This window comes from Kogia breviceps, chromosome X (genome assembly GCF_026419965.1).
Source record: "Kogia breviceps isolate mKogBre1 chromosome X, mKogBre1 haplotype 1, whole genome shotgun sequence".
Lineage (NCBI taxonomy): Eukaryota > Metazoa > Chordata > Mammalia > Artiodactyla > Physeteridae > Kogia > Kogia breviceps.
This window is the reverse complement of record NC_081330.1, coordinates 43,686,470-43,808,365: the sequence shown is the minus strand read 5'-3', so window position 1 is coordinate 43,808,365 and position 121,896 is coordinate 43,686,470. Positions and strand designations below refer to the sequence as shown.

The window sequence follows — 121,896 nt, the reverse complement described above, 5'->3', positions numbered from 1 at the left end:
CAGATAGCTTAGTTAATAGTAACTCGCAATAATTCTAGGATGTAGGTTCTTACAGATGAGAAAATGGGACCAGAGAGAGGACGAGTCACTTACCCATGGTCACACAGCTAGTAAGTGGTGAGCTGGGATTCAAACAGAAAGTTTGACTTCAAAACCCATGTTCATAACCACGACACTAAAATGTTAGCTGTTATTTGTGCCTTTGTTGCTGCTGCTGCTGCTTAATGACATAGGAAAATGCTTATGGAAAGATGTTGAATAAAAAATAGAATATAGGGCTTCCCTGGTGGCGCAGTGGTTGAGAGTCCGCCTGCTGATGCAGGGGACGCAGGTTCATGTCCCGGTCCAGGAGGATCCCATGTGCTGCGGAGCAGCTAGGCCCGTGAGCCATGGACGCTAGGCCTGCGTGTCCGGAGCCTGTGCTCTGCAACGGGAAAGGCCACAGCAGTGAGAGGCCCGCGTACCACCAAAAAAAAAAAAAAAAAAAAAAAAAAGAATATAAAATTATATTTGTAGTATTATTCTTATTTGTCTTCCAAATTTTTGTATATGTACATAAACATGCATGGATAAAAGACTGGAAGAAAAATATGCCAATATATTAAAATGATTGTCTTTTGAGTAAAGTGTTGAGAACAATCCTGGCACACAGGAAATGTTAAGTATTATCATTATAATAATTTGTTTTGATGTTCTGAAGATACACCAAAATGGTTTAAATGTGAATTTAGCTTGTATTTTTCCTGCTCAGGACTCATACTTACTGAATCTGAGAATTCACATCTTTAATTCTTCAGTTCTGGAACACTCTCAGCCATTACTTCTTTGAATATTACTTTTTTTCTACTTGTCCTCTATGTCTCTTTACCTCGCTTTCATATTTTTAATTCTTTATCTATCTCTCTGTGTTATATTTTGTATGTATTCCAGTTTACCTCTTTTTAGCTGTGTCCAATCTATGATTTAATCTATCCATTGAGTTTTTAATATTAAAACTTTCTTTTTTAATTTCTAGAATTCTCTTTCAAAACTACTTGGCCTTTTTTTAAAAAAAAGTGTCTTGTTTTTTTCTCATGTTTCACTTATGTCTTTAATCTTAAGCATAGTTATTTGACAGTGTGCATTAGATGATTCTATTATCTGAAGATCTGGGGTCTAATCCTGCTGTTGTATCTTGAGACATTGGCTTATGGTGGGGTGTTTCTTCATGTGTTTTATAATTTTTTATTGTAAGTCATGTTCAGTGTAGCTTTACCTGTGGGGATCTTGTGGAGGATTTGTCCCTTTAGAGCTGTTTTATGTTGCTTCTGCCAAGTCGTTTGAGGGATCTCAACAGCTAGGACCCACTTTGTGCTAATTTTTAGATCTGGAGGATTCTTGGACTTTGCAAGAAGTATACACTTTGAATCTCAAACCCATGTGAAAGAAGGCTTGAGGATACAAATCCTCGTGGGAAGAACTTTTTTCCACCTTCCCAGATTCCAGGTTGTTTCTCGATACTAGTGAATGGATTTTTTTGTCTAGTTCACCCTTACTGAAGATGTAGTCCTTTGAAAGTTCCAACTTTCTATAGGTGTCCCAGCTCCAATTATCTGCCTTACTTAGGCCCAAGGCTCTGTCTCCTGCCTCTACGTGGGCATCAGAATCTAAGCACCGTACTTTGTGAGATAACCAAGCCACTTGCACCACACCATCAGAGCGGCTAAAACTTCAACATTCACTAAATATTCTTGTGTTCGGTTTTCCACTTTGTGTTTCGATCCCTAGTGATTTCCTTTACTTACCTGTAAACTCAGCTATACATTTAAAAGGATGTTATATTTTATTCTGTATTTCCAAGTGTTTTGTAATGTGGTTGGACTTTCAGGTTATTTTGGCCACTGCATTACTGAAATGGATATCAAAGATTATTTTTAAAGGTAAGTAATCCTAGGATGGCAAGCAGCATTGTCTTAGATGTTAGATACAAACTACTATGCATAAAATAGATAAGCAACACGTATATATTGTACCACATAGAGAATTACAGCCATTATCTTGTACTAACTTTTAATGGAATATAATCTGTAAAAACACTGAATCACTGTGCTGTACACCTGAAACTAGTATAATATTGTAAATCAACTATACTTCAATTTTTAAAATTCTTGTTTAGAAGGTCATCCTCCTTTCTTTCATGGAAGAATGTAAATGGATTTTTCTACCCTATTTCATCATCTTTAAATATTTCTGCTTGCCTAAAAAAGAAAACAAAACTGTCAACCTACCAGTTATCTGAGGCCTGCTGCCTTTTTTCTTTTATCCTAATCTTGGCATATTTGGTAGAATACCAGATTTTGTGCCAGTTTCTTGAAAAGAACTTTGTTGAAAAGGACTATAGTGAGGGTGAGAAGGATACATTTCACATATGTAATATATATATATATATATATATATAATGGATGGGTCATTTTAAAAATGAGAAAACTGACCAGACTAATGATCCTCAACTTTTTTGGTGAGTTCAGCTACAAAAATAAAAGGTGCTTGGCATGCTTCTTAGAAAGGAGAGAGTAATATATTTCCTTTCACACATTTCAAGAACAAATGTGTAATACAGATACACAACAGGTGGTAAATGGGCAGATCTTAAATGGTGGGTCATCCTCATTTTTTCCCTTTTGCTCCTCTTTTTTTTTTTTTGGCCACACCGTGTGGCATGCGGAATCTTAGTTCCCTGACCAGGGATCAAACCCGCATCCCCTGCAGTGGAAGCACAGAGTCTTAACCACTGGACCACCAGGGAAGCCCCTTGCTCCTCTTATTTAGTCATCAAAACTTACCCTATCTACCTTGGAATTACATTTCTGACTTAAAAATCTATCAGGTACCTACTTCCAGTCTTGTCCTTTTTCAGTCCTTGGCCCTGGTGTGATTGTAATCTTCCTAAAACATGTGCTTGAAATACTTTAGAGGTTCACCATCACCTTCAAAATAAAATCTAAACTCCTTAACATGGCATAACTAAATAGTACATGTCTACCTTGTGATCCTTATTTCCAGAGATTCGCCACTATCCGCCTTGCATTATTAATTAATTTATTTTTATAAATTTATTTTATGTATTTTTAAAAAATTTTGGCTGTGTTGGGTCTTCAGTGCTGTGTGCAGGTTTTCTCTAGTTGCGGCAAGCGGGGGCTACTCTTCGTTGCTGTGTGCGGGCTTCTCATTGCAGTGGTTTCTCTTGTTGCAGAGCATGGGCTCTAGGCATGTGAGCTTCAGTAGCTGTGGCACACGGGCTCAGCAGTTGTGGCTCACGGGCTCCAGAGCGCAGGCTCAGCAGCCGTGGTGCACAGGCCCAGTTGCTCCACGGCATGTGGGATCTTCCCTGACCAGGGCTTGAACCCGTGGTCCCCTGCACTGGCAGGCGGATTCCCAACCACTGTGCCAGGGAAGCCCCTACATTGCATATAAATCCCACTAGATTACTAGCACTTCCCCCAAATTCTATATATTCTTATTAGGCCTAAGAAAATATTTAATGAGACTATTATTGGTTTTAATGAAAATATTATTGATGAACTTGCTTCCATTAAAGGCAGGAAAGTAAAATTTAATTCTGCTTTTAGTGTTGATAAAATATTTAAACTTAACGCTGTGAGTTGTAATGTATATACTTTTCATTTTTTCCAACATTTTTTCAACTGCTTTAATGTTCTGGAAAAAATTAATCATTCAAGAATACACAAAAACATGTATATGGGGGCCACATTTTTCCTTTTTCCTCACACTCCAGTATGGCTCAGTATGGCATTGTCTTTATTTAAAATTTTGACATTTTATTCATTATGAATTTTTGCACTAATTTTGATTTTTAAAATATTACATTAAAGTATTTAGCTTGATCACTGAGTTTTTTGGCATCCCCTTAAATTTTGTACACAAGGTGAATGCCTTACTCACTCCCAACCCTTATCCCATCCCTACTTGAGGTCCTTAGATATATAAATAATTTATATGCAACTAGTGGGCATCTGAAATTACTGTAGCTGAGATATAGGATTTTTATTCCTAAAAGTGGTTTCCATCACCTCTATGCTTCTTAGTACAGAGCTCAGAGTTCTGAAGTGGGGAGAAATTTTATTTTTAACATAATATTAATTTTTTAGAAGAGCAAATAGAAGAGTCAGGAATATGACAAGGATGCTGACCAGCACTGCTTCTACTCACTATTGTACTGGAAGCCCGTGAATAAAGCAAAACAACCCAAAAAGTGTAAGGCTTAGAAAGAAACAAAAGCAATGTTGTTACAGATGATATGTTTTTTTAAACTTTCTACTAGAAAAATCCAAGAGAGAAACACAAGAGAAGGAAAAGACCTACAAGAACAAACTCGAAACAATTAAGTAAATGGTAATAGGAACATACATATCAATAATTACCTTAAATGTAAATGGATTAAATGTTCCCACCAAAAGACACAGACTGGCTGAATGGATACAAAAACAAGACCCATATATATGCTGTCTACAAGGGACCCACTTAAGACCTAGGGAAACATACAGACTGAAAGTGAGGGGATGGAAAAAGATATTCCATGCAAATGGAAATCAGAAGAAAGCTGGAGTAGCAATTCTCATATCAGACAAAATAGACTTTAAAATAAAGACTATTACAAGAGACAAAGAAGGACACTACATAATGATCAAGGGATTGATCCATGATGAAGATATAACAATTGTAAATATTTATGAACCCAACATAGGAGCACCTCAATACATAAGGCAAATACTAACAGCCATAAAGGGGGAAATCAACAGTAACACAATCATAGTAGGGGACTTTAACACCCCACTTTCACCAATGGACAGATCATCCAAAATGAAAATAAATAAGGAAACACCAGCTTTAAATGATACATTAAACAAGATGGACTTAATTGATATTTATAGGACATTCCATCCCAAAACAACAGAATACACATTTTTCTCAAGTGCTCATGGAACATCCTCCAGGATAGATCATATCTTGGGTCACAAATCTAGCCTTGGTAAATTTAAGAAAATTGAAATCGTATCAAGTATCTTTTCTGAACACAATGCTACGAGACTAGATATCAATTATAGGAAAAGGTCTGTAAAAAATACAAACACATGGAGGCTAAACAATACACTACTTAATAACGAAGTGATCACTGAATAAATAAAAGAGGAAATCAAAACATACTTAGAAACAAATGACAATGGAGACACGATGACCCAAAACCTATGGGATGCAGCAAAAGCAGTTCTAAGAGGGAAGTTTATAGCAATACAATCCTACCTTAAGAAACACGAAACAACTCAAATAAACAACCTAACCTTGCACCTAAACCAATTAGAGAAAGAAGAACAAAAAAACCCCAAAGTTAGCATAGGGAAAGAAATCATAAAGATCAGATCAGAAATAAATGAAAAAGAAATGAAGGAAATGATAGCAAAGATCAATAAAACTGAAAGCTGGTTCTTTGAGAAGATAAACAAAATTGATAAACCATTAGCCACACTCATTAAGAAAAAAAGGGAGAAGACTCAAATCAATAGAATTAGAAATGAAAACGGAGAAGTAACAAAGACACTGCAGAAATACAAAAGATTATTAGAGATTATTATAAGCAACTATATGCCAATAAAGTGGACAACCTGGAAGAAATGGACAAATTCTTAGAAATGCACCACCTGCCAAGACTGAACCAGGAAGAAATAGAAAATATGAACAGACCAATCACAAGCACTGAATTTGAAACTGTGATTAAAAATCTTCTGACAAACAAAAGCCTAGGACCAGATGGCTTCACAGGAGAATTCTATCAAATATTTAGAGAAGACCTAACACCTATCCTTCTCAAACTCTTCCAAAAGACAGCAGAGGGAGGAACACTCCCAAACTTATTCTATGAGGCCACCATCACCCTGATACCAAAACCAGACAAAGAGGTCACAAAGAAAGAAAACTACAGGCCAATATCACTGATGAATATAGGTGCAAAAATCCTCAACAAAATACTAGCAAACAGAATCCATCAACACATTAAAAGGATCATACACCATGATCAAGTAGGGTTTATTCCGGGAAAGCAAGGATTCTTCAGTATACACAAATCAATCAACGTGATACACCATATCAACAAACTGAAGGAGAAAAACCATATTATCATCTCAGTAGATGCAGAGAAAGCTTTTGACAAAATTCAACACTCATTTATGATAAAAACCCTGGAGAAAGTAGGCATAGAGGGAACTTTCCTCAACATAATAAAGGACATATATGACAAATCCACAGCCAACATCGTCCTCAATGGTGAAAAACTGAAACCATTTCCACTAAGATCAGAAACAAGACAAGGTTGCCCACTCTCACCACTCTTATTCAACATAGTTCCGGAAGTTTTAGCCACAGCAATCAGAGAAGACGAAGAAATAAAAGGAATCCAAATCGGAAAAGAAGAAGTAAAGCTGTCACTGTTTGCAGATGACATGATACTATACATAGAGAATCCTAAGGATGCTACCAGAAAACTACTAGAGCTAATCAATGAATTTGGTAAAGTAGCAGGATACAAAATTAATGCACAGAAATCTCTGGCATTCTTATACACTAATGATGAAAAATCTGACAGTGAAATTAAGAAAACACTCCCATTTACCATTGCAACAAAAAGAATAAAATATCTAGGAATAAACCTACCTAAGGAGAAAAAAGACCTACATGCAGAAAATTATAAGACACTGATGAAAGAAATTAAAGATTATACAAACAGATGGAGAGAAATACCATGTCCTTGGATTGGAAGAATCAATATTGTGAAAATGACTCTACTACCCAAAGCAATCCACAGATTCAATGCAATCCCTATCAAACTACCACTGGCATTTTTTACAGAACTAGAACAAAAAATTTCACAATTTATATGGAAACACAAGAGACCCCGAATAGCCAAAGCAATCTTGAGAACGAAAAATGGAGCTGAAAGAATCAGGCTCCCTGTCTTCAGACTATACTACAAACCTACAGCAATCAAGACAGTATGGTACTGGCACAAAAAGAGAAATATAGATCAATGGAACAGGATAGAAAGCCCAGAGATAAACCCACACACATATGGTCCCCTTATCTTTGATAAAGAAGGCAAGAACATACAGTGGAGAAAAGACAGCCTCTTCAATAAGTGGTGCTGGAAAAATTGTACAGCTACATGTAAAAGTATGAAATTAGAACACTCCCTAACACCATACACAAAAATAAAATCAAAATGGGTTAAAGACCTAAATGTAGGGCCAGACACTATCAAACTCTTAGAGGAAAACATAGGCAGAACACTCTATGACATAAATCACAGCAAGATCCTTTTTGACCCACCTCCTAGAGAAATGGAAATAAAAACAAAAATAAACAAATGGGACCTAATGAAACTTAAAAGCGTTTGCAAAGCAAAGGATACCATATACAAGACCAAAAGACAACCCTCAGAATGGGAGAAAATATTTGCAAATGAAGCAACAGACAAAGGATTAATCTCCAAAATTTATAAGCAACTCATGCAGTTCAATAACAAAAAGAAAAACAACCCAATCCAAAAATGGGCAGAAGACCTAAATAGACATTTCTTCAAAGAAGATATACAGATTTCCAACAAACACATGAAAGAATGCTCCACATCATTAATCATTAGAGAAATGTAAATCAAAACTACAATGAGATATCATCTCACACTGGTCAGAATGGCCATCATCAAAAAATCTAGAAACAATAAATGCTGGAGAGGGTGTCGAGAAAAGGGAACACTCTTGCACTGCTGGTGGGAATGTAAATGGATACAGCCCCTATGGAGAACACTATGGAGGTTCCTTAAAAAACTACAAATGGAGGTACCATACGACCCAGCAATCCCACTACTGGGCATATACCCTGAGAAAACCACAAGTCAAAAAGAGTCATTTACCAAAATGTTCATTGCAGCTCTATTTACAATAGCCAGGACATGGAAGCAACCTAAGTGTCCATCAACAGATGAATGGATAAAGAAGATGTGGCACATATATACAATGGAATATTACTCAGCCATAAAAAGAATTGAAACTGAGTTATCTGTAATGAGGTGGATGGACCTGGAGTCTGTCATACAGAGTGAAGTAAGTCAGAAGGAGAAAAACAAATACCGTATGCTAACACATATATATGGAATCTAAGAAAAAAAATGTCATGAGGAGACTAGGGGTAGGACAGGAATAAAACACAGACCTACTAGAGCATGGACTTGAGGATATGGGGAGGGGGAATGGTAAGCTGTGATGAAGTGAGAGAGTGGCATGGACATATATACACTACCAAACGTAGGGTTGATAGCTAGTGGGAAGCAGCCGCATGGCACAGGGAGATCAGCTGGGTGGTTTGTGACCACCTAGAGGGGTGGGATAGGGAGGGTGGGAGGGAGGGAGATGCAAGAGGGAAGAGATATGGGACCATATGTATATGTATAACTGATTCACTTTGTTGTAAAGCAGAAACTAACACACCATTGTAAAGCAATTATAGTCCAATAAAGATGTTAAAAAAAAAGAAAAATCCAAGAGGATCTACAAACTACTGGGTACAAGAATATATAAAAATAAGAGTTTGATTTTTCTTTCAAAAATATTAATTTTTGAATAATATAGTCACATAATTCAAAAGGCATAGAGAAAAGATATATAGTAAAAAGTCTCCCTTCTACTCCTACTCTCTAACCACCCAGTTCCTCTCCCTGCGAGCAATCAATGTTAACAATATCCTTCAAAAGATAATTTATGGTTATTCAAGCAAATGTGTACATGTATTTTAATCCCCCCTTTTTCACAAATGGTAGCATATCGTGTCTTAAATACTGCTGCTTTAATTTAACAATATGTATTGGAGCTCATTCCATATCAGTATATAAAAAGGTTCCTCATTTTGAACATGTGAGTGTTATCTGCAGGATGAGTTCCTAGAAGTCAGATTTCTGGAATAGGTTTATACATCTATAAATTTGGTAGATATTGCTAAACTGCTATCCATAGAGGTGGTACCAATTTACATTCTGACCAGTAAAGAGTACCTGTTTCCTTGCACCCAAAGATGATATCTCAGTGCAGGGTTTTAAAATTTCTCTTAAATATAAACATCTTTTCACATGTTTAAGTGCCATTTGCATTTATTTGTGCTGTCTCTTTATATCATTTGCCCATCTATCGAGTGATTGTTCTTTTATTATTGACTTGTAGGAGCCCTTTATATAAGTAAATTAGGTCCTTGGTAGAAGAGTTTCAAATATTTGTTCCCCATTTGTTTTTCTTTTAACTTTGCTTATGGAAGTTTTTGCTGTTCATAATTTTTTATGTAGACAAAATTAATAACCCTTTCTTTTTTCGCTTCTGAGTTTTGTGTGAAGTGGGGAAGCTGAAAGCCCACTGAAGAAAAAAGGCCAAAAGAGGTCTTGGTAATCACTGTATCAGTAAGGAAGGGAATATGAATCAGAGTTGACTGTAGAAATTTGTAAAATTCTGTAACCTTCATAACTCCCCTGTATTTATTCTGCATGTTGTCGCATGTCTATTCTCCCATGGTGATTCAAAGTAAAACCCTTACTATGCTAAGAGCCTATATGCTTGTCTTGTGGAGAAAGAAGTGCTTAGAAATTATAGTTAATCTGATGGGAAGAACCTCAAAGTGTTGGCAGCTTCAAGAAAAAAAGAAGAAAATAAAGCATCCCTGGGACCTGCCTAAGGGAAAGAAAAAAAAGAAAGTGCTTGAAAAATGGGGATCAGCTCTTTCAACCTGGTGGTGTATGCTACCACATAATGATGGATAGCTCTTGAGAAAAACAACTAAGCTGTGTTGATAATGTTTCCTCTGTAGTGACAAGGTACATCTAGCAATATCATGACCACCTGAGATTTTTAATATGAACAATACTGGTTTAGTATACAGGTCAGTCATGTTATGTAGCAAATGGTTTAAGCTTTAAGGAAATAACTATAGGTCTGAAGGACAGTTTAACAAATACAGTAGGCCCTCTGTATCCACAGGTTCCACATCTGTGGATGTAACCAACCGCAGATTTAAAATATTCGGAAAAAAATCCAGAAAGGTCCAAAGGGCAAAACTTTTAATTTCCTGAACTCTGGCAACTATTTACATGACACTTACATTGTATTGTATTGGGCATTATACGTCATCTAGAGGTGATTTAAAATATACATACAGCAGGATGTGTGTAAGTTATATGCAAATACTACATTTTATATAAGGGACTGAAGCACCTGCATATTTTGGTATCTGCAGGGGGGTGGTGGTGTCCTGGAACCAATCCCCCTGTAGGAATGACTGTACTGCTGACTCCCTGCCTCCGTACTTTTTCTTTTTCCTTTTTGTCTTTCTACTCATTCCTCCTTACCTTATCAGAATACAGTGTTAAAACTCAAATGATATTTTAATCTTTTTTTTCCTCTTGGCTTGTTTCTAACTTTTCCTGTGAAAAGTTTATAGAACATTGTGAGTAATCTTGTAACTTTGGCGATATGCTTATGTTCCTCAAATTGGAGGGCAGCAATAAATTCCAGGGGTTACCCATGGGGATGGCCATTTGTGTAACTTCCTCTCTGAAGCCTGTTCAACGTTATCAGTTGTGTTATCTCCCTCTCTTCCCAGTCACTTTTGCTGCCCTTTGAATCCCAAGGCATGGTCTCACTGGCACATTATTCTATCCCCTACCTCTTTCCCTATAATCTATTTTACTCCCTCTCCACTTTACTCCAGATTTCTCTCACAGCTCCCTCATATTCCTAACATGTCCCCTCCTGTCCATCCCCACTTCCACTCTCTGAATTCAATCCTCCAGTCTCTTGCCTGAACTAATGAAATACCCTTACTATTCTCCTAGTCTTAGTCCAACTACCATATAGCTGTGAAAATGATCTTTCTAAATTCATATATGAGGGTAAGGGGAGGACTCTCATTTATCGTAAGCAATTCTATATTGTTTGAAAGTTTTAAAACATGCAGGTAGTACTTTTGTCATGAAACAAGTACAAATACTATATTATTCCACTTTAAAATTCTCCAACAGCTATCCATTGATTGCAACATAAAACTCAAACTTCTTAACATTGCATGCTCCTTTAGCTCTGCCACTTTATCAACTAGTTAGCTTCATGAAGTGACTTCTTGCTTTTTTCTTGTTCTCCCAGACAACAACTCTGCCAGGATGATCAAAGATGCTCAGTTCTGAATAATAATAATAATAAATAGCTACATTAAAGTACCTACAGTGTGCCAAGCACTTTACATGCAATCTCATTTTTCAACCCTGTGAGGTAGGCATTACCCTCTAAGTTTTTATAAAGAAACTGAGGGGGCTTCCCTGGTGGCGCAGTGGTTGAGAGTCCACCTGCCGATGCAGGGGACACGGGTTTGTGCCCCGGTCCGGGAAGATCCCACATGCCGCGGAGCGGCTGGGCCTGTGAGCCATGGCCGCCGAGCCTGCGTGTCCGGAGCCTGTGCTCCGCAATGGGAGAGGCCACAACAGTGAGAGGCCCACGTACCGCAAAAAAAAAAAAAAAAAAAAAAAAAAGAAACTGAGGATCAGAGGTTAAGCGACTTCCCTAATGTCACGCAGATACTGGCCGAGTCAAGATTTGAACCCAGTTCTGCCTAACTCTAAAACTCCGGCTCTTTACACTCTACGATGGCATCTCTAGAATGAAATGTTCCCATCATTCTGGCCCCACCTTCTAGAGAAACATTACTTCCTATCTTTAAACACTTTAGGAGGCAGTTTAGTATAGTATTTCAGTCCATGAGCTCTGGAGTCAAACTGCCTGGGCTCAAATCCTATTCCTATAACTTATTAGCTGTGTAACCTTGAATAATTTCTCCGAGCTTCAGCTTCTCCATCTGTAAAATGAATATGATAATAGCTCCTCTCACATAGAATTGTTAATTTTTAAAAAGATGATTCAATGTAAAATACTTAGTACATTGTGTGGCAAGCAATATGCATACCCTCAATAAAGCATAGCTATTATTATTATTATATTGCAGATACATCTCAAAATTCTGTTGGTCCTTTTGCTCATCTGGAGTTCCTGGTCAGTACCTCTGAATCCTGGTTTGCCATATCCTAATTATCCCTTCTATGTATTTCTGTGTAGCATAATTATATTGTATAGGCTTTGCCTTTTTGAGGGATTTTTCCAAGACATAGCTTTAGATACACAACTTTTAATTCATAGATTAAACAGCTAACTGCTCAAATGCTGCTCACTTGTTAACGTGTTAAAAATGTAATGATTTAATTGTCAAATAGCTTTAGCATTTCTTATAAGTGCTAAAAATAGTAATTCAATTCTTTTATTGCAGGATTCATCTTTTTTTCCCTGTGTATTGTGATAAGTTCCACTTACTTGTCTTCATAGTGGGACCTCGGGATGACCAGAGTAACCTTGGGTGTATATTCTCATCTGCTCTTCTGTTGGCTCACTTTCTGCCTCAGGTATCAAGTTTGGACATTGCCTTGAGCAGCTATTTTAGGGAAGCCAATCACAAAACCAGCCCTGGGCTGGATACTCTTGATTTGCCTTGTTATTTGTGTAAGCATTCAGATAAACTATCTGAACAGGGCCTTGGATATATTCAGTACTTATGCAGTCATTCCCATGTAGCATTTCCTTTTCCCTACTGCTGTCATGACCTTCTCTGCCATTCTTTTCAAGAAATGGCAGCATATGGCCCTTAACAATTTTAGTGGTACCTCCTGTGGTTTCCTTTCCATAGCTCTTGGCCATTTTTCCTCTATAGCTTTTGAGATAACCCTTTTGGTCCATACCTACTGTCATTTAACTTAAGATCAGTAAATGTAAACAATACCCTTACTCCTCCATGGAATGAAAATGAAGGTTACCAGACTTTTCTCTATCAACCTCTTTTGAGTCCAGAAGATGCCAACAACAAAAAAATGAGGCTGAGAGGGAGCATGAAGAGTCTTACAAGAAGCCCTATTGGGAGGACTCTGGGCTAAAATCTCCCTAGGCCAAAATTTTATACTAAGATATTGATACAAGGAAAACTTGGTTTAAAAAGGACCATCAATTGTTTTCCATGTAAAGGCTATTTTACATGGGGTTTATTGACATGTTTTTTAATTCACACTCCTCTTGGAGATTTGTTAGCATAAATAAATATCAAGTTCTTGCTTGATTTCCTTGTATCCATTACCCCTAATGTTCATTCATGGGCGGGGGGCCTTAGGGATAGTCTGGTTCCAGTTTTCACAGTATGCTTGCATAAACCCTAGAGGTCCTGAGACAGTGCCTTAGGAACCAGGGGGAGGTGGTGCATAGGGATGGGCAGGAGACAATAGCAAGCAGGCCTCCAGACACCTCCACCACCAGAGCAGCTTTGTATTTATATTTTATATCTTAGGCTTCTTTTCATTTCAGGAAGAGTCTGCTAATCCAATCCTTTTGTTTTATATTGAGTCTTGAATTTTCTACCCTGAAGATTTGAAATGAGGACTTTGAATGTCATTAGGGCTGACAGTACCCTTTCTATCAAGGTTCTGAAAATAAATTTCTTAGGCTGACAAAACAAACAAGACCTCAAATTGTTGCGCTTGTACGTAACCTCCAAGAGGATGCAGGCAAATGGTCTACTTTTTCGTTCCCCTTGTCCTGTGCCTAGTAGTGTCGAAAATATACTTGGTGCTCAAGCGTACTGCATGAATCTGACAGACCCTCTTTCTCATTATGTATGTTAGCTAAGCAAGCAATAATACTTTGTAAAACAGACATATCAGTTTGTGTCTAAAGGTAATGAGAATACTTTAACAGGTAATGAAGAATAAGAAATAATGATACAGTAAAAAATATAATAAGTAATATATAATAAAAAGGGAGGAGTAAGAATATGGAAAAGACTAAAGGATCCTTCCTTTATGACTTGAGGTGTTACATGAACACTTAAATTTTATAGGAGGGGGAATCAACACGGGCATATAGACACAAGGTATACAACAGATACCCATCCTAAAAGCCTGATTTCTCCTGGACTTTGAATGCCATTATTCCTACTACTCTGCTGCTGCTACTACTACTTCTTTACCATGTACATGTTATCCAAACAGCAGCCAGGCACTGCTAAAACTTAAGTTATATCACATCACTGTCTGCTAAAAACCCTCAAATGGCTCCCCATCTTGCTTGGTAAAAGCCAAGTCCTCACAATGGCCTATAACGCCCTACATGATCAGCACATCCCCACCCGCCATCCCCCCCATCTGTCTCTGACCATACTCCTTACTATTCTACTCATTTTACTCCAGCCATACTGACCTTCGACTTTTCCTCTACACTGGTGTCACAGCATGCAGTTCCACCTTAGGGCCTTTGGACTTAGTGTCACCCCTACCTGAAACGTTCTTCTTTCAGATACCTACGTGGCTTGGTCACTTAGTTCTTTCAGGTCTCTGCTGAAACGCCACCTCCCCAAAGCGACCTTCTCCAGTCATCTTTAGCTAAAATAACAATGCCCCACAAACACTCCCTGACACCCTTACTCTGCTTCTTCTCCTTGGCACTCATTACATTGACAGATGGATGTGTTTGTTGCCTGTCTCCCCATACTAAAACAGAAGCTCCACACAGGCAGGGACTGTTTCTGTGCACTGCTGAAATCCTGGCACCAAAAACAGTGTCCAGCAGAGTAGGTACTTAAATGTTTGGTGAATTGTGTTTTCATCAGAAGTTTTAAAAATTTCCTTGTAGTGCCTATATGGTGGGAAGTTAAACAGGGACTTGAGGCTTCTAGAAATGTGTATTTCTCAACTTTCATGGATTTGCACTAGAGGCTCCCAACAAGTAGTTCCACTTTAGGTCTATACTCCAGTCCACTAGGATCTGAAGTAAGAGAAGGGGAATCCAGTCACTAATCCATCTCTTCTACTACACTCAGGGAACTAACTATCAGCACTGAATTCCTTCCCTCTACATCTCATCTCTAGGTTCTCTTTTCTGACAAAAAGGTCAGGGGTCCCTGGAATACTGTGCCATAATTTGCACAGAACAGGTACCCAGGCTGACTACATTTCAGCCTTGGAACCAGCCCACACCAAATCTCTCCTGGGTGTAGGTGATAACCAGAATAGAAAGCCTTCTCAATCAGACTTGAATCTTGTAGAAGCTTTTATTTCAGTGATTAAAAGAATGCAGTAAATGGAAACTATGCTGATTTACATTAGGCATGCATCTCTACCTGAAACTGCTGTTAGTTTTTGACTGGCCTAAATCTTTATAACTTATTTTTTCATTTAGGCACATCTTTAATTTTTTTTGGACCTTGACATACAGGGTAAGTTAACTCCTTCCTTGTGGCAGTTTAGTATGAGAATTATGTTCGCTGGCTAGATTCCTTTAACTAAAGGCCTCTAGACTCTCAGGCTACCTGTACTAGCTCAAGACTGTACTTTACATATAGATATTTAAGTGAATCACAGCATAAGGGAGGGAGATAATCTAGAAAGGTGAAATGTACTGTATGAATACTCCATACATTTTTTTCCAGCACTGATAATCACACTAGATAAGGAGGCTTACAGTCAAGTACCAAATTACTCTTTCCCCCACTGCTGCCCTTTCTGAGAGACACAAAGATGTATATCGATCTCTCCAGAAATATGAAAGGAATCCACATAAATAACAGATTATTACCTATGTGGTCCCACTATCAAATTATAGAGCAGTTCCACTATTAAAATTATAGGAAGCAGTTAATGGGACTATGAGGAAAGCATCATCCCACATACAGTAATATACATCTAGTAGAGTTTTCCATTCATCTGTCAATTGTTTTCCCAAGATTAGCATTAAAAAACACAACCCCAAACACATTTGACCCTCAAACCACCCCCACACACAGAAATTGGTCTTTGTTCATTCTCAGATGACAGGATGTCCCAAGAGTGACAAAGGTGGGAGCCGATCCCCCCCACAGCCTTTTCTTCAACCATCCCATCAACTGCTCTTCATTTCTTGAACTACCTTCCTTTTCCAAAGAGGTAATACTCAGGTCAGTCAGAAAGGCTTTCTGAGAAGACTGGCTTGGATTTCTGGGTCTGTTCCAGTCGATTCAAGATGAATTGGCTTGTATCAATGAAGCGCTCAACGCAGTTCACAAAACAGGCCTCAGCCCGACTGTCCAACTTTGGCCCAGGCTTGTCCATGCACTTTTCCTGCCCAGGACAAGATACAGAATCACAAAGGGAACTTGACAAAAAAAAAGGAGAGCTTCTTGTTGCTTAGAGGAAAAACTTCACCTAAAAACAGTATCTGATATGTTAATAATAGTTCACATTTGGCAGCTTACTTTGTGGCAATTTTCTACAGCCTTACATTAAATTCTCACAACAACCCTATGGAATAGATAGTATTATTAATCTTCATTTTACAAAGACGGAAGTTGTGGCACAGAGATACTTTGTCCTAAGTCATGGGGCCAGAAAATGGTGGAGCTGAGATATTACAAAGCAAGATAGGTAGCAAAATACAAGGAAAGTTAACCCTTCGCTGAATTTGGTTAGAACTCTACAATGCTGCTTGCATTAAATGCCTTTAAGACACACTAAAACCTACCAAAGGAAAAAAGAATATCTATGCCTGGAGATTCTGTAACGTCTATGTAAGCCAGAGGCTCTTGAATCCTCTCAAGATGAATGGAAAACTGTATGAATTTTCCTAAAGGGCCCACAGCTTTCAGATTCTTAAAGGAGTCCTTAACCACACCACCTGCTGGTCCAAATGTAATGAATCAGATGTTTTACAAGAATCAAAGCACTCTGGTTCAAGGCAAACAGGAGTCGAGTAAGCATTTTTTAAAGGTCAGAGTCCAGCAACACCATAAGTTTATGGTTCAAATGAATTTCGTTCATTATTCTCTGTTGTGTACACAAGCCTCAGACTCTCCACTTCCAAGGAAAATTATCCTTGGCCTCTGAATTCTGTGAATTTTGTATGTCAAGGCAGGGCAGTTATGCTGTCTTTGGCTACCAGAGAACACTTTGATCCCAAGCTGCAAATAAATGCCTTCTACCCTTTTGCCAAAGTCCCCTCACAGGGCATACTCAATTCCTCAACCTTCAGACCTGAAACGGCTTGGTATTACACAACCATCCAACAAGAAGGCAAAAAAGTGTGTATGTTGATAGAGATTACCCCACTTTTATCGTTAGTGGGCTAGAGCCACTCACTTCTCACGAGGGACGCTTAGAGCAACTGAGTAATCAAGGCAAAATCTGAAGAATGCAGGGACAGGAGATTCACTGATTCTCTGGGACTCAGGGTGCCAAAAATGAAATCCCAGTACTTGGGGCTCTCATCAGTCTTGGTGACCAGCACTGGCAGCTTCAACCTTAGGTGCCTAAAGTGCTGGTTGGGACAACGGCATAAGTCTTCTATGATCTCCAATCCTCTGCACTAACAAAGCCGAGGTCAGGCGTGACAGCCCTCTGAAAAGCGAAGTCACTCTTTTCCCCTTCCGGCTCGACCTGAGGAACCTAAGGAAACCAAGGGGTGCTGCTGGGTCCTCTCCCTTCCCCGAATCCCAGGCGTCGTGGCGAGTTGCGCGAGGCAAGGGCAGGAAAGTAGGTACAGTGGCCAGGTCCCAGCCCCAGGCTCCTCACCCAACAAAGTTCCGTCATCTGGTGCACCAGCTGCTGGAAGCGCTGCTTCTGAGTCTCTACCTCGATGAAATGCTGCAGCTGCGGGTCGACCGAGCCCAGACCCGCTGCGGAGGAAGACGAGGAGGACTCCATCCCAGCGCGGCCACGCGTGCCGAGACAAACTCCGCACTAACTCACCGACCTTCACGTGTCTCCGTGACGGAACCGGAACCACAATCCACTGCCTCCGGGACTGCCCGGGGAGCGCACTGCGCCGGCGCGCGGCCCTACGCATGGGCCCGCCCCACGCTCTGGGCGCTCCTCCCAGCCGCCCGCGCGCCTCGCACCTGGCAGCGCGCGACCGCGTGGCGGCGCCACACCTGCCCCCTGAGCTCTCAGGACTCGTCGCCCAGCGCCAATGCGCTGTCAAGACCTTATTTCAAAAAGACAAGAAAGAAAGAAGGTAAAAAAAGGAAGTTACTTCAGACCTTGTGGCCCCTTCCTGGCCGGCCCAATAGCCCCGCCCCTGCCGGCTTCCAAATTGACCCGCGCTTTCCCCACTGCCAAGCTAGTGCTCGTCCCGGAGTGCTGGGCCCGTCACTTAGCTGTCCTGAGCCCCTGGCTCTAGTTCTTTAATGGGTTTACCCCGCCTGAGGTAGCGAAAAGAGGATCTGGCAGAATTTGTCTCCAACTGTCAGATTCATTCCGATTGTATCTAATGCCTACTGCGTGTCAGGCAGTGTGCTTTGGTTTGTGATCACTGTCTCTGATTCTGAAGCAGAATTTTCCAAGAGCCAGAGGAGTTAAATGCAGAGAATCCTGTGGAGTTCCCCAAGTAGGAATATGACAAACCAGTGCCACACAGCAGTTTTATAGGGCGCTTCAGAGAGGCTGCATGATTAATCGAAATAGCAAGAAACTTTAATGCTTTCCAGTAATTTTATTTTATCAAAACACCCTCCCCTCCCATTTTTATGACACCATTTTATTCCTGCCAAATTCTACCTCCCTCCCTGCAAGCTCTGTTGCCTACCCAAAGAACAGTTGGACCCATTGTGAGGCTATTTACATTCCCTTCCTCCGCAAAAATGTTTCCATCCCAAATTCAGTCTGTTTTAATACTCTTGGGAAATTTCCTCTCTGGGGGGAAATACCAGGCACAATAATTCCTTGGCCTTTGCTCAGAAGGTACTATCCAAGGGAAGAGATAGAAAGGCATTCCTAGATGTGGAGAGGGGCCTTTGTGTATTCAGCAAGAGCACAAAGGCTCCAGGGCCTGTAAGCCTGGGATTTCCTCAAAGAAAGTGAAATTGGGGCTTGTGGAGTAGAGGAGTAGAACCAAGAAGCTTATTGGTGAGCTCAGGATTCTTCATCCATGACATCTAGAATGTTGCTCAGGAGAATTTTGAAGGTGGGACGTTCATCTGCTTTCTAAAACCAAAGAAAAAATAGAGTGTTATAGTGGACTAGAGTCCAAAATTCAAGGGAAACACAGTGAGTAAACAGCAAGTGTTTATGAAGTTTATGCTATATGCCCAGTAGCATACCCTGTGGATTACCAAAAGAAAAAAAGGGGTGGGGGGAGAAATAGAAGTGCTCCATAAAGTCCTTGTGCGCTTTAAATCTTTAGTAACTTGGGTTATTAATGTGGTGAGGACAATGTGAAAATTCCACTGACAAACACTGATTAAAACTAAGGGCAAAATTCATTACATAATTGTGCACCAATGCATTCTTATTTTGGAACCTCAAGTGGCTACCAAAGAAGTTTAAGTGGTTGACAGAGCTGAAATCCTATAAGCTGTGATAATTTTTAGTTTGGTTTCATACACTTGTTTCTACCATCCTGTAGCCAAAGTTAGCAGAGGAATTAACATTTCAAGACCATGGGCTGCATCACTGGGTAGGGATCCTAAGCACCTGGGACCTCTTATTACCACCATCTGGCCTCCAGACTAAGGCCTTTTGTGATAGCCAGTGGTCCATAAGCCCCTGAGGTATTTAGTGACTCAGGGCATATTCATGCAAGAGAGGTCTCAATCCATCAGAACCAAAAAGTCATCAATTTCTTGTTCCTTTGAATCAGTGATTCTCAAACCTAGCTGAGTATCAGAATTTCCTGGGAGGTTTAAAAAGACATACCCGAGTCCCACTCTAGACATACCTAATCAGAATCTCTGGAGATAAGGCCCAGTCATCTGCAGTTTTAAGAGTTTCCCAGAGGGCTTCCCTGGTGGCACAGTGGTTGAGAATCTGCCTGCCAATGCAGGGGATATGGGATAGAGCCCTGGTCTGGGAAGATCCCACATGCCACGGAGCAACTGGGCCCGTGAGCCACAGCTACCGAGCCTGCACATCTGGAGCCTGTGCTCCGCAACGAGAGGCCACGACAGTGAGAGGCCCATGCAACACGATGAAGAGTGGCCCCCGCTTGCCGCAACTAGAGAAAGCCCTCGAACAGAAACGAAGACCCAACACGGCCAAAAATAAATTTAAAATAACAGTAGGAGTAAAATAGACAATAAAAGTTATTTTTAAAAAAGTTTCCCAGGGATTCCGATGTGAATCCAGTTTCATGACTACTGCTTTAAACAGGCTGTGGAGAAAGTGCCTGTCTGAAATACTTAACTAGCAGAGTGAGGATGTCCTAGTTGGGAGGGAGCATAGTCAATCACCCTTAATCCTGCTTGGCACGGGAGAGAAGGGAAATGGCTCCTAGGGGTTTTTCCTTTCTCCACACTTTCTTTGTGACCTCAGTGATTTGTTGAAGGGAAAGGAGCCATGTTCTGATCCAAATGCCTACTTTTCACCCCACAGAGATGGCTCCAGGTTCACATATATGCTTGTTGAATACTGTCTGTCTTTCCCTGTTTCTCGTGGGGCAGAACTGAGAGGTGAGCACTCATTTCCTACTAGACATTTAGGTTGCCAAATTAAGGTTGCCAAGGATCTACTGAAAGTGGAGAAGGCACCCCTGGAAGAACCCAAGGTGAAAGCAGCAAAGCATTTTAATAGTGGGACAGGCTCTTTATTTTCAAAATACCACATCTACCCACATATCCCGTAATGCACTATATTTATAAAAAAAAAAAAACATGAGCACTACCTATTTTAGTTTCCTTTCAGGCCTTAGGGTTTTAAAACAAATCTCATTTAGGACCACAGCCAGAAAAGATGTGCAGTTAGTAAAGTAGAAGAAAGGGCCAATGACTCCCAAAGGAATGAACACAGATTTTAATGACTTTTCTTTTTTAATGTCCATAAACTTGTCTGAGTGCCTTTGGCTGCCTGCTTATGCTAGGTGACATGGCCCCACAACACCCCTCTCCCTAAAGCCGAGTTGGTATTGGGTTCTGCTAATGATACTCTAGTGAGAATTGGAATGGGCCTGGAAAAACTTCTGGCTGTAAAAGGATTGGGATGTAGGCCAGGATCCAAGAATGTGCACAGCTATCGGTATGTACCCAGCTGCTATGTGGCCTGGGAGAGTGGGGCCGGGGTGCTTGGCCAGATAAATGGGAAAGTAGGTTCAAGGAAATAATTTGAGGTCCCAATAAAACACTTACCTCATGCCAGCAGCTATACATGATGCTATATACCCTCTCTGAAGCGAGATGAGGCCGGTAGAGACGTAGGCCTTGGGCAATATGTTCAGCTGTTTCACTGTTAGTAAATCTTTCATATGGCATCTTCCCCAGAGAGTAAATTTCCCACATCAGCACCCCTAGAAAATGAAAAAAAAAATGTGTTGTTTCTGGGTAGTAGGGATCCTAGTCTTCCTAAATCAACCTCAAACATTACATACATCTGGTTCCCCCCTCTGTGCTTTTTTTCGTTTTGTTCAAACTTCTGCTATAGTACTGAGTACACTGGAGGGTTATCAGGGTTGCCCTTGACTATTAGTCCTTTAGGAGAGAGACAGCATCTTATTAGTCTTTATAGTTATAGGGTCTGGCAGAGTCCCTGGTACATAATCAGTATTCAGAAGCTGTGGCATACTGAATGAATTGTTTGTTTCCCTCAATATATTCTAAGTTCTAAGAAGGCAGGAATTGTGTCTAGTTTACTGTTTTTAATCCCCAGAAACCTCTGTGGTGCCTGACTCCCTAAGAATTAGATGAATGAAAGCAAGAACAAATAACAGTCTCTCTGTGCAGGTTGCAGAGTGTGAATTTCCCCCACTGTGTTCCTTTTCCTTTGAGCTGTATAATCCATGTGATCTTATCTACTCACCAAAAGCCCAAATGTCAGATTTGCTGCTGAACTTGCTATACATAAGAACTTCTGGTGGAGACCACCGGACTGGAAATTTGGAGCCTACTGAGCTTGTGTATTCATCATCCAGAACATACCTGCAAAGGATTCAGGACTTGTTACTGTTTGAATTTGGAGAGCTTAATATTTGCTTAAATTTTCTTGGCACAGCCACAAAAGTTGCACAAATATACGCCTACAGGCCAACCAGTGTCTTTTACAAATGTTATTTCTAACAGATTCCTGTTTTCATATCCGATTTAGCTTTCCTGGTTGACAATATGGTTACAGCAAGGATGAAGTGAAATAAGATCTAATAGGTACTCTCTTCCTCTTCTCTAGCCTTCTTTCCTCTCTTTTCTTGTCCTTTCCTTCCTTCTATTCTGCAGTTGTCAGTGGGAATTAGACTGATTAGGAAAGAATGAGACATGGAGTAAAGTCAACAGGATTAACAGATCAACATAAAGTATTGGGGAAATTAGCTTTTAAAAAAAGAGCAAAGGAGAAAGGAGAAGAGAGGGATATAACAATAAAACAAGAGGTGAAAAGTGACTTAAACCATTCAGAGAAAGTAAAGGTATAGAAAGATGGTGGAAAAGACTAGAATTAGGGGGGAAAGTGAGAGGATTAAAAATTACAGTGTCACCTCATGTTTGTACCGTGCCATTTTTACTTTTAGAGGGAAAGATGAAAAAGGCACACTCACCTGGACAGGCCGAAGTCAGATACTTTAACAACTCCTTGATCATTTACCAAACAGTTTCGGGCCGCCTGTAGTGCAACACATACCAGTGAGACTCTGTCCCTGGCATACAGGTTAAAGGCACAAAACTTCTGCCCACCAGGGGAGTGAAGCCAGGGAAGCCTCATCTTCACATAGAGACACCTTCCCAACTAACAGGAGTCAGTTGATGCCACTGAGAAATTTTGATGCACTTCCACCACATATAGAGCAACCCCTGTAGTCATAAGTAAAGCACTGAGAACTTGCAGAATGATTTCACTCACATTGGCAATTCCACGACAACCCTTCCTGCATTGAAATGCCGAGAGAGTTAAGGGAGAACAGAAGGCAAATGTGTTTTGTTTTCTGCTTTCTACCAGTGGGACTCGGGATATTTGAGCCTTGGCCTGGCTGAAATAAACAGGGACCCAAACTCAGATGCCTCCAGAGGCCAGGCAGGTGAAGTGACAGAGTGAAGTGGGTGGATGGAGGTGTCAGGAAAGTGTCTGGTCTAAAGGAGGCCAGACACATTCCTGTAATCAGCTAGACCATATTGTAACACCAGGCCCACATTTTCATAGGTGTCAGCTCCAGCCAACTGTTAGCATGGCCTATGAGAATGTGGGCCTGGTGTTACAAGATGGTCTAGATTTTCAAGAGAAGCTGGAAATTCAGTTCCTTAATGAGAAATGTTTTTAAGTGTTTGCTAACTAATATATAACATTTTAAAAAAAACCAAATGCACCAAAAGACCCCCAGTTTGTGACTCTGATATAATCAAAATGATGGTTCTGTGCTAAGAGCAGTCTCATCAGGAAGCAGGGCTGCGCTTCTCCCCTTGAAGGACCCCACCATTTCCTTGTCATGGTAGGGGGCTGGGAGTGTGTGCTCTAGCTCCCACCATGGCAGAACTTGTGGTGTTGAGGCCGGAGATCTTTGACTGGCTGACCACTGGGGCAGAGGCTCACCAAACTTATAGTGTTTTCTAGATAAAACTGAAATGATGGCTCCAGCCACCCTCCTCAGCCATGTGTGATAGGTCTTCCTTTGCTACTTCCACCCCTTCAGCTCTCGGACCCAGGCCAATCCTTCTGAGGTCCTACCAGGTCCCGGTGGAGGAACTGCTTTGACTCCAGGTATTCCATGGCTTCACAGACATCCTTGCACATCTCCAGCAGCTGCTGAGTCTGGAAGCGGTGGCGCATCTCCCTCAGGTAGTTCAGGAGGCAGCCATTGGCCATGTACTCAGTGATGATGAAGATGGGGCGTTGTTTAGTGCAGACGCCATACAACTGCACCAGTTTCTCATGGGACAGATTCCTACAGGAAAGGCAGTGAACCAGTCCTCCCTTTCTGGCTCTGAATACTATTCAGAAAGGAGCCGAGGAAGAAAGGAGTTGGCCTGGGAGTAGAGTGTCAGATGAGGGACCAAAATAACAAGTTGATGCTCCTCCTTCCTACCCTAAACTCCAAAAGTGCCTAATATATGAGGGTGAGCCAGGATTTGGAGTCCATCAATAGAACAGGAAACAAGCCCAGGGCTGAATGAACACTAAGGCTACATCAGAATGTCTTCCTTTTGAAAGTCTCATTTTCTACATTTACCCCCAAATGCTACTGAGATGGTTCACGCCCATGATCAATACTACTCTCCACCAATATCTAAGAGAAATGACTACCTTAGCAGTTACTCCCACCAATCAAAGTTTGACCTCAGGCCATGGTCCCAAATCTCTCTTACTATAAATCACCTTAAACCCCAGTGGGAACCATCCTGGTAATTCCTAGACTGGATGGAGAGTTGAGTTTGGACTGTAACTCACATCATGACTTTGGCTTCTTCAATGAACTCATCCTCAGACATGGAGCCTTCTTTGATCATCTTGACGGCCACTTCATACTGGCCCCTCCATTTCCCATACTTCACTACTCCAAATTGTCCAGTCCCCAGCTCCTTCAAGAAGGTCAGGTCCTTTGGATCGATTTCCCATGATCCTATAACAACAAAGCCTTGATGTGATTATTTGGGAGTCATGCATGTATAATTTCTACAATAGATAAGAATCCCTACTGGGGGTAGAAATAGACAAGCAGTAAAAGGGAAATTCTAAGGGGTACTAATCCGTCTTTGCTCAGATAAATCTCAGGGACAGGGGATTACTGATTGGAGGAGTGTGGGAATTTAGGTACAAGTCAGACATAAAGCAAGAAGATAAACTAGACATCCTCTTAAAATCCCTTTATGATTTTTCCCCACAATTAAAAAAAAAATCCCTTTATGAATCTATGTTTTTGCAGTCCCAGTAGGAGCCACCAGAGGGAGGAAAATCATTAGATAACTTTGGTCTGGCTCCATCTTAACCTTCCTTGCAGCAGCTGGGATAGAACAGTGTGCTGCAAGGATGATTGAGAGGCAAGGTCTGGTTGGGTCTGCCAGACGTAGTCCTTCCAACTGGCCGGTCCACCCTACCCTACAGAAATAATCAGTTACCATAGCCCAGGCCTGCAGTGGAAGGCGCATTCTTGTTTTGTTGAGACACTGGATATTTGAGCCTAGATATGAGTCCTGAAACATACAAAGAGAGTCATTCTGCTGGTGCAGAGCAGGGGGTGAGATGCCTCACACACCCTCACTTAAAGCCTCACGCTTCCAGTGTTCATCTTTCTAGTACATTTTGAATCCCAGAAGATCTCCATGAACCCGAATTTTTCTGGAAGTTTCTCCTCTTACAGATGTTTTTCAGGGACAAGAAAGAGAGAATGCTAACTGAAATATACACCCCAGCTAAATATATCCCCACCTCCCAGCCTAGCCTTAACTCACATCCTACTTCTGCTTTTGATACTGAAAAGTGTAATTGGGACCACATAAAATGACAGCCTTGATACTGCCTTGCCTAGACATGGTGGACAGCAGCAAGCCTTCTTGATGAAGTTTTTCCCATGTATTCGTGCTCTTACCAATCTCCCAGATTTTAGAATGTCTACACTGCTTAGAAACTCTCTTCTGATGTTTTTGAGCCTGTATGCCCTTTGAGGGCAAGGACTTCAACTAACAGTTTTCGTGTGTTTTCTAGTAACAAGAAAATTGCTGAGTACACACCAGGAACACAATGAATATTGCTGATTGATTAATTACCAGTCTCCTTTATGTCTTTCCTTAGCACTGAGCATCAATCACCAAATAAGAAGTCAATCCCTACTGGGCATAAGGTCTGCCTTTGACCACCTCTTCACTTGACCTCGACCCAGCATCACAGGGGTTTATTTTCACAGCTAATTCCCATTACCCTGTGAGGCTTATTCTTCCCCTAACCACCTTGTCCTAAATTGCTTCTCCTGGTACTTGTCACATCCTTCTTCTCTGATTCCCTTGGTACTTACCTGCAGAGTTATGCTGATGGTAGTTAATGAGCTCAGGGATGGTGCTGAAAAGGTGCTTCTCAGCCAGGTAATACTGGCTCTGAGGTGTGGAACACACAACATAATGGCGTATCACCCCTTGAGGTTCCCTGAAGAAGTGGACGCTGAGTCAGCAACTTGGGAACAAGGGTCCAAAGGACCCAAGAAGTGAAGTGAGATGAGTTTTGAGTTTAAGTGACAGAGGATGTGAGAGGAGCACTTCATTAAGGAACTGTTGGTTGGGCACCCCTGTCCTTTGTCCCCAGGGCCTTGAAACAATAACACTTACCCTGTAGATTTGGCAAACACAGACACAGTATATTTTCCAGCTTTGCTGGAGTCTCTAACAATGAAGCCTCCTTCTTTCCCCTGAAACGATGAAAAAGAAGCTGACCGTCAGGAGGAAGTGGTGCTCACACCTGCATCCCACCTGCCCAAACCCGAGAGAAAATATTATAGAAGACTTGATTTCACTGCCAAGTTCCATGTTTGAGCTGTAGCCTCATTGCTTTTGACAGTGAAAAGTATAATTGGGACCCCATAAAATGACAGCGTTGACACCGCTTTGCCTGGAGATGGCGGACAGCAGCAAGCCCACAATTCGGGATCCTTGCTTGCTGTGCAAGGAGAATGCCATTTGCTTGTGGTCACATACTTACCTCTTGCTTTAGCAGTTGCTCAGCTTGACTCCGAGTCATGTGTTTGGAATACCATCTGTAAAGAGAGAGTGCTTGTGTGGCTCCTAGGCCATGGTGTAAGTGCCTCAGAGATTAAAGTGCTATCTGTGGTTCATCCATGCCAGTGAGTCAGTCAATTCACTCAACCTCTATTTACTGAGTGTCTTATCATGTGTGTAGCATGCTACATCCCTTTCCCAAAGCGTGCTTGGCACTGAAGAATCATGGAAATGGAGAGTAGAGGGCAAAGGCAGGTGGCAGAAGGTTGCAGGGAAGGGATCAGGGACAGGGCCTTCAAGGACAACCCACTTCCATGATTAGGGAGAAAGCATATCCACAGAAGTTTGCCATTTTCACCTTTTCAAATGTTTCCTATCAGGTTGTCTTAGTGTGGTTCTTCTGGAGTTGGGGGGAGGAGGGGGTGTGGTGACCTCTCCAGCTTTCATCAACAGGGTGTTTGGGATGAAGGTAAGACAGAGGCACTAACTTAAGTGGCATCATTTGACCCAGTTGACACTGATTTTAATAGGTATCTTGAAATCAAAATTTTGTTGAAAGTATAAAAAAAGTTTATACTATATTTAGTTCCTCTGGGAAGATTGTGCACTAAGAACATAAGCATACTCACTCATACATTTCTATGGAGTCCTCTGCCTCGGTTACATAGTTACTAGGGATGTAGCCTTCCTGCCTGTAGAGGAGACAACGTGATAGATCATCCAGCACTTCCCATTCTGGGTGAGAGACCGATTTGGATGCCCTGTATCCTTGGGCTCAGAACCAATCTCGAATGGAGCTATATAAAATGCCCCTCCCTCAAAGAGAATCATGTTGCCAATGCATGGCTAGGCCAGTGAAGTGTGTAGCTTCTGCACATGCAGCATGGATTACATGTGCTTGACAACGCGTGGGCCAGACTCTACAGGCTCAGAGGTGGCCACGTGTAGAGCTGCCCTCTGAGAAGCACTTGGAGGGAGAGCATATTCCTTTTGGTGTGGGAAGAACAATTTCTGATCAGGATACTGAGTAGGGGAATTATGCTGCAGGACTTTGCGTGTGTATAGAGTAGGCGGGCACAAGGCTCAGGAAGGGCAGGCGTGGACTCACCCATTTTTATCCTGGGCTCGCCACCAGGGTAAGTTGCTCTCCTCCAGGATAAAATACTCCTCGCCCTTCCGCAGCTGTAGATCATTTGCATTCATTGGCATGTAGTCATAAAGGGCTACAACTTTTTTCAGCTCACTTGTCGAGACAGGTGCTGCTGTTGGCTCAGGGGGCAGTGGCTTTTTTAAGATCTGTGTTGTTAAGAGGAAAAAGTAGGGGTGGGGTTGGCTAGATGTTGGCTAGATATGAAGCACTCTCCTGTTCTTCCCCAACTCCCTGGCTTACTGGAGACACTGTTCTAACCCAAATCAGGCAAAATAAAAGGTTTATCCAGCATTCATTTGACAACCAGTTTTAAGCACCCATGCAGGGGCTCTCAGCCTGGAATGCACATCAGAACCATCTAGCAGGTGGTTAACAATCCTGACACCTAAGCAGTTTCAAAGACCAATTACGTCAAAATCTCTGAGGGCTGGACCCAGGCATCAGTATTTTTAAACTTCCTGGACAAAAAACATGTACAGCCATAATCGGGAAAGCTTCTTGGCACTAAACTAGTACATGGACCTACTAAGTGGCTCTGAATCTTCTTAGTTTGTAAAATGAGTATAATAATTCCTGCCTTGCTTACTTACAATGTATGAGAAAGGGCTTTCTAGACCTCAAAAAGTAACCCCCAAAATCAAGTTTTAAAGTAATATAATAGTGATAAAATAAAGATATTGGGTATATGGATATTCACTATTAAAATTTTTCAACTTTATGTTTGAAAATATTTTTTTCATTTAAAAAATCAGTCTTTGTTTTGTTTTAAACAGGTGATCGGATTAAATGGTTGCCAAGAGCTTCCTACTAGCCCTCTATCTCTCCAGTGAAGAGGAAGTCCTAATTAGAAGGACAAAGCTCCTGTCTCAGCAAGAATACCAATTTACACTGCCAAATCCCAGGGAGAATTCTAAGACTTTGGTCTGTTTTCAGGGTGTGATTGTAAGTTTCAATTTAAACAGTAGCAGCACCAAATTTCCCTGTATACCTGGTCCTCCTCAGGTGTGGGAGGAAGAGGCTTTTTCGTCTTTCGGTGGGAACTCCCAGGTTTTAAGCCTGCAAAGTGAGAAACCAGTGACGATAGATACAGAGTGCATCTTCAGAAAGGGCCCAGGGACAGGTTTGGTCAGGAAATTTACTCTTGTACTCATTGATGTTACGTAAGTTAGGAAAAGTCTGGAATGGTACAGCCCCATGCTAGGTCACCCAGCTGGAAGAGCAGAGCACCAGCTGAATTTTGGCCCCCACTAATCCCCTCTCCCACCCTCCTTTGTGCACTGGCCAAAATGTACAAACCTGGGTTTGATAGAGCCCTGAGAAAGTGATGGATAGTCAAAGGAGGGAGAAATTATATTGATCAGATCTCTTACTTCCATTCCTGTTCTCCAAAATTTGGCAGCCCATAGCATTTTTGGCTGTCTGAGAGCAGCAGAGATACTGCCCATCGATCCAGAAGCAAGGGTGGTATTTCTGTACCAGATCACTGTTGTACCGGATTACTGTAACAGGAGAGAAGAGAGAGAGAGAGAGAGAGAGAGAGAGAGAGAGAGAGAGAGAGAAGAGGTCACATCTGACATGTGGGAGAAGTCACCATAGGCATGTTTTCCTCCTTGAGTTTAGTAGTGAGCTTCAAACAAATGCCCCTTCCTCAGCCACCCTGAAGGGAAGCAGACACAGGACCAGTTGGCTCACATGCTTGTCCCCAGAGAGTTCCTGTACAGTTCTCTTCAGTGGTCTGTTATGATGACTATCTCCCAACCGGTGACCAAAGTGATAAGACTATCTGATTCTCCAGAGCCCCAGAACAAAAATATTATCTATGTTTTTCCGGTAGCCATTACAATCTTGCTGTAAGGCAGGTGTTGACTATGGTGGTCTTTTCCAGATAAGGGAAACAATGTGACAAGCCAGATTCTCACTCCGGCTCTCAATATACCAATGTCCCAGCTCCTGGAGTGATCTTTTAGAGATCTTTGTCTTTGTGAGAATTTCTGCCTCACACTTTCTGTGTTCATAGAACAGTCAACAGAGCAGAGCTCAGGATCAAATGAAGATGATTCTGCCTCTAGAATAAACATAGTTCAGTCTTCCTAGGGCCACTGAGGTAGGTTGAGCTCATTGTGAGAGATAAACACAACAGTTCCATTTCCCTCACAGGGTTGTGAGGCCCAAAAGATCTCTCAGGATGAGAGATTTGCAGATAAGAGGAATTAGTTTTACAGTTTTTAATACTGTGGCATTGCAAGAATCTTAACCGGAAGTCAATTAGACAAGTCATCCTGGGATCATGTTGCCAGATAACAGAAAAGCAAAGACAAATGATATAATTGACACTAGCTAGCACTGGGGCAAAGACCTAGGCCGGTCTAAGAATATGCATATTTGAGGACATACACATTTCAGAATTTGATGCTAAAAAGCTCTGCATAACTTTTTTTAAAGATAAAAACAAAAACAAAATAAAACCTTCCTCTGTAGAGACCAACTTAAGTCTTTAAGAGCTTGCTAGTCACACTCCACTCACTTAAGACCTTGGGGGAGGCCTAGAAGCTACCAGTGGCCAGATGCATTTTATAGGCAAATGAACAAAAAGTGCCATCTTTTTTTTTAAAGTGCTATCTTGATGCTTTTCTAAACATGGATTTGAAGGCTTCTAACGAGTCTACCCTGCCCACCCTCACCCCTCACTTTTTCAGCATACCCCTTCACCATTGTACCAGATGCAGGGTGGTGGGAGCTGTTCAGATGGGGTGCAGGCTATAGGGGGCTACGTCATCTGTAGAGAACTTTAAAATAATAAAACCAAGCAAAAGTCTGTCTGACTTTTATTATTATCAGGCACTGGCAATTCTGAACAATGTTCTAGGTACTCCTCCCAGCCAGAACTCATTGTTCCCACCCTCTGCCCTTCCCCGCCCCATGCCACTACCATCATCCAGGGATTTGAAGATTCTTGGGTGCAGGCTTGGGCACCAGTAGACAATTCAAAAACTGTTAATCAACAACTAGCTGCTCTGATAAGTTAAGCTATGCTAATATGCTAATGAGAGGCTATAGGGCTTCCTGCCCGCCTACCTCCAGCACACTCATTATGAACCCACCCTACATTCCTAAATAATTAAGAGGTCCCTCGAAGATGGCACTTCTTCTTTTGTTGGTTAACGCAGCGCTGGTATTTCCAGCTACTTAGGAAAGAATTGCAAAAGCAGAGTGTCTATTACAAACTGAATGTTTGTGTCCCCCAAAATTCATATAATGAAGCCCTCCCAGTGCGATGATATTAGGAGGTGGGGACTTAGGGAGGTAATTAAGTCATGAGAGTGGAGCCCTCATGTTGGGATTAGTGCCCTTAGAAGAAGACACTAGAGCGAAATTCTTTCTCTCTGCCATGTGAGAACACAGTGAGAAAGTGACCGGTCTGCAAGCCAGGTAGAGAGTTCTCACCAGGAACTAAATTGGCCAACACCTTGATCTTGGACTCCCCAGCTTCCAGAACTGTGAGAAATCAATGTTTGTTGTTTAGGTCACCTGGTCTATGATGTTTTGTTATGGTAGCCCAAGCTGACTATGACAGCGTCCTAGTGGGAGGACTAGGAGAAAACTGCTTACTTCACCAATGCATGGGGCCAGCCCTATCTGGGAAGCACTAATGGTTGATGCACATTCCAAGTACTTGATGGGTTGACCTCTCATATTCATTTTCTTCAGGATAATGGCTAAAATTCTGTTTGGGGAATGAATGAATCGGGTCATTTGCTTATTTTTGAAGCTGCAGTTAGGATAGGCTCTATTGAGCTTGACCAAATGAAGGGTCTAGAGTGAATGTAGACAAATATCTGTGGTGCTGTAACATTAAAGTGCTCACTGCCACGTTCAAGGAAGTGGAAGGAGAGAGCCCAGGGCTAAGACCTCAGGAGTATAAACTTTGAATGGAAAGTACCACTGAAAAAAGATGGCAGCTCAATATGAGGTACCTGAGGCCCTACTTTTTAAATTGAAGTATAACTTACATATAATAAAATGTACAATCTAAGATATCCAGCTAACCACATTTGTGTGCAACCATTTAACCACCACTCAGATCCAGCACCTCAGAAGGCTCCCTCATGCCTCTTCACAGCCAATACCACTACAGAGGTAGCCAGTATACCATGAGGTCCCCTTTTCATGTTAGTGATTTCCAATTGGTGCATTTTACCTCAGAGTGGGATAACATCACTAGAGTGGGCACTCAATAAATATTTTTTTGGCTAACCTACAACTGGTTTCTCCCTCAGCTAGTATGTCCCACCTTCCCCTATTTCCAAACTAAATCCTAGCTGTCCATCAATGTGGATCCCAAGGTGGTGGTAGTTGTTTACTCGTGCAGAAAAGTCAATTAACACACCTATTTGTTGGTCCCTTTCTGTGTGCAAGGCAATTTATGAGGCACTGTGGAGAGAACCAAAGAAGTACAAATATATATGCCCTCTGGAGCTCTGTGTGTATTTCTCTGCCTTGGAGGTAGCATCTTTTTTTTTTTTTTTTTCTTTTTGCGGACCTCTCACTGCTGTTGCCTCTCCCGCCGCGGAGCACAGGCTCCGTACGCGGACGAGCAGGCCCAGCAGCCATGGCTCACGGGCCCAGCTGCTCTGTGGCATGTGGGATCCTCCCGGACCGGGGCACGAACCCGCGTCCCCTGCATCGGCAGGCGGACTCTCAACCACTGTGCCACCAGGGAAGCCCATTGGAGGTAGCATCTTGATTTAGAGTACAGACTCCAGAGTCTGAGTTCAAAGCCTGACCTTGCCACTTACTAACTGAGTGCCTTTGGGCCAGTTATTTAACCTCTCTAATACCTCTGTTTTCTCATCTCTAAAATGGGGATGGTGAGAATAACTGCCTCATGTGGTTGACATGAAGAAGAAATGAGTTAATATATGTAAAGAATTTAGAGAAGATCCTGGATCATTATAAGCATTACTGAAGTGTTTGTTCATTTTGTACCCCCAGGGCTAAAGCCGACCTCTTACTTCAAAACATGTCAAGAACTGAACTGTGTAGTGCAAGATATCACCTATTTGTAATCTTCACATGGCCTTACTCTAAAATATCTTGCAGCCAACTACAGGTGCAATTTCTGGGCTTGAGAACCAAGCAGCACAAAAATATGCAATGAGCTTAGGCTTTGGAGTCAAACAGACCTAGGGGTGTAGTAAGAACCCAGGCTCCACCACTCACTAGCTATGTGCCCTTGAGCAACTTACTTAACCTCTTTGAGCTTCAGTTCCCTCATCTGTAAATAGGGGAATAATACATACTTAATAAGCTTACTGTGAGGATTAAATGTGCTAGTCCGTTTGAAGCACTTGGCACAGAGCCTGGTACAGAGTTAGTGCTCATTAAGTGTTAGTTGCTGTTTTTAGCCCAAGGTTGCTGTGAGAGTTAAATGAGATAATAAATACAAGGTGTCTAGCTTGGTGTCTGGCACATAGAAAAAACAAAGTAAATGACACATCTCTTTCTCCTCTCCTCTATCAGCTTGAAAGGTTTGATGATTTTTATGTTAGCCAGACTTACATTCAAGGGAGTGAACAAAGCTGGTGTAGTCAGCCACTGCATATCAGAGTCTAAATGTTTATTAAGACAAAGGGCTGTCACGCAATAACCCAACCATGCCGTTATCAGTCTGCCATCCTTCCTGTTTCTCTAGGCAGCCTTTCCTGATGTCAACTCAACCAGTTAATCTCTCAGTCACTTGACATGTGGCTATATATACACACAAATATGTGTGCATGCATCCTGTGCTGTAAGCATTTACAGTCAGGTTTATCTGAGCACACTGTATGGTCTATGTGAAATACTGAACTATATTCAAGTTGAGGTCCTCACAAAGCAAGGGACATGAAATAGTTCCTTGGAAAATATTTATCCACAATGAAAAGATGTACAGTGCTTTCTTGTACAGTGCTTTACAGTTTTCCATGTGCTTTCATATACCTTACCTCATTTGATCTTTAGGACAACCCTGGAGGTAGGTACTGTAGGCATCATTATTATTCCTCTTTCAGAAGAAAAACTTGAGCCTCAAAGAAGCTTGTTGGCCTACTTGCCAGAGGTCACCCAGCTTATTAGTGGTAGAAGAGGACTTGGAACCAGGTTCTTTACTCTGACCCCAAGCACTCTCATAATCATGTATTTAATTTTTTTGGAACTAGATATTTCATACGTAGGATTCAAAATATTGAAATAACCATTTAATGCCACACCATACCACCCTTGTAATTGGTGTAAAAAATGGGACCTCTTTTATAAATAGGGAAATGGAAGGGCCTACAATTACAAAATTGCATTAGAGAGACAGTGGTAGAACTGAGTTGAAACACTTAGTCTAGCATGTGATCTTTTATTCATATGGTGTAATATTAAACTCAATTGTATCACTAATATTGAAGAAAATGCAATATTTCTCCCCCCATTCTCTCTCTCCCTCCTTCCCTTCTCCCTCTCTTTCTTCTTTCTTTCACTCCCTTCTTCTATCCATTCTTTTTTTGTTCTTTTTTCCTCTCTTCCTTTCTTCTTCTCTCCTTCCCTCCCTGTTCCCTTTTTTCTTTCCTTCTTTCTTTCCTTTCTCTTTCTTTCTTTCTTTCTTTCTTTCTTTCTTTCTTTCTTTCTTTCTTTCTTTCTTTCTTTCTCTTTTCTTTCTCTCCTTTCTCTTTTTCTCCCTCTCTTCCAACTTTTCTCTTTCCTTCCTCCCTTCCTTCCTTTCCTTCTTTCTTTGGAAACTAGTTTATTTTCCAAATAATTCTCACCATTTTTGAGCTGGTGAATCCAACGCTTCCTCAGTTCTTCAGTTGGGGAGAAGACATAGAGAGGCCCTTCATCATATACAACCTGGGGCAATGGACAAACAGACTTCAGCAGTTAGGAGTCAGAAAATAGAAAGACCTTGAAGGAACTAATCTTAAGCTACAACTTTGTATAATGATACTGGAAAACAAACAAAAAAAAAGGCAGGATCTTTAGTGAGCAGTGGAGCTGGGGTCATGTGAACCATCTGAAGAATTCCTGAACAATTCATATCCAGGGATGTAGGACTTAGAAACTCTTTGCTTTGTGAATACTCCTGGGTCCTCTTGACTTGTATTTCAATTTGTGTGTAAACTTAGTTCATAATCTTCAACCCTAGGTGGAGTCAAGATTTTTGTTTGTCCAATGAAGGATATTTTATGATCTTATTAAACCTTGAGTTAGTATAGAAGATAATTGAAGTAATGATTTATGTAACAAATCTTGATTAGTACATGTGGATTATACACTTTGTCAATATGGAGCAAATTTTTAACTCTTGGCTGATTTTCCCCCCACTGCCTAGTGGCCTCCCCTTGCCAATATTAGCCCAAATAAACCAAGTTTGGAACTACATACCTACTTCAAAAAGAGTGAAGTATATATTAAGCATTGCCATCAAATCAGTCAGTATTTTTTGAACACCACACATGTAGAAGGCATTGTGCTAGGTGTTATGGAGATATACAAAACATATAAGATGTGGTTCCAACCCTCACAGACTTGATAGACATCACAGTGGAGTTTAAAGTCAAATGTAAATTAATTTTGAATTATCCGATATTTACCAGTATCCACTAGCCCAGTCAAACATCAACTTATTGAAAGACAATGCTAGTAAAAACTGTGTCTAAAACACCCCTCCTTCACAGGGTTTGTAAACTTTGTTACAGTCAGGGACATGAACAAGATCCTTTTACATTTTTCTTTTTGCTTGTTAGTCTTGCTGTGCTCATAAATCCATGACAGAAAGCCCCCTCCCCTGAGACTTTCCACTTCCTTTTCTGGCTTTCACTGTTGCAGAGGCTGCTATATTCATGACATGTGGCCTCAGAGTTCTCAGGACATAAGCAAACCAAATCGGAGATTGAATCAGAAGCTCTTGCTCTCTTTTATGGCTTACATTGCATCTACCAAGCAGATGTCTATGTGACTCTTCAGTTATTCCAGACTAGAATAGAATTTAAGTTTATATGTAAGTCTAATAAGCCTTTCCTACACCGAACTTCCTAATAGTACTCCTTCCCTCCCCTCTTCTGTCTTTTCAACCCACATGACCACCATTAGACAGATAGGCAGAACCAGAAGGAAGTGAAATGCTCACTTAACAAACAGAGCATCTTTCTCAATGCCATTACCATAGACAAGACACACCATAATAGAATTAGTGCCATTATGGATTCTCTTTGAGGTGTAGAGACTAAAAGAAACTATGTTTGATTGGAAAAATAGAAAAAACAAACACTCACAGCCCATGCCATCCCTAAAGATTATATTAGAGGTCCCTTTGTGAGGTAGTGAGAGAAAATACCTTACCTGGAAGGGGTAAGGGAACCTTTCAATAATTGAAATCTGCTCCATTTCACTGCACTCTTCTCCCCTTCTCTGCAGTGACAGAAGAAATAATAGTTATTGGTTGGTGCATTGCTCTTTTCTGGATTTCCCTAGGTACTGGGAGTCTTTTGCAGTGGTTCCAGAAGGCTCTCATGCATGGACAATGCTAATCTTTAGTGATTGCTTCCTATATCCCAGTAGGGAAACATATCCATAGGATCCAGCACATACTCATTCAAAAAAAAAAAACCAAAAAACTCAGGTATCTCAAACTATTGAGGAAAGGGAGGTTAATCAATAAATGATGCTGGGACAAACATTTAACCATTAATATCATCAGAGGTGGGGGGCGGGTAGTTAAGGTAGCTATTTCACACCATACACCAGTGTAAGTTCTGGATGGATTCAAGAGCTTTATATAAAAAAATGAAACTATGACTAACAGAAAAAAAACATAACTGACTATTTACATAATTTTGTGAGAGGCAAGACCTTTCTAATATAATGCTAAAAGTTAGAACCATTAAGAGAAAAATGATCTAATTTGAGGACATAGACTTTAAAACCCACTATGGTTAAAAAAAGTATAAACAAAATTCAAAGATAAATAAAAAACTGGAAAAATATTTTCAACATATATTATAGTTAAAGTTAACATATCTAGATCTCTTAAAAAGTACTAGGAGTAAGGCAAAGATTTCAATAGAAAACCTGGCCAAAAAATTAACAGGAATTCACAAATGGAAAAATATAAATGAGCTGTAGACGTATAATTGTCCAACCTTATGAGTAACAAAAAAATTTCAAAATAAGTCAGCAATGAAGTATCATTTTTCTTGGCTTTCAAATTAACAAATATTTAAAATATCTGGCATTGGAAAGAATGTAGAGGAATAGATACTGTCATACAGAGCTTGTAGGTGTATATGATACTCAAATTCTACTTCTACAAAATTAAATAGAATAAAACTATAAAAATAACCAAAGCATACAGATTTCATAAAGAAAAGAACAAAATATTATTCCTAAGAAGTTATTATAAAGAAAAGAATAACAAAAGTACATAAAGATGTATGCAAGAATGTTCCTTTCAACATGATTTATGATATCAAATAAATTGGAAACAAATATCTAGTAATAGGAGATTGGTTAAACAAATTAAAATATATCCATGATAGGGTATACCATACAGTCATTAAAATCATTTTATTAAAGAGTATCTATTGTTATGGGGAAAAGTTATATTGTTAAGTTGAAAATGTAGGTGGCAAAGTAAGATGTGTAGTATAATATGATTCTATGTTTTAAATATATAACATATATATTAGTGTGAGTGTATGTGTTGTTAATGGAGAAAAACATCTGTAAGTCCATACACGAACATGTTAATAGTTGTTTTAGCTGAATAATGAGATTATGCATGATTTTATCTTCTTTTTTGTGCTTTTTTGTATTTTTCAAAGTTTCTATAATAAATATGCATTACTCTTGACATCAGGAAAAAAATGATATTTAAAAAAAATCAGCTAGGAAATAAGTAGACATTATGTCCTCGAGAGGCTCTGGGAAATGAGAGAAGAAACAGTGAGCTACTAAAGAATCTCATGACTCAGAGCCCTAGAGTTCTGGATTTCAGACTAACTCAAACTTGTAAATCTGATCCTGGTGACCGAGGGAGTAAAATCAATCATCTCTGATCAGTTTGAAAACTTGATGTGATATCATCTTAAGATTGGCATTACAAGTTTTCCAGATTAAGTGAGTTGTTCTGCATCTTGGGAAAAGACGCTGAGACTCAGCATAACCAATATGTGGCAGAGTGAAGAACATATATGGGAGCTTTATGTGACCCACACTGCACAGCATCACAGGTTTATTTACAGAGAATTGAAGTGTTCCAAGTCTCTTAACTGCAACCCTCCTGCCCCCCCACCCCCTGTGCCCAGTTCTAACAATGGCCTCTTCTCACCGGAATCTGTCTTTCGGGGGGAGGATTTTTCTCAGGAACCACTGTTTCAACACAGGTGATCTTCTCAACATCTATTGAACCCTTCTTACTGCCTCTTCTCTGAGAAAGAGAATGAGGAAGAAAATGGAGAAAGATTAAGAGCGATTAAGCAACCAGATGATTAGATTTCGCTATCTCATCATTCAACGCAGTGAGGTGACACCCACACTCTATATCAGGACCTGTCATTTTGAAAAAATGAACAAACAAACAAATCCCAAACAATTTCCAGGTCTATTAACCTAACCTTTTTTGACTACCAGATGGAGGGCAAACACTGTAGAAGAGTGGATGACTTTGTGTGCCTTTAACATAAAAAATCAGGAAGCAATTGCCAAGTCTTGGGTTTCATTCTTAACAATCATTTAATGAGTGCTCACCAACTGCAAGAATCCATGGTGAGATTTTCCCCATAGCTTCTTAGCACCTTTGAATTTTTGCTCCAGTATGTCTGTAGCTAGTTCTGGGCTAGGAAACATTTTGCTGAGTTTGAAGTATACTTGGGTCCCTTCCACCAACCCCCTCCAACCAAAAAGGATCTACCTCCCCCCAAGGCAGATCTAAGGCCAAGTCCTTAAAACTCAGGTTTCACAGCAGAGAAACTCACCCCACGTTCAAAGTCATACTCATAGTAGGAAAGTTTTTGCACGGTCAAGAGAAAGAGGCGCTTCTTGAAGTTTAAAGGTGATGTTTTCTTTTTCTGTTGGGATCGCTTCAGAAAGATGCTCTCCAATATCACTGCAGCCATAACTTCTTTCTGGAGCTCACTGGGTGCTGTTGATAATGGAAGTTCTTGAGGACCCAGCACATCGAACCTCATCCCTCCTGGTTCCCCCTCAGCCTAGCCACCTAGTTTCAAATGGAACAGAAATGTTCAAAGCTAACAAAGAACCTTCTTACTTTGATGTCCTCCTTCCATAGCCCCCATTTCTGCCAGTTTTCAGATATAATGGATGCACATCGAAGTGGGGTGATTGATTCTACATCGCGAGTTCATATAAACTGGGTTCTTGTATAAGGCAATGGAATGCTCTCGATATCAAGTGACATGTACCCATGTGCTTGGTAATGTCTAGAGGCAGCTCTACACTAACCACCCTTTTATGATACGTGCAGAATCTGTGAACAGTAAAAGTCTCTGTGCAGCTGTTGACCCTTATATCCCCAGAAGGGATAATGCAGGTGCCAGAACTCCACTGAGGCAGATATTGGACTTTCAGTTCCCAGTCTCCTAGACAGTGAGTGTAATTTTTCATACATTGTCCCACTGGGGTCTGTAACCAAGGGGTCTAATAAGGATACGGAGGCTGCACCTGCAGTTATGGACATATACTAACTGCCACCCAACTGATTTTGCCCATCACCCTCTGGCTGAGCTACAAAGGATAGAAGCTTTGTTCTAAAATTGAAAAACAATTTTTGAGAGGTACTTGTTTTGTTTTTGATTTTCCTTTCTTTTTTGCTTAGATTAGTTCTTTCAGACAGCATCATGCAAAAGTGATGCAACTGTCTTAATCTTATAGATGCTCTCTCTGATCATTTATGAAAAGTAACTTGTTTAGCCTATCCAAACTTACAGTACTTCAGAAAGATTCAGTTTAGGTAACTGAAATACAGAAAGGCAAAGAAAGTTACAGGGCTTCCCTGGTGGCGCAGTGGTTGAGAGTCCGCCTGCTGATGCAGGGGACACGGGTTCGTGCCCCGGTCCGGGAAGATCCCACGTGCCGCGGAGCAGCTGGGCCCGTGAGCCGTGGCCGCTGAGCCCGCGCGTCCAGAGCCTGTGCTCCGCAACGGGAGAGGCCACAACAGTGAGAGGCCCGCGTACCACAAAAAAAAAAAAAAAAAAAAAAAAAGTTACAAAAAGTCACCGCTGGTTTTTTTTATTCACACAAAACACACAGTTTTTCACTAAAATGCACTATCTTTTATTACCAACCCAAACCTTCGTTAGAAAGATAAAGTGAAAATATAAATACTGCCACAAAAATAGAGCACTAAAAAAAATACTGAAAAAATCACCAAATCACCAGCCCCTTTTCCCTCAAGTTTTGTTGGAGGTAAGTTTTTTCCTGAAGGGTGTAGGTTTTGTGTTTTTTAAAAAACTAAACTCCTTATGATTTTGGTGGCACCACGGAAGCAGAATAAAGTCAGTAGTTTTTTGTACTTGTCAAGCATAGGTTACTTCTCACACCAGGAAAGCAAGGGAATGGTTTCTTATCGAAGCCTGAGCCTATCCACACCATTATTTTGCTCTTTCCTGTGGTATAAAATGTTCTATTATTGTACTGAGGAGACAAAAATAGGTTACAGGAACACCAGGGATGTTCAGAATGATCACTTTGTTATTTATTCATCATGTGGATGCCACTGTTTTCTGGTGGTAGACTTGTTCAATTTTTTATAAATGATCTTTTGAGAAAATTGGGCAAAGGAGCAAACCTTTCCCTACACCCTCCACACAGCTCTCTTCCCTGACTCCCCAGTTTAAATCGTCTCTCACAGGAGTGACAAACTGATAAGAGTTTGCAACCAACTAGAGTTCTATCTAGCATTCAGATTCAGCTCAAACCCCAAAAAGATTTCTTTTAACATTAAGGTTTTTCATTTACTCAGAAGTAGTGGTAACCAAGTAATAATAGTCTATTCTCAGGAACTGCCAACTCATCGAGATCCCTGTACTAATATCACATTTTTCCCATGGTGAATTCCAATTAAGTACCTATTCACAACCAAAGATTCAACTTAGAGAAGACAAAATAATGCCCTAAAGAAATGAAGTAGCATGACCAGTAAATTGGATCAGAAGCATCCGAACAAACCACGTCCAGTTGTTCCTCTTTTAGCTGAGTAAAGCACACCCATCATTTTACCTTTAGTTTTGTTGCAAGCTCTTGGTGGATACACTCCCTGTTCAGACCCAGCATCTGCTTCAGTCTTGGCCTCTGCTCTTATTTCCTATAAAACAGGTCCTACTGGAAGCTGCCTCTGTTCTTTTTCTTTTTTAGAACAAATCCAGTTTATACAGGAAGAAGCCTTCCTCTCTTTTAAGTGTCTGTGTTGGGGTAGGGTTTAGTGCTGGTCTAAGTATGAGGAAGTAAGTAAGTCTCTCACTAGCCATCACCCCTCTGAGCATGGGGTGAAATGGCCTCTACTTCTAGATTATTGAGCTGGAGGACTGCTGGGATTTCCATGGCCTGGTTGCTCCCTATTTGATTGCTTTCTCCCATTCCTTGTGATCCACTCCAGGCACACACAGCCTGAAAATGTGGTAGTTCTTCCTTAGTCACCATTAGTCCATCCACCACTAATGTGAAAGGAGAGGCATCTGCTTTTTATGCCTTCCTGAAGGTTGGTGTGTAATGGACACTCTGCTTTAGAGGATAGTTGCAGCTTCTTTGGGTACTTATTGTGAAAGGTCCTAATTTTTTTCTAACAATTTCAGCAGCCCACAGAGTCAATTTGACCACAAAAGATGCACAGTGAGGGCTGACCCTGCACCTCACTCAAGTGGTGGGGTTGGGGGTGGAAACGGAAGTGACATGAATATTACACACACACACACACACTTCACATAGAGAAAGAAAGAGGAGGAGAGAAATGAATAGAAACACACACAGAGCTCTTCATTTAAAATATAAAGTTCCAGTGTTATAATGTTCTGTTTATTAAACTACAAAGGCAAAGATTTTCACACGGCCACCTTTTGCAGCCTTGCAGCTCTTTATGGAACAGTAGAATTCCAAAAGAGAATGCTTAGTAGTAAGAGTTCAGCCACTTTACAAACTGCGCTATGCCAAGGAATTAATGTAAATAGCACTTGCAGAATCGGTAAACTAAACCACCTTTGGCTCCTATATTTGCTCATGCTAAGATAAAACACTATTAGGGGGACTTCCCTGGTGGTGCAGTGGTTAAGAATCTGCCTGCCAATGCAGGGGACACAGGTTTGAGCCCTGGTCCGGGAAGATCCCACATGCCGTGGAGCAACTAAGCCCCTGCGCCACAACTACAGAGCCTGAGAGCCACAACTACTGAGCCCGCGTGCCACAACTACTGAAGCCCGCGCACCTAGAGCCCGTGCTCCACAACAAGGGAAGCCACCACAATGAGAAGCCCACGCACCTCAACAAAGAGTAGCCCCCGCTCACCGCAACTAAAGAAAGCCTGCGTGCAGCAACAAAGACCCAACGCAGCCATAAATAAATAAATTTATTTTTTTTAAATTGGCTATTATTAAAAAAAACAAAACAAAACACTATTAGGGATAACACCAGAGAAAAATCAGAAAATGGCATAGCCTGTCTATGACTGGGAAGGGTCCAAAAGAAGCTAGTTAGAAATAGTGAGTCATGGTTCAAATAACTATTAAGCCAAAATAGCCAATAAGCTACGTTTTGTATTTATTTCTCCTTTAAAGCGTTACGTAATTGTCCAGCAAGATTCTAGCCATTCCCTTTTCTCCCCAGGGGAATGGAAGGGAACTCATGCTTCTCCCAGTGCAGTCCATCCATCAGACATTTTACACACATTCTTTCATTTATTCCTCACGACAAACAGATGAGGAAAATGAGACTCATGGAGGTTATGTGACTGGCCCAACCTTATCCATTTGTGACTCCACACCATAGTTGTTTCTGTTGTACCTCATTGCCTCCAACGAAGTGTGATGCCATCCACCTCAGCACCCTGTTATTCCCCATGGCTATCAGCAAAGAGCACTGGGGACAGACCCCTCTCCATCTTCTAAGAACATTTGGCAAAGGAGGAAATGGTGGTTAAGTACAGGGGATAAGTAAGAGAGAATTCAGGATCCAGGGGCACTTTCCTCTGCAATATTCCTCTAGGCTAGAAAGGATGATATGTCCCTCTTAACTGACAACAGTACTTTTTCCCACATGAGGATTCTTCTCAGTTCTGCCAAGGTTTTCTTACATTTTCCTTTAAATCCTCTATAAGGAGATCTTGTTTAATTGGTCGATTTCTAGAGTTGCCTGCTGTTTCTTCCTTCAGGATTTTTCATTGTTAATGGGATGAAAGCACAGGGTTTAGGCAGAACACCAACTCTTTATTCTAGGGTTGTTATTGCTTACTGTGAATATAAAAGTTTGCTTGAATGTACTGTCTTTTTTTTTTTTTTTTTTTTTTTTTTTTTTGCGGTATGCGGGCCTCTCACTGTTGTGGCCTCTCCCGTTGCGGAGCACAGGCTCCGGACGCGCAGGCTCAGCGGCCATGGCTCACGGGCCCAGCCGCTCCGCGGCATGTGGGATCTTCCTGGTCCGGGGCACGAACCGGCGTCCCCTGCATCGGCAGGCGGACTCGCAACCACTGCGCCACCAGGGAAGCCCTGTACTGTCTTTTATATTGTGAAATATTGCAAACAGGCAGAAAGTAAAGAGAATAACATTACACTCATGTGCTCACCACTTAGCTCTATAGAATCCTAACATTGTGCCATTTTGTTTCTGGTGTTTTGTTAGAAATGAAATACTATCCATAGAGTCAAAACACCCTTGTGTACTCTTCTACAATCTTAGTTCCCTCCCTCCACAGAGGTTACCAATATCTGGAATTTGGCATTTATCATTCCTAGGCATATTTTTCTATAATTACTACATATGTAAGTATCCAAAAAAGACATTTAGTATTGGTTTACATGTTTCACATTTTAATATAAGTGTTACATACTCTTCAGCAACTTACTTTTTTCTCAGTGTAATGCTTTATGATTTATTTATCTTGGCAGCTCTAATTCATACATTTAAATTCATTTTGATATGTATCATTATTCTATATGATGAATACATCACAATTTATTTATCCATTCTCCTACTGGTGGATATTTAGGTAGTTTGTTTTCAATTATAAATAATGCTACCATGAACAATCTTGTGCATGTGGTCATAGTTTTCCACTGTCAGAATGAATTCTCAGTTACTTAGCCAACGTGGCAAACACAGGTCCGGCTTATGTGTTGGACTATGCACTTCGTGTAATCCCTTGTTCCTTTTTTAGTCCCATCTTCCTGAGGCTTTACTATGAAATCTGGTAGATTTATCAATGGTCTCTCATTAGAGTAGAGTATAACTGATAGGCCTACTAAAAATCTCTTCTCAAGCCTAAGAAGCATCTCTCAGGTTTTGATTGAGATTTTGATTGAGAATTTCCCAGTCTTGAAACCAGAAGAGAATTTGTCATTAAAATTTCATACCCATAGCAACAAAGAGCCATAATTACTCTTGTTAAAGTTCCCAATAAGCTCTATTCAGGCCCTAATGAAAGCTAATTATTTCATGATAAGTTTCAGGGTCAGTGCTACAGGTGACTAAATTTGTGGTGAAGACTTCCAGCAAAATCAGTTTTCTGGCTACTGGCTAACCAAGGAAATTCTCATCTACTGTAATCATTTCTAAGAGGTCTCGGTGCTCTGGTCTTCTTCAGCATTTCATGTTGTTAACATTTTACAATTTTCTTCTGTGGTTTTGGAAACTTCTGGGTCTGTCATCTCTTCTGTCCTGCACTAGAGACAATAGATTCTGGCCAAGTAGTGATGAAAGGCGAGCCAGATAGCTAATCTGCAAGTTTACACTGAGCATCAGGTTGGTGGTAATACTTTCAGCATTGCTCCTCTGCTCTGAGGGTGACTGCTGGGTTGTCCTTCTTTCACTCTGGACTTGTGTGACCCTTTGGCCTTCTTTTTCAATTTAGTTTTTGTTTTCCCTGCTTTAAACATTTTATTTTTTCCGTCAATATCACAATAACACATGTTCATTATAGAAAATGTTTTAAGTACAGGGATATTAAAAAGAAAACATCAATTATAAGCTCATTATCCAGAGACATTAATATTTAGGCATATTTCCTTCCATTCTTTTTCTATGCATTTTTCTGACTATATTTGAGATCATATTGCACATACTATTTGTAGTTTGCTTATTTTTCTTAACATTATCTGTCTAAGTATCCATCTATCTATCCATCCATCCATCCACCCAACACATATTGTCCTCAAAATATCTAAAGTTCTTGTTTAACGTTACTCCTGGTATTTTCCCATGATATTAGGATATCTATATAAGCATCATTTACCAAGTCAAAAAGTTTGTACATTTTGCATTTTGAAATATATTGACAAAATAGTTTCCAGAAACACTGTAACCAATTTCCACTCCAAATAGCAGTTTTAGAGAGCCTGCTTTTCCCACACTTTTGTCTCTTTTCTGCTCCACTTCTAATCAGTTGTGGAGGTTTTTTTGTTTGTTTGTTTTTACTGTTTCTATTACAGACAGATATGTAAGGATGAGTTAATAGACTCTAGTTAATTTTCATTACTGGGAGTCAAGGCAGTGAGTAGAGCTTCTCCTTGAAGTTCAGCTAACTGATGCTAACCCTAAGGCATGTGGTGCTGGCTCTCTGAGAGGGAGGTGGAAAGCCTGGGATCAAGGCTTTTGTGTTTCGAATGCTCTCCCAACACTCTCAGTCAGTGCACAGGAACCTCCAGAGAAACTGAAAGTCACACGTGGCCCATTTGTTTCAGGGTCCTCAGAGCAGTTCTCTCTCCCCCTCCCCTGATGGCTTCATTTGCATAACCCAGCAGTTTTGGAGTGAATTAGGTCAAGGTCTGTCTCTAGCTTCTTACTGAGCACTGCCTCACTGAAAATTCTAGCTCTCCCTTATTCCCAGGAGCTAGAAATTGGATATCGGCATGGCATCCATGGGCAAAAAGCAGCAGGCATCTGATGACTCTTTGGAGAACACCCAAACTGGTTTTCAAAAGCCATATCTTCCCCTTATACCTAAGTCACTTCCTGGTATGGGTCTAGTCCACTGAAAGGAAACTCTCTATAGGAAATTTGCTCGAATGGAAATAGTAAATCATACTGATGATAATTTTAAATTGCACCAAGACCCTAGAAGTGGATGGAAAGTTGCACTAGTTCTCAACATGAGGCATTTACAAAATATTCTAAACAAATACATCACTAGCCATAAACCACAGGAATTTGGACTTTAATGCAAGCATATAGTTTAAATATTCTGAATATAAAAGGGGTCAGAATAGACCAGATAGGGCTAACACTAAGGGATCCTGTTTCAGTAGAATGCATTAGATTATTTAGGGTATTTGCATTTTGTGGCTTATTTGGTAGGTGACATTGTTTTATCAAATAACTGAGGCTCCAAGCAGCTGCAGCACCCTTGGTCAGGGGCTTGGCATGCAAAATGAGGGAAGGAGCAGAGCCGGCACACAACTAACAGCACAGAAGGTAATCCCTGAGCTGTATAGACCCCTGCCTCTGGGCTTTGCTGCTGCCCTGCCTCTGGAAACAAACAGCATGAGATAGAGATTTTGAGCTTGGAGAGCTGGGTGGCCAGGAAACTGGACAAGGATTCCATTTGGAGGTCCAGCACCTCACCCAAGGATGTCTTGATCAGGCCCAGCAATCCCTTTTATTTTAAATGCCACACTATTTGTTCTAGGCAGGTCCTCTGGGGACCTTGGCAGGTCTCAGGCAGAATAAAAATAATAGCAAACAGTGAGATAGGAGCACTGACTATTGCTGGGTCCTATTTTAACTACTTTACATAGATTAACACACTTACTGCTCACAATAATACTATGGGGAAGACACTAGGCAAGCAGGGGGAAAGGTAAAAGGGAAAACAGGAGGAGAAGAAAGGGGCAAGAATAATTCAATGCAATTCCACAATTATTTATTAAGCACTGACTCTGTTTCAGGGATGGTAATGAATAAAATAAAGGAGGGGATAAAGAAGAGGGGATACAGGTAGAGGAAGGAGAAGGAGGAAGAGGAGGAGAAGGAGGAGGAGGATGGAGAGGCGGAGAGGAGAGCAAAGGAGAGAAGAAAATGATGAAGCCTAAAGAAAAGAGAGCCGTGCACATGGCAGGCAATGGTAATAGGAAAAAGCTTCCCCGCGACCTCAGGGGTTGGCCACACTGTCTGGGCTGAGGCTGAGGCTGCTTGTTTCTGGCCCAGCCTCTTACCCACTGTTACCACGAGGTTGGCGTACACAGTCCTTCCAACAAGCCAGCTCTGATCCCAGCAATGTTGGCTCGATGCAGCCTGAGGCTTTACACCCTGGTTTTGCCTTTCCTTAGCTTACAGAGCTCAAAAGCCTATTGTGGCATGTGAGCTTTGACCATTTTCTTGGACAATCTGCCTCTTAAAAATTCCTTCTGGGCTTCCCCGGTGGCGAAGTGGTTGAGAGTCCGCCTGCCGATGCAGGGGACACGGGTTCGTGCCCCGGTCCGGGAGGATCCCACATGCCGTGGAGCGGCTGAGCCCGTGAGCCATGGCCGCTGAGCCTGCGCGTCTGGAGCCTGTGCTCCGCAAAGGCAGAAGCCACAACAGTGAGAGGCCCGCGTACCAAAAAATCCTTCTTCTAAGGGTGTCATTGACACACATATCCATTTTGGGTCTTCCAGCAATATTTGACCAAAGGGCTTATTTTTATCCTGGCTTATTTTGCCACAGGCAATAAATCTTACTTGTCTGCCAAATTGTGCAGAGGTGCCTCTTTCCAACATCTGCTACCTGTTCAGATGGTCACGTCATATCTCTTTTTTCTCTCCTTGTTCCCCCCACAACCTCCTCAGAAAGGACCCTTCCAGCCCCTTCTGATGATCTGAAGAGACTGTCGGGGCCTTGTGCTAATGACACTCCCACCCTCTGTCAGCCTCCTCCGCCAGCCGACTACATGGCACCAGCCACGCTTTCTGTCTGGCCTTCAAGGGTCCCAAGGCCCCACGAAAGGTACTTGCTGCTGCTGCCCAGCCCTTGCCATGCCCCAGACCCACCTCAGTCCTGATTTTAATGCAGGTAGCTTCCCGGATGCATTGAGATGCCAGGACTTTGAAGGTGGGACTCGATCTCAGAAGACACTGGCCCTGGAGACATATTCTTACAGTCCAGAGAGGAAGGACAGTCTGAGCAAACCCCACCCTTTCACAGCCACTCAGTTCCCTTTTTTTGTTTCCTGACTTAAACCAATGTCTTTTTTTTCTTCTTCTCAGCAGCATGGTATCTGGTTCCCTGCTGCTGTCCCTATTCTACTCCCTGCCCCAGCTGTCCCCGCCCTTCATTTGCTTGGGACCTCCTGAGTCTGCTCTGAAAGAACCCTTCTCAACATTACTGGGGCCACTGAGACTCTAGACTGGGCTGGGTTGAGCAGACATGTCCTCAGGCCGACCTCCCCGAGGTAAAGGGCCGACATCGCTAAAGGACCATGGGGATGGTCAGCACAGCGAGTGGAGACTTACAGAAAAGAGGAGAAATGCAGACATGTGGAGACAAAACAAAGGGACTGGCGAGGAAGGGCATCTTTAGCTTCTCATATCCTCTAAGGCAGAGACTCAAGGCCACATGGTTAAACTTGCTAGTGAAGGATGGAGAGTGTTCACGAAGGGACCCCAAAGTAGAGATTCTAACAGAGGTAGAGATAAGACTTCCCCCTGCTGAGTCATTTTCTAAGAAAGCATTTCTTTCTACAGATAAAAATGTCCGAATGTAAGCCCACATACTTACTTATGTCCTTCCCGTTTTCTGTGGATGTTGATTTTCTCCATTTTAGATTCGGCCTCAAGGATTAACTCTTAATTTACAACTTTCTCTTTAATCTTGTAAAACAATAAACCAGACTAGATGTGTTACTTGAAACCTGAATGTTTCATCAGCCACCTCCTAGCCTATGTTCTAGCAGCGATCTTACTGGCTGTAGACCAGGATGGCCACAGAGCCCCTGGTGACTGATCTGCTTGTCCATCTTGACACATCAGCCACTGCCATATTTACTTGCCCCAGGCGCTGTATGTAGGAACAGATCATAAATCCCACTAGAAGAAGTCCATCAGAATTTTTAAGGGAACAGGATATATTTTTTAAAGTATTTTGTAGGATAGTAGACTAGTTAATCCTCACGTCCACACAAAATAAAAGGGCAGCAAGTGTTGTATGATCTCTCTATTTTATTGACAATTTATATCCTTTCACTAGTCACCTCTGAATAGCTGTTCCAGTGGCCTGCCTGAGAGTTGGTCACAGACATTTGCCTTCCCTCCCCTTTTCATCAGTCAGATGCTACTTGTTGTCACATGTCCTGTCCCTTCTCAAAGTCATTCTGGGGGTGAAGACTGGGTATTGATGGGGGATCTAGACAAGGGAGAGCAGGACAAGGGAGAGGGGAAAGTAAAACTAGGCAAGTCTTCACCCTCTGCCCATGTGCACTCTCCTCACAGAGTTGTCCAGGTGATGGAAGGACTGCACCCAAATAGTGCCAATATCTAGACATAGGAAAGTGAACAACCACTTACTCTGCGAGGCCAGGCCACATCTAGAGTCCTGTGTTCAATTCTGAGTTCTCAGCTTAGGGGAAATCAATAAGCAGGAGAACGTCCAAACCAGAGACCAGGATTGGTGAAGGAATCTAAACCAAAGCCATGCCACATAAAGGTGTAATAGAAAGAACTAAGGTTGATTAGACTAAGAGGGGCCATGTTCACTGTCTTCATATTTCCATGTTACTAACATCAAAAACCTCTAGAAACTCCTCAAAGCCCAGTAAGATGGCGTAACAGCCTGGAGAGAAGAAGGAAATGCTCTGAGCCTACAGGCTGGCTGTTTGGCAAAGAAACTTTTAGGAAATGTAGCAGGCAGTGGTCATGTTTTTATTATCTCATTCCCAGAGACCGTCCAACAAAATAGAGCTGATCAGAGAGTCAGTTCTGAACCTATGGGTGTTTCTGGAGGGTTATGCAAGCAGGAGACCCCAAGCTCTCATGGTTCCTTAGCCCTAATCCACTGACACCTCCTCCTGCATCACTGCCCAATTCTGACTCCTTATTCTCCTCTACCCTGCAGATGCTCCTGCTTCCCCTGTGTGATTTGTGGTTAAGTGCAAGGCTGTAGTGTTAAACTACCTGGGATCAAATTCCAGCTCCATAAAATAACCACTGGTGTGACTTTGGGTAAGCGAATTTAAGGCCTCTCGTGCCTCAGTCTTCTTGCCTGTTAAGCACTAATAAATGTACATAGCACCTGGGTTGTTAGGATTAAAAGAGGTAGTATGTAAGGTAGTTAGGAAAATGCCTGGCATATAATAATTGTTCAATATTATATTACCATTATATTACTATTATATTATATTATATTATATTACTATTATAATTACCAGGCCACACAATCATATCATATAATGGTAAAGGAACCCAAGCTCTGGAGTCAGATCACCCGTGTTTGTATCCTGACTCCACTAAATACTAGCAGCATTGGGCAAATTGGCCCAAATATGGCCTCAATTTCCTCATCTGTAAAATGGGAATAATAGTATCACCTACCTCTTAGAATTACTGTGAGAATTTTATGGGACAATTCATTTAAAATGCTCAGTACCCTGCAGTCTTTCTCTGCTGGACTCTCTTGAAACCTAGCACATGCCTTCTGCCAGGTATGCAGGGAAGTGAAGAAATGCTGGATACTTTCTATCTTTTGGCCTGGTTATTGCTATTGTTGGAGCTGAACAATTTCATCCTCACTTTTCAGAACCTAGGTCAGCCAACTTGCTCCCTCAACAAAGGGGGGCTGTTTAATGCTGAGCATTGTTCCTTTCTTACAAAGTATTTAGTCTGTAATTATACATTTATGACATTGATTATTTGATTACTGTGTCCCTCCCCTAGAACAGTGCCCAACACAGAATAGGCATTCAATAAACATCTGTTGAATGCAACAACTAGCCATGTGATAGATGAACTAGAGCACTGGCTCCCTCCAAGCCTTCAGTGAACCAGCAGTTCACTGTGAAAGATGTTGTTCCCAGTGTCCTTGAAGTGGAACGGGAATGGGACATTAAGGTGGAGGGCTCCTCCACTTGACCGACCCTAGTCCTGGCTTCCCTCGGGGATAGGCACAGGGAGGCCAGATGGTCTGGTTAGAGCACTGCTTCCTTCACTTAACGATGCTACGCAACAGTATCCACGAAAAGTGATGAAGTGAGTAAAAGTTGCAAAGCTGGAGAGAGGCGGGGGGAAGCTGAAGAGAGTGGATCGGCCTCAGCCGGAGCCCTTCCTTAAGCTTGCGCCCGCGACTCTGAATCGAGTCCTCTCAGCCGCCAGAGGGCGTGGCGCACAGAGCCTTAAACTCTATGGTCGTTCCCACCGACTCCCATGAGGAAGCGCGACCAGAAACCTCCTATATACTTCCGTTTCCGGCCAGGCCTCTTTCTTTCCGTGCCGGTAGCGCTCTCGCAAAGATGGTAGGACCTTGGGGTTGGGGCTAGGCAACATCCAGTTCAATCTTTCCTTCCCGGTTGATAGTACCTTCCCGGGATGCGTCCAGGCTCCAGCGTGGACTCGTTGTACCAAAGAAACCCAGTGTTGCCGCGATTGAGCCCAAAGGGAACGGGTTTCGGGGCCAGGAACTGAAGTGATGAGGTCAAAGAGGTAGACTTAGCCAGCGGTAGAGTGAATATGTTCTCGTTTTAGTTTGGGTTCAGCGGAGGCCGCTGTATTTGAAGCACATGGGGCCGGACCACCTTCAAGTCAGCGTTGTGTGTTAGCGAGTTTGAGAGTTAAATCCTCGTGGGATGCCTTAGCTTTAGCTGGGTCGGGTCGGGCGTTTTGTGCTGCTGGTCTGATAACACTGTGCGTTCTGAACGGTTTATTTACTAGGTGAACGTTCCTAAAACCCGCCGGACTTTCTGTAAGAAGTGTGGCAAGCACCAACCCCACAAAGTGACACAGTATAAGAAGGGCAAGGATTCTCTGTATGCCCAGGGTAAGACGGGCATAAGTGATTTGGTTTTAATGTGGCATTTGTGTTGTTATAGAATACACGAGACCAGTCCTCCCTCCCTTCCCCACTTGGGCATTGATATTTCTGCTGGAAAGCCCAAGATAAAACCGCTGAGAGGACTTTGCCACTTGTCTGTTGCGATTTTTTTATGTTTGATAAACCCTGACAAATAACTTTCATTCTCCCAGGAAAGCGGCGGTATGACAGGAAGCAGAGTGGCTATGGTGGGCAGACTAAGCCGATTTTCCGGAAAAAGGTTTGTAGTGGTCACTGTTTGATATGCTTCCCGCTTACTGTGGCAGAGACTTTCCATTTGTTTTTAGCCCACACATCTCTACAATATAGGTATGTGTTTTCATAGTTTCAGTGAAGTTATCTCAATTACTCGCAGAGACATACATCTAGTAGGCAGTGGAGCTGGAAGTGCATTCGAGGTCTCACTCCAGTCTACAATACTGCACTGCCTCATTGTTTTATATTTTTTGTCCTCTTTTTGAAGAGGCAAACATCAAGGAATGTGCCCTGCCTTCCTCAGGACTGAAGTTTGAGGACACCCGTAAATCCTTTTCTTCGCCCTCTTCCTTATCCGTTGCGATGTCCTAACGAATCCTTAGCTCATGCTTGCAGTAAGAATTGTTCTCTTATTTTGCTTCTCAGTTCAGAAGCCTGCAGTCAGTCTGCTACCTAACTCACGAAGTGTTAAAGCTCTTTAAAATAGCTATTTAGGTCTTCCACCGGCTTCCTGAATTCCCTGTTGGCCTCAGGCTGAATTTCTGAGTTTCTGTGCTACCTCAGGTGATTTGTCTACCCCCTAAAGTATACAATGCTTAGAGCATAGCCTTCCCACGAACATAGCATTTCTTTTAGTGTTCATTTAGGTGCAATAAATGGTTTGATCTCTAGGTGGTGATATGCCTTTTCACATTTGGGTAACTTGTTTAGTAGATAGGGACATTGTACTTAGGTTTCTGCTCTTTTGAGAACTTTTTTTTTTTTGCGGTACATGGGCCTCTCACTGTTGTGGCCTCTCCCGTTGTGGAGCACAGGCTCCGGACGCGCAGGCTCAGCGGCCATGGCTCACCGGCCCAGCCGCTCCGCGGCATGTGGGATCTTCCCGGACTGGGGCACGAACCCGTGTCCCCTGCATCGGCAGGCGGACTCTCAACCACTGTGCCACCAGGGAAGATTCTAACTACAGGAGCAGGCTTTAGAAGTTGAGTATTTGTGGGGAGTTAAATAATACAGTTGAATGCACATAAAACCTAGATGTAATTGTTGGTAGTCTCCGGAGAATAGATATTAAGTAGTACTTATTAACTCTTATTTAAATGAGTTGTGAAAGTTGTGCTTATTTCATAGTTGCATGGACTCAGTTGACCCATTTTTGGGTGTGTGGAATACTTAACTACCTAGAGCTGAAAGGCCAGGGTGGTGTGATGAATGCCTATTTGATAAGAAGCCCTCTAGGATGTTTGATGTGAGTGAAGAACTTGATGTCAATTAGATAATCTGCCACCATTTTCTCTTAAATACACTGATTTTCCCATTTCTGTTTTCTCCCTATAGCTGAAAACAAATTGTCACAACTCTTAAACTTTGCAGAGCTTTGCTTTAAGTAGTACTTGACCCAACAGAGTCATATTTTTGAAGAAAGATTTTCTGTAGTGATTTATGAAGGCTTTGACTATTATTTTCCAGGCTAAAACTACAAAGAAGATTGTGCTGAGGCTTGAATGTGTTGAGCCGAACTGCAGATCTAAGAGAATGCTGGCTATTAAGAGATGCAAGCATTTTGAGCTGGGAGGAGATAAGAAGAGAAAGGTAGATAATTATGGGGTGGAAAGTGCAATATTTTCTCTGGCTTTATTATGTTGAGAGAGGTGAACATTTCTGCCTACTCTTTTTTGTGGCATCAAGATCAGGGCAATCCTCTCAAAATAACTAAACTAGATCCATAGCTCAAAGTATTTTGGTGTTGGTTTTGACATGAGTAAGAAGGGGAGAATGAGAAGACTGGCCAAAGGATGGTGATCCCTTTAGGAATAGATGCTGTTCTTGATGGAGTAAAGGTTCTTTGCAAAATACAAAAACTCACCTTTTTTCTTCCTGTTCTATTACAGGGCCAAGTGATCCAGTTCTGAGCTTCATATTTTGTTTTGTTATGAAGACAATAAACATTTGAGATTGTTTACTTCGTTTAGTTTCAGTTGTTTATTTTTTTGGAAGGGAAATAAACGAGTGCCATCAATAAAATTCTCCTTGGGAAATTTATGCTTGATGGTTCTGGATACTTATTAGGGGTTGAATCTGACTGGTTGAACTCACATCAGATGCTATGATGGTCTAATTTGCACTTTAATCACTTGAGACTTCATGGGATTCCTTTTAAAAAGCAAAGGCTGTTATTGGTTATCATGGGACATAAGTAGAGACCTGAACTCAGGGCAGACAGAATTTTATCAGTAACAATTACATCCATAGTGAATATGAGGTTCACTGGGAGTGAAATAATTTGTCTCAAATAATGTTTACTACTAAAAGTCACTGAATGAGGAATTTCAACCCGGTTCTCTAGGCACAGCATACTATATTATATATGTCATTAGACTTATTTTCATGCCCCGTAAACATTTTTATATATTCCCTCACATTTTAAAGTAGATATAAATTATTTCCATCATGTTGAAATAATGGCAAAAAATTGCAAAGAATTGATAGAATTTCTAGTGAAATTCCCCAAAGGAACCTATGGGGGATAACGGTCCATTTTGTAAAATGCCTAATAGTTGGAATCCTCTTTGTATGCTATTGTATGCTTCATTCTTGTGCTGCAAAACTATGGATGTGAAGCAAATAAGCTTAGTTTTGGTGACTGAAAGCACATCTCAATGAGAGCAGTTTTCTTCCAAGTTAGTTTCTGTGGTTGAATTGTCTGGATTACCAATTCTATTCCAATTTTTATTAACTGACAATGCTTAGCCCTCCAATTTTATTGAAAATAATTGGTAATCACCTGACAGGCAAAGGGATTGTTACAACATGCACTTTGTATTTTGAGTGGGCCTTTTCTGCCCTGTTAGCTTTTGTACTGTCCTGCATTTTGGATGGGTGAGATGAATACACCCTTTTTTGCGTATGTGGGAGAAGGGTGATAGTAAAAGGGGAGGTGGGGAAGGAGCAGGCCTGAAGCATTGACTGCAGGTTGGTCCCCAGGTAAACCAGTTGGAGGAAAAGCAAGGAATTAGAGTATCTGGAAATTGCCTCAGTGACTCATTCCTCCATATGCCAGTTTGAAGTTCACTGCCTCATCACGGAACCTCAAGAGATAAGGCAATTCATCTTAAAGTGGAGGGGGTCTTCTGGCCTGAGGTTCAGTATTTTAGGTCATAATGTATCAACTATCATTGGTGAAAGTAAGCCAATTGCATTTGTTGGATCTAAACTGCAAACAACTTGGATTTGGAAACCTAGGTGGTGTGTTTCTTGGCAAGATTCTTCCATAAAAATTCAGTAATGTCTGTTGGGTTGCCTCTAAATTGTCCATTTATGAAGGTTATTCCTGTTGGGGTATTCTTTTGCCCTTCAACTGAGGAAGTAGTTTTTATCTTCTCTTTAGGCCAAGATAATTAGTGCCATCCAAGTAGTAATACCTCAGTAGGTTGCAGTGTAAGGGTTAAAAGCCTGGGTTTAAATCCTGGCTGTAATTTACAGTGAATAAGTACCTACATCAGGGTTGTTGGGAGTATAAAAATGAGTCACTAACCTTATCCGTCTAGAATAGTGCCTGGCACATAGTTCCAATCCAGGCAACAGATACTGCAGGTTTGGTTCCGATAAAGGTAGTCACCAATTCTTTGGTTTTCCAGTGCATATAAAACTATATTGTAATCTATTAAAGTTTGCAATAGCATTATGTCTAAAAAAAACAATGTATACACGTTAATTTTAAAATACTTTATTGCTAGCCATCATCGACGCCTTCAGAGAAACAGTTTTTTTTGCAGTAGTAACATTGCAAGCACCATGATAAATATAATAATAATGAAAAAGTTTGAAATATTGCAGGAATTACCAAAATGTGACACAGAGACAAAATGAACAAATGCTGTTGGAAAAATAGGGCCAATAGACTTGTGATACACACAGGGTTGCCACAAACCTTCAATTTGTAAAAAAAAAAAACCAAAGCCAAAAGAAACCCACAGTATTGGTGAAGTGCAATGATATGAGGTACATCTGTAAATTATTATTTTACTTATTATATTATTAAGCTATTATTTCTCAGCAGTTTACATTAGGTTCAAAGGCTTTTCCCCCAAAATATTCTCCAGATAGCTTTAGAAGTAGTAATCAAAAAGCTCAAGTGTAGAAACTTTTACTCAAGGAAATAAGAAAAGCTGAAGGTGGACAAAAGTGGGGTAATCACTTTGGCAACAAAATAATACATTTTAAAGGAAGCTTTTTAATGCAGTCTAGCTTGCTCTTTCTAGCCTAAGCAAAACAGTGCCTGTGGGATTTATTTGAGTTTTTAAACTTGAAGTCCATTCATAAAACCCAAGCTTCCTCTTCACAGGGAGGAGCTGCGTGATCAGGCAGTCAGGATTACAGGCCAGTCCTTGACCCAGGGAAGTAACAGAGATGGTGTAAGAACGAGGTCCACCAATCTCCTGCAGGTTTACCATAGCCACAGCCCAGGCTAAGTTAGAGAGAGGGCGTTCCCACACCTCAAAGTTGTCCTCCTGAAAAGTAAGCCAAGAAAATAGGTGTGATAGCTTGGTAACTAGCAGTAAGCTGCCTCGTTAGTTGTGGCATTAAGTCTTATAATCAGAACTATTGAGCACTTCTAGGAAAAATTAGCACAAGGAAGCCTCATTACTGATTATGATATCAAGATTAAAAAATACATTCTCAAAAGATCAGTGCAGATCCTCAAATGTAACAGATTTAGGTGCAAGACAAACTTGGTACTTGGATATTAAACCATCTTAAAATACACACCCCGGGCTTCCCTGGTGGCGCAGTGGTTAAGAATCCGCCTGCCAATGCAGGGGACACGGGTTCGAGCCCTGGCCTGGGAAGATCCCACATGCCGTGGAGCAACTAAGCCCATGCGTCACAACTACTGAGCCTGAGCTCTAGAGCCCGCGAGCCACGACTACTGAAGCCCACATGCCTAGAGCCTGTGCTCCACAACAAGAGAAGCCACCGCAATGAGAAGCCCACACACCGCACCGAAGAGTAACCCCTGCTCGCCGCAAATAGAGAAAGCCACGCACAGCAACAAAGAACCAAAGCAGCCAAAAATAAAAAAATAAATTTATAAAAAATAAATAAATTAATTAAATAAAATACACACCCCAAATAAACATTTGGATGAATTGTAAACTAGAAGGCAGGAGAAGATGTTCCTGGCCAATTCCTAGTTTGTCCCATAGAACATTATTTACTGTACCTTTCTAAGCCGGTACCCCTGCTTGCCCAAGGGGTCCTGGTTAATGGCAATTACATCCTTATCCTGAAGAAGGGCTTTGGCTTCAAGGCTGATGTGTCGGAGGTCATTGGACATGAGTAATGGAGCGGCCATGATAGCCCAGAGGGCCATCTGAGTTATTTGCTGATCCCGGCTGAGGCCAAAGTTGCCAATCACCAACTGGGACAAAGAATGAAGAATTCAAGTGAGGGACTTCCCTGGTGGCGCAGTGGTTAAGACTCTATACTCCCAATGCAGGGTCCCGGGTTCGATCCCTGGTCAGGGAACTAGATCCCACATGCATGCCACAACTAAGAGTTTGCATGCCACAACTAAGGAGCCAGCCTGCCACAACTAAGGAGCCAGCCTGCCGCAACTAAGGAGCCTGCAAGCCGCAACTAAGGAGCCCACCTGCTGCAACTAAGACGTGACTCAACCAAATAAATAATAAATAAATAAATAGATTTTTAAAAAAAAGAATTCAAGTGAGATAAGACAAAACATTCTTAAATTTGACTAGACATACAGACAAGTCACCTTCCAAGGCACCCTGCTCTGAGTACTCTCACATAAAGCCTGCTCCCAGGAACTTCTCCCTTCTGATTTATCTTGAGTGTCAAGTAGGAAACAGGTCCACTGCAGGGGCTTGAACAGGAGGGCTCAGGCTCTTACCATATCTGGATCATTCCAACCTCCTGGTCCTGCAACAGGAACAATCCTCTCCTGGTTAGAAGTTGTCCAGTCCAAGATACTCCTTATACTTTGCCAAGAATCATAAACATCAGCAAAATTTCTCCAGTGATTGCAGTACTCTCGGATTTCTGTGTAATTGGGCTGTGAAAACAGAGATAACTCCTCTCTTTACTTTCTACTAATATTCTTGTGATATGAAAACAATCATGTTTTAAAAAGGCTCTTGTAGCCTCTTTAGTTTAAAGATTAAAGGTCTCCATGAGGAGAGCTAAATCCTTATTATAATGGAATTTCGTTCTAAGAAGTTTGCTTCAGAAGTAGGGTATATAACTTAAAATCTTACTTAAAATGGCTTTAACACTGTTCTTGCTGGAAATTTACCAAACGGTAACTAGGTACAGTAGTCCCCCCTTATCTGCGGGAGATACATTCCAAGACTCCCAGTGGTTGCCTGAAACCGCAGATAGTGCCAAACTGTATATATATTACGTTTTTTTCCTATACAGGTACTAATGGGTGGGTAGCGTACACAGCATGCATATGCTGGACAAAAGGATGATTCATGTCCCAGGCGGGATGGAGTGGGATGGCTCGAGATTTTATCACACTACTCAGAATGGTGTGCAATTTAAAACTTATGAATTGTTTATTTATGGAATTTTCCATTTACTATTTTCAGATTGCAGTTGACCGTGGGTAACAGAAACTGCAGAAAGCAAAACCATGGATGGGGGGGACTACTGTACTGGGATTATGGAAGATTTTAATTTTTTTTCACACTTCACTATATTTTCAAACTTTTCCAAAATGAACATGTATTACTTTTATAATCAGAAATACAATGATCCCCTAATATAATATTGTAAATCAACTATACTTCAATAAAAAGTAACTAAAATGATTGTAATAAGTAAAACCTGCAAATTACACAGGACTCGGCAAGCATATGATAAGGCAATTTGTATCCTAGGCATATAATTTGTTTAAGGAATGAATAAAAGTTTGTAGATAGGCAGGTGGAATATCTGAGGTTTAAGATGTTGAGAAAGAGGTGAGAGAATTTTGCAGAGATTAGGAGACAACAGGGATTCATTCCATAAATAATTATTCAACACTTACCATATGGTAGGGATACAGTGATAAAGTCAGACAAGGTCCCTGCCCTCCTGGAGCTTACATTCTAATGGAGGAGACAGACAATAGGCAAATCAACAAATAATTCCATATAGTGCTAAGCCCTTAGAAGGAAACTGAATAGGTTAACATGATAATGAAGTGGGCTGATTCAGGATGTAGTTTGTAGATAGTACTAAGATGATTGCTGGTGGATAGGTTGGGAACAGTGAGACAAAAGGAAGAATCAAAGATGACTGGCTTCCCAATTGATGGTAGCTTAGTCTCCAATTATAGCAGTGGGGATGGTGAGAAGTGGGTGGATCCTGGGAGAGATGGTAGGATGAGAGTGTTAAGTAAGGTTGGACTTTGACAGGGACCTTCCTCTCCTTTGTTCTTGAGTTCTGAAAATCTATCAGCAAGACTCTATTGGATTCTGTGCTCACTAGCTCACCTTAAAAATGGGCCACATATAAAGGGGCCACTCACAGGAGTACACAATGCTTCTGCCAGTCCTGTTCAGGGCCAAGGACATGTGCTTATAACCTGTATGAGAAAACAATGTGTAAAATAAGGGAGAGAAGGGAATTTCCAGCTGGGGCTGTATATTTTTAAAAGAGGCTGCCTGGAAGGGCCGTGTTTATATTTTAAACCAGCAGCAGAGACAGGTGACTGCTCTGTGCTTACACTGTGTAGTACTGCACAGACTGCTGGGATTGTTCCAAGGAGACAGTGTGGGATGGTGCATATATTGAGGAGAGGCAGGAATGAAGATGTTCCTCTCTCTCTGTGACTGTTTGATATTCTGGATGCTTTTCCAAGTGATGGATGGAGAGTTACAATTACTATTTGTAATTAACTCAGAGTCCTATTGAATTAAAAGTGCACGGTATTAGCTATGGTTAGGCACACATGGATTTCACATGCATGAATGGACAAACTGCAAGAAGAGAAGAGGCAGGAGCTCTGGCACATTGAGAATAATTATTTCCAGTATTGTGACTGGGTATTTCCAACGTCAGGATTAGTTCTTTGGATGCTCAGCTACCTTGGCCTCAAAGTTCTGCCCTTTGCTCATGGCTAAATCTTTTGAATGAAACATACCATCTGCCAAATGGTTTATACTGTCACAGTAACAACCGTCAAATTTTAGCAGATCTACTCCCCAGTCAGCAAAGGTCTTGGCATCAATGTCATAGTATCCAAAACTCCCAGGGAAGCCTGCGCAGGTTTTATTTCCAACATCTGCATATATCCCTAGCTTCAGTCCTTTGCCATGGACCTGAAATGAGAGAAAAGAGTCACCTCAGTAGAAGGGCAGTCATGAAGTAGACAGAACCACTCCAGGCTGGGGGCAGAGACCAGTACACTTCACCAGGTACTGGGGGGCTTTGCCCCCGTCCCCAAACCCCCAAAATTATCCAGATGAGTTTGTTGGAAGATAAAGAGCAAAGTCTCCAATTCGGCTGAGTTCAAACTATACATGTAACTATAGCATAGAACTGAAGGGGAAGTTGTCAGTTGCTCTAATCTTCCTCTGATGGGATCTTTATTTTAATAAATAAATTTATTGATTGATTGATTTTTGGCTGTGTTGGGTCTTCGTTGCTGCGCCTGGGCTTTCTCTAGTTGTGGTGAGCAGAGGCTACTCTTTGTTTCAGTGCAAGGGCTCTGATGGGATCTTAAAAGTTACCTTTTCAGGTCAATGATAGATTTATCTGGACAAAGACTCTCCTTGACCAAACCTTAGGCCCCTCTGAAACCTCTTCTCACATAGGCCTCTACCTTGGTCTTCCGTGTCCAGTTTTAGCAAGAATCCTGCAAAGTCATCTCCCCACCTTTTGATATCTGATCAAATTCCTTATGCCCCACCCTTGATGTCTAAGTCCTCAGCCTGCCTTTAGCAAGAATTCCCCTCCTCCTGATGTCTCATCTTAGTAATTTTCCATCCACTGACCCCCACAATCTGCTTGTTAGCTATAAAACCCCACTCCTCTTTGGTGTATTTGGGACTGGGCTTGGCTCTTCCCCCCATTGCAGTAGTACTGAATTGTACTCAGTATCTCTCTTCACTGCCTTTAACTAGTGTCCAGCTCTATTACTCTTTAACAATCTCCAGAATATATCCCTTCTATCTTCTAAAACTCTAGTTTATAGTACAACTGTGATAGCTGCTCAAAGCTTATATGGAAATACACGCACACATGTCAAGAACCAAGTTCCTTTTTCCTCCTAGAGAATTCACCAGTTTCCGCAAAAGGAGAACTCCTTCAAAATGGGCCTCGAGAACTATTGCAAAACATAGATCTGCTGATGATATGAAAATTCCACCTGATAAGCCTTAGAATTCATTGTTTGGATAACAGCAGCTATTTTACTTTCTAAGTGTTTCTGAGCAAGCTTAGGTACATAAGTGCTTATAGTCTCCTGAATGAAAAAGAGAATTATCTATAAACTCACATAATTAGCGAGGCGGCGGATCCCACCAGGAAAGCGTTTAGGGTCTGCCTGAAGTCTGCCTTCTGAATCTCTTTCGGGAGCCATCCAACAGTCATCAATGCAGAGGTACTCATAGCCTACATCCTTCCAGCCATCTGAGGCCATGATCTCAGCTATCTGCAGAAAGAGCTTCTCACTGAAAGAGAAATTCCAAGAATCATTACAATTCATTAAACAAATGCTTGGGTACTCCTATTTGTTAAGCATCTTGGGGTTTTGCAATTTATTTTTCAACCCAGTAATAATTTTGTAGTAATCACAACCAATGCAAGGTAAAATGGTCTAGGCCCTTTTTCTTCTCACTCCTTTCTCCTCTACCCTAAAAATGCCAAACAATTAAAAGAGGAATGAGAAATACATGAAATTGAAAAGGCTATTAGAATTAAGAAGACAGTTCACTAAAGTAAAACTACAAAGTTAACATAATCAACAGCTTCTTTAGATATCAGCAATGACCTATTCGGAGAAAAAGACACCATTCACAAGAGAAACCAAAAAAGCAACAGATAAAACCTAAAATACCTAGAGGTAATTTTAAGATTATGTGCAGGGCTCATCTGAATAAAACTATGATGTTCCCAAATTATTTGAATAAATGGAGAGACATTCTTTTGCTCTTGAATAGGAAAACTCAATACTAAAAAAAAAAGGTAATTCTCCCTATACACTTCTAGACATTTAATAAAACCCTGGACAAATCCCCAAAGGACTTTTTAAGGAACTTCGCAACATGACTCAAAAAGTTCACCTCAAAGATTAAACAGGTGAACAATCTACAAAAGATAAATGAAGCTAGTGTAGTACCATTAGCATTAGAATACACAGATCAATGGAATCAAAGATAAAGTTCAGAAAGAGATCCTTCCAGACATTTGATACCATGAAATTTAGTATATATTAAATGTAGTATTGCTTACAGGAGAATAAAGTCCAGATGGATTAAAGATTTAAATACTTTAAAAACACATAAAAATACTAGTACAAAATATACATGGCTATGTTATCTTCAGGTAGGAAAGAACTTTCTCTGCATGATGCTGGAGCCAGAAATAATAAAGGAAAAACCTGATGCTTGATACATAAATATCAAAACCAAAATACAGCAAGAACCACTGTATTGGAAATTCCCTGGTGGTCCAGTGGTTAGGACTCCGTGCTTTCACTGCTGAGGGCCCAGGTTCGATCCCTGGTCAGGGAACTAAGATCCCACAAGCCATGCAGCGTGGCTTAAAAAAAAAAAAAAAAAGAACCACTGTATTCACAACATATGATAGACCAAAAACAAAGAAAAACCAAAATGTAAGCAAACAAAAAGAACCTCAAACATACCAGATGGAAAATAGGGAACTAACAAAGTGCAGAAAAGAAACCATGCAAAGAGCCAATTTAACTTTTAAAGCTCTTATTCTGTGCCAGGCACTCACTCTTTAATTTAGAAAGGGTAATTAGTTTGCCCAAGATCACCTGGCTAAGTAATAATAAGCTAGAATTTGAACCCAGGCAGGTAGATTTCAGAGTCTTGTGGTTAACTGCTCACAACATAAACGTGATCTCATTTTCATTGAAAATCACTTTAAAAGAAATCTGGTTTTATTTACATAGAAAAAAATTGAAAGGTCGTATATTAACATTTTAGCCATGATTATTTCTGGGTGGTGGAATGAGGGGAATCTTTATTTTTATTATACTCTTCTTTACCATCTACAATTTTTGCCATGATCATGCATTAATTTTACAATCAGATACAAAAATAAGACAACCACCACTTAGGAAAAAAGGAAGAGACAATAAAAGAAATATGTGATGGCCATAATTTACCCCAGGGTCACGATGGATGGATTTAGTCTGAAACTTAGCAAGCCAATTAATTCTGTCATGTTTGACTACCATCCTGACTTCATCTGTAAAGACATTCATAGGAATAACTTATGGCCACTGGGATGTTACCATGACCGTTGCTTACAGAGGGGCCTTTGCACCAAGGGTGTCTTTATTATGTTTTAAACAATATCTATCAGTGATTCTTAACCGTTTCTAGGTCACGGATCCCTTTGAGAATGTGAGCAAAGCTCAAGATCCTCTCTTCAGAAAAACATACATACTCATACTTGCAGATTTGCATTAATTTTCCCATGGATTCCAGGTTAAGAACATTTCTTCTATATGCCTAATTGAGGAGTCTGGTACTGCATTGTACTTTGTCCTTTAAATGGGTTATCTAATTGAAAGCCAACCTGTGTGAGATAAGAACTATTTTACCTATCCTCAGAGTCGTTCCCTGAGATGAGTTGTTATCCCAATTTACAGACGAGAGATGTGTGGGTCAGAAAGGATCAATACCTCTCTTATCCACCTTCCACAGATAAACATCCTTCACTTCAACCTTCCAAGCGCACACCATACCCAAGGGCTACGGGGTGGGGAGATCTCAGAGACTCCGTGGTCACTCTAAATTCCCTCCAGTTACAGCCAAGGAACCCGTGACCCCAAAAAGGGAGGAAACGGCACGTGTCTTAGTCCTCTGTCTCTCCTACTCACCACAGCTGTCCTCACTGCTAGTACCCGGCAGAGACAGAGCAGCAGCTCTCAATAAGGGTCTGATCGGAACTGGATGGCAAATGGAGAAAGAAGTCCTTAGTTGGATGATCAAGCAGAGAGAGGCGGAGAAGCAGAGGTCGCTGGCCGACTCCCACGCCAAGAGGGGTCACATGGAGAGAATTTAGGACTAGTCCCCATCCAGGGCAGTCTGCTGGGGATAAAAAAGCAGCAGCAACAGGGGAGCTCTCCCTCGGGCTCAAATTTTCTCGCTGAGACCCTCCACCCCTCCAAACACAGCCAGACAAATACACTGAAAGGCGAAGGTAAGTGGGTACCCAATATCGCTGATACCTGATACAGGAATCCGGTTCTTCTTGGCAGTTCACGTTGCACATGAAGCGCTCCCAGTGCAGCCAGCCCATGGTAGGGGTCATCGCCAAGCCGTTGTCGAGGGCCCGGGCCCCAGGGAGCCCCCAGAGAAACAGGGCCAGGAGGCAAAAGGCCAGCACGCAGCCCAGCCGCCGAACTCTGCTCACCAGCTTCATCGTCGCTGTCATCATGCAGCACAGATTTCCACGAGTCACCTGGGCTTTTAAATTTAACCTTAAGAGCTAAAAAGGCAGAGGCGGCCCAGGGAACCCACTTTCGTCCTCATCACCAATCACCGGTGAGTTATTAAGCCCTGACCCGATTGTTTCTCCGGCAACTGGGACGGTTATCCCCAGAGGCGGACCAATGACCAGTCATAGAAGACGCGCCGCCACCAACCACTCTCTCTCTTTCTGGATATCGACCCGCCCTATTTTCGTACCAGAAGGAAGTGCGGCACTTTAATAATCCCGAGTTAGAGCTGAGCGGTGCTCACGTGACCCAGATCTCACATGACGTAGATCCTCACGTGACCAAACGCTTACGTGAGCAGAAGTAGTTCTGGTCGTCGTCTACCGTCTCGCTATAAGCCGTTTGAGGGAAGAAAGAGGAAAATTATCCGGTATCCTTAGAGGTTGGTGTGTGGGTGGGAAACGGGGACCCGGGGGTGGTGATGATGCAGACCAAAGCGGGGTCCGCGGGCCGCCTCCGCCTTTTTCGTTCCCTGCTTTCCCCTCCCCCGCACCCCCCTCCCCCCATCTCAGTGCCGGGAAGCCGCCTTTGCTGCGCCTGGTGGGGAAATGGTGGACGCTCGTGACTGTGTCTGTGTTTTTTGTATATCTATCTGTCTGGGCGGGTCTCAAAGGACCCTTAGGAGAAACTGTAAGCTGGAAAGCATTTGAAAACCACGTCCCTGGATTAGGAAAAACAGATCTTGAGTCCAGTGGCCTGAATGCTGGTCCGTCCATTCAGGCACCCAGTCTCCAGTGCCTGATTGTCTGTCTGTCTGTCTGTCTGTAGGGGGAGGCACATCTAGGCAAATGCTGCGTTCCTGACCGAGGCGCCCAATGAATTTTTTTACTGAATTAAATATTTAAATAACGTTTATTTTTCGGCTTATAACAATCTACGTGTTCAATTTTGGACTTTGGAAAAATAATAGTATGCTATAAAATTTTAAAAATACACATAATTCATCACTCGGAGATAACTACTCAGCATTTTGGTCTGTAAAACGTCTGTATATAACACACACATAAATGCACAAATTCTTAACTCACAGTGGAATCCTGGTTCCTACTTCAGGCAACAGAGTCCTCGTGGCCTTCCCAGGAGACACAGTGATGAAGCAGAACCTCCCTGCCACCACAGAAGGGATGTTAAGGCCTAGAGGGCTGCAGGGACATTAAATGGGATGGGTCGTCCAAGAGATAAGGCAAGGAAAAAAACCAGGGCATTAATCTGTCACTCAGACCTAAAGGTGGTCCATAGGAAGACTGTTATCACTGCACGTGCAGTGTTCCAGGCACATAATAGGCAATTAGTGAATGTTGACTTGAATCCTCAGTGTAGTTTTAGGGCAGTTAGTACACTTTATACTTTCTTTCCAAGAGGCCCTGTGTTCCCAGACCATGTCAGATGAGCCATGCACATACAAAATTAGAAAATTTTATCAAATTTGCTATCCTAAATCCCAGAAAAGTAAACATTTAAATTTGTTTTCTGTTATTTTTTTGCTGAAATAAAAGTGATTACTCTATAGAAAATTAAGAATGCACAAAAAATTGAAAAAGAAAGTTGAGAAAGCTATAAACCTACCACCTAGAGTAGCCACTATTAACATGTGACATATTCCCCATGCATGTACTTTTGTAACATTGTTTTTTTAATTCCAATTACAGTGACTTTTAAAAACTAAAACTATTTAGAAGTATATAGGGTAAAAAGTGAAATTCCACTATACTCTTCCTACCCACCAGTGCTCATTTTCTCAGAAAACAACTTAAATGCTTCCAGAACTTCTGTGAATTTGCATACATATATATGTGCCTGCTTATATTTTAAAATAAGCAGGATCATACTCTACATGTTCCTTCATTTAATATATTTTGGAAATCTTCCTAGGTCAGGGCAGATTTTTTTAAACAGCTGCACAGCATTCTGTTTTAAGGATAAAATATAATTCACTCAGCCATCCCCCTATTGATGGATAATAGGTTTCTAATTTTCTGCCATTACTAACAGTGTGGCAGTGAACATTTGTGAGTATTTCTGTTGATCGGGTTCCTGGAAGGAATTCTAGCCTGATCGAAGGTTATGTGAACATATATCTTTTTCATAGTTGAGATTATAACACAGTTATGATCTTAGGTCACTTAAGATTATAGCAAAAGTAATTTCTCATGTTATTAGATACTTTTATAATTTTTAAAGTGTGTAATATTTTATCTTTCTTAGTAAAATACCTTTCAAAGAATATATAGCTCCGTAAATCTTTGTCTGAATTTCAGATCCTCTCCTTAGGGCACATAACCAGAAGTGGGTTTACTGTATCAAAAGGCGTGATACATATTTCCAAATTGCTTTCCAGAGATACTGTATGAACTTTCACTCCTCTGGGAGTATATTAGTTTGTGAACCCTGAATATCAGTATTGACTTACCTTCCCTGCTTAACTTCAATATGTTGATGGGTGAAAAATGGCAGTTAATTCTGGTTTTAACTTGTATTTCTGATGATTGATGAGGTTTGAACATTTCCCAGACTCTTCTCCTGTATCTTCACATCTGTATTGCCGCTATATTTAATCTGTTACCATGTCCCACAGAGTCCACTGCTTTGAATGTGTAGATCATATCTTTCCTCCCCCCTTTTTTGAAACTGCTGTTGCCTTAGGTGAATCCCTTAACATATCTCTAAGAGACAGAGTTCTAACTGCTTTTGCTAGTGTCACCCCAATCCCCTCTGTGACTGCCACACTGTTGCCATGGTGATCTTTCTGAAAGGTTCTGATTATTTCACTCTCCTCCCCTCACTTTCCTTCTTCTCTTTCCTCCCTTCACTTCCCTCTCCTCACTTTTCTCCCCTCAGTCCCCTGTTTAAAACCCTCAAAACGTCCTTAGCCTTTGTCTGCCTCAAAAGAACTCCTGGATCCATCTCTACCTAGCCAGCTTTATCTCTTGCCTTGCCTCCTTCTATTTTATGCTCCATCATAATTTTAAGAATTTGTGGATCCCTGAGCCGGTTAGTCCTTTCATTTAACCATTCTACACTGATAGAATTGACCAACCAGTCCCTGCTTTATAACACCCTTTCACCCTGCACAGAATTATGTCATAGCAGGGATAATGTTTATTTGCCCTTTTTGTCTTTAGTAAAGATGTACAGTGCCTCTGTAGGACCATAAACCCTTTCTGGGCTTATTGAGTCTTGTATGCCAGAGCCGAGTACTGGACCTGGCAACTGAAAACTGTAAAATGAAGGTGTGAATGCTCTATAATGTCTTTTTTCCACTTACCACTTTGGCCTTAATATTTCTGTGATTTTATTAATTTGTATGAGTTTTTTATATAATAAGGATAGTATTTGTTGTAGGTATCTTCTGAAGTGTATTATTTGTCTTTTATGTTTAATCTTTTGATGTAACGAAGTTTTTCATTTTTATGTAATCAGATATAACCATCTTTTATTTGTTGATGTCTTCCACTCATCTTGTTGCCATTCACTTTGTATATCTTTTCATCTTTTGTATATCTTTTCTGACTATGTGTTTATATATGATCAATGTGGAAAACTTAGAACATACAGAAATGGCCAAAGAAAACATTCTCTGAAACAGAAAGCTCCCATAATCTTACCACCCAGAAATAGCCACCATTAATGGTATCCAGCGCATAATAGGTATCAAATAAATAGTTGTTGAATGAATGACTTAGAAATTTGGTGAAGTCTTTTTGTTTTACAAATGCCTTACAAAAAAGCTATCAGTGTAATTGAGTTTTCTATTAATAGTTTGGTTTTTTCTCTTACCATATTGTGAACATTTTTCCATGACAATTAGTCTTAATTTTTTTCAGCTACACCGAAATTAACATTGAACCGAGCCTGCCAGCAAGAGCCCAACAGTCACCATGATGCTGAGCACAGAAGGCAGGGAGGGGTTCGTGGTGAAGGTCAGGGGCCTGCCCTGGTCCTGCTCAGCTGATGAAGTGATGCGCTTCTTCTCCGATTGCAAAATCCAAAATGGCACATCAGGTATTCGTTTCATCTACACCAGAGAAGGCAGACCAAGTGGTGAAGCGTTTGTCGAACTTGAGTCTGAAGATGAAGTGAAATTGGCTCTGAAGAAGGACAGAGAAACTATGGGACACAGATACGTTGAAGTGTTCAAGTCCAACAGTGTTGAAATGGATTGGGTGTTGAAGCATACAGGTCCAAATAGTCCTGATACTGCCAATGATGGCTTCGTCCGGCTTAGAGGACTCCCATTTGGCTGTAGCAAGGAAGAGATTGTTCAGTTCTTTTCTGGGTTGGAAATTGTGCCAAATGGGATGACACTGCCGGTGGACTTTCAGGGGCGGAGCACAGGGGAGGCCTTTGTGCAATTTGCTTCACAGGAGATAGCTGAAAAGGCCTTAAAGAAACACAAGGAAAGAATAGGGCACAGGTACATTGAAATCTTCAAGAGTAGCCGAGCTGAAGTGCGAACCCACTACGATCCCCCTCGAAAGCTCATGGCTATGCAGCGGCCGGGTCCCTATGATAGGCCAGGGGCTGGCAGGGGGTATAATAGCATTGGCAGAGGGGCTGGGTTTGAAAGGATGAGGCGGGGTGCCTATGGTGGAGGGTATGGAGGCTATGATGACTATGGTGGCTATAATGATGGGTATGGCTTTGGGTCTGATAGATTTGGAAGAGACCTCAATTACTGTTTTTCAGGAATGTCTGATCATAGATATGGAGATGGTGGGTCCAGTTTTCAGAGCACCACAGGGCACTGTGTACACATGAGGGGATTACCTTACAGAGCCACTGAGAATGATATTTACAATTTTTTCTCACCTCTTAACCCCATGAGAGTACACATTGAAATTGGACCCGATGGCAGAGTTACTGGTGAGGCAGATGTTGAATTTGCTACTCATGAAGATGCTGTGGCAGCTATGGCAAAAGACAAAGCTAACATGCAACACAGATACGTGGAGCTCTTCTTGAATTCTACCGCAGGCACAAGTGGGGGTGCTTATGATCACAGCTACGTAGAGCTCTTTTTGAATTCTACAGCAGGGGCAAGTGGTGGTGCTTATGGTAGCCAAATGATGGGAGGGATGGGCATATCCAACCAGTCTAGTTATGGAGGTCCTGCTAGCCAGCAGCTGAGTGGTGGTTACGGAGGTGGTTATGGTGGGCAGAGCAGTATGAGTGGATATGACCAAGTTCTGCAGGAAAACTCCAGTGACTATCAATCAAACCTCGCTTAGAGAAGGAGTAATAAACAACAGCAACAAATAACAGCCGTGCATTTATGGGAGTTGACTAGAATGGGAATGATGTCGGGCATATCCAGTATGATTGGTAAATGGGAAATATCATTGATTCTGATCACTCTTGGTCAGCTAGCTTCCTTTTCTTTTTCCTCCCTCCCTCCCTCCCTCCCTCCCACTTCCTTCCTTCCTTCCTTCCTTTTGCTTTCTCCTTTTTTTTAAGAAAACAAACAAAAATTAAGTTTAACGGTTTCGCATTACTGGCTTGTGATTCATGCTTACTGTAAAGTGGAAGTCAAGATTGTTTTAAAACTTCAAGCTCAGTAATTTTGAACACTGAAACATTCACCTAGGATGTAATAACAAAGTTCAGTATTGACCATAACTGTTAAAACAACTTTAAGCTTTCCTCAAGTTAGTTATGTTGTAGGAGTGTACCTAAGCAGTAAGCGTTATTTAGGTTAAAGCAATTTCACTTATGTTAAATGTTGCTCTTATACCACAATACATTGAAAACTTTTGATGCATGTTGAGAAACATGCTTTTCTGTAAAACTCAAATATAGGAGCTGTGTCTACGATTTAAAGTGAAAACATTTGGCATGTTTGTTAATTCTAGCTTTTCGGTTTAATATCCTATAAGGCACGTGAGTGTACACTTTTACTTTTTTTAAAAAAAATGCTCTGGGACAATTTTGAGATGTAATACCAATACTTTAGGAGTTTGGTCATGTTGTTTGTATGAAATTCTGAGGCTTTGGTTTAAATCTTTCCTTGTATTGTGATTTCCATTAGATGTATTGTACTAAGTGAAACTTGTTAAATAAATCTTCCTTTTGAAAACTGGAAAAATCTTGTATAGCTTGATTTTTATTATGTTCTATCATATGAGCCATTTTATGCAGTCCTGTGCTGATGAAATTTAAATTGTTTATAATTTTTAAATTATTATAAATATACCTTAGCATCTTTATAATACATTATTGCACATATCATTAATTATTTCTAAGATATATTCCTAGAAGTGGAATTGCTTAGTCAAAGGTCCACACATAGTTAAGGCTTCTGATTTGTATTGCCAGAAAGATTATGGTACTTTGCGTTTCCACTAGGAGTGTATTTTTTAAAAAAATTTTCCCCCATAGCCTGCTCAATGAAACACATTATTCTGCTTGATTGTGGCCAGTTTGGTAGTTGAAAAGTGGTATCCCGTTATTATTTTAATTTGTGTTCCTTAGATTAATATTAAGATGGAGCATTTTTCTGTTTTTTTCTACATTTATCCTCACCACATCCACAGGACTATTGAGCTACTCTGGAGACATTGTACTTTATCAAGACAGCATGCTCCAAAATCCAAAGAAGTAATGGCAAATAAATAATCATCTTCCTTTCATTTAACCATAAATTAGAAGATCTAAGACACCTTTATATGTTTAAAAGAAGAAGTAGGCCTGTGTTATCATTGAAATAATTACGTTTCCTCCATGAATTCATTAATAGTCTCTCAACACTATTCAAGGTTTTTCATGGGGCATTTAAAGCTTGTTTTAAACCAATCGTTCTCAGACTTTATAGTGTGCACTGGAATCATCTATGGGGCTGGTTAAAACATTGATTACTGGGGCCCACTCCTAGAGTTTCTGAAATTCAGTAGTTAGGGGGTGATGCTTGAGAATCTGCTGATCCTGCAGGTCTCAAGACGATGTTTTGTGATCCATCATAGTTCTAATGGCTACAGGCCTATAAACCCTGAAATGGCAACTCTAAGAAGCCGCTTCCTTCATGACCCCAATTGCCCCTTACGTTCCTGTAACAAGTAGTTTAAGCTTTCTATGAAAGTATAAATTGCATTTGACTATTTATAATACCTTGCACCTCCCATGAGAACTTTGAAAACGTGACATCTGGGATTATCTTATACTTCCGCCCATATCATAATGGCCATTAACAACACCTCTCAATGACCTTCAGGTCTGGACACCCTCAGGTCAGTACCAGATGCACCTGAACTTCAGTAGATATTTTTGTAGATCTCATGACTAGCCTGGAAGTCCTTGGTCTGTTCAGAGCTTGAGGCCCAGAGAAACGCTCTGAGAAGGGAAGCAAATACCAAATTGGTAGTACCTGACTCCATTTTATTCAAGGACACTTTTTATTGAAAACCATTCATGCTGAGGATACAGTGGGTGGTGATTTGAGATTCTTTGATGACTTCTAATTTCTGTCACAGCTGCCAGGAGAGGAAGATATCCATTTCAACTCATGTCATACTGAGCCAGTCATTTACCTTGCCTTCTTAAGTCCTTCAGGAGGGCTTTTGCAGAGGGTTCACAAGTAGGTGTTTTTGCTTTCCAGGCTGCTCACTTAATTTTCCAGAACATTCTCTTAGTGTAAGCAAAGATTCTCCAGTTAGCCACTAGATGTCACCAAACCCCGGGAAAGGATTGGCTGAGCCTGGCCGTCAATGGTGTTTGCTTCCTCTGTGCTGGAGAAGAAAACTCAGACGGGCTCAGGGAAGCAGTTAAAAGAGAGAGACCCTGGAGAAAGCCAGCGGTCAGCACTAGAGGTGTGAAAAGGGATAGCAGTACCTGTGGGGACAGCAGCACAGATGCTTGTGCGCACACACACACACACACACACACACACAAAACAAACAAACAAACAAAAAAAAAACACCTCTAACTCTTTTAAATCTAACACCAACACTACCCGGGAGAGTTTGCTGGGAGGTAAAGTGGGCAACCCACCCATACCCTGCAACCAAGTCAGGATTCATTTTAGACTGCCCCCTTGGGCTACTTGGCAGAATCAGGCCAAAAGTTTGCAGTGACAACAATCATGGCCTAAGGAAGTCTCCACTGATAGCTTATGCCCCTGGTTCTCCGAGTGCTGCTCCTGGACCAGCAATCAGCAGACCTGGGAACTTGTTAGAAATGCAAGTTCTCTGGCCCCATCCCAGACTGACTGAATCAGACACTCTGGGGGTGAGTCCCAAAATCTGTGTTTTAACAAGCCCTACGGGTGATTCTGATGCTCAGAACCACTGGTTTATGTATGGATTTCCTTATTCACCCATTCATTTATTTCTACATTTATTCATCCAACCATAAAGGAGGTCAGTAAGCCAGAGACAATCCTATCTGTAAACATGGCACATCTTTTGTACCTTGACAGCCCATACCCCACACCCTGCGAATTGATATGAAAATGCACTGCAAGTTCATTTACAAATCAAGGTTCTTTTCCTTCTGTGAAAATGCCTAATCTGTCAGCAAAAATGAAGATTTCTCCAAGCTGGGCCTTGAGTACTGTTGCAAAACAGCTGCTGATGGAATGAAATTCCACTTGCTGTGCCTGATACAGGCTGGGACTGTCACAAGGGCCGTTTCACAACCTGCTCCCACACTGACCAAAATTCAGTCTTGTGAATACAAAACACGCACGTCCATGGGGTCACCAGCTTAGCGTGGTGCAAGACCCCATTTGGGAGGTGAGGGGGTTAGGTTGTGCCTGGAGCCTGTCTGTGGAAGGACTTTTTCCAAGAGTCCTTTTTCTCCCTCCCTCTCTGCCTCCCTCCCTCCTTCGCACGGGGCTCCTTTCTCATGCACGCATGTCATTACTTCAGAGATGAGGAAACTGAGTCTCAGGGGGGGTAGGAATCAACCCTGCCTTTGGGAAAGAAGCAGGATGCTGGAGAGTGGAGGAAATGACGTCTGGCCAAGGAAAGAAAAGGAAATGTCTCAGATCCTCAGGGGATGGTGGAAGGGTACCCGTGCCCTGATACATGAGGGAGGAGGGTGGTGCTGACCAGCGCTGGGTCGAACTCTTCTATCGCTCCCCGGACCGAAGTTCCCTTTCCCCACTGCTAGCCCGCGAGTGTCGGGGAGAGAGTCAGGTAGGGGCGCCTCGGGAGGACGGAGAAATAATTTAATAAGAATTCATTATTCCCTCTCCCCTCCCGCTTTCCAGAGACCCTCGATTCCCCCACTCTCCGCCCCCAGTATATTTCCTTTCCCAAGCAGGATGGGGAAGAAGCCTGGCAATGGCGACCCTGGGACAGGCCGCGGCTGAGGGGGCGTGGTTAGCGTGGTGACTGATGCCCGTGGCTTCCGCGAGGAAGGGGCTTCCGGAGTCCCTGCCCAGCTCGGAGAGAGGAGAAACCTACTTTGGTAACCATCCAGGGCGTGCTAAATCTGGCCCCTGTAGGTGAAAAAAATTAATCAATAGTCAATTTAAGAAAGAAATGGAAATTTTTATTCAAGCCAACCTGAGGTTTATAACCTGGGCGACCCGTCTCTCAAGAGTTTTGAGCACTGTTCCAAAGAGGTGAAGGGGAGATTTTAGAGAAACGAAAAGTGAGAGCTGTGAGTTTCAGGTTGATTTGGGGACTAACGGAGGACTATAGCTCTGGAAACAGCTTCTCAGAGAGCTCTGAAGAACTGCTCCCAAGAGGTAAGGGGAGAGAGGTCAGTACGTACGATTTTGGCAGAGGGGCTACCTGCAACCAAGCACACATCTTGGTAGAAGGTTGAAGCTAGTCCCAAGTAATGGATATCTTGGTTAATGGTTACAGTGCTTTTCTAAGTAGGGCAAGATGAAAGAATTCAGGTTCATAAAACATTTCTCCAGAAAATATCTAACTATGTGAAGCTCTGTTCTGCTAGTTTTCCTAGAGCACAGAGTTCCTCATTCCTGATCTCTACCCTGACCTCCTTTTAGAGTGTGTTAAAGGTCGGTGACTTCAGTGGCTAATGACTCAATCCTTGTAGAAGTGGATGGTGAGTGACCTTCTTCAGTTGGCAGTGCCCCCTTTTTGTCATAAATGTGACCAAAGTTTGGGAGGCATTTTATGACCATTTTGTCCCACAGTGTTAGGAATGCTAATTCCCAAGTCAGGCCAGGATTTCATTGATAGGCCATTTAATGTGCTATTACTAGACTAGGCCCTTTTAACAGTAGCCAAAAGTCTCTGGACCACCTGTATTACTAGTCTGTTATGTTCCAGGAATGATTCGCTCTTGTTGCTTCTTCCCATATCTAGAGTTACACTATTATAATCATTGATTTTTTAGAACAATATTTGGTCAGATGTTTCAAGTCACCTTAGTCATCATCATTTTATTGGAGGCTCAGTCATACTTTGGTAATGCAAAAAAACAATAATCTTGTAAAATAGGCAGAATACAAGTAATATAGTTAGTAACTTTTTTTGGGGGGGGGCCACGCCGTGCAGCTTGTGGGATCTTATTTCCCTGACCAGGGATTGAACCTGCAACCTCGGCAGTGAAAGCGTGGAGTCCTAATCACTGGACCACCAGGGAATTCCCAGCTAGTAACATTAATAGGGTTATAAGTAAATACTTATGCTAAGAACTTCCATTAGGTGCAGCCCTGTATATCCCCAGGTCATCTGACCTGGTCTGTTCCATACCAATCTCTATCTTTAAGGTAATGATATATTGTCATTATTCATAAGGCACCCAGCTCAATTACCTACTGATATTAGGCTGATTATCCTTAGTATGTTATTAGACTGATTATCCTTAGTTATTAGGCTGATTATTAGGCTGATTATCCTTAGTATGATTCAATTGTTCCCAACATTAGGGGGCTTTAAACTTAGATGACTGTAGCCTGATGTTACTCATATTAATCCATCCCATAACTGAGGAAGGTTATATTCTTTGACTGAAATTTAGCTCATTGCTCTGACTGAGCTTGAGTAACTTTAAAAGAAAAGTCATATTTATGGTCATGGTCAGAGTAAGTATGACTGATTGGCCAAGTGAGGGGATCCCAGCTAGTAATATCAATGGTGGCCCAAACAGAGCTCTAACTTCTTTCTTCTAGAATAAATTTCCTAAGGGCCATCCAATTAGACCCTTGGAGAGGAGAAATCCACCAAGGTAACCCAGAAATACTGAATGTAGGTAATTGACCATAAACCCCAAAATTGGATTAATTTTTAAACTCTGCATAGGATTTGTGCCCATTATAGGAAAACATTGATTTATGCAAAAATCCAAGAAATTAAGAAAGCACTGTAAATAATCATACGGCTCAGGTCCAGTACCTTGGGATAGCTTTCTGCTTCTGATGTCATCTTCTTCTCATCCTGGTATGGGTGTAGTTTCTCCTCGGTTTGAGCATTGTTTTAAGGTGATTTTGAAGTCAGCAGTCCTCTCTATAGACCAGTCCAATGCAGGAGCACTTTCTAAGTGAGAAATATGAATCCAATAGTCAATTCCCTTCAGTTTTTCTGTGTATGAGCTAGTTAAGAGAACCTGATAAGTGTTCTTCCATCTAGGTTGGAGATAGCCCTTTAAATGATGTTTTTTCCAGTGTGCATAATCTCCTAGTTGTAGGTCATGGGACATCTGATCTTCATCCAAAGATAGATTACTGTGATAAGCTTCAGAACCAAACTTAGAATGTCCTTTTAATAATTTGTTGTGAGGTGGATGGACATAGAGACTGTCATACAGAGTGAAGTAAGTCAGAAAGAGAAACACAAATACCGTATGCTAACACATATATATGGAATCTAGAAAAAAAGAAAAAGAAAAAAACATGGTCAGAAGAACCTAGGGGCAAGACGGGAGTTAAGATGCAGACCTACTAGAGAATGGACTTGAGGATACGGGGTGGGGGAAGGGTAAGCTGGGACAAAGTGAGAGAGTGGCATGGACATATATACACTACCAAATGTAAAACAGATAGCTAGTGGGAAGCAGCCGAATAGCACAGGGAGATCAGCTCGGTGGGATAGGGAGGGTGGGAGGGAGGGAGACGCAAGAGGGAAGAGATATGGGGACAATATGTATATGTATAACTGATTCACTTTGTTATAAAGCAGAAACTAACACACCATTGTAAAGCAATTATACTCCAATAAAGATGTTAAAAATTAAAAAAAAATTAAAAATAATTCAATTAAGCTTTATAGTAGTGTAACATTGCAACAAGGAGCCATCTAGGAAGTGAGTCTTAGGCAGTGAATACCAAACCTCAGTGCTAGAACTTAATATCCACAAAAGTATATATATATATTTTTAATTTTTAAAAAATTTCAAAATTGAAGTATAGTTGATTTACAATGTTGTACCAATCTCTGCTGTACCGCAAAATGACTCAGTTATACACATATATACATTCTTTTCCATTATGGTTTATCACAGGATGTTCAATATAGTTCCCTGTGCTATACATTAGGACCTGGTTGTTTATCCATTCTAAATGTGATAGTTTGCATCTACCAACCACAAACTCCCAGTCTACCTCTCTCCCTCCCTACCCCGCCTTGGCAACCACAAGTCTGTTCTCTATGTCTATGAGTCTGTTTCTGTTTTGTAGATAGGTTCATTTGTGTCATATTTTAGATTTCACATATAAGTGATATCATATGATATTTGTCTTTATCTTTCTGACTTACTTCACTTAGTATGATAATCTCTAGTTGCATCCATGTTGCTACAAATGGCATTATTTCATTCTTTTTGATGGCTGACTAGTATTCCATTGTAAATATGTACCACATCTTCTTTATCCATTTATCTGTAGATGGACATTTAGGTTTTTTCCATGTTTTGGCTATTGTGAACAGTGCTGCTATGAACATACGGGTGCATGTATCTTTTTGAGTTATAGTTTTGTCTGGGTATATTCCCAGTAATGGGATTGCTGGATCATATGGTAATTCTATTTTTAGTTTTCTGAGGAACTGCCATACTGTTTTCCATAGTGGCTGCAACAGCGTACATTCCCACCAGCAGTGTAGGAGGGTTCCCTTTTCTTCACATCCTCTCCAGCATTTGTTATGTATAGGCTTTTAAATGATGGCCATTCTGATCAGTGTGAGGTGGTACCTCATTATAGTTTTGATTTGAATTTCTCTAATAATTAATTAGTGATGTTGAGCATCTTTTCATGTGCCTACTAGCCATCTGTATGTCTTCTTTGGAGAAATGTCTGTTAAGGTCTTCTGCCCATTTTTCAATTGGGTTGTTTGTTTTCTTGCTGTTGAGTTGTATGAGTTGTTTGTGTATTTTGGAGATTAAGACCTTGTCTGTCACATCATCTGCAAATATATTCTCCCATTCTGTAGGTTGTCTTTTCATTTTTGTTTTTTTTTTTTAGTGGTTTCCTTTGCTGTGCAAAAGCTTATAAGTTTGATTAGGTCCCATTTGTTTATTTTTATTTCTATTGCCTTGGGAGACTGACCTAAGAAACCATTGGTACGATTTATGTCAGAGAATGTTCACAAAGGTTTATTATTGAAACATAATTTTTTCTCTCTAAAATTACCCTTATTTCTACCAAATATAGCGAGATTAAGGCTAATTTGTTTGCAAAATAAGTCTGGTTTCAATAAACTTGGCCTGATTATTTACATGTGTAATTGATCATACAGGCTTTTAAAAAAAATTGGCTTTGCTGGAACTTTTCATAAGGAATCTCAGATTCAAGTTTCAAAAGGCCTCTCAAGGCCAGGAAAGCCATGGCAAGGGTTTGCCATCAGATTCTACCTGCATTATCTATAGATTTGGATGAATTCCTCTCTTCTTGAGGTCCTCAAGATATCTTGAGATTCCTGCACCTGTCAGGAGGTGGCCTTTCTTATTTACCTGGTAAGGCTGTTGGGAACCTAAGAATTTCCAGTTTCTGGAGGGATCAGGTAGAGAGAAAAGATAAATGTTTCAATTCTGCTTACAAAGGTATAATTTACCAAATTGCTGTAAGTCATAATTAGCTTAAGGAGAAAGGTTTCCTCATGTCTGGAAAACACAGATTAAAACCCAGTAATAGGGCTTCCCTGGTGGCGCAGTGTTTGAGAGTCTGCCTGACGATGCAGGGGACACGGGTTCGTGCCCCGGTCCGGGAAGATCCCACATGCCTCAGAGTGGCTGGGCCCGTGAGCCATGGCCACTGGGCCTGCACGTCCAGAGCCTTTGCTCCATAACGGGAGAGGCCACAACAGTGAGAGGCCCGCAAAAATCTTCAATTAGAATATGATCTTTGGGAAGTTTGTCAAAAATATCAAACATTTATTTATTTTATTTTATTTTTGGCTGTGTTGGGTCTTCATTGCTGCACGCGGGCTTTCTCTAGTTGTGGCAAGCAGGGGCTACTCTTCATTGCACTGCATGGGCTTCTCGTTGCAGTGGCTTCTCTTGTTGCAGAGCATGGGATCTAGGCATGTGGGCTCAGTAGTTGTGGCTCGCAGGCTCTAGAGCACAGGCTCAGTAGTTTTGGCACACAGGCTTATTTGCTCTGAGACACATGGGATCTTCCTGAACCAGGGCTTGAACCCATGTCCCCTGCATTGGCAGGTGGATCCTTAACCACTGACACCAGGGGAGTCCCTCAAAAAGGTTTTAAAACATTTGGACAAATAGGGTCATCGGGCACTGTGAAATAATACTTATTCACCTAACCAAGTGACAATAAAAGATTTCAAAGGTAAATACAGAAAGTACAACAGATTATTTAAAAGGTAAAGTAACTTACAATCTGTTATCAAAAGCAGCTCAATATTTCAAGAAAATTTTGTTCTCTTAACAGAGAGAAAAACCAAATTTGGATTTTGCACTACCTTACCTTTAATATTAAAATTCATTTACTCAGTTAAATTTATTCTAATCCTAGTCAGTCCTGACCACAGAGACTTCCTTTCTAAAGGTTCTTTATTCTCTTTTTTACAAACATCTTACAACTTTCTATTTCCATATTAATTTTTCCCTTATTTTCTTTCCCATTTAGAAATAACCAGCTTTAGGACGAAACTACTTTCTTTTATCTTAACAAAATGCATTTCTATTTATTATCCTTTCTTTTTTCTTGCATATGAAAATGTTTTCCTTATTAATTTTTAGTAGTTTCTGTTACATATATTAATTAGAATTCTCAATCCTTAAAAACCTTAATTTCTATGAAAACTAAGAAGTAAGCAATTATGAACTGTCTTTTACATTAGCTATCTGTAGATTGGCAAACTTACAAACACTATTTATAATTTCTAAAAAACATGTGTTTTCTTATAGAAAATGTCTCAGAGGGGCACCAAACATATTTATTAATAGTCCTAAATATCTTTACTTTCTTTGTAAAAGGAAGCCTATGTTCAGTAATTAATGTTCCAATATCGTATTTTATTTGGAAATGACCTATACAGTATATAAATGTCCATCATTTAACTTAATTTAGCAAAACTCAAGTTTCAAGTTACCAAAATCTGAAGACTATTTTTAATTAGATATTCCTAAAACATAATTATTCCTAAAGAGTTTACCTAAAAGCTCTTATCTCATTTACATTTAATTTACTTATAAAAATTTTCATCATACCAAGTTATTCTTCTTGCTGACAAATTTTGCAACAGATATATTATTTGACTTCCAGTAAACCTAGGTAAAATAAAAGTATTATACTTAATGTCAATGAATCTAAAGAAATGTCTATATTAATGAAACCAACAAGCTTAAACTAATTTTAATATCAGATATTAATTTAATACTGAATATTTTCCAGATCACATGAACCTCAAATTCATTTAGGTTAATTTCTTTTATATTTCTGAGAATTTATATAAGTACTTAATTTTTTCAAGTCAATTAAATAGAACTCATTTACAAATTAACTTTGGTAATATCATCCACAGGTAGAGACATATCATGTTTATAATATACACACATAGACATACATACATCCAGAGGTCTTACAGTTTTATTTTTAAAACTTAGTCATGGATCGAGTATTCCAATATAAAACTCACTAGTTTATAAATAACAGTTATAGTAAGTTAAGTTTACTCGCTTGAGTTTTTCTCCTTTTTTTTCTCAGTCTCAGGAAATAGAGATGGTCTTGATAAGGTAAGTGTTCCTGAGAGCCCTGCTATAAGATTTATATCTCAAGGCACAGGGAGAGAAAAGCAAGTTCTTCTAGGAGGACTTGTTCCCTCAGGGTCAAAATTCTGAAAAGATATTTTACCAAGTCAGCTTTCTCTAACTTAACTGCATACGCAATAAAAGAGCCTCATTTCGGCCATTTTCAGGGTGAGATTTCCATTAATTTCCAATTAAGTAAGTACTTGTAAATATAAGTTTTGTATGTATATTAGCCTGGATGGGGGGTTAGTTGGAGGCTGCCTTCTTGACACACCTTGTTTAGGAAAGACATTAGGCCAACCTCCCACATAATCACCCAGTCCAGACAACTCAGTGTCTTTCAACTGAGTAAATCCTAGCATCTTTCAACCAGGCCCAGTTAAAAGATACTGGGGGACACCTTTTTTCCCAGTGTCTTTCAACAGGACTCCCACAGTATCTTTCAACTGGGGGGGATCAGGTACCTGTTATACACTGCCAAATAAAACTCAATTTGGATCATGAACCAATAATCAGGAGATCCAAGAACCAGGAGAGGCTTACTCAAATTTGTCTGAACTCACTGAAAAGGTGGATGGGCACAAGGGGTCCTGCTGGTACCAAGGTTCCAGATCCTTGTAGATTTCAAGCTAAGGAGAGAAGTCTGCTCTGGGTCTCTTCACGGTTGCCAAAACTGTCAATTGAACTAAAAATGCACTATATGAAAGCTGTGAGTTTCCATTTTATTTGGGGGCTTACTGAGGACTGTAGCCTGGAAGACAGCCTTTCAGATAGCTCTGAGGAACTGCTCTGAAGAGGTAAGAGAGGAAGTCAGCATATATGTGATTTTGGCAAAGAGGTTATGTGCAACAAAGCACACTCTCAGTAGAAGGTTGCTACTAGTCATGAGGAACAGATATCTTAGTTAATGGTTATCATGCTTTTCTAAGTAGCGGAAGATGAAAGAATCTAGGTTCATAAAAAATTTCTCCTGAAAATATCCAACTATGTGAAGAACTGTTCTGCCGGTTTTCCCACAGTACAGAGTGCCTCATTCCTGATCTCTATCCTGAACTCCTTTTAGGGTGTGTGGCTAATGACTGCAGTGGCTAATGACTCAATCCTTTTACAGCCAGATGACCATTGACATTTTTTATTTGACAAAGTGTATTTGAAATCAAGCACACATCTTGGTAGAAGGTTACTGCTATTTGAGAGGAAAAAATCTCTTAGTTAATGATTTGTGTGCTTTTCTAAGTATGGGAAAATGCAAGAAACTGGGTTCATAAAATTTTCTCCTGGAAGTATCAAACTATCTGAGGGCCAGTTTTGCCAGTTTTCCCGGGGCACAAAGTGCCTCATCCTGATCTTTGTCCTAAGTTCATTGCAGGGTGTACTGTAGGTCAGCGACTGCAGTGGCTAATAACTTGATTCTTGTAGAACTGGATAGTGGGCAACATTCTTATTTTATGATGTCCTCCCTTTTAGTCTTAATTTTGACCAAGGTTTGGGAAGCATTTCATGACCATTTTGTCCAATGGTGCTAGGAATGCTCATTCCTAGGTCAGCAAGATTTCATTGATAGGCCACTCAATATGCTACTATTGAACTAGGCCCAGTTAACAGTAGCCAAAAGTCTCTGGACCACCAGTCTTACTAGACAGATATGGTCCAGGAAAAGATTCCTTCTTGTTGCTTCTTCACATATCTAGAGTTACACATTACAATCATTGATCTTACAGAACTATACTTGGTCAATTGTTTCAAGTAGCCTAGTCATCATTATTATTTTTTTTAACATCTTTATTGGAGTATAATTGCTTTACAATGGTGTGTTAGTTTCTGCTTTATAACAAAGTGAATCAGTTATACATATACATATGTTCCCATATCTCTTCCCTCTTGCATCTCCCTCCCTCCCACCCTCCCTATCCCACCCCTCTAGGTGATCACAAAGCACTGAGCTGATCTCCCTGTGCTATGTGGCTGCTTTCCAGTAGCTAGCTATTTTACGTTTGTCATACATTTGGTAATGCAAGAAATATTAGTCTTGTAAAATAGGCAGAATACAAGTAATATAGCTAGTAACATTAATAAGGTAATAAGTAAGTATTTAAGTTAATTTCCACTGGGTGTGGCCCAGCAGCTCTCCAGCTCATATGACCAGTCTGTTCTGTACTATCTTTAAGGGAAATAATACATTGGCATATATGTTGTACATAAAGTTCAGCAAAGATGTCTACACATACAAGGTGAGTGGTGGATCATCGTGACCCCTACAGGATTAATAAAGGAATGTTACCTTCTAAGGAGCAACATGGCTGGCGCCAGAAGTAGAAAAATTGATCTTTATGATTGAGCAGGTATTTCTGCCATTGAGGAGGTCTGGTTAATGCATAAAGCAGGTACACACTAGAGGGGAGGAAGGAAGCCAAAGGGCAGAGAAAAGGTTTTATGTGTAAATTTTTCTTGTCTTAACTTAAAATGTGAATTTTTATTTCATCACCTTGGAACCTCGCTTGCCCTCCCAAGCCCCTCTGGCTCCCTTCAGTCCAGCTGGGCACTAGGAGTAGGAGGCCCAAGGCCAAACCAGGCTACAGGCCCGGGAAGGAATGGCCCTATAACCTCCCTGGGTGCCCCCTCTGTGGGTCATCTTGGGCTGGCCCCCCAGGGAGTTGTGCTTCTCATGTCCAGTGCCCCCCCACCCCAGGGAAGCCCGGAGAGTGGGTGGGAGGGGGCCTCTTGTGAGCTGTGGTGATCGGTTTTTCTCTATGCAGAGCCCCTTGCCTGGGACACAGTGAGTGCTCAATATATGTTTATTTTCAGTTGAGTGTTGATTCAACTTTTATGGCTTGTGATTAATCCTTTTTCTTCTGTTATAGAAGCTCTCATTGTTCACTAGCCAACTGTCACAACACCATATTGGAACTTTAAAAGTTCTGAAAACATCTTAGATCTTTTGTTTGCTTGAGTATTTATAAACTCATATATTATCCCTTTTTTTTGAATTTTTTTCCTTGTAGCAAAGCCTTAAAATATTCTACATCTTCCTTGAAACTTTCTCTCATTCCTCAGTTCACACTGATTTGTCCTCTCCTAAATCTTTTTAAGCAAATAATCAGACTGTACAGTTCTTACTTGGTGGTTCTCAAATTATTCACATGTGGTAGTTTTGATTTTTGTTTGATGGTTAGGCTGTATCTTTTATCCTTAAGCAAATATGAGGGTTTTCAAAAGTGCCTATGGGGTGGGGATGGGGGAGTGACTGCAATTGGGCATGGAAGATCTTTTAGAGATAAATGTCCTAAACTTAGATTATGGTGATGGTTTGTACAACTCTGTAAATTTACTAAAAGCCATTGAATTGTAGACTTAAAATGGGTGAACTTTATGAATATAAATTATACCTCAAAGAAATACTTTAAATGCCTATGGAGTAATAAGTAAAGAAGTGGAGATATGATATATTTTGTGGGAAGACTAAAAGGAGAGGTAGGTCATAATGATAAAAATACAACAGCCTGAGGAATTGACAAAGACTCTCTCCTTGACCAAACTTTAGACAGGCTCTTCTAAGCCCCCTTTACAATTAGGCCTTGTTCTGGGACCCTGTCCTGTGATCGTGTCCTCAGCATGCCTAGCCCAGTTTTAGCAAGACTCCTATGAAGTCATCCCCCACCCTTGATATCTGATCACCTTGGCCTGCCTCTAGCAAAAATTCTGTTGTCAATTTAGCAAGAATCCCCCTCCCCTTGATGTCTCTTCTTAGTAATTTTTCCACCTGCTGACTCTCTCACTCTGTTCTTTGGATATAAATCCCCACTTGTCCTTGTTGTATTCATAATTGAGCCCAGTTCTGTACTGAAGTCTCTTTTCCCCTATTGCAAAAAATCTGTCTTTACCGCTTTTGTCTGGTGTCTGGCTCTGTTTCTCTTTGACAGAAGGCATTCTCAGACAGTGCTTCTAGTAGTATATATCAGTCTGGCCTGCTGTGGGGAGGGCAGTTTTTTTAAAGACCACCTAAAATGCCTACTCGTTCATTCACAAAATACATATTGAGGGCCTACTTGTTGCCAGGCACTGTGCTAGATGCTGAGGAAACAGATGTGAGCAAAAATCATCTACAAGGTCTCTGTCTTCATGGAGCTCATAATCTAGTAGGGGAGCCAAATAGCATGCAGATATCTATACAAGAGTGCACTTGCCAGTGAGGACAAGTACCAGGAAGAAAGGGTCCATGATGCTATGAGGGCCTATAAAATAAGGAGATTTGACGAGTCAAGGTGGTCAGGAATGTTGCTCTGAGAATGGATTATTGAGCTGAGAGATAACAGAAGAATAGGCACTAATTAGGTTCGAGCTGGGGATTGGGGAGAAGGCTTAAGGCTATGTGTTCAGAGAGAGCATGGTGAGTAAAAGGGACTGAAAGAATGCCAGTATGGCTGGAGGTAAGAGGCAGTGGGAGAGCAGTGTGGCCAAATTTCCATTTACCTATCCATCCATTGTTCATTCATTCAAAAAATATCTATTGAGCACTGATCATGTGCTAAGTCTTATGTGAGGTATGACTGTTAACCCCAAAATGGAACCATTTGTTTTCCACAAATAAATCACGACCCCCATAGGGGCCTGTGTCAGGAGTGAACACCTTTGGGGTTAGGGTAACGAGTGGGGATAGAGTCTCAGAAGGAAAGAAAGTCATATTTACTGAGCACAGGTTGTATCAGTTCCGTGGGATCCTGGGATGCTCATTAACCCCAAGAGGATTCCTGAAGCTGGTTGTGATCTCATTACCCAGACACTCTCAGAGGCATCCCACCACCTATCAATAGAAGGACATACGGCTTACCCTGGCTGTCACTTCCCTCCATCTCCCCAGGCCTTGGAATAACATTGTTGTCAGAAAGTTGTGAGTAAAATACAAATGTTATATATGTATACAGCTTCATTTGAGATGAAACTTAGGAGTTAAGATTCTAGAAAATAAGACACGTTGTGTATTAACCACAATAAATAAGATCTTGAAATAAGTGGAAGGAGACAAAAGATAACATTTGTATGCCATTATCCCTTGAAATAATATTATTATTCTTATGCCAAAGTATTCTCACTCCTGCCCCAACCAACACATTATCCAGGCTGGAGTTTCTGACATTATTTGTAGAGTCCTGAGCTGGCATTCAATGCTCCCCACTCCATGGATCCAAACTACATTTCTAGTCCTCTCTTCCAAGCCATCTGTGCTCTTGGCAAACTACACCATTGTCTGTTCCCTCAAGAGACTCCTGCATTCTCTACACCCCTTTAGCATGCTAGAGTTCAATTTTCACAGGGTTTGGCTCTCACACACACATGATGTCATTACATCCTCAGATCAACCCCATGAGGGAGCATAGTTACTCTCATTTCAGAGAAGAATAAAGCAAGTCTCAAGGAGGGGGGAGGACCAGCCTTATTTTGGTAAAAAAGCAGATTGCTGGAAATTAGAGAGGAGTGGAGAAAATGCAGTTGTTTTTAGATTAAATGGCAAAATGAATATAATCATTAGTTTATACTCATGTTACATGTTTATTACGAAGTCTCATTAGTGGCAGTGACAGGAATTTGCCCCACCCCTTCTAGCTTTATTTCTAGATTCCTTGCCCCTACTCTTATCTATTTTGTGGAGGAAGAGTATCAAGCAGGGCGAAAAGGAGGGGTGCCAACCCTGGGGAGAAGAGTCTGGTTAAGGCAAGCCACCTTTCCCCATGCAGAGTCCCTTGCCTGGCACACAGTAGGTGCTCAATATATGTTTATTTCCAGTTGACAGTTGGCTTTATTGTTTATGGGCTGTGATGACGCACTTTCCTTCTGTTCTAGAAGGTCTCACTGCTGACTAGATCAAGGACAAATATAGTTCCCAAACTGTTACAGCATTATCTTCAAATTTACAGAAGTGTATGTGAGCTGGATAGGAAAATTTGCTACATATAATGTTGGTTCTTCCACTTGTCCCCAATTCAGTATTTCTCAGTCAAGATGTCAGCCAGGGTGGGCTTCCCTGGTGGTGCAGTGGTTAAGAATCCACCTGCCAATGCAGGGGACACAGGTTCGAGCCCTGGTCTGGGAAGATCCCACATGCTGCGGAGCAACTGAGCCCATATTCCACAACTACTGAGCCTGCGCTCTAGAGGCCGCGAGCAACAACTACTGAGCACGCGTGCCACAACTGCTGAAGTCCGTGCACCGAGAGCCTAGCTCTGCAACAGGAGAAACCACCGTAATGAGAAGCCCGGGTACTGCAAGGAAGAGTAGCCCCCACTCGCTGCAACTAGAGAAAGCCCACACGCAGCAATGAAGACCCAATGCAGCCCAAAATAAATAAATTTATATTAAAAAAAAGAATATACCTATAAAAAAAGATGTCAGCCAGGACTGCAGCCATTTGAAGGTTTGACTGGAGTTGAAGTAGCCACTTCCAAGATGGGCTTATGGGGCTTGCAAGATGTCTCAGTTCCTCACCATGTAGATCTCTTCAAAGGGTTGGTTGAGAGTCCTTATGACACAATTACTGACCTCCTCCAGAGTGAATGACCTGAGAGAGATCAAGCAGGAAGCTGTGAGACCTATGACCTAGACACACACCTTCGCTTATGCCATATTATTTCAGTTGGAAGTGATTCCAGCCCACACTTAAGGGTTGGGGGGAAGCTGCTGCTATCACCATAGTGTTGTTTCCTTACAGGAGAAGCAACAACAAAACCCTGAAAAACCTGCTTCTAGTATTCATAGAGCATGGTGGGAGGTGGGATCAGGGATATCAGAGAACAATTAGATAACAAAACAGATGTAAAGAGAAGAAGATTTAATGGTGGTGTCCCTGGATTGGGAAAGACTGTGTGGGACCTGGGCTGCCCACCCAGTACTCCTCAGTATTTACTCTCTCCTGTCTGTCTAGGCTTGTGTCTCTGTTTTGATAGGTAAAGACACTAGGCCAAAATATGCTTCCCAGAGAGCATGGAAGAATACAACATACATCTCTGATAGTAACCTAGGAAATCCAAAAACTGAAAGGAAATCCCACCAATTGATTTGAAAAGAATGTAACGATCTTTCTTTCAACCCAGGTTCTATCAAAACAATTCATTGCACCACACAGAAATGGTATTGAATTTACCACATCATGTACAAAATAGAACTTATTTTCCTTTTGGCTGTTAAATTTCCAAAGGCTCTCCATGGCATGATTGAGCTGTTTCTTTTATTCTAAATTTAATTTCTTTTCAGAAAGGACGTTGCAGGGAGAGAGGGAACTTACATTTAATGAGTAACTACCATATGCCAGACATTTTATATATATTTTTGCATTTAATTCTCACCACCACTCTGAAAATAAAATACTATTACTATCTCCATTTTACAGATGAAGAAAAGGATATTTAGAAAAGTTAAGTAGTTCTTTCAAGATCATTCTACAAGTGAATGAAATAAGCAGGACTCAAATCCAGGCTTTGTTTAACTCCCAAGCCTGTGGTGTTTATTAGGGTGCTTCTTTTTCAGATGGTGAGCTTTCAAGCTTCAGCGTCATGTTGATTTTAATTGACTAAGTAGTAGAGTTATTTTTTCATTCAATGACAGAATGAATGTAAATACCTTCATGGTACATAAATAGTATTTATTATTATGAAGTGTCATTACCATTAACACCCTAAACTCCATGGCTCTAACTGCTTGGTTACATAAAATTCGATGTTCTATAGATCAGTGCCTTGCAAACTTAAATATGCATTCAGATCCCCTGGAAGAATCTGCTGAAAATGCAGACTCTAATCCAATAGGTCCAGAGTGGAGCCTAAGATTCTACTTTTCTTTCTTTTATAAATTTATTTATTTATTTATTTATTTATTTAATTTATTGGCTGTGTTTGGTCTGTTGCTGCGCACGGGCTTTCTCTAGTTGCGGCGAGCGGGAGCTACTCCTCCTTGCGGTGCACGGGCTTCTCATTGTAGTGGCTTATCTTGCTGCGGAGCACGGGCTCTAGGCACGCGGGCTTCAGTAGTTGTGGCGCACGGGTTTAGCGGCACGTGATATCTTCCCGGACCAGGGATCGAACCTGTGTCCCCTGCATTGGCAGGCGGATTCTTAACCACTGCGCCACCAAGGAAGTCCCAGATTCTGCTTTTCTAACAATCTCTCGAGTGGTGCTGATGCTGTTTGTTCTCAGATCATACTTTGAGTAGCAGGACTATGGAGTGTTCCGCCATAACTATTTTTGGAATCCCCAGGGGTGCTTCTAGCTATCCAGGAATTTGTAGTCACAGATCAAGGATGTCTAGCTGAGTTACAACTCTGAAGCTTCTGGCCATAGCTATTTTAGAGAGGTTCTCCTCTACACCAGAACTCTGCTTATGGTACCATTTCTATCTCCTTATATGAGTGGATTTGGAAATCTGCTATGCCAGATATTACTGGATCTGCATGCTATTTTAGTCCTTTGATGTTAATCTTAAATGCTGGCTGATGAACAATAGCAGCCAAGAAGAGGGTGAGTCAGACAGGCAAACACTACATTCTTTTCTGCTGCTTGAGAGGGAAGAGAGAGAGGGAGCCCTGGACCACGCTTAGCATGGTTCATTCTGTAGGACAAACATATACCTGTGGTGTAGATGAAATATCTGAATCAAATCACAGCTTGGTGGCACATGCCATGGAAAGTATCCAGCTCAGTCCCCTTGCTCTGATTCCATGCTTTTCAGGCAAATAAGTGATCACTGAAGATGGTAGTCAAGAACCATCATCTCTGCTAATGGTTCTCCCAGGCTTGGCAAGTGTTTAACAAGCATGCATTCTAGTCATTCTTTCAGATAAACAATCTGTCAAAGACTACTAACACTAATTACTAACTTATGTGAACCAAATACTGGCTAAGATTCAATAGATATAGTATCTCTACTCTCAAGAAAATTTCAGTGTGGAGGGAGACACAGACAAGTAACCTACAGTACATAGTGATGAGTGTTAGGGTTATTATGATATGGGCTCTGCCCATAGCAGAGCCATCTAACCCAAATTTGGGATGGGTCGGGAGGAGGCAGGGCAGTGGTGTACTGGTTAATGTTTAACAATCAGTTCTCTGAAAAAATAAAAGCTCTGATTTGTTAGTGTTTGCTGATTTTCATGGTGGAAATGCTCCCATCATGGCCAGTTTCAAGCTACTAAGTTGATGTCACTGAACATGGAGTTGTGCATAATAGGTTCTTGAAAGTCAGGATAAGTTAATTCTAGCACACCATTGGGGTAGAGAAGGCTTCCCAAAGTGAACTATGTCTAAGAAGAGATTTGAAGGAAAGCTAGTCCATCAAATGTGGAGGACAAAGGGATTCCAGTTAGAAGAAACAGCAAATACAAATAACTCAGCATGGTCATAGGAAACATGTTGCTTTGGCAGTAAGTGCTGATAATCTGAATTAAAGTATAGGAGGGAATAGTGTTAAATTTCCCAGTAGGCAGACTAAGCATATATTGATATTTAGGGCACCAGAAGTGTGGAGGAACCAAGGAAAAGAAAAAATTAGTTCTGATGAAATTATTAAGTGTATAATCAATAAATTTGGAAGAAATGTCAAATAAAAATTATTATAACACTTGTTAAAATGGTAAGGAAGACTTCATTCAAGATTATTGCAACAGGGGAGATACTACTGCAGCAAGGGAGAGAGACTGAACTCAACTCCAAATACCACAATGATAGCTGGGGATTTATAGTCTATGAGAAGAGTGAGGGGGTCAGTGTACAGAAAATTACTAAGAGGAGACATCAAGCATAGGGATATTCTTGCCAAACTGTCTTAACAGGATTCTTTGCTAAAGGTAGGCCAAGGTTGAGACTTAGTCAAGAAGAGGGCTCAGCGAAGCCTAATTAAAGTTTGGTCAAGGAGGGAGTCTTTGTCAGAAGCTATTTTAATTTTAACATACATGTGAGTTTAGTACTACTGAATTAGAGCAGAAATGAGAGTACCACAATATTTTTAATTCATAGGGCTTCTGGTTCTGGGAATGGGGAAAAGATACTTGGAAAGAGTCAAAAGATATTAATGCTGTAGAAATAGTAGAATTTTGTGGCTGATTAGAGATAGAGAGGAAGAATAAATCAAGAATTACTCTGGTTTTCTAGCTTCTGCAAGTGATTGGATGGTAGTGCCCATGAGATAGGTAACATTAGAAGAGGAGCACGTTTAAAATGAAGATGATGACTCTGCTATCAGACATGTTCGAATTTGAAGTACTCAAAGAACATCAAGTGGAGATGTCCAGTAGACAGTCAGGTATATGAATTTGAAGCTCAGCAGAGAGGATTGGGCTGGAGTTATAGTCTTGGGAGTCACCAGTACATAGGCTGTAATTGTAATCATGAGAATGCCTCTTAGGGAAAGGATATAGAGTGGGAAATGAGAAGAGGGTCAAGAAAAGATCCCTGAGGAACCCCAGCATATGGAAGAATCCAGCAAAGGAGACTGAGAAGGAGTGATTAGTGGAGTAAGAAGAAAATTAGTAGACAGTGGTACCCCAGGATTCAAGAGAGGATACTGTTTCAAAAAAGGAATTCAACTCTTAAGGCATCAAGCAAGAAGACAACAGAGATGTGTCCACTGGATTTGGCACATGGAGGTCTTCAGTGCCCTTGAAAAGAGTAGTTTCAGTGATGTGATAAAGATTCCATTTCAGATAGAGAAGCCATTTCAGAGTACACTTAAGAGTGAATGGGAGATTAAGAAGGGGAGTCAATGAGAATAGATAATTCTTTAGAAAAATTTTACTCTCAAGAGCCGTTGAGAAATTGAGTGGTAGGTGGAGAAGAATATGGATCAAGTGAGGGCTTTTCAAAGATGAGTGATACTAGAGCAGGCTTAGATGCTACTATGATCTATTAGAATGATCTATAAGGAGAGATAAGGAAGTAGGCAAAGTATCTGAAGATACTGGACAGGAATGGATGCAGAGTACAGGTGGAGAATTGACCTTAAACAGCAGGCACTCATAATGTATAAACTCATTCTTAGGCACAGGCCTTATTGATAGAATGTCTCACTGTCTGTGGACAGGCGGAACATCAGGACATGAAAATATTGTAACATTTAGACTCTTCTGATGTTTTTTAAACCAGTATTCATTAATAAACATTAAAAAACAGTTGTGTCACCTTCAGAACAGGGAAATCCTCAAAACAACAAGGGACTTATTTGTCTTTCATTTAACAACTATTTTTTGAGTAAATTGTACCATGCAATGATCTAAATGCTGGAAATAAAATAGTGAACAAGTCATACCTGATTATTTCTCTTATAGAGCTTAGAGTCTACTGGGAGAGAAGTATATTAAACAGATAATTGTAATACGGTGTGATAAGGGCTATGATGGGAGAAGTACTCTGTCAACACTTTACCTTATCTGGGAGTGGAGGAGTTAGGGTCAGAGGACTTCTAGAAAGAGATGTTAAGTTGGTATCTGAAAGATAAACAGGAGTTATCCAGAAGAATGGGGTCAAGAAGTAGGGTGTGAGGAAGAGTTCCAGGCAGAGGTAACCATATACATGAAGATCTTGACACCGAGGGAGTGTGATGCAGTTGAAGAACCTAAGGTCAGTGTGACTGGACTGCAGAGAGTGGGAGGCAAAATGATGGAAGATGAAGCTGGAGAGGTAGCAGAGACCAGATTATGCAGGGCCTTATATACTATGTTTAGGATTCTGGTATTTATCTCAAGACCCAGCGGAAGACATAGCAGGGATTTAGGCAGGGAAATGAGCCTGACAGGATTTACATTTTGAAAACATTCTAGCTGCACTTCTGAGAATTGTTTGGAGGGACAAGAGTGGAGGGATGACTAAAAGAGTTGAGAGGCTATTGCAGTTGTTTGAATGAGAATTATGGTGACATTTGCTAGGATGGTAGAGGTAGAGATGGAGAGAAGTAGAAGTATTTTAGAAGTATTTGCAAATTAACAGCTCTTGGTAAATAATTGGATGTGGAGAATGAGGGAGAAAAACGTGTCAATGATTCCTAGGTTTTTGGCTTGAACAACTGGTTGGATGAGGCGATGGCAGCTTTTACTGAGACAGAGAAGAAAGGCAGAAGAGGAGGCTGCAGATGATCAAAGTTTGGTGTTTTAGAAGAACTAACTCACTATAATCATTCTTTTACCAGATGCATCTGATAAGACTCCAATCAAATACAATTCCAAGAATATCTAAAAAAGCTCTTAATATCTTGAGAGCCTATGGATGGCTGAAGGGTTTAGCTTATGTTTTTTTGACTTACTGTGTTTGACCTTCATAATTCATTTAATTATACTTCTTTTTCTGACCTCATTATTGCTTTTTCGGAACCACTTCTACCAAACTAGACCAATGGTGCATTTATGTTCATGCTGAGTTCAACTCGTAGTAGGGACATGAATTTATAATAGGGATGCTGTAGATGTATGCTTCTTATATTTTTAATATGGATTTTTTCAAACATATATACCTAAGTAGATAGTAATAGATTAACATATTTTCACCAACTAACTTAAATAATTATCCATTTATAGTCAATTGTATTTAATCCATCCAAACAGGATGTACTTTAAAGAAATCACTATTATTCATAAAACAATTAACAATATTTCTTAACATTATATTTCCATTTAGTGTTCTAATTTTCCTGAATGCCTAATTTTCCTTTTACAGTTTCTCTGTTCAAATAAGTCCATACATTGTATTTTGTGGATGTCTCTTAAGTCTCTCAATTCATTGGTTCCCTGTCTCTGTTTTTATTTTAAAATTATTATTTCAATTTATTTGTTGAAGAAAACAGTTGTTTATCCTGTAAAGTTTCTCACATTTTGGATTTTGCTGATCACATCTCTGAAGTGTTGGTTAACATATTTTTTTGTTCCTTATACTTCCTGTAAACTGGTAGATCTAGAGCCTTGATCTGATTCAAGATTGATTTTTTGGGGACAGGAATATTTCATATATGTTGTGTGTATTTCCATCAAGAGGTACAGAATATCTGGCTGAATCTCTTCTTTGTGATATTAGTGTTCATTGATAGTCATTACCTAGATTCATTATTTCATTAGGGGTTTATAAGATGGTGATATTCCAATTCTATAATTATTCCTTCATTTACTAGTTGCGATATGTCTGTAAATAAAAAATTCCTCTCGAAAGCTATTTCATCACTCTGAGGGGCAGCTTGGATTCCCTTAGCACCATCCTCCAAAGGTGACCAATGAATATATTTTTCAGAGTCATTATTACTCATGGGTTTTTAACATTTGTGATGTTTCAATTCATGAGTTCATTGCAGTTATTATTCTTAATGATATTCAAATTGTCATTGTAGCCCTTTTCAAGTTGATTCCTGAGTGATTATGACACTACCCCAATTGTCTTTGATAGCTTTCTTGCTTTCTGATATGATAATTAATAAAAATATATGAATAAATAATTTTAAATATTTATGACATGTTAAGTGCATGATTGTGGCTCTAAATTACCATTTTGTTATGCTTTGTATACCAGGATATAAACACTACCCTCGTCTCCAGTCTACGGAATGCTAAGTTGACACACAAGGCAGTCAAAGCTTCCTTTCATTCAATATCTGACTAATTTATGGCTTTACAGAAAAATAAATAGCCAGCACATGATTTCACCTCCTAAACGAAGCATTTACACGTATCTAAACATGTTTTTTAAATGAGGTGGAATTTCTCCCTTCTTGAAAATATGTTTCTGGAACTACTAAAAATTTGCATTTTCTAAATAGCTGATAACATTCCTCCATATTGTTGAAGAAGGGAGGCATGGGGACCACCAGTAAGACTTGGTTTAAGTATGCCAGTCAGACTTGACTTCTTTCCATCCTGCTGCATCAGAGGCCATGCTCTCCTTTTTTGTTTCTTCTTTTTTGCAGCCTTTAGTGTCTTGGTTAGCCACCCCAGTCCCAGTGGATTTCCCTTTTGCTCCTCCTTTCCCTCTTGTTTGCACATTTTTCCTGAAGGTTTATTCTTTCTTGTTGCCTTTTGCTTTTGGCTTAGTCTCAACTTTGGAAGGAACAGGTTTGGCTACAACCTGTGAATCTCCTCTTGGGCTCTTTCTTTACTGCCTCTTTAGCTGAATTGACCTTCTTCTTAGAAATCTTGGTGGTGGCTTCAGTGAGGAAGATGCGTGCCTAGGTGCCTAGGAGTCTTCACAAAGCTGGGCTACTTTGCTGCTGCCAATCCCATAGCCTGAACTCCTGGGGCCCAAGATGGGAGTGGATCAGATGTCTTCCCATTATTTTGATTTAATATCAGGAATCTCTCTCTCTCTCTCTCTCTCTCTCATCATCCTCTATCACTATCATCTATGTACTCATCCCTCTCTCTCCCTTTTTAGGTAAATGGTAGCATACTATACATGCTTTTCTCCACCTTGTCTTTTTCACCTTAACAGTATACCAGGAGATCATTCCAAAGTAGTATATAGAGTATATATTCCTCATTCTTTTAACAGATACATAATACTCCTTCATGTGGATGTATTGCAATTGATTAAAACAGTCCTTTATTGATGGACATTTGTTTTTTTTAACCTTCTGCTATTACATATAGAACTTCAGTGAATAATCTACTGCATATGCTTTACTGTATTTTTGCCAGTGTATCCTTGGGATACATTCCTAGAAGTGGGATTACAGGGTCAAAGGGAAAAAGCTTTATGTAATTTTGCAAGATTCGACAACTTCCCCTCCTTTGGGGTGGTACTATTTTACATTCCCACCATAAAAGCATGAGAATGTCTGTTCACAGCCTCACTAAAGACTATGTGGTCAAACCTTTGACTTTTTGCCAATCTGATAAGTGAGAAATTATATCTTATTTTAGTTTTAATTTATACTTCTCTTATGAGTAAGGTTGAATATTATTTCATATATTTAAGAGTCATTCATATATCTTTTCCTGAGAACTGTCTTGACTGTTTAAAAAACATGTTCAATGTGTTTCAATCTGTTATAGTCTTTTTTTTTGTTATAGTCTTTTTTTATGCTCAAGTTCTATCTTAGGCCAGTGGAAGACTCTTCAGGTTATCTCCTGTGTGCTTTTGACATGACCTCAGCATTCCTTTATTTTTTTACCCTAGTAATCTTTGACCGCTTCTTTGCTAAATGACATGACAAGATATTCTAGACTTATCTTGTACATTAAATGCCTCAGAATTGGCATCAGCCATTTCTCTAAGCTGCTGGCGGAATAATAATTCTTTTTGCTAAGGCTCATATCCACATGCACATTCATAGCACTTATCATTACCTGACATTACAGTGTATATTGTCTGATTCTTCCTCTATATTCTAAGAATTTAGAATGTAAGCTACATGGAGGGCAAACACATTGTTTTGTTCACTAATGTATCTTGAACACCTAGAACAAAACCTGATACACAGAGGTTCTCAAAACCTGCTTCTTTCCATTTATCAGAGGTCATGATTGCAGCCCTCTACATGAGGAGATGGGTGATCATCCAGAGACTGAGCCCAGGAGTCACTATCATTCATTCGTTCATTCCCATGTACTGAGTGGCTGGTATGTTACAGAAAATGTTCTAAGCAAGTTGGTAATGTTTGCATTAGGCCTGAGGTTCAGGCAAAACCTCTAGCCACTCTAATCAGGCAGAAATGATTCCTCTTCAATGTCAAACTTGAGCTAAACTAATAGGGTCAGGTAACCACCTGGAATAAAAGGAAATGGTGGATGGGACTTCCCTGATGGTGCAGTGGTTAAGAATTCACCTGCCAATGCAGGGGACATGGGTTCAATCCCTGGTCCGGGAAGATCCCACATGCTGCGGAGCAAGTAAGGCCATGTGCCACAACTACTGAGCCTGTGCTCTAGAGCCCATGAAACACAACTACTGAGCCCACATGCCACAACTACAGAAGCCCGCAACAAGAGAAGCCACCACAATGAGAAGCCCATGCACCGCAATGAAGAGTAGCCCCTGCTCACCGCTACTAAAGAAAGCCCACATATAGCGATGAAGACCCAACACAGCCAAAAATTAAATAAATAAATCTTTAAAAAAGGACATGGTGGGAGTATTTTCTTCCCTCAGGACTCCTCCTTCATGCAATGAAGACATGGCACCAAAGCTTCATACATTATGCAAATATATGTATATTTTACTTATTGCTTACATTTCCAGATGCTGTCTATGATAGCTGTATTCTATGTAGTTTACGTCAAACTCATCTCTTTTATGTGAGAGGGAAATCAGAGTAGGCCAGGACTAACATTTGTTGAAGTCTTATTGTGTGCCAGACATTTAAAAATAGATTTTCTCACTATATTTTGTATTATAGTCTCCTGGAAGATAAAGTAAGGAGGAAAAGAAAGCACAGTTTTAAAAGACTTTATTTTTCTTAGATCAGTTATAGCACTTTTTTAAAAAAAGGAAATAGTATAAGGATTTTCTATTCTTTTCCTAGCTCCAGGAGGTAATTAATCTTACAACACAGATGTGTCAACAGATACCATTTGCAAAGGATTTCCCATTTATTCCTCACACCACTGTGGTAAAGTGAGGGATTTTGTCACATCCACTGAGAAGACAGCCTCAGAGAGGTGATAACATATAAAACTCTATCAGTCATTTCTAGATTAGAGCAGTGGTTCTCAAACTACCTTGTGTCATCTGTATGATGTGTAAACACTAATTACTGGGCCCCATCTGGGTGAGGCCCAAGAATATGCACTTCTAACAAGTTCCCAGGTGATGCTGATGCTGCTGGTCCAGGGACCAGAGATGGAGAACTACTGATGTGAATAACAAACAAAAATGACATTTACCTTTTACTAGGACCTAGAGAATCACTGTGAGCTGAGAGGCCTGGGGGAGGTACATGGCCTGGGGTCAAAGCAAAGGGGATACAGAGTGCAGTGTGCCCAGGCCCATGCTTTGCACCATTGACTCAGACAGAGGCTGACACTATGTCACTCTCCTAAAGTGTGAGGGGACCAGTCTCTGGTCCACAAAACTGTTCATGTGGCACTGTGATTTCATCATGTCTCCCACCCTGGGAAGCCCTGTGGGTGAGGGATTAAGCACCAGGCTCCCAAAATCTCCCTTGATCTTAAGAGCTATTCAGGTTACTTCTTATTAAATCCCTAATTCAGACCAGGCTATGGGAAGTTAGGAGAGGTGAAGTAAATCAGGGACACTGTCTTGTAAATGCCTGCTCAGTAGTGAAACCTGGAATTATAATAAAGCTTTCTCACTGTGTCCCGAAACTACCAGAGCTCTGAATGCTCTAATCTCCCTGTGCAGTTGATGGTGGCCAGGATATTACTTTTCGATCATTTTTTTTATAGTGAGCTGTATCTTGTAAATGATTCTATTACTGAAAAATTTAAAACGCCCTGTGGCAAATAACAAAAACAATAACATCTCAGTAAAGCTTGTCTGAAATGGTTAGAGTAAATATGTGCAACTTAGGGCTAATTCTCATGATATATGAAAGCATTCTCAGCAACCAGTATAGCCAGATGGACAAATGATGCTGTGGTAAGCAGCCTCTAAGACGGCTCCAATGAGGCGGAGCCTCCCTTCCTGAGCGGCGCCAGGAAGCCAGGGACCCCTTCCTGGAGCCCGGAGCCTGCGGCCCGAGGGCCCCCGGGGTCTTATTTGTATGCAACGCGCCTGCCGAGCGGTTCAGCGAAGCCAGACCCTGCTCCACTCCCAGGAAGAGGAAATTTCCACCCCTGCAGCTGTCTTGTGACTCACGCTGCCACACCAACCAGTCGGAAAGAGTGGGAGTATTGAGTGTGTACTGTACACTGAATGTACAGCAGTGGGTTAATCACACAAGCGCATCATACACGAAAACGCACTTGTATTTGAACAGTGAAAAGACCCTTAAACAAAGGTTTGATCTTGCCCTTTTACCCAGGCTCTTATGGGGTCCTGGCTGCACTCTTCTCATTCACAATGTGGGCTATGTTTCAGAATCTGAACCAGGAGGTTCCAAAATATCGTGACCAGATAGTCCAGGACTTATGGTTTTTCCAAAGTCAGTGACTGCGTTGGAATATTCATTCAATCTGTCTGATCCAGATTCCTATAAAGGGTACATTGAAGACCTAAAGCCATATGACTTAGAAGAACAGAAGAATCTCACATTCTGTCCTGATAAAGTGCCTTTTGAAGAGAGAAGTCCAATTTATGTTGCATGTCAGTTTTTTACTGTCTTACTGCAAGCATGTGGTGGTGTGGATGATCCTGTGTTTGGTTATACCAGAGGAAAGCCTTGTATTCATGTGAAAATAAACAGAGTAATTGAATTAAAGCCTTAAGGAGAACCAACTATAGAATGTATTTCGAAGGATGAAAACACAGCTACTCTATCAACTTACCCTCCCAATGGAATTATAGGAATAAAATATTTTCCATATTATGAGAAAAAACTGCATGTGAGGTATCTATAGCCATTAGTTGCCATCTAGGTCACCTTTGACCCTGCAGTACCGTAAAAGAAGTAACAGTCAAGTGAAAGGTAGATGGGTTACCCAACCGAAAACACCAGGATGTTCTTGACAAGTTTTTAGGACGAGTTGTGTTCAAAATCACAGTGTGTGCATAGTAATGAGTTACGATATCTCCACAGACTAAATGTTATGTTGTCTGTCTTTATTTTGTATCAGCTGGACCTGCCATTCTAGAATTATGAGACCACCCTGGACAAAGGTAGGGTGGTACGTGACACTGGGGTAACATCATAATGTGCTTCTAGATCATAGTGTTCAATGTCCTTTGAAGTAACTGCCTGTTGCCTCTGCTGTTTTTTGAATCAGTGGATAGTCTCCAGATAGGGACTGTGAACACTTGATTTGAAACATGTAGAATGGGAGTCTTGTCCTATTTTTATGTGGTTTAATTGCCAAGTGTATAAACCTTAGTGTGCTGCCCTATATAAATATTTTATAGATTTAACACTGGTTAAGTGTCATATTTTCATGCCAGCAAAGTTTAGGCATAAAATGGTACCTGACCAACATCAAGTGACTTTATAGCTACAAGAAATGTGATGTATGGAGAAGTTCTGTGAGGAAGAAAAAGGAAAATAAAAGTGAGTTTGAAAGGTTTTCTTGGTGTTTTTGTAAAATTATTTTTTACATGCTGAATTAGTCAGTCTGTGGATTTTTTGATGAAGAGCACAAACTTTTTGCTGTAAAACATGTAAAACATGTAGTGATGGGATTGTTTTTAGTGGTGGAACTAAATCTCTTATACATTATTTTAGACCATAGATGAAACATAGCATTTTTAGGGTAGCCAGTATGAATATGCACCTGATTTTTTTATGAAATTAAGTTCATAAGATTTAAATTGTATGATACTTTATGAAATATCTTATTACTGCTTTTATTTAGCAGACTGTAGACTCTAATAAAAATATAAATTGTTAAGAACCTATTTAAAAATGAGCCCTCAGCTGAGAGCAACTATAAAAAGATCATCATTTTGATTCTGTGTTTCATCTCTTTCTACGGACTTGATATGATTGTTTATTTCAGTCTAGGTTATTTTTCAAAAAACAAACTTGTGGTTTTTTTTTTTAATTGAGTTATAATTAACATAGAATGTTATATTAGTTTCAGGTGTACAACATAGTGATTCAATAGTTTATACATTATGAAGTGATCACCATAATAAGTCCAGTTACCATCAGTCACCATACAAACTTATAACAATATTATTGACTATATTCCCTATGTGTACATTACATCCAGGTGGCTTATTTATTTTATAGCTACAAGTTTGTACCTCTTAATCCCCTTCACCTATTTCGTCCAGTCCCCCCCGCTCTTCCCCTCTGGCTTATGATGTCTGTAGAGGTGAAGCAATATATATCCACTAGTCCAGCACACAGGACCTAGGAAGAGGACATATTAAAGGGCCATGAATGTGAGAAAGAACCACTTACTTAGGTCATCCATTTTTAAAATAAAGTGAGATTTGACAGTGAGTCTTGATAGAGACCCATTCCTTAAGTCTGTAATTGAGATAAGTAAGTTAGAACATATGGGTAGATTAAGTATCCAAGTGAATGAAATGAAGTAAAGGGAAAATATGTATATACATTGTGAAAAAATGATGGCTCCAGTGAGCCGTGCTTCCTAGTATTCATGCATGTGCGTGCGTAATCCTTATACTTGAGTGTGGGCTGGGATAAGAGACATAAATAGTGAAGCCTTGAATTACTCTAAAGCTTTGTCCTTTGTGTCCTGAAGCCACCTGGGCTCTGAGTGCTCTAATCTCTCTAGGGGCTGGCACTGGATGCTGCCCAGGGTATTGCTCAATTTCTATTACAATGGGCTGTATTTATTTATTTATAAAATATACATAATATTTACCATTATAATCTTTTTAAAGTGCACAGTTCAGTGGTATCCAGTGCATTCAAATTGTTGTACAACCATCACCACTGTCCATCTCCACAACTCTTTTCATCTTGTTCCATGCTCATTAAACATTAATTTCCTGTTTCCATCAGCCCCCTGGTAACCACTATTCTACTTTCTGTCTCTATGAATTTGACTACTCCAGGTGCCTCATGTAAGTGTAATCATACAGTATTTGGTGTGTGTGTGTGTGTGTGTGTGTGTGTGTGTGTGTGTGTGTGCGCGTGTGTGTGTGTCTTCTTTCATTTGGCATGTTTCAGAATTTCATTTCTTTTTAAGGCTGAATAATATTCCACTGTATGATAGTTATCCATTGGTGGACATTTGGGTTGTTTCCATCTTTTGCCTTCTGCTGTTAAAGAAAACCAGAGTTGTATAGTAGTTAAAGTATTAAGAACAGATTTTATTCAGGAACTATTGTATTAATAAGAGTAAAGAAACCTCCGATTATAACTGAGCTCAGTTCTGAGTACATCATGGGCAAATACAGGTTAATAGCCTAGGAGCAGAGTGGGGAGTCAGTGGATGGAAAATTGAAGCGGGGGGGGGGGATTCTGGTTAAACCAACCTGACCAGGGTTCTTGCTGAACGCAGGCCATGGTGATCAGATATTGGGAGTGGGGATTCTTGCTAAGTTGACTTAGCAGGATTTTTGTTAAAGTTGGGCTATGCAAGGATGAACACAATAGTCCAAAGGTTGAGACCTAGTTGAGAAAAAGGTTCAGAGGAACCTGACTAAAATTTGGTGAAGGAGAGTCTTATCAATCAGTGTGAATAATACTGCCATGAATATTGGTGCACAAATATTTGTTCGAATCCCTGCTTTCACTACTTTTGGGTATATACCTATAAGTGGGATTGCTAGATCATATTGTAATTCTATTTTTAATTTTTTGAGGAACCTCCATACTATTTGTCACAGCAGCTGTACCATTTTACACTCCCACCAGCAATGCACAAAATTCTAATTTCTCCACATTCTCACCAACACTTATTTTCTGCTTTAAAAAATATAATAGCCATCCTAATGGGTATGACTTCTATTTATTTTTAAAATAAACTTTATTTTGAATAATTTTATATATAACTGTATAATTTTAGTCAGTGATATTGAAAAATATAAAACACTTTGCATGACAGGAAAAAAGTAAAAGTTATGTGAAAAGTAGAGAGAAAATATTTGCAAACTCCATGGGGTTTATATTTCTGCTATGTTAGGCAGATTTACTAACCAACAGGTCAATGAGGTCAACAGAAAATTCACTAGAGGACCAATATCTGTGGCTAATAAACATTAGCAAATAATAGAAATCATATTAGTGAAATAAGCAAGTTGCATAAGAATATGTATAACATTATAATTTTGAAGAATATGTGCATTTTAGTATATTTTATGTAAATATCTGATTATATGTAATTATACATTAATAAATTACATACAGAGAAACACATCTGAAGAATAGACATCTGTCTATTTTCAGTGATTATTTTTGGGTCAAGGACTGAGGGTCAGGACTTCCCTGGTGGTCCAGTGGTTAAGAATCCGCACTCCCAATGCAGGCGAGCAGGGTTCGATCTCTGGTCAGGGAACTAGATCCCACATGCCACCACAACTAAGACCCGACACAGCCAAATAAATAAATATTTTAAAAAAAGGACTGAGGGTCAGGCAGATGGGATTATAGGATAATTTCAATTTACATATATACATATTTGTCTTGTTTGAAATTTATACTCAGGAAAATTTATTAAGATAAAAATTACTAAAGAGCAAAAATATGTGAGTTAACTGACGAAAATTATGTACTCTTATGTTATGTTCTGGAAATGTGTTCACAATATACTTGTTTGTTGAGAAAAGAGTAGGTTAAAGCAACTGATTTGACGGTGTATCTGTGTATGTGTTTGTTTCTATGTCTCAAACGTCTTCATACATGCAGCTTTCTCTTCAACTCAGGCAGGAGGTTGATGCCTAGTTTTAGGGCTTAGAGACCGCTGAATGTTTTATATTCAGAGAGATTGTTGCCAGCGGGTGGTAAATTCTGCAAAGACCTGGCTGTGAGGCCAAGATCAAGTCCCTTCTCCATTCTCTCCTCCACTTGCAAAGCCTCTGGTACCGAGACCTTCAGAATTGCAACTCTGATTCTGATCCCTAGGCAGCATCTGTCTTCATATTTTTCTCTTTTCTCATGAAAAGTCTTTTTTTAGAGTAAACAAAATGTTATTTTTAAAGTTGCTTGTTAAGCAGTACATATACTTATTGTATATGTGCTTGAAATTGTGCTTGAAAGATTTTTTTATATAAAAAGACTAAAAGGATATCTATTTAGTTTCATATATGTGTTATTCATAGATCAACCTCTTTCTTGCCCTGCCCCTCCCCCCACCCCAAGTTTTCATCAAGGCCTGCTGACCTGTCCACACTGTAGAGAAGGCCCCCTGGAGAAAGCAGGTGGTTTAAGCCCCCAAGTATCATACCACTGTAATGGCTTCCCAAACCTTCCACCTGCCTCTCTCCAGGCCACTTTACATACAGCTGCCCATAGTAGTTTCCCTAAAGTGGACCCTGACATAATTACACAAACACTCTCAGAAGCAATCCACTACCTACCAAGAGAACTTCAAACTCCTTTCCCCAGCTTGCATTCTCTACCCCATGGATCCAGACTATGTTTCCAGTTTTGTCTCCCAAGTGCTCTGTGTTCTGCGCAACCTGCACTGTGGGCTACTCCCTACAGTACTCCTGTGTTTCCTGTGTATCTCTTGAACTGGGTGGGGATCGATTTGCACAGACCTTGGCTCTCACACCTACATGGAGGCATTACATACTTTGATCAACACTTTGGGGGAGGAATTGTTATCCTCATTTTAAAGTTGTGGAAACTGAGTCTTGGGGAGAGTGAGAACCAGCCTTGTCTTTGGGAAAGATACTGGATTTACAGAAGTAAGATACCCACTGATAGCTTGGTAGTGATAATGAACTGTATTATTTTGCTCTATAACAAAGAGGAATGGATATGGTGCTAGTAAGTGCCTGATATGGGTAATATTATTTTTCCTAGAATTTAAGTGATACTTTTTTTTGTAGAACATTTGGAAAATACATTAAAACAGAAAGAGAATAGGAATAAACACCTCGAATCCTACACCCTAAACAACCCATCCCTTTCTAGGATTTGCTGACATCTAGTGGTAGAGCCAAGAATATCAAGTGACCTATAAATGAAGATAGGTCAAGATGGGGTAAAAACATTTCCAGGTTTCCTGAATTCAGTCTGGGTTCTTACCCTGACTTGACATGCACAACTTCCCAGTTTTACCACATTTACCCTTTTAGATGATGTTATTCCAGGGATAAAGATCTGACTATGTTATAGTTGCTTGGAAGTGACACATACATATGGGTGCCAGTTCATCAACTTCTTTTGATGAAATGAGGAAATGGAGATTAAAACCCCTACCTTGTGTTAAAGGGCTGAAGTGTAGGACTGACATCATTAGGTTTCCAATGCAGTGATATATAGACAGAAAAGCACAGGCTTCGAAATCACAGATGGAAGTGGGGAATGCAGGCAAGGGATCAAATATTTTAGGAGCACTTTATGTCAGACAGTGTGGTAAAATTATTTGTATTAGACTTTAATAATGTCTAGGACACATTTCGTAATCTCTAGGGTGACCACTGCAATAATAGTAAAAATGTATAATTAACAAGGTAATAGAGAGGGGAAATAGAATTTAAATATATTAAGCAATCCAAAAAAGGGCAAGAGAAAAGAGAAAGAACAATATAGAACAGGCAGAACAAATACAGTAGAAATCAGACAGTAAGATGGTAGATTTAAGCCCAAATATACCACAAATTTACAGGTAAACAGCCTAAATATTCCAATCAAAAGACAAAACTTGTCAGACTGGATTAAAAAATAACTATTTGCTGCTTAGAAAAGATTCACCTTCAATACGAAGCCACAGAAGGTTGAAAGTAAAAGGATGGAAAAAGATATACCATGCAAATATTAACAAAAGAAATCTGATGTAGCCATGGCAACATCAGATAAAGTAGATTTTAAAGCAAGGAGTATCAGTGAAGACAAAAAGGGACATTTCATGGTTGTTAACATTTTATTTTATATGTATATATATCCATCTAGAGTTTTCCCTGTATATTTGTATATATGTGTATATACATATGTATTTGAATTAAAAACCCATAATATACATATCATCTTGTTACCTATTTTTACTTAAAAATAATGTATATCATAAATATATTTCCGTTGAAAAATTTTAGTTCTGTTATAGTTTTTAAAGACTACACTGTACTCTATTATATGAAAGTATCATGATTTCTTTAACCTATCCCCTACTGGATATTCAAGTTGTTTAGCATTATAGAATTATAAATAACACTGCAATGAGCACCTTTATGAATATATGTTTGTGCATTTGTTTTCTCATTTCTTTGGGATGCTTTCCCAGAAATTAAATTCTTGGGTTCAAAGGTATACACATTTTAAAAACTTTCTAATATACATATTCATTCAAAAAATTGTACTAGTTTATACTCCTGACAATTATGCAAAGGAGTATTCATTTGTCTACCTCTATACAAATACAGAGAATTATAATTCTGGTGAGAAAACATAATATTTCACTGTTGTTTGAATTTGCAGAATTTGATCACTGGTGAGGCTGACTATTTTTTTAAAGTAAGCTTTAGGAGATATAACAGACAGAAAAGTGGACAAACCATAAATGTACACCTTGATAAATTTTCACAAAATGAACATATTTGTGTGGCCAGAACCCAGATCAGGAAAGAGAACATTACCAGCACCTCAGAAGCCCTAATGTTATCCCCCTCTAGTCACTAAACCCTCTCTCCCTACCAAGAGTAACCATTATTCAGACTTGTAAAAACATAGATTAGTTTTGCCTGTTATTGTATTTTATCTAAATAGAATCATCCACTCCATGCTATGTTGTGTCTGCTTTCCTTCACTCAACTTTATATTTGTGAGATTCATCCATGTGGTTGCATGCAGTTTCAATTTGTTCATTATCATTATTGTATAGTTCCATGGCAGAAATGTCATGGGAGATTTTGAACAGACCTCTCTCAGTATAAAATCAGACAAAAATCAATAAGAATACAAAATATTTGAATAGCACAATGAATAATCTTAACATAATCAACAAATAAAGACTCCCATACTCTAAAAAAGCAGAATACACTTTCTTTCTAGGTACAGATGGAACATCTACAAAACTTGACTATGTGAACGACATAAAAAAAGTCCTGACAAACTCTAAAGACTGAAATAACACAAAGTACGTTCTCTGACCATTGTGAAATTAAGCTAGAAATTAATTAAAAATAAATTGGGAATTGTTACATGTTTTGAAATTAAGTAATACATTTCTAAATAACCTATGTGTGTGTCAAAGAAGAAATAAAAATGGAAACTAGAAAGTATTTTGAACTGAGCATTAATGAAATTGTGACATATTAGAATTTGTGAGGTACAAAATCTCAGGAGGCCTTTTCTTGGATTAGAAATTGACAAGCTGATTTAAAAATTTATACAGAAAAAACAAAGGACCTAGGATAGCCAAAACAACTTAGATAAAGAACAAAATTGGAGGTCTCACACTACTTGATTTTGAGACTTAAGTATAGTCATCAAAAGAATGTGGTTTTGGTGAAAGGATAGGTTTATAGATAAAAAAAACTGAATAAAGAGTCCAGAAACAGACCCACACATGAGGTCAGTTGACTTTTAGCAAAGGTGCCAAGGTAATTTAGTGGAAAAAGAGTAGTCTTTTTAACAAATGATGCTGGAACAATTGGCCACCCATATGGAAAAAAAATAAACCTCACACTTTACACAAAAATTAACTCAAAATGTATCATCTACCTAAATATAAGGGCTAAAACTATAAAATGTCTAGAAAAAAACATAATAGAAAACCTTTGTAATCTTGGGTCAGGTAAAAATTTTCTCTAGGACAAAGAGTACAAACCATAATGAAAAAATAAATTGAATTTATCAAAATTTAAAACTACTGCTGTTTGTAAGATGCTGTTAAGAAAATGAAAAGCCAAATCATAGACTAGGATAAAATATTTGCAAGTCAGCATAGCTAATATAATTCTGGCTTGTATCCAGAATATATAAAGAACACTTACATGTCAATAATAAGAAAAAAACAACCCAATTTAAAATTATGGGCAAAAGATTAGAATAGCCATACCTATTATAATGACTTTAAAAAATTGTAATGGAGCAGGCCCCACACCTCCATATCTTGTTTGTAGAAAAACTTTAGCCTCCTAGACCTTCCCCAATTTCCAAAGAATAAATGTAACCAGAAAAGTGAGAAAATTCAGAAACAAAGGAAAACAGTCAAACAAGACAAATTAATAATAGTTTAGCCATTACACAAAGTCAAGGACCTTTAGTTCCTCCTCAAGGAATGTAGCTAATATTCTGAGCCACATCCTTTGAGCTATTTTACAGATATTGAAACCCCTACCAGGTGGAAGAAAACTGCATGCTGCCCACAAGCACATAGACTCCAGACCAGTGGGAACCAGAAGGCTGGTGATGTTGACTCCTGATTACTTTACCACCAACCAATAAGAAGAATGTCCAGGAGCTGATCATGCATCCTGCAATCCTCTTCCTCACCCTGTCTTTAAAAATCTTTCCCTGAAATACATAGGAGAGTTCGGGTCTTTTGAGCATTAGCTACCTGGATTCCTTGCTTCGCACCCTGCAATAAATGCTGCACTTTCCTTCACCACAATTGGGAGTGAGTAGATTGACTTTACTGCATGCAGGGGAGTGGACCCAAATTCTGTTCAGTTACAAAATGACAAAACCAAGTACAGGTGAGGATTTGAGCAACTGGAACTGTCACATAATTCTGGTGGGAATGTAAAATAGCACAACCACTTTGGTAAAACAGTTTTTTAATAGAAAATCAATGATCCCACTCCTAAGTATATACCCAGGGAAGAGTAAACGAAGATTTGTATGAAAACATTTATAGCAGCTTCATTGGTAATGGGCTCAACTTGGAAGCAACTCAAATGTTCATCAACTGGTGAATGGAAAACAGATTGTGCTACATATATACAGTGCAATGCTAAGCCATAGAAAAGACTGAACTATTCATACAAGTAACAATGTATATAAAGCTCAAAAGCACTATCTTAGAAACTCAGACACAAAAGGCTGATTTCATTTATATGGCTTTCTGAAGAAAGCAAAACTGCAAGAACAGAAATCAGATCAGTGGTTTCCAGAGGCTGAGGTTGGGGAGAGAGGATTGGCTATAAAGGGCACAAAGGAACATTTTAGGGTGATGAAAATATTCTATATCTTGATTGTGATGATAGTTACATGACTGCATACATTTGTCAAAACTCATAAAACTTTACATCTAAAAAAACTGAATTTTACTGTGTGTAAATTTTACTTTGATAAACCTAAGCAAACAAACCTGTGAAATTAATAAAGGCTGGAAATAAACCATCAAAACATCTATCTCAAGCAGCTAGGGGAAAAAACTCAATTAAATTAAACTGGGTTAAACTGGTGATGATACAATTCCTCTTTTCTAAAGTTGTTTTTCCCCTTATGACTGGCATCTGATGATTTAGGCATGTATTGATAATACATGCCTAAATCAATTATTTCACTGGGGATCACAAAATGATAATTTTTGAATCCTATCATTCTTATATGCTTATTAGTTAATGTTCTTCTAATCTGAAAGAAAGTGTTTTCCTTCATTAACAGGGTTATTTGGTTACTTGAAATATAGATCTTGCTGGAAAGGTAGGCAAATGCTTAATTACCTTCTTCTAGTGCAATTGATTTCTCCCAAGAATGCTCTGCCTTGGTTTTGCTCAGTCTTAGTTTTGCTCAGTCCAGCAGTTATAGAAAATTTAAGAAATTCTGTTTCAGTTCAAACTGTTGCTTCAGGTGTTATTTAAAAAAAGAACTGGTTTGACTGGATAGTGCTAAATTTATAAATTAATTTGAGGAAAAACATAGTACAGAATAGTATGTACAATAAGATTTTTGTCTTTAACCAATATATTCTCCTATAGATCCAAGTATATATAAGCATTACATATAAGGTAAAAGTTCTACTTCAAAACAGTGGGAGGAAGGATAGATTCAATAGATGCTTTTGGGAAGTTGCATATCCATTTGGAAAAAAAATAATAACAGAGAATTATCTCATGCCAATTATTAATTTCCAAATGGATTTTAAAAACTTATAATAGGATTATACTATTTTTCATAAACTTTAGTTGGGGAGGAAAAAAGTTCATAAATGACTCTCTCACACCACACAAAAAATAAATTCAAAATGGATTAAAAGATTTAAATATAAGATCTGAAACCATAAAACTTCTAGAAGAAAACATAGGCAGTAAGCTCTTTGACATCCATATTAGTAATATTTTTATGGATATGTCTCCTCGGGCAAGAGAAACAAAAGCAAAAATAAACAAATGGGACCAAATCAAATGAAAAAGCTTTTGCAGAGCAAAGGAAACAATCAACAATATGAAAAGGCCACCTACTGAATGGGAGAAGATATTTGCAAATGGTATGTATGATAAGGTGTTCATATCCAAAATATACGGATAACTCCTACAACTCACCATCAAACATACAACCCGATTAAAAAATGGGCAGAGGATCTGAATATGCATTTTTTCCCTAAGAAGACATACAGATGACCAACGAGCACATTAAATGATGCTCACCATCACTAATCATCAGGGAAATGCAATCAAAACCACAATGAGATATCACCTTACACCCATTAGGATGGTTATTATCAAAAAGACAGGAAATAACAAGTGTTGATGAGGATGTGGAGAAAAGGTAACCCGCATGCACTGTTGGTAGGATTGTAAATTGGTGCAGCCACTATGGAAAATATTATGGAGGTTCCTCAAAAAATTAAAAATAGAACTATCATATGATCCAGCAATTCCACTCCTGGGTATTTATCCAAAGAAAACAAAAGCAGTAATTTGAAAAAGATATATGGACCCCACTGTGATTATGTCATAGAGTGTTCTGCCTATGTTTTCCTCTAAGAGTTTGATAGTTTCTGGCCTTACATTTAGGTCTTTAATACACTTTGAGCTTATTTTTGTGTATGGTGTTAGGGAGTATTCTAATCTGATACTTTTAGATGAACCTGTCCAGTTTTCCCAGCACCACTTATTGAAAAGGCTGTCTTTTCTCCACTGTATATTCTTGTTTCCTTTATCAAAGATAAGGTGACCATATCTGCGTGGGTTTATCTCTGGGCTTTCTATCCTGTTCCATTGATTTATATTTCTGTTTTTGTGCCAGTACCATACTGTCTTGATTACTTTAGCTTTGTAGTATAGTCTGAAGTCAGGGAGCCTGATTCCTCTAGCTCCATTTTTCGTTCTCAAGATTGCTTTGGCTATTCGGGGTCTTTTGTGTTTCCATACAAATTGTGAAATTTTTTGTTCTAGTTCTGTGAAAAATGCCATTGTTAATTTGATAGGGATTGCATTGAATCTGTAGATTGCTTTGGGTAGTAGAGTCATTTTCACAATGTTGATTCTTCCAATCCAAGAACATGGTATATCGCTATATCTATTTGTATCATCTTTAATTTCTTTCATCAATGTCTTATAATTTTCTGCATACAGGTCTTTTTTCTCCTTAGGTAGGTTTATTTCTAGATATTTTATTCTTTTTGTTGCAATGGTAAATGGGAGTGTTTTCTTAATTTCACTTTCAGATTTTTCATCATTAGTGTATAGGAATGCCAGAGATTTCTGTGCATTAATTTTGTATACTGCTACTTTACCAAATTCATTGATTAGCTTTAGTAGTTTTCTGGTAGCATCTTTAGGATTCTCTATGTTTAGTATCATGTCATCTGCAAACAGTGACAGCTTTACTTCTTCTTTTCCGATTTGGATTCCTTTTATTTCCATTTCTTCTCTGATTGCTGTGACTAAAACTTCCAAAACTATGTTGAATAAGAGTGGTGAGAGTGGACAACCTTGTCTTGTTCCTGATCTTAGTGGAAATGGTTTCAGTTTTTCACCATTAGGGACAATGTTGGCTGTGGGTTTGTGATAAATGGCCTTTATTATGTTGAGGAAAGTTCCCTCTATGCCTACTTTCTGCAGGGTTTTTATCATAAATAGGTGTTGAATTTTGTCAAAAGCTTTCTCTGCATCTATTGAGATGATCATATGGTTTTTCTCCTTCAATTTGTTAATATGGTGTATCACGTTGATTGATTTGCATATACTGAAGAATCCTTGCATTCCTGGAATAAACCCCACTTGATCATGGTGTATGATCCTTTTAAAGCGCTGTTGGATTCTGTTTGCTAGTATTTTGTTGAGGATTTTTGCATCTTTGTTCATCAGTGATATTGGCCTGTAGTTTTCTTTCTTTGTGATGTCTTTGTCTGGTTTTGGTATCAGGGTGATGGTGGCCTCATAGAATGAGTTTGGGAGTGTTCCTTCCTCTGCTATCTTTTGGAAGAGTTTGAGAAGGATAGGTGTTAGCCCTTCTCTAAATGTTTGATAGAATTCGCCTGTGAAGCCATCTGGTCCTGGGCTTTTGTTTGTTGGAAGATTTTTAATCACAGTTTCAATTTCAGTGCTTGTGATTGGCCTGTTCATATTTTCTATTTCTTACTGATTCAATCTTGGCAGGTAGTGCAGTTCTAAGAATTTGTTCATTTCTTCCAGGTTGTCCATTTTATTGGCATAAAGTTGCTTGTAGTAATCTCTCATGATCTTTTGTATTTCTGCCACCTCCTAGAGAAAAGGAAATAAAAACAGAAAAAAAAACAAATAGGACCTAGTGAAACTTAAAAGCTTTTGCACAGCAAAGGAAACCATAAACAAGACCAAAAGACAACCCTCAGAATGGGAGAAAATATTTGCAAGTGAAGCAACTGACAAAGGATTAATCTCCAAAATTTACAAGCAGCTCGTGCAGCTCAGTAACATAAAAACAAACAATCCAATCCAAAAATGGGCAGAAGACCAAATAGACATTTCTCCAAAGAAGATATACAGACTGCCAACAAACACATGAAAGAATGCTCAACATCATTAATCATTAGAGAAATGCAAATCAAAACTAAAATGAGATATCATCTTACACCAATAAAAATGGCCATCATCAAAAAATCTAGAAACAATAAATGCTGGAGAGGGTGTGGAGAAAAGGGAACACTCTTGCCCTGCTGGTGGGAATGTAAATTGATACAGCCACTATGGAAAACAGTATGGAGGTTCCTTAAGAAACTACAAATAGAACTACCATATGACCCAGCAATCCCACTACTGGGCATATATCCTGAGAAAACCATAATTCAAAAAGAGTCATGTACCAAAATGTTCATTGCAGCTCCATTTACAATAGCCAGGAGATGGAAGCAACCTAAGTGTCCATCATCAGATGAATGGATAAAGAAGATGTGGCACATATATACAACAGAATATTACTCAGCCATAAAAAGAAATGAAGTTGAGTTATTTGTAGTGAGGTGGATGGACCTAAAATGTGTCATACAGAGTGAAGTAAGTCATGAAGAGAAGGACGAATACCGTATGCTAACACATATATATGGATTCTAAGAAAAAAATGTCATGAAGAACCTAGGGGTAAGACAGGAATAAAGACACTGACCTACTAGAGAATGGACTTGAGAATATGGGGAGGGGGAAGGGCAAGCTGTGACAAAGTGAGAGAGTGGCATGGACATATATACACTACCAAATGTAAAACAGATAGCTAGTGGGAAGCAGCCGAATAGCACAGGGAGATCAGCTCAGTGCTTTGTGACCACCTAGAGGGGTGGGATAGGGAGGGTGGGAGGGAGGGAGATGCAAGAGGGAAGAGATATGGGAACATATGTATATGTATAACTGATTCACTTTGTTGTAAAGCAGAAACTAACACATCATTGTAAAGCAATTATACTCCAATAAAGATGTTAAAAAAGAAAAGATATATGCACCCCTATGTTTATTGCAGCATTATTTACAGTAGCCAAGATATGGAAGCAACCTAAGTGCCCATCAATAGATGAATGGAGGGCTTCCCTGGTGGCGTGGTGGTTGGGGGTCCACCTGCCGATGCAGGGGACGCAGGTTCGTGCCCCTGTCCAGGAGTATCCCACATGCCGTGGAGCGGCTGGGCCCGTGAGCCATGGCCGCTGAGCCTGCAAGTCCGGAGCCTGTGCTCCACAACAGGAGAGACCACAGCAGTGAGAGGCCCGCATACCGGAATAAAAAAAGCTGAATGGAAAAAAGAAGATGTGACATACATACATACATATATATGTATATATATATGATGGAATATTACTCAGTCATTAAAAAGAATGAAATCTTGCCATTTGTGACAATACGGATGGACCTAGAGGGTATTATGCTAAGTGAAATAAGTCAGAGGAAAACAAGTACTGTATGATTTCAGTTACATGTAGAATCTGAGAAACAAAACAAATTAACAAACATAACAAAACAGAAACAACGTTATAGATACAGAGGTTGTTGCCAGAAGAAAGGAGAGTGGGTGGAGGAAAGTAGGTCAGGGAGATTAAGAGGTAAAAACTTGCAGTTGCAAAATAAATGAGTCACAGTTATGAAATGTACAGTGTAGGGAATATAGTCAATAATTATGTAATTTTTCATTTTTAAAATTAAAAATTCCATAAATGAAAAAAAATTCATTTGATCACATCAAAATTGAAAGACTTCAGTACATGGAAAGACAACATAAACAATATCAAAACAAGCTACAATGTGGGAGAAAATATTTGTAACATAATAAACAGAAACAAGTTCTATCCACACTAAATACAGTTCTTCTGCAAAGACAATAAGATAAAGATAATACAAGAGAAAAGTAGAAAAAGGATGTGAGCAGGCAATTCATAGAACTACATATGTCCAACACACATGTGAACAAATGCACAACCTCACTACTTAAAAGCAAAATGTAATCTACAACATTGCTATACCACTTCTCAGTTTTCCAATTGGCAAAATTTTCAAAGATAATTTTTGTAGTATTGTTTGATATTATTCAAAATTAAAGAAAACATAAATGTCCATCAGTAGAGGAATAGGTAAATAAACCATGCTATAGCCACACTGTGGAATACAATACAACCATTAAAAAGATCCACATTTACTGACATGAAAAGAGCTCCAAGATACGTTGATGAGTAAAAACCATCAAGTTATGAAACATATGTACAATATGATGCCCCCCAACAGTATTTCTGTAGGTACACATATGTGTACTTAATTCATAGAAAAAGGTCTGTTGTGCTATACCCAAACTAATAAGGCAACTCTCTCTGGGGAAGAAATTGGTGTGTACTGAGGTATAATTTATATGCAATATATCACATGTATCTTAAATGTTCAGTTTTTAGAGTTTTAACAATTGTGTATAACAATGTAACTACCACACAAACCAAGATATAGAATATTTCCATCATACCAGAAAGATCCCTTTTACCTCTTTCCAGTTAATTCCCCTCTATCTCCCAGACAACCACTTTCTCATTTTTATCATCACAGATTAGTTTTATTTGTTTTCTGTTTCATATAAATGGAATGCTACAGTACTCCTTTGTGTCTGGCTTCTTTCATTCAGCATACTGCTTTTCAGATTTATCCATGTTGTTGCATGTATCGGTATTTCATTACTTTTTATTACTGAGTGGTATTCTATTGTATATACATACAACAATTTGTTTATCCTTTCTCCTGTCGTTTTCTGTTTCAGCCTATTATGAATTAAGCTGATATAAACATTCATGTGCAAGTCTTTGCGTGGACATATGTTTTCATTTTTCTTGACTAAATACTCAGAAGTGAAACTGCTGGTTCGTAGGGTAAGGGAACATTAAACGTTGTAAGAAACTGCAGAAAAGTTCTCCAAAGTGCTTGTACCATTTTACACTCCTAATGGCAATATATTAGAGTTCTGGTTTCTCCATTCTCACCAACATTTGGTGTTGTTAGTCTTTGGCTTTAGCCGTTCTAGTGGGTGTGTGGTGATATCTCATTGTGGTTTCAATTTGCATTCCCCTGATTACTAAAGATGTTGAGGATTGGGTATCTTCTTTTGTGAAGTGTCCATTTAAGTTTGTGCCCAATTTTACATTGGGTTCTTCTTTTGATTGTTCATTTGTATGTCTTTACATATGCTGGATAAAAGTCCTTTGTCAGATATATGAACTGCATATATAATTTTTTCCAAGTCTGTGGCTTGCCTATTCATTTTGTTAATAATGTGTACAGATGAACAGAAAATTTATATTTTGGTAAAGTCTACCTTTCTGTTTTATTATTAATGCTTCTTGTATCCTGTCCAAGACATCTTTGCCTACTCCAAGGTAATGAATATGTTCCTCTATGTTTTTTGCTAGAAATCTTACAACTTTGGCTTTTATTTTTAGTGGGAAAGTTTAAAAAGTAAAGCTTTTACTTTTAGCTAGGAACTTGGAAAGAGGCAGTGGTCCCTCTGAAGAAGGCGATGTGGAACAGGCTATCACCTTCATTGGTTATTGGTCTATTCAGGTTTTCTACTTCTTCTTGAGCCAATTTTGATAACTTATATGATCCATTTTGTCTGAAATTAAAATTTAGTGGTAAAAAATTATGATTTGCATTTTAGAGGGAATGAATAGTGGAAATCAAGACTTACTTTAGGAGACGGATCCAAAAAAATATTTCTGTGATTTATGTCAAAGAGTGTTCTGCTTATGTTTTCCTCTAGGAGTTTTATAGTATCCAGTCTTACATTTAGGTCTTTAATCCATTTTGAGTTTATTTTTGTATATGGTGTTAGAGAATGTTCTAATTTCATTCTTTTACATGTAGCTGTCCAGTTTTTCCAGCACCACTTTTAAAAAAAATTAGTTAGTTAATTAATGAATTTATTTTTGGCTGCGTTGCGTTGGGTCTTCGTGGCTGTGCATGGGCTTTCTCTAATTGTGGCGAGCGGGGGCTACTCTTCGTTGTGGTGCACGGACTTCTCATTGCAGTGGCTTCTCTTGTTGAGGAGCATGGGCTCTAGGCGCACAGTCTTCAGTAGTTTTGGCTCGAGAGCTCTAGAGTGCAGGCTCAGAAGCTGTGGTGCTCGGGCTTAGTTGCTCCACGGCATGTGGCATCCTCCCAGACCAGGGCTCGAACCCGTGTCCCCTGCATTAGCAGGCGGATTCTTAACCATGGTGGCACCAGGCAAGCTCCAGCACCACTTATTGAAGAGACCCATTTATATATTTTATATATATATATATATATATATATATATATATTTGCAATATGCAGACCTCTCACTGTTGTGGCCTTTCCCGTTGTGGAGCACAGGCTGCGGACGTGCAAGCTCAGTGGCCATGGGTCACGGGCCTAGCCACTCCGCGGCATGTGTGATCTTCCCAGACCGGGGCATGAACCCATGTCCCCTGCATGCATCGGCAGGCAGACTCTCAACCACTGCGCCGCCATGGAAGCCCCCATTTATATATTTTAATAAGACATGTATGAGTAATGTATAGAAAAGCATTTAACACAGAAAATTTATAAAAATGGGAGGTAACTGTGCTTTGATGAGGACAGTGGTGTTAAAGCTGAGTGCTTTTTCTGGGTTTGAATCTTATACTAGAATGTAATCTTGTGGAATTTGCGTGCAATTACAAATAAACAAATAGTTTAATAGAAAATAAGCAAATAGTAAAATACCTTAAGTATCTTTCCATCAGGATACGTAGATCTAAATATTTTTGTCAGCCATATTGCATAAATTTAGCCTAATTTATTTAATGTTTTCCCTATTGATGGACTTTTTATGTTGCTTCGGTTGTTTTCACCTTTGCAAGTGCTGCAATAGATATCCTAGTATATGAATCTTTGTGAAACTGTGTACGTATCAGGCTGGGTAAACTCCTAGGAATAGAATTGCTCAGTCAAAGAATTTGTGGGATATTATATTTATCATATAATAGATTTTGCCAAATAGGTCTCTGTAAAACTGTTGCATCACAGTATCTGCCTCCAACTGAGTGTGGGAGTGCCCATTTCCCCATAAACCAGTCAACAACATTATCAAATTTCTAAATTTTGGCACTCTTAGGCGAAACATGGCAACACATAGTTGTTCGATTTGCATTTCTTTGAAGATGAGCTTTTCTTCATATGTTTATCCGTCATTGGTATTTCTTTTCTGCAAACAAATCCATTTGCATCTTTGGCATGCTTTCTATTGGCTTACCATTTTATTAATAATTTATAAGAGTTTTTAGATTATTACAAATAAGCTGTCTGACATCCTATGCTCATGAGTTTTTTATTTGTGTTTTTAAGTTTACTAAAATTTTAAATGTCTTCATAATCAATTTCTAAATGTTTCCCTCTGATGGGGAACATAAATTGGTCACAGTCGATTGAATTCTGAAAAGCCATTAGTAAGGGTTTAAGGCACTCTGGGCTTCCTGTTTCACCTCCTAGAGGGGCCTCCCACACACAGGGGCCCCTCAGGCAGGGAGCTTCCTGCTGGGGTGTCAGATTTCAACCTAAGAAAGAGGCTGCCTGAAGGGTCTATATTTAGAGTATGACTCCCCAGCAGGGGCAGCTGGATGTCTGGGGACTAAGTTCTGCATACTTTGTCCCTGAGTTCTGGGATTATTCTGAGGGGCTTGTATGGGTGGTGCAGTGAAACTGTAACAGAAGGCAGGGACTTCCCCCTGGCGACTGCTTGGGATCCTGTAAACTGCTTTTTGTGAGAGAAAAATGACATGGATTTCAGGAGTATTGCCCACAGATCCATAGTCAGCCACACACCTTACCCCCTATTCTACTGAAAGATGCTGAACACTGTATGCCCCCGCTGCTAGGGTTAGGGTTAGGTCCCAGCTGCTATGGGGACATTCAGTGCATGAATGGCAGATAGTGGAGATATCTCACCAGTGTCATGATCTAATGAAAAATCCACCTGTTAAGCTTCATTTCCATTAGTGGGATAGCACAGTTGGCCCTTTCCTGGGTGTGAAGAGACTGATTTGATCACACGCTTATGTAAAATCCCAATAAAACTCCTTGAGTGGAAAATTAATCTGGGAAGGTTAATCTGGGAAGTCACTAGTTTTCAGGCACTGGGTTCATCAGGAGTGTGGTCTCCATTCCATCACCCAGGAGTCATCTTTGAAGAAGTTCTCAGACACCTGACACAAGATCATCAATAAATTCAGCCAGAACTTCGAAAGGTTGTAAATCGCTTGTGTAAAATTGCCAAGATTGGTTTTTCCAAAGATGAATTTATAGGTCACATTGAAAACCTATTGGTTTTGTTCAGGAAAATTTTATATTTAAAATGTTAATAATTACCAGTCTGTTTCGAAAGCTGTGAAATAATTTATAGTAATTCGAAAACATTCTTAATGTGGCACAAAATAACGTCAACAAATGGATGTGTCTTTTGTTATTTTTACAACCTAATTTGTAAATGTCAAACGAAAATGGTTTGACGCCATTTCCCCATTACAAAAACAATGAATGTGACGTTACAAGGGAAAAAATAAGGAACATAAAAAAGAAAGTTAAACCTCTCCTTGCACTCTGCTCCCCTTCCTGACACCTCTTCCCTAGCCCATTTTGGTGCAGCAACGTATCCAATGGGGACGCTAGTCTTACAGCGTAAGAGAGAGAGTCTTCAAAGAAGCAGCTGAAAAGGCCAGAGCCAAGGCCTGAGGGTGGATGGGGGACGCAGACCCTCCCTGGTAACAAGAGAAGGGCAAACTCCAACCGCAGGGAGGTGATGCCACTTGTGGGCTCTTAGATTGGAGGGAAAGGAGCTGAGTGACCGGGCCTCGCGCACAGCTGGGTGGAGGGGGAGATCTTGCGTGCGGAGGTGGAGGGGAGGGTCCTGTTGAACTCCCCGCCGGTTCTGGTTGGGGGGGGATCGGAGGGCGAGCTAGGCGGTGACGCGGGGCCCTCACGTGACCGGGAGCTGCAGAGCGACGCAGCCTTCGGTGCAGTCGTCACTCGTGTCTGGGTACCAGCTCCCCGCTGCCCTGCGAACGGCGGGCTGGCATCGGGCCCTGGGGAAGCGGAGCAGGTAAGGGCCCCGTACGCCGAAGCCAGGGCGGCAGCGGACTGCGGATCCCCGGAGCTGGTCCGGGGATGGCGGACAAAGCGGGCTCAAGTTTCCAGAGCCTTCGCTCAGATTCTCCCGAGCCCTTCTCCTCCTCCCTACGTCTGTGCTGGGGAACCGTGAGCTTTGACAGGGCGAATGGTGGGGGGAGTGTCTCAAGAGGGAAATGCAGAGATTGAGATGCCCCATTCTCTCTGAATCTAATCACAGACCACACATGCCTACTCCGCTTCCTGCTCATTTCAGTGGAAGGGACACGCCACGGTGGCGTTTGCAGAGAAAATGGTGGGCCTTAGTGACTGGACGGCGGGGCTGGTGAGGGTGGCGTCTCGCAATGTGGGGAGGGACGTTTGATAAGTGGGTTCCTGAATCCAGCGTTGGGATCTGTGTCCTGGGTACTGGTGCAAGCACTCAGTGCCTTTACTATCTCCTGTCTGAAGACAGCAATTCGAAGTGTCACTGTTCGCGGCAAGGCAAGGGAAGGAGAAGAGACAACTGCACAGGATCTGCGGAGGTTAGTGTGGGCACGGGCACCCGCTGTGAACAGTTGAAGCGCTCTATGAATATTCTCTGTGGCAGGAACTTAGGCGCCTCTATCTGGTTGGGATATAGGGTGGGGCTATAGTGGACTTTCCCTAAACCAAGCTTGGGCTTTCTAACGTAAAGTGTATGTTGAAGACCAATAAAGACAGCAACTTTTCTAGGGATGCTTTTATTTGTGCCTCAGAAAATACAAATTGTTGTCTCAAAGAATTACTTTTTTTTTTTTTGGAGATAGCCTTTGCGGGGCAGGGATGGTGATTTTGCAGAAGCAAAAGCCTTGCTCCACCACACACACACCTTGTCTCATATGCTGGAGATTCCTAGAGATAGGTTTAAAGAGAAGTAGATGGAAGTAGGCTGTGATTCTAGAATATGGGATATGGGGGCGTCTATGTGTCTCCTGGTTTTCCAGTTTTTCAGATTCTCCCACCTGTCTGCACAGGTGAAGGAAAAGGTGGACTTTTGGGAGAAGCCCTAGAACCCTACAGGTGGTTTTAGAATAATTCGCCTCTGTCTCTCCCCTTTTTCCTGCCTCCCCTTTCCACCCTGCCCATTTCAGTGCTGGAGAAGTCCTAGGTTTTGCTTGACAGAGAACAGATCTCTAAATCCAGTAAGGCAGGTACTGGGACCCATGTTTCAGATGCTGGGATGTCACAAGCTCTCAACTTTCACCTTCCCTTTTTTTCTCTGTTTTTTCCTAGGTCTTCCCATAGGGCGACAGTAGGGCTGTTTACCACTGAAAGCAAGGGAAATTGGGAGACTGGCCTGGGACCATGGAGGTTGGTGTGACGATGGGCAGTGCCTGGGAGTAACAAGAGAGGGTGGGCATATAAGGTGGCTGAGACTTGAGATGGTCTCAGTGGAGGGTTCTACTGCCTCTCCTACACTCTGCCAGATTTCCACAGTGTTGCTACCCCCCCTACTGATTTCAGTGCAGGAAATAGTAGAAATATTGGGGTAAGGGTGGGCTGGAGTGTGACGGAGAGAAGACTTGAAAGGATGGATCATATTAGCAAACTGGACATGGGCTCTCACAAGGCAGGGACTGGAGTCAGGGATCAAGGTGCTTGTTTGTTCTGTGAAGGACCTGGTTTCTACAATCTGTTTGTTTACTTGTCCACAGGTTGGTCTACAGGTCTGAAAGGCTTAAGATCACTGGAAGCAAAGAAACAAGGAGGAAATGATCCCTGATCAGTATAGACTGGTAAGAGGATGGGGACTGGCTGGGTAGACATCTAAGGTGGGTTGCTGGAGACCAGTGTCCATCCAGTAGGGCCAGTGTCCAGTCTGGAGGATACTCAGTCTCTCCTTTTTCCAGTCACTTTTCCCACCATCTCTTCACTTACCCCACACCTTCACCTTTATTTTGGCACACGGAGTGGGGAGAATTGAAGGGGATAGAGAGGTAGTTTGCTAATAATATATCTGTCAGAAGAAGAGCAAAATCTTCACTTCTGCCTGTCCATATGCCTGTCTGTAGGTCCACAGATCTCATGAGTTTATAGATCTACTTTAGGATATATCTCCAATCAAGAGAAGGAAAGAGGAG

At 40.4% G+C, this 121,896-nt stretch overlaps 5 protein-coding genes, 1 non-coding gene and 1 pseudogene across 8 annotated transcripts; 4 read left to right on the top strand and 3 right to left on the bottom strand.

Moving 5' to 3' along the window:
* Positions 1–15,191: 15,191 nt before the first annotated feature.
* On the bottom strand, positions 15,192–17,953 carry TIMM8A (translocase of inner mitochondrial membrane 8A). Its single transcript, XM_059051081.2, has 2 exons — positions 17,708–17,953; positions 15,192–16,261 (listed from the first exon to the last, which is right to left on the bottom strand). Exons 1-2 carry the CDS (start codon positions 17,837–17,839, stop codon positions 16,100–16,102), a joined length of 294 nt encoding a protein of 97 aa, XP_058907064.1. The 5' UTR covers positions 17,840–17,953; the 3' UTR covers positions 15,192–16,099.
* Positions 17,954–18,591: 638 nt separating this feature from the next.
* Positions 18,592–48,231, bottom strand: BTK (Bruton tyrosine kinase). Its single transcript, XM_059051083.2, has 19 exons — positions 48,100–48,231; positions 38,890–39,056; positions 38,244–38,342; positions 36,257–36,325; positions 34,684–34,765; positions 29,263–29,391; positions 28,881–28,948; positions 27,851–28,038; positions 27,372–27,434; positions 26,726–26,780; positions 26,356–26,435; positions 26,049–26,176; positions 25,156–25,230; positions 24,488–24,659; positions 23,768–23,984; positions 22,647–22,711; positions 21,920–22,038; positions 21,253–21,410; positions 18,592–19,117 (listed from the first exon to the last, which is right to left on the bottom strand). Exons 2-19 carry the CDS (start codon positions 39,028–39,030, stop codon positions 19,046–19,048), a joined length of 1,980 nt encoding a protein of 659 aa, XP_058907066.1. The 5' UTR covers positions 39,031–39,056; positions 48,100–48,231; the 3' UTR covers positions 18,592–19,045.
* A 3,209-nt stretch (positions 48,232–51,440) lies between these two features.
* Positions 51,441–54,290, top strand: RPL36A (ribosomal protein L36a). The gene is made up of 5 exons (XM_059051080.2): positions 51,441–51,551; positions 51,967–52,072; positions 52,279–52,346; positions 53,789–53,911; positions 54,211–54,290. The coding sequence occupies exons 1-5, from the start codon at positions 51,441–51,443 to the stop codon at positions 54,229–54,231; spliced, it is 429 nt and encodes a 142-aa protein (XP_058907063.1). The 3' UTR covers positions 54,232–54,290.
* Positions 54,291–56,025: 1,735 nt separating this feature from the next.
* GLA (galactosidase alpha) lies at positions 56,026–65,244 on the bottom strand. The gene is made up of 7 exons (XM_067023894.1): positions 64,755–65,244; positions 61,827–62,001; positions 60,471–60,648; positions 59,821–59,912; positions 58,233–58,394; positions 57,543–57,740; positions 56,026–56,829 (listed from the first exon to the last, which is right to left on the bottom strand). The coding sequence occupies exons 1-7, from the start codon at positions 64,961–64,963 to the stop codon at positions 56,563–56,565; spliced, it is 1,281 nt and encodes a 426-aa protein (XP_066879995.1). The 5' UTR covers positions 64,964–65,244; the 3' UTR covers positions 56,026–56,562.
* On the top strand, positions 62,991–63,063 carry TRNAE-UUC (transfer RNA glutamic acid (anticodon UUC)). Its single transcript has one exon. It is a non-coding gene; the product is annotated as a tRNA-Glu (tRNA).
* On the top strand, positions 65,239–71,106 carry HNRNPH2 (heterogeneous nuclear ribonucleoprotein H2). Of its 3 annotated transcripts, none has more exons than XM_059051063.2 (2): positions 65,239–65,406; positions 68,849–71,106. In XM_059051063.2, exon 2 carries the CDS (start codon positions 68,903–68,905, stop codon positions 70,250–70,252), a length of 1,350 nt encoding a protein of 449 aa, XP_058907046.1. In that variant the 5' UTR covers positions 65,239–65,406; positions 68,849–68,902; the 3' UTR covers positions 70,253–71,106. The 3 variants fall into 3 exon arrangements, with proteins under 3 accessions (XP_058907046.1, XP_066879992.1, XP_066879994.1); XM_067023891.1 differs by having other exon boundaries at positions 65,263–65,394; XM_067023893.1 differs by having other exon boundaries at positions 65,290–65,394; positions 68,833–71,106.
* Positions 71,107–91,348: 20,242 nt separating this feature from the next.
* Positions 91,349–99,764, top strand: LOC131748082 (sodium/potassium-transporting ATPase subunit beta-3 pseudogene; annotated as a pseudogene).
* Positions 99,765–121,896: the final 22,132 nt, after the last annotated feature.

Excerpts from the sequence above, each read along its gene's own strand:
- RPL36A (XM_059051080.2), top strand. The coding sequence starts at position 51,441 with ATGGTCGTTCCCACCGACTCCCATGAGGAAGCGCGACCAGAAACCTCC. Across the intron at positions 51,552-51,966 it reads GTAGCGCTCTCGCAAAGATG|GTGAACGTTCCTAAAACCCG; the intron begins GTAGGACCTTGG and ends TTTATTTACTAG. Across the intron at positions 52,347-53,788 it reads AGCCGATTTTCCGGAAAAAG|GCTAAAACTACAAAGAAGAT; the intron begins GTTTGTAGTGGT and ends ATTATTTTCCAG.
- GLA (XM_067023894.1), bottom strand. The coding sequence starts at position 64,963 with ATGATGACAGCGACGATGAAGCTGGTGAGCAGAGTTCGGCGGCTGGGC. Across the intron at positions 62,002-64,754 it reads GAACCGGATTCCTGTATCAG|TGAGAAGCTCTTTCTGCAGA; the intron begins GTATCAGCGATA and ends TTTCTCTTTCAG. Across the intron at positions 58,395-59,820 it reads ATATGTGGCCCATTTTTAAG|CCCAATTACACAGAAATCCG; the intron begins GTGAGCTAGTGA and ends CTGTTTTCACAG.
- BTK (XM_059051083.2), bottom strand. The coding sequence starts at position 39,030 with ATGGCTGCAGTGATATTGGAGAGCATCTTTCTGAAGCGATCCCAACAG. Across the intron at positions 26,781-27,371 it reads GACTCCATAGAAATGTATGA|ATGGTATTCCAAACACATGA; the intron begins GTGAGTATGCTT and ends CTCTCTTTACAG. Across the intron at positions 24,660-25,155 it reads CACTGCAGGCCTGGGCTATG|GATCATGGGAAATCGATCCA; the intron begins GTAACTGATTAT and ends TTGTTGTTATAG.
- TIMM8A (XM_059051081.2), bottom strand. The coding sequence starts at position 17,839 with ATGGAGTCCTCCTCGTCTTCCTCCGCAGCGGGTCTGGGCTCGGTCGAC. Across the intron at positions 16,262-17,707 it reads AGATGACGGAACTTTGTTGG|GAAAAGTGCATGGACAAGCC; the intron begins GTGAGGAGCCTG and ends TGTCCTGGGCAG.
- HNRNPH2 (XM_059051063.2), top strand. The coding sequence starts at position 68,903 with ATGATGCTGAGCACAGAAGGCAGGGAGGGGTTCGTGGTGAAGGTCAGG.